General features: G+C 41.0%; 2 protein-coding genes and 1 long non-coding RNA gene across 14 annotated transcripts; 2 read left to right on the top strand and 1 right to left on the bottom strand.

Annotated features, from left to right (window-relative positions):
* Positions 1-6784: 6784 nt before the first annotated feature.
* On the bottom strand, positions 6785-27251 carry EXD2 (exonuclease 3'-5' domain containing 2). 7 transcript variants are annotated; one of them, XM_027641961.1, is made up of 9 exons: positions 27151-27251; positions 15712-16121; positions 14555-14811; positions 13406-13532; positions 12313-12638; positions 9909-10015; positions 9542-9677; positions 8443-8799; positions 6785-7700 (listed from the first exon to the last, which is right to left on the bottom strand). In XM_027641961.1, the coding sequence occupies exons 2-9, from the start codon at positions 16048-16050 to the stop codon at positions 7484-7486; spliced, it is 1866 nt and encodes a 621-aa protein (XP_027497762.1). In that variant the 5' UTR covers positions 16051-16121; positions 27151-27251; the 3' UTR covers positions 6785-7483. The 7 variants fall into 7 exon arrangements, with proteins under 7 accessions (XP_027497762.1, XP_027497760.1, XP_027497757.1 ...); XM_027641959.1 differs by lacking the exon at positions 27151-27251 and adding an exon at positions 17477-17583; XM_027641956.1 differs by lacking the exon at positions 27151-27251 and adding an exon at positions 17375-17479.
* Positions 17422-21289, top strand: LOC113946551. The gene is made up of 3 exons (XR_003527470.1): positions 17422-17772; positions 18751-19351; positions 20896-21289. It is a non-coding gene; the product is annotated as an uncharacterized LOC113946551 (long non-coding RNA).
* DCAF5 (DDB1 and CUL4 associated factor 5) lies at positions 27025-99422 on the top strand. Of its 6 annotated transcripts, none has more exons than XM_027641949.1 (9): positions 27025-27275; positions 36924-37067; positions 40342-40378; positions 42737-42876; positions 47214-47343; positions 66328-66541; positions 80818-80884; positions 90767-90894; positions 97374-99422. In XM_027641949.1, exons 1-9 carry the CDS (start codon positions 27062-27064, stop codon positions 99171-99173), a joined length of 2874 nt encoding a protein of 957 aa, XP_027497750.1. In that variant the 5' UTR covers positions 27025-27061; the 3' UTR covers positions 99174-99422. The 6 variants fall into 6 exon arrangements, with proteins under 6 accessions (XP_027497750.1, XP_027497756.1, XP_027497751.1 ...); XM_027641955.1 differs by lacking the exon at positions 27025-27275 and adding an exon at positions 27365-27456; XM_027641950.1 differs by lacking the exon at positions 27025-27275 and adding an exon at positions 27893-28132.
* The last annotated feature ends 19618 nt before the right edge of the window (positions 99423-119040 follow it).

Genomic DNA, 119040 nt, shown 5'->3' with positions numbered 1-119040 from the left:
ACAGCTACTTTTTAAAGAGCTATAAAAATCCAGAGCAGGCACACGTTAATTAAAGTGGTTCAGAGAGAAGCTCTGCATGTCTGTCTTGGCAGCAGGTGACTGAGGGCACATAGCACGGAGGGGAGCAGAATGTCCATGGACAGAGTTAGCTAAAATATTTTAGTTTTTACCACCTCCAGGTTTGTCAGTGGGCAGCACAGATGGTTTGCAGCTGGGTAGCCACTCAGTGTGCTTGTAAGAAAGCAATGTGACCTGTGTCATGCAACAATGCATACCCTAAGGAAGCTTTTCTTCATGACTAGCACGCCTCCTTCATTAACATTTAAGTCCATAGCCTCCTGTCCTAGCTAGACTAGAAAGCAGACCACAAAAATCTCCCTGCTCTTCACCACAATATGTATCTTATTTATCTTCTTGTCTCTCAGTTCTTTGTTGCCTCTAGACAAACTCAGTTGTTCTGGACCTTGCTCGTAAGCCACATTTCCACACTGATGTCCCCTGCAGAGCACAGGACTCTACTTCCAGAGTGGTAGGTCTTCAGCAAAAGAGATAGTGAAAAGGACAAGGATCCCATTCAGCCTTCCTTCAGCTCCTTTCCCTCCAAGGTTAGGGTGAGGCAGGCCAAGAGACAATTGAGGTTATGACCCAAGTGCAAACATGCTAGCTACAGCAACTTCTCTTCCTTGTCCCCTACTGCAGTCCATCATGAAAAATAAGCTTTTGCTATGAACCCATTCACTAGCTAGAGCTGGCAGCAAAACACATCCAACAGAAGGATGGTGGGTAGCAGGAAGTTTTTCTGGTTTAACTGGTGATTATTCCAATTGAGTGAAATACAGATAACCCACCTTTTTTAGCTCTTAGGTTTATCTACCTGTTAGACAAACCTGCTGCCTTCATTGTCCAAAACTGCAGGAGGACTTACGTGCTGCAATATTTCACTATACACTGGAAACCTTGAAAGCAGTGGAGCAGAACTGGGGGCATGGAGCTAATGGTGCCAGAGCCCAGCAGCACTAAGAGTCCCAATGCTCATTTGCAAGGCAGAGAAAAAAAACGGTATTTGGTATTCTTGAGGGTCTAACACTCAGTATGACCTATGGTGCACAGAACATAAACTTGAAGGCCGTTTTTTCCTCTGTACGCAATCTGTCAAGAGATGGGCAGTCTAATCTGATATTTCCCAGGGCTCTGTAAGGACTTATTAAGTTCCAATTTTACTGCTTGGATTGACTCTTCTTCTAGTGTGGGGAAAATATCTGTAAAATGGAGCTGGTCTTTAAAACACCAACACAGTGCTTTGAGGCATGCAGCTGAACAATATCTAGTATTGCTACTCCTATATCACAGGAGAACCAGAGGGGGACAGAAATAGTGTAATGCTTTTAGAACATATGGAAAACATTATCTGAATAGCAAAAATCTGACATAAATCTATGCACACATACTTATAGCTCAGATTTGAACTCTCCATAGCCCTTGCTAGACAAGTAGGGATAATGATTCTTTTATTCATAGTGCATTGAAAGAGAGTCTCGCTCATATTTTCACACGCCCCAGCAGTCAGTCTCTCTGCTTTTATTTACGGCTAAAAGTCCTGGACATAGTCATGGCAAAGAGGAAAAAGGAAAAGCAACTGGCAGGTCTCAGCTGATGCAAAGTACTGTCTGACATTTTTCAAAGGACAATCAATTGGAAAGGACTTGCTGCTAATCAATGTGAAACAGATACATGTCAAATTCCCACAGAGCATGCTGCAATGTGAAGTAGCTTCTTAGAGCAGTAGGTTTTTTGTGAAAGGAGATTGGATAGGCAGTTTTTCTCTTAGGCCTGCATTCCTGACAGCTGCCTAGTACCTTTTTCTCAGACTTGTTACATTCATGTCAAGATATATAAATGCCTTCTCTTTTTTTGCTCCTTAACTACTGCACAATCTTTCAATTTTTTAAGCAAAGAAAGATAGAAACCATATTTTCCATCATCTATAGCGGAAGCTGGAGTTTTTCCCATACAAGGAAATGGCTTCTTATTATCTGAAGATGACATCTCTATTTTACAGTAAAAGCCTCCATTCTCTTTTTTTTCTGTTATTTTTACTTCCCCCATCTCAAAGCTGAACTTATTGAATAGCTTGCAAAGAAAAGTAATAAAAGAAAGATGGTTTTGCTCTGTTTCCTGGCGACCAACACCACTGAGACCCCAGGTAGCATTATGCTGGCTAATTCAAGACAGAAACAATCTCCATTACAGTTAAGTGGCAAGAGAGGATGCAGCACTAACCTTGGCACAGAAAATCCTTGCCAGAGCTGCCTGCTCTTCACGGCAGAATTCACAGTGATAGAGGAATCTGTTTTGAATATGAGAAATTACATTCCATGCATGTTTATTTGGCTTTTGGGGGGGATTTCCTCTACTAAGCTTAACCATGTTGGCTCTTGCATTACCCTCTTTATCTGTAAAAGCATTTAACAAAACTCCCTTAATGCAGGTCTAATACAAGAGGACACACTGTGGCTCCTCTAACAACTCCCAGAGAAAGCTGGGTATGTTGTCTTCGCACTTACCTCAAACTGCCTCTGCCCTTCTCTGGAACAATGTACCCCTGAGGGTGGGGAAAAGTCCTTATACCAATAACATGATACTTGAAGAGAGAGAAAGGACTTTAAAGTGGCACGTACTCCCCTAGAATACCAAGCGGAATGCAGTTTATGTCAGCCTGTGGGAATGAAGAAGGTCATATAGGTCTGGGCTGCTTTGGAGGCCTGACAGGAGGAGATCAAGGAGCAGTGATGGGAATTGATTTCCTGGTTCAGACTAGAGGTGCCTCTAAGTCAGTATAGAACACTGCAGACTGGCAAGGGCTCCTGGTGGCTCCTCATTAGAGACTCCCTCCATACATGCAATAGACCCAGTTCCTCCAAGGCATTTAGGCACAAGGCCAAGGCAATGAGGTACTTCTCAAGGCTAACCACATTGCCTTCACTGAAAAACTCACACCAAAACCATGTTAGAAATAGTGCAGAGTTCAGATATTCCCTAAGGAGCCAGAGCAATAGAAATGCAACAGGAAGAGAGCTTCCTATCCTTGCCATTACTGAATACCAAACAGAGAAAAATGCGAGAAGCCCACAGGGATATGTTGTCTTCAGTCCTGTCAGTCACAAATGTGACAGCTGGGACCTTTAAAGACTGTCAAAGGAGGAAAACCAAGGCACTCCAAATGCCAAGTCTGTCAGCAGCATAATTAACATGTCATATATGATCTGCTCAAAAATGCAGCACTTACTGCATCTCCAACAGACAGGCTATTAAAAATGCTGCTCAGCTGGTAATTCCTGCACCTTGCAATAATGTCTAAGTTACTGAAAAATCAAGAAAAACACAAACTGTAGTGTTTGGGAAGACAGAAATCACTTTGTAGCCCATACGGGAAGGCAAGCTAATCTGCCACAGGGGCTGCTGCTACTCCCACTCCAGAAGACTGCCTCTGGAAATATGTACCCACTAACCTGAAAGAACCATTTTGAGGCAGGTGGCACAAAGCGCCAGGAAAAAGGGAAGATTCCTCTCCCCCATCTCTGGCAGCATATCTTGGACAAACTTACAAGTGTGAAGTGACGAGCAACAGAAAGAAAAATCCCATATTGTGAAACCCAGTCCATACAGAGAGGCATTGCAATTCTTTCCCTTCACAGACAAAATGGATGTGCATGGTTAAGTGAAGGAGGGTCCTAGTTAAGGTAAAATACTTGGAGCAACCTAGATGAAAGCTCAGGTTGAGAAAAAACTAGTTGGTGTTTTTTAAAAATGTAGATCTGTAGCCATCATGACTGATCAACATGACCAGGCCGAGGACAGCATCTGAACCCATTATTCAAACATACCTGAGCAAACTTGCTATCACATTGCTTACAAGTACAGTATTGCTGCTAGCATGGGCTCTTCCACAGCTGATCTCTGACACACAGATCAGGAAAAGCACTGGAAAGGAAAACTCAGAGGGTGAGGTCCAGTGTTACTGTAAAGAATGATGGACTCGTAAGGACTGGGTGAGACACAGGGAAAGAAATAAAAGGCAGGCATGCAAAAAAAGGAAAAAAGAGCTTCAAAAGTGGTAAGTGGTAAAACAGTAAATTTTTACAGAATGTAACAATTACCAATGAAGACATACAAAGAAGTTTTATCTATAGACTGATAGAAAATTTAAAATCATAATAATATAAAAAGAATATATTTATGCACAATAAATAGATAATTTCTTCTCCTCTTTCAGATTGACTTAAAATGATGCAAGTTAAGAGTATCTTACAAAGAGCAAAGAATCTTAGTTTATAAAATATTTGTGAAGTAAGTTTTCCTTGCCAGTTCCTATTTCTGAACAAGTGATTCGGAAAGAAACCTCTTCAATTATACCTCTGGCTTCTTAACAATAGAGAACCCATAGTCCAATTCTTGTCTCAACATTATTTTCTTGTCTCAACAAACAGAAAAGATCCTAACCCTGTGGTCAGCCAATCAGTTCCATTAAACAAACCAGTTTTATCAGCAGTTCCTACATCAGAACAAAGGGAGAAAAAACAAAGCAGAACAAAGATGTGAGATACACCTTATATTCCCGATGACTGAAAAGCAGCTTCTGAGCCATGCAGAGAGCTCTCAACACCCTGATCAGATGGAGACAGGATACAGCACTATCTGAACACATGCTTAAAATGCTTTGGAGAGAAATAGTTATATCCAAGCTGCTGCTGTAGGCAGGAGGTTCTTGCTGAGATTATAATCAGCTGTGTGAATGAGCACAGAGACAAACCACATTTGGCTAGATGAGTTTTTGTTAAGACCTGCCAGTGATACAGGAAAGAAATAAAATTGCCCTTATAATGAAAATGGTCTCATTTGCAGCTCTTTGATAAGTAGCATTTATCATGAATCTTTGATTCCTCATGCTGCTATTGCAGTTCCTCTGGGATGACATTAATGTACCATTTCTCCACGGCTACTACTTAACCAGTCTCTGCTACAAACAGGATTTTCACCCCTGGCCTGTGGAATTTCTTGAATTATCTGATAAGGGACAGTTTCAGCCATGATCACAGCAGGTCCAGGATTGTGCCCAAACATTATAATAAAATGTGGGTCAACTGCGCTATACGCAGTAGTGTGAAGTAAGATAAGGGTTTTACTGAAACTTCTTTACAGAGACATATAAAAGTTGATAAGAGCTTCATCATTCAGTAGAAGCACACTCATCTCATGCAATCAAAATCATCAGAAGTGATTTTACAGAAACGAGTATGCATTTTTAAAAAGTTATATTTAACTAAGGTCTAGCACCAGACAAAAAAAGAATATTTAAGAAAGTGAGACAGCAGCACATTTTAAAAACCAACAGTAATAATTAGCACACACTAGCTTATATTTTCAAAGCATTTTATAAACACGTGTATTAATTAAGCCTCACAACACCCTTGTGAGATAATTACGTACTATTAGTCCCATGTTAGAGGTAGGGAAACGAGAATGGAGCAAGTATGACCTGCTCACCACTACGCATGCCAAATCCAGGTACAGAACACCAGATTTTCCATTTTTTTGCCATATGTGGTCTGCTCTCTTAAAAGATGCTGTAATTTAAATTTGTTTCCTCTTATTCCTTTTAAGACACCTGTACTTATTTCAGTCTGATATGAAAAGGTACTCCCCAAGAGCTATTCATAGAGTCATAGAATGATTTGGGTTGGAAAGAATCTTAAAGATCATCCAGTTCCAACTCCCCTGCCATGGGCAGGGACACCTTTCACTAGACCAGGTTGCTCAGAGCTCCATCCAATCTGGCCGTGAGCACTTCCAGGGATGGGGCACCCATAGCTTCTCTCTGGGCAACCTGTGCCAGTGCTTCACCACCCTCACAATAAAGAATTTCTTCCTAATATCTAAGCGTAAACCTACCCTCTTTCAGTTTAAAGCCATTCCTCCCTGTTGTACTACTATGTGCTCTTGTAAAAAGTCCCTCTCCAGCTCTCCTGTAGCCCCTTCTAGGTACTGAAAGGCTGCAATAAGGTCTCTCCAGAGACTTCTCCAGGCTGAACAACTCTCTCAGTCTGTCTTTATAAGACAGATGTTCCAGCCCTCTGATCATCTTTGTAGCCCTTCTCTGGACTCACTCTATTATGTTGGGGGCCCCAGAGCTGGATGCAGCACTCCACATAGGTCTCACAAGAGCAGAATAGAGGGGAGAATCACCTCCCTTGACCTACTGGTCATGCCTCTTTTGATGCAGCCCAGGATGGGGTTGGCTTTCTGGAGAAGTTATCAACACATTCCAGGAACCTCCTGAATTGCTTATGCCCTGCTGTGTTGTCCCTCCAATAGATATGGAGATGGTTGAAGTCTCCCATGACTACCAAGGCTTGTGAACACAAGACTGCTTTTATCTGTCTATATACGGCTTCATCCACTCAGTCTTCCTGGTTGGGTGATCTGTAGCAGACCTACACCATAATGTCACCTGTCTCTGCCCTCCCTTAATCCTGATCCATAAACTCTTGGTTGACTCCTCATCCATCCCTAGGCTGAGCTCCATGAACTTCAGCCAGAGCTCCATGCGCTCCAGCCAGTCATTGACACAGAAGGTGAGACACCTCCATGCCTGTTCTTCTTAAACAGCCTGTATCCTTCCATTCCAACACTCCAGTCATAGGAGTCATCCCACCCTGTCTCTGTAATGCCAACAAGATCACAGCCCTGCAGGCATGTGCACACTATTCAAGACAGACAAGCAGAATTAGGAAAGAACATTTTTATAAACTGTGTGTTGCTGGAAGTTGTTTAACAAAAGACTTGGCATGGGTGCTTCCATACTGCCAGAGTCAGAGTGTTACTTCTCATCAGGCACCTGCCACCAGGAAACTTGCTCAGGCCTATCTGCAATGCTGGTACACCTCAGAATCTGCAAAAAAGTAAGCTTTCTTTGCCATTTCCAAACAAGAAATCTCTCTCTGGCAGGGAGTCTTCTCTAAGAAGAACTCATATGAGTACAACTGCACTGAAAACAAAGAAAGATTTTTATCAAGAGACTCTAAAGGTGAAGTCAAGGGCACAAATTTATGTCAGAAAGTGTGGAAAAGTTCATATATTGTGCTCTGTGTTGAGAGATGGTCTGCAGGCATCAAGTACCCTGGAGGCTTGAGCAAAATAATTCTCCATAGTCACTTTGAGAAGACAAGTTCCCTTAGTATATCACTCTTGCACTGAACTAGTGAGTGACAGACTAGGATTAAAAATTCCAAACCACCTGAAAGTTCAAGTCAATGGATCTAACTGTCAAATTTAACTCTATAAAAATGTCAAATCTGGCAGATCTACTGCTACCTGCTTGCAAACCCAGACCCAGGTGTTAGTGAAGGCATAGAGATAAAAATAGTCCTTTCATCTTCAGTTACATATGTTCATTAGACACTATCCGGAGTTCAGGGAGTTAGTTTCATGACAGCTCAATCTGAAGATCCTCCCCATACTTTCGGATCAGCTTCATGTGGTTATGATCCACTGACCATTGCTCTGGGAGGTGCTTGGGCTGCATACTGTCCAAAAAGTGCTGCCGCCAGCGTCTTTCCAACTGCATAAGGGAGCGCAGGCCTCCTTTAGCAAAACACTGCACCACCTTCAGTCCATGTGGCATGTAGCTCTCATTGCAGATCCTGCCAAGACATAAGCAGAGTTCAGTTTCACACAAGCCCGCTGTCAGACTCTAGATCTGTCTCCAGTGAACAGCAAGACACTGAAGATACTTTCAGCTGCAGAGTTTAATTACAGACACATGGTAAGCTAACCAAGAGGGAGAGTTTTAAGCTCTGCTTCAATGCCAGACTGCTTTCCAGAACACAGTTACACTGTGAAGCTGGTTTCTCTGAACTGAGAGTGTTCTTCTTTGACAGCAACACTAAACAAAGCTCTTTAGGTCCATTACATGCTCCTCAGGATACAGACTGCAAATTTCTCAAGGCAAGAACTGTATGACCCTCCAGATCCTGCCACTGAATTCTCTGTCTGGATAGATTCTGAGTTATAACATTGGCATATTACAAATAACAGTGAGCATAGAAAGGAGAAAATACTGATTTAATGCAGACAGAGACTAGATACTCTTTAAGAAAAGGTATTTGGGGAGGCTTTGAGAAAGTGAAGGAGAATTCTGATATAATTGTCCTTCAACCTCTCTTCCTGATCTGTCCTTCAAAAGAAGTATAACGTGTTGGAGGGGAAGATGGAGAGCAAGAACGAAGACTGCTGGAAGAGGAAGGGAAAGAGGGGAAGAAACAAGAGCTGCAGTTCACAGATCACTGCTGGGTTGTGGGGAGAAGTGTGTAAACAAAACCAAAACCAGTAAGAAATGCAATATAAATTACCAAAATCTGACACCTACTGATGGGCTTGTTATACCTGGTTTCCAGACCGGCTGCTTCCTGGAGCATTTCTGGTGTGACTGCCTCTGTGTTAAAGAAGTCCTTGATGCTTTGCAGAAGCTCTGCCCTTCGGGGGTCAGGCAGGCTGTCTGCATTCAGCAGGGCTCGTGCTCCCGAGCGCACTTGCCTGCGCAGAGGGTCCTCCAGCAGACGCACACCTTCCTCAGAGCCAATGGGAGCACCAAACTCCTCAGCCAGCTGCTGCTTGAGATGGTTGTCATAGTAATTAGAAATGGCATGGCAGGATGTGCAGAGTAGGAGCACATCATGGGAGTTGTGGTCCTTCATCTGGATGGGGAAGTGTCTTCGGTATTCGTGAGGAACAACATTCTTCCTAGAGAACACAAAACAGACAGTTCATTACATTTGTCTGGAGCTGCTACTCCTCAGTTACTCCTCTTCCTGGCCTAGAGAAGGTTACCTAAAACTTAAAGTCCAGGAAAACAAAGATTACCAGGATCAGGATCTGTAGTACAGCAAGACATTATTTTTATTCTTTTTATTTGTAGTTGTCTCTACAGGTTTTCTGCCTTTCTCTTTTTTCCCCTTCCAAAGATTCATCCCTTTCAATCAAAAAGAAAAAGATTCATACTGTAAAAAAAATAAAGTAATGCTCTATGAGAAGTATATTTCTCAACTAACCAGTAGCAGCTGCAAAGACAAAAATCTCGTTCCTTTTGACCTCATGAGCTTCAGGCTCACCTAAACCTTTCAAAAATATGAGGATTAATTACCAGGACTAGAACAACTATTTTCAGAAGAGGACACCACCTGAACAGTGTGTGTCAGCACACTGCTGCCCACCTCATTCAAACTGCAGCACACACACGTTCCATGAGAGCTTTGCTCTTCCTAGGATCGATATCCCCTTCCCCTCAGAGAAAAGACCGGTCTCTTCACTTTCAAACTTGCCCAGTCACATACAACTACAGAGTATTCAAACAGTGATAGCCCATCCAGGACATGAATAGGCATAATGTTTCAGGCCACTAACCAAGCTATGGATGCCAAACTAGATGCAGACCTCAGTTCTGTTTTAAAAGATGCAGTTTTCCCCTATCCACTAAACAACTCACCGGATATAGGATTCTCGCTTGCCACATACAACACACAGGTTTTCTTTGACTGTCAGATAATAATCAACTTGAGACTCAGGACGTCCTGAAGGCTCAAACCGCAGCTTCACAACAAACGGGTCTGTGCTAACTAGCTCTAAAAGGGTAAAGGCAAAGAGAGAATATTCAAAACAAATTTGTATTTGAAAGCTTAAGTAACAATGCTACAATGTAAGAGTCATCCTAGCAAATCCCAAACAGTATTTCCAATAAGAGAGGATACAAAACATTCATGCTCCATTATCTAAAAAACAAAGAAGAGAAGAGAGAAGAGAGGAGAGAAGAGAAGCTGTATTTCAAATACCACACGAAAATCTGGTATGCCTACCTCCAATCCCCTTGTCCAGATACCACTGAGCCTTCTTGCGATCACAAGTGCACAGGGGTTGTCCATCTGGTGCATGCAGGAAGCAGTTGTCATACAGTGGAGACTTTCTGTGAAACAAGGACAGCATTACAGCAACTATGATAGCATGCCAAAAAAACCCAGAGCTCTCTGTAGCCATTGGTGCCACATTCCAATTCACGCAGCCTCCTCCAAATCACAGGAGTGCCCCTAAACAGACACCTGAGGCTGCTGAGACTGCACAGGCTGCCGGTAATGGAAGCAGTACATCTAAAACTTACCTAGGATTTACTAACTCTAAGCTATCTTTGCTCTCCTGCTGCCAACAGAATTGTAACTCTGAACCCCAGTTTTCAAGAGATGCCAGCAATTATGACAGCCTTTAAAAAAAATTAAATTAGAAAACAAAAGAAAATTGAAGTCACAAAGGGTGATGAGTCAAGAGTAAGCTCAAAGAGAGTGTCAACTTTCTGGCGAGGCAGTTTCAAGGACTGGCTGCCTAAGGCTGTATTTAAAACCTTTATCAAGAAAAATTTTCTAAAACAGTGTGAATAGCAATTACTTCACTTACCTAAGAGAAATGATCCAAAAAGTCTCCAAAAGTTGAGGACTCAAACACATGAGTCCATGAGAACAACAAAGCTGAGCTGAGGCCCTCAAAAACAGGCCCCAACCTGTGGTAGGGACAAGAATTTCTGGTGGAGCAGTCTCTGGTGGTTTGCGGCAGTGTGTGGAAGGGCACTGTTTTGGAGAAAGTGTTTCCTTACTCTGCCAATCTCCTTCAAACAAAACTGAAGAGTGGACAGATCAGGCTTAAAGAGGACCTGGTTGGAACTGGCCAGACACATCACAATACACTGAGGAAAAGTTTTCTTTCTTCTCTCCAGCGAGATGGTACAAGCTGTAGTCAGCAGAGCTCTACCAGCTAAAAGGTTGATTCACAGGCTATATAATCTGACAGAAGGATTTCTTCTGAGGTCCACAAGGGAAAAAAACCCCAACAAAACAATGATACAGGAGGTCCCTTCCACTGAGCAGTTCAACAGTTCAACTTAGTCACCATGACAATTTCAGTACATGCTAACTTTAAATTAATAAACATTAAAACTAAACAGACTTAAACAGAAAGGAAGAGTGGAAAATGACTTTTGAAACTACATCCAGTGTTACTACAGACCAGAGCCACACTGCTGTAAATACTATAAAAAACATTGAGTCTACAGATCTCTCAAGAAGTCAAGTGCAGCTAAAACCAAAAAATAAATAAACAAATAAGGGGAGATTTCAATTTAACTCGGAAAGCAATTTTGTTTAAATTTTAATCCTCCCATGAGACGCAGTACTCCTGTTTTGCATGACACAGCCTTCCAATAAAAAATTAAAAAAAAAACCTGGAGGGACTTGCTACATAAAACACAACACTGTTAATGACTGCTAATGAAATCAATATTATTGACTACATTGTCTCCATTGCCAATCCAATAAACTTAAAAAGGAGAAAACAAATACTAAAATGTCACTGGATATGTGAACAATTTTAGTTCATAGATCCAGTGACAAATTTTATTAGATTGTATCCCAACAAAACCAAACATACTAGCTCCCCACATCTTCCACTGCACTGATCTTAAAGAGACTTCTCCAACTAGTTTTGAACTCTCATTAGCAAAAGGCCATAAGAATTTAGGATCCACTCCCAAAAATCACCTGCAAAGACAGTGATCCTGAATCCAGCAACATCTGCCTCTGCAAGTCCAAAGTAGTACCATTCCCTCCTCTCTCTCCCAGGCCAACACAGAGGGGCTACCACAGACTGTTCCTTCCTGTGCCCTCTGGCACCTCAGCTTTCATCTCTGCTCAGTACTCTGCCATCTCTGTGGCCATAGTGACATGGGACAGCAAAGTACAAACAGCAGTCCACAAGGCAGATCTTGATAAAAGGACAAGCTCTATGCAGTTGCCACCTTCTCCCTGGAGGAGAAAAGGCACAGCTGTTTAGGCAGCAGAATCATAGAATATGCTGACTTGGAAGGGACCCATCAGGATCATCAAGTCCAACTCCTGGCCCTGTGCAGGACACCCCAGGAATAACACCTCTTGCTGGGACTCTTCTCTCTGGTTAATGCTTCCACAAGAGAAGAAAAGGTAAAAGTAGAAGACAACACTTTAACTTGCTCATGACCTAGTACACATTCCAGTGCTGCCCCACTTCTAATACCTAGAGAAAAATGAGGAACACAGAAACAGGATCTGGCTCCCATGACTGTTAGGTCCTGCATGTCCTTTCTAGCTCATATTATCCACTTTGTTTAATGAATAGAGCAGGAGGCAACATGCAAAGTTTTCCATCTGCAGTGCAAAGAGTAAAGTGTGCTCATATACTTACCGGGCAGAATATCCCACACCCAGAGGCTTTCGCTTCTGCCTCCGTGGATCTCTCACTTGATGATTGCCAGAGGGCTGGCCATTCACCCAAGATTTCCGATTCTTTGTTTTCTGAGGGGAGTGTCCATCTCCACTCTTCTCCTCGCCTGTGCTGCCACTTTTTCTTCCCCTAAATGGGATATCCACCAAGCCCCGGCATTTACCCAACGCTTTTTCCCAAGCAGCGTCAGAGTTTTCACCTTCAGATGTAGCAGGGAGGCCAGCAAATCCCAGCAAATGGAGGAACAGAGCCACTGAGACCTGGGCATCCCTAGCAGCATAGAGAATCTGCAGAAAAGCACAGACATCTAGATATGGACAAACAGCAAATACTGCCAAACATTATTAGTCTTCAACACTTGGTACAGTAAAGCCAGAAGCTGCATTCATTTCCTTCTGAAGTTCAAAGTTTTGCCAGTTGAGTGGCACTCAACACACCCCACCCCATCACCCTCATAACATCACCACACCCCACTTTTTTAGGGTCAGTCAGACTTGAAGTACTCATGGGTGCCCCCAGGAACTGCAAGGGAGTGAAAAAATTCATATCAGCCAGGCCCTAAAACATCCTCCTACCCCACCAAGCCCTCCCCTGGCTACGAATATTCAGCGTGGTTCTTTGTCCTGTCACTCCCTCTACTGGTCACTGATATCGCAGACATCTGCAGCGTGACTAAAGAAACTGAGCGATCAGGGGAACTATAATGCTCTAAAGAAGGTTTCCAGTGTCTGCACTGACTGCTACAGAATGAAGAAAAGAAAGTAATAAAAAGGTGAGGTTTTGGAAACACTTCTTCAAGGGATCTTGCCTTATAGATCTTTCAGGACTAAAGGAAAACAACGGTCAAGTATCCAGGGAGAACAGTAGAAAATGATCTTCAAGGAAAAGAATGGAAATGCAGGTAGAGAGTCTGAAATTAACTTTAGACCACAGTCACACATAAGGTTTTGAGGCAGACCTTGAAGAGGTTCAGATCTCCCTGTGGTAAAGCCTCTTTTTCTACTAAGAAGGTTACTTTTCCTCCCAAAACACCAAGCTGAAGTGGAAGACAGACCTGATCTTGTGCCAGTTCTTCTGCCTCCCAGTTGCTGCAACGCACATGAGGAGATTTGTCAAGTGGGCAGTTCAGGACTTTTTCAGCTAAAGACTTAAGGCTAAGGCAGTTGTGAAGTAGATCCTTCCTTCGATTTAACAAAAAAAGTGAAACAAACATATTAAAAATTAAAGTATACACTCATGTAAATTCAGATGACCTCATAGACCCTGAACCTGCCAGAGCATAATGCACATGATGCATGACTCCCAAACAACAGAGAGCTTCCCGTCAGCTTTAAAGGCCCTCTCCCTCCCCTCTATTAAAATGTCCTTTCTAGATTTAGTAATTATCTTGTGTCTGCAATATGCAAAACAGTCAAGGCTGAAGTGTTTGCCTCTGAAATACTCACTTCTGAACTAAAGGGTTCCATCATAAAGTGATGGACTGCCTGCCCTAGGGATGCACGAGGAACCGAAGAGCCAGGAATGACTCAGAGGAATCCTGGCCACTAGAGACAAGAAATCCATCCTCAGTGATAAAAAGGCACCATCAGGTCAGCCAACCCATGGCCCAGATCACTAATACCACACCTAGACATCCATATAACTGTACATGAAGAATACAGGCAAGTAAAACATTTTGTTTTAGGAAGAATGAAGGATAAGAAAATGGTATCATAATTGTAACCTTTCCACAGAAGCATTTTTATTAAAAGAGAAAATTAGAACTGGTTTATTTAGTAATTTTTCAAGAAATCTTGAAATTCAGCAGTTCTACTTACATGCTCTGGGCACATGTAGCCCATACTTCTAAGCATTCAAACATCTGCTGACACAGTGATCACTTTCACTGCATTACATCACTGTCCTTGGACTTCTTAAAAGCTGAAGCATGATACTCAGAAAAGTGCATAAGGGTATTGCATGAGAAGACTAACAGATACAATTAGCAAATGAAATCCTCATGAAGATTTCATTTCCATTAAGACCACAGAATAGAAGCGTGACATCTTCTTGGGCTGCAGCTGTCAATGCCCATTCTCTAAAGTCACCCTGAGAACTCCAGACCTACCAGACTGATATCATTCAGCATATGCAAATTACTTTAAAAATATTTCCAACTCAAATGATGCCTCCAACAGAGCTGCCTCTGTCTTCAGGCACTTACCGCTGTCTCATGGCTAAATACCGCAGATCCACACTCCCTTTGACTGGAAGGCCATAATCATGAAGCAGCTTGCAAGCATCTTCCCAGCATCCAACCCCAACTTTCAACACAGTACTATCTGCCATGATGTCCAACAGGGTCTTTGGGAGAGTTTGTCCACTGGCAACAAGCCTGGGCAACCGAACAAGAATGCAGAGGCCACTGGAAGAAGCCATCTGTAGCAGGGATACAGGATTTGCTCTTCCTTCCACAGATACCTGTAATGAAATAAAAAATGAGGAGTCCAGGTTACAGTATTATTAGTAATACGGGACCTGGAGCAAATTGCAAAAGAGGCCACTGAAGACAGGAAATACTCATCAGTCAAGTGTTGTTACATCTCTAAAATTTCACTGCAAATTATGTGATCTGTTTCACAGTATCACTGTGGCAAGCTACTTCTTGCCACACTCCTACAAGAGAATCTTTCCCCTTTTCATCCTTCCCCCTCATAGGTGAGCTGGTGAAACAAATCAGACACATTTCTTAATCCACATCAGCACAAAGCCACCCACTGTATATATATAGATATATATATATATGTTTATGGCAAATTCATTGTTTAACTGTGGCTTATAGTAATGACTGTGGGGTGAATAAATTTCCAGCCCAAACAATGGCAAAGACAGGCTTTATAAATGGCTTAAAGCCTGTTTTGAGAGATCAGACATGCAAATGTACAAGGAAAAGAGGAACTTTACTTTCTGGTTGTCCCGGTGAGTTATCTACGTATCAGTATTATCCTTCTTTTTGGATTTATTATACTTAAGATATTGTTTCTTAAAAATGTGGCTGGATTTAAAATAGTGTAAACCCAAGCTACTTCTAGTAAATCACCTTCAAAGAGCTAGTACACAAAACACATAATGCTATATTTAGCCATACAATTATCACTATATTTAGTAAAGTCGATTTACCACAGGAGCTCAGTAAATAGTTAATTAAAAACATAGCATACTTAAAGGTAAGAGCAATCAAAATTAGCAGCTATTTCACTGCTGTCAGGATAGACAACCCCCCAGGCAGTTTTAACAGTCCTAGAAGATCCATTTAAAGAAAGGAATCACCCCACCGTCACTGTTAGCAATCTAAAGGAGAGGCGCTTCTTGATCACTCACCCACTCACAATCAATTCCAAGCACCGGCCACTTCTCCAGCTCCTTCTTCAGCAATGGTTCAACACCATTCCATTCCTCCTGCTCTGAAACTATCACTATGTCTGCACCAAGGGTCCTCTCTACCCAGGAAAAGGTGGGAGATCTGAAGAAGGAAAGCACCTCCTTATCCTCTGTCTTAATGAGTTTCTCATCTCCCGACTTTATAGCTGCTTCTTCTTGCTGACTACTATGGCATGCTTTTCCTTTCCGACGTTGGGTTGCTTTCCACAAAACCAGGCCTCCCACTGCAACACCCAGCAGGGTCGCCAAAGTTATTGTCACTGCTGTTTGCTTGGGCATTTTTTTTTAATTTCCTTTTCTACCCCTTCACTTCACCCACACAAAACGGCATTGTAGGATTTCATCATGGCCTGCAAAGAAAAATGAGAACTGGAAATTAAGGACAACTTAACGAAATACGTTTAGAGATATTAAATACATGCAGTGGTATACATAGCAAGGTCCTAGCCACAACTTGTGATCCTGACAGAAGAAGGACCCACTTAGACTGGGGGGACAGACCACTGCAGTTGCGGATTGAGCAGTAACAGGAGACTGAATGCTGCTGTTGACTACAGCACGGAACACCTTAAAGGGAATGCATTAATTTATACTGGTGGAACTGGATGCTCCAACGAACTCTGATATTCCAAAAATAAACTAGTCATGGTTATTACCAACATCTTTTAGTCCAGTTTGGAACTAGATCAACCTAAACAAGGGTAAAATGGAATTGCTGCAGAATAAGCATGTTGGTTCATGCATTAGTAAGCAATAGGCATTTGGCCATTACATTCACATCCATATTAGGGTCAAATGGTTCTTCAGGCATTGAAAAGCCCTTAAGAAGCAGCATCTATTCATAACACAGCTTTTCCTCTATCATACAAAAGCTTAGTACCCCTTCAGTAAACTGAAATCAATCCTGCCCCTGCATCCCCACCTTCCCAACCCACCGCGTAGTTTCTAAAGAGCTGCCCTGACACACTCTCCCGCAGGAGCAGAAGTTCTGGTGTCGGTGCTGCCACAGCCCTGCAGAACCGCTGTCAGAACCCCGATCACGGGCCGGGCACCTGCCTAAACGCCTGCGAGTGACAGTAATTCCCTCCCGCCTCTTAAACAGAGCGAGAAGGCTGAACACAAGCAGGGCCACGCGCACCTACAGCCCCTCTTGCCTGTGATCCCAGGCAGCCCCTCGTGCGGATCCCCCCATCCCGCCGGGGCAGGGAAGCCTCGATGAGACAACATGGACCCTGCCCAGCCCGGGGGCAGCGGTGCCAAGGTCGGGGGCCCGAGCCGAACGCTCCTACGGGCCGGCCCAGGGCTCCAGGGCGAAGGCGCTGCCCACCTTAGGCTCGCCCGGGGAAATCCCGGGAAGAGGCCCGGACGCCGCTCCGGCACGGAGGGAGCAGGCGGGAGGCCGCGGGCGCACCGGACCGCGTACCGAGGCGCCTGCGGGCGCGGCCGCCCCCGGGACGCGCGGAGCAGCCTCTCCCCCCGCGCCCGGCCCCGCCGCCCGCCCGCGGGCCTCGCTGGGCGCCCACCGACCCGCTCGCTGCCTGCGTCTCGTGGAACGGCTGCGTCCGGCGGCAGGAACCCCCCGCGGGGCAGTCGCCACACGCACCGGGAGGCTTAGAGCGGCGGACGCTTCCTCTGTGCCGGCGGGGCGGGCGGGCGGCGGGTGCCGCCATGTTGTACGGCAGCTGGTGTTGGGGCGGCTGTGTACCTGGACAGGCGTCAGCGTGCCTTCAGCCGGGGCAGCGAGCACTGGCAAAAATATTGCAAAGCGAGCTCTTTTCGGGAGAGTGGAAAGAGCGGCTTGTTGTCTGAGATTAGGAGGGCTCGAGGAGGGAGCCGCAGAGGGGCAGTGGAAGCCACCCGACCCGGAGGACCGGGGAGCCCCTCGGGCAGGAGGGACCAGAGAGAGTGGAAAGAACAAAGGCAGCCAGGAAAATAAATAGGAATGCGTAGCCACCTCGAAGTGGCAAACTGGAAGAAAACAAAGAGGGGGGAAATCGAGCGGTAAGTATCAAGAAGTTAACAGAGGAATAATCATGACAATTTTTCCTCCCTTGTGTGTGGAAAAATACGACCGTTAGAAGCGTGACACTGCAAAACAAGGACAATGAGTATTCAGGCTGCTGCTATGGTCAAGGTTATGATCATCAAGTTTTGAGGCCATCATTATCAAAAAGCAAACACGTTTCCAGACCAAATTCTGTTGCAAATTAAAGGATTTGAGCACCCAATTTCTTACAATTCCTTTACAATTCCAAATATTTCCCAATTTTTGTGCTGTTAGAATTCCAGCTAGCGGTGTCTGTTTGAAGCAGACACTAAACCCACAAGAAAGATTGCTTTAATAATTTGACAGCAACAAATGTTGCTTTAACTTTGCCACTTATCAGGGAAGGAGGATGTCCCTAGCAAAGACTTGGCATTGAGCAGACACATTATCCAAGGAGCGCAACAAAGCAGCTAATGGCTGACATCAGGGAAAATCTCTGTACAAGCAGTATTTTTTTCAGTCTGTAAGTGAATGTTCAATCTTTATTGTCACCCTTCTTATTTCTTAACTCAGGAATGCTGTATGGACCTATTGATAGCACAAAAGGAACACAAATGATTTCCAGAAGAGCCCTTTTCTGAGCAAATAAGGCCCTCCCCTTAATCAGAAAGAAGATGACAAGGTTATTAAAGGTTGAGCAGCTACTGTTCTAAGGACATGGTCTAAGCCAACATGGTGGGACCATGTCAGGTCTCACTGGTGGTGGGGTCACACCAGCGAAGTTTGTTTTCCATTGACTTATATCTGTATTTTGAGCACACAAATGCTTTATACTTCAGAGTTACAGCTTCTGTATAATAAGTGTTTCTGCAAAGCATCTCAGTCCTCCTCTACAGTGAAGAGATTTTTATCCATTTTTTAAAATAATCCACTAGGGGTTACAAAGCATTGCAATCTCGCACATCTTGTCCCTGATTCATTCTCCTCAACAGGGAAGGTCTGCATCTGCCCTACAGTCACAACCTGGACACAGCCTCTCCATCCATCCCCTATGCTCCAATGCACCAGACAGCTGACCAGCTGAAATGGAGGTCACCAAGCAGGAGCCAGCACTACTCTGAAGCTCCTCACGCAACTTGCGCTCAGAAGAAAAGTGCATCACATGCATGCTCAGGAGAGAAAACTAGAGGGGTCTGGCTGTAACTGAGTTTCTGTAGTTGGGTGGACATGTTCTGCCTCCTTCTTTCCCTCTCTCTTCCCTTCACACCTCCCACCCTCCAAGGTATAATGCTTTGTTCTATTTGTTCACTGTAGTCTAGCATAAACCTGGATGGCCACTTGGAAGGATAGTCCCAGATTTCCTGTTGTACCTGTGATTTGACTGCTCGCTCCCTGCTCCCTTGCTCCAGCACCTACATTTCTGTAATGATGGGTCAGAGAATCCGGAGACTAATCTGGCTGTAAAGGAGTTCAAGGGAAAAAGGTAACTACCTGGGGACACAACAGACTTGTCTAAGGCCCAGGTGAATTGAAGGAGACCTAAGAAGATGGTTTGTCTGGGCTCCAGGATGCAGGTCCCTCATTGTGGGGCAGGTAAGGCATTGTTAAGAGAACTATCTCAAAGCTCAAGATGAGCTCAGAATACCAAACAAATCTGCAAAGATTGTTTGTAGCCGGACCCATTTTTAATAAACTGGCATCCACACAAAATTTTGAAATAGGCCAGTTTTTCCTTTTACAAGTTTTTTACTTTAGTTTCTAAAGTAATAAAAGTTTAAGTGTACAGTTACAATAGAGAAAAAAGCAATAAAATACCGCAACATTTATTACATAATAAAAGTCTAAAAGATAAGATGCTAGCTTTTCTCCGAGTAACAGGACTGTATCCCTGGTTGCATTTAAAGCATTTATTTTTCATGTCATCACTGACATTAGAGAGTCCTGTAAACCATAAGTATCTTTAACAGCTTGTCTTGCTACCTACATAGCCATTTATTCAAGTATAAAGATTGAATTAAAAATAAATGAAAGCAACTGATGCATGAGTGTACTCTGGCAAAAACAAAACAAAACCAAAACAAGTTCCCAATACGTGATGGGGGCATTGCTGAGAGAAGGTAACCAAGTGAGTAAACACCAACTGCTGGCTTAGCCTTATGTATAAGAAATCTGTTACAGCAGGTAACTGGAAGCCTTTACATGGTAAATAGCAAGATTTACTTTTCTGTTTCTGTAGCATAATCTGAGATCTCTGCAGAGGTCTCTGTCAAAGGACTCAATTTTAGCCTGATTTCTTAAGGAAAGAAGGCTTATGCAATTACACTGTCAGTGTTTCTGTCTGTGGGTCCCATTATTTCCCACACTTTCCTTGCCAAGAAAGCATGTTTAAACCATAGCTCAATTCCATCTAAATTTGTACAAAAGTAACTTAAGTGAAATGAAAAGCCAAATCGATGGAACAGGTCCTAATAAAGCTGTCACTGATAAAATGGCAAGCATGTGCAGACACTGCATATACATATGAGAATCCACACAGCAGTGGCACATCAGGACAAGTCTGTAGGAAACCAGGCTTCACTTGTTCTGCTGATCACAGAAAAAGAATTATTTTTATAATTATATTAGCTTATCCTTTAGGAGGGAGAAGACCAGGGTAAATGACTCAGTGTTCAAAGGAAAATCAATGATTGTGGAATATCAAAGAAAGAGCCTCCAGTCAAGACTAAATTGCTGGTAGCAGACAATGAGCAGAGAGCTCATTGTCCCCAGTACCTACTGTCCCCCAGTAGCTCATTAATAACACTCTCTTTGGGGCCCCATCCCAAGCTACAAAAGAGAACTGAACTCGCATTTCAACTCCTTGTGTGATTTATCTTTCTCCTGTTGATGCTAGTAACCCCGTACCTACATGTGCAAACAAGCCATTTTGAGCAAGGTTTGTTTTAAGAGGGTTGATACTGGGGAGGCAGCAGGATTTCTTCTTTCCTCAAGAAGTCAGAATGAGATCAGTTTCAATCAACTGTGAAGCCACATCCTACAGGTGGAGTTTCACACTGCAACAAGGTGGATAGAAGGTTTAGCTTCTGTTGAAAAGGCAGTTCTGATTCCCTCTTCTATCTGTTGGCATTCTTCTACAGCCTCACTTCTGCAAACGCTGGTGGCCAGTTTGATTCAAGGAATTAAGCGAGTGGAAAGCTAGCACAGAAAAAAAAAATGGAGATTTCTCATGGTTTAACTCCTTGTAGTAACTCACCATACAGCCAGATCTCAGTGAAACTACATCCTAAGCCAAAAGATGAGTCAGTGGTTGCTCACTGCAGGAATCTGCCAAAGTTTGCAGGGTTTGCAAAGAATTTGAAAAAAACACTCTCAGAGGTATGTAAGCTGCCAGATCCCATGAGGATGAGCTGTATTAGCGTCGATCATCATCAATGTATTTCTTCCTTAATTGCCAACTCTTTTCACTATTTATGTAGAAGCTAAGAGGAATTTCACAGTTCCATTTCTTGAAGAGCACTTAACTTATCCCAGTGGTTCAGCCCAGAAGGCACATTCAGTCAGCCTCAGTGTTTATGGCTGCTAAGAGTATGATATCCCCCCACTCCCAAAACTCAGCTCTCATCTGGGCACTCCAGACTAGCCTGTGCTGATTTTGGCATTCATTGGGACACTTTCATGAGTCAAATATACATTTGAGAGAACAATCCTTGTTCTTCCTATCTTTCTGGTCCATGAAATTAGTAAGCAAAAGGAAAAAAGCCTAGAAGCCATCACATTTTCACTAGAAGGAATAACACAGGGACAATTATTTTAAAAAAATGATATGGCTAAAATATGATATAGTCTTCTTGGTTTACCCTCCATTTGTTTCTATTTCCCTTCAAAAAAAAAAAAAAGTATAAATAAATTAATAAAAGCCTTGACTCTGCTCCACTTTCCTAATTGTATGCTCATTCTCTCTGACTCAGTCCACAGACATCCAACTATCAGTGTCAAAACTTCTCAGTTTCCGTTCCAGATTAACCAAAGCCATTCAAAAGTTCAACAGAACTCAAAAAGGTGTATTTAAAGCTCATTCTCTCTAACCTGACACAATCGACCATGCTTCACCTACTTTTCTTTTTACCTATTTAAGCCTTCCAAGTGTTTGACAGCCTCTCAGAGAGCTGTATCCTTGGTCTTCTCCTTTTATGCTCTCGTATTATCTCTGAGTTATCTCACTGAAATACAAATAAATTAATATTTATCTGCAGATGATTTGTGGATCTGCTCCTTTCCCCAGAGCTATCTCTCTCTATCCAAGCTCAAATCATACTCTTTTTCTCTCTTCTGTGGATAACTAGCAGGAAGTTAGAGCTTATCAGAGCTAGAACTCTTCCCTGAAAGCCCTCTTATTATCTTCATTGTGTGTATGTGTGGATAGCATTTACCTGCCACTCAAGCTTGTTTGTCAACTGTCAGGTCTGACTGAAACCTCTTTGCAGATCCTAGCACCCAGGATACATATTTCTATATGGCAGCTCCAAGACAAAGCCCTTTGATCCATCCATGCAGCTAAGAGCCTTGTTTAGTTCTCTTGCTGACATACATAGAGTGCCCTGATATGTCTCCCTACAGCATTAACCAACACAGCTCATAACACAACAGCCATGGACTGCTCTAAATGTCATGATCTGACAATAGAGTAAAGCTGACTGTAGGCCTCCTATTAATAATCAGATATACCACAGACATCAAATGGAAATGACTACTGGAATTTAACTCATTCTGCCAATTCAAATTTGTTCAGAAAAAATGTTGAAGGGATAACTTTGTACCAGCAGATATTAAAGCCAGATCAGTTATTGTCAGTCCTTCCAGAGGCAGAACAAAAACTCTGTAGCATGGACAGAAGCTAATGTGAAAGCAATGTGACACCATGTCCATACCTGATCCAGATCAATTTAGTACTGCTAGGAGACTGGACTATGCACAGCCTTGGAATAAGCAAATCTGAAACTGCAACCCAAGATTGTTTAGGCAGATCATCTTCATCACTTCCCTATTTGAAGCATTTTCCTAGTTTCCTCTTTGGTATTGCATCAAACATTATTTACTTACCTTCATTTCCAAGGGCATCTACGAGTCTACAACCCTGTTAATTATCTCTCATTTCCTTTCCAGTTGACTTCTCTCCTCTACTGCCTATTTGTTGAAATTCCAAACAACACATTTTTGGGGGGCTTTATTTCATGCTGGTTTTGAGGTATGGAGGAGACTATAATCATCCTGCAGAACTAAGCTGCCCAAGCAGTGTGTACAAACAGACCCTGACTTCCTTTGCCCATTGAGTCTGTCCATGCTCAATCCAGTTTAGTCTGTACCATTCCATCTCAGTACAGCACCCTACATGCTAACCTGTCCCACAGAACAGCAATTTGATGAAGTTAGATCTCTTTGAGTAACTACTGTCAGTGCCTTGATTCCATTCCAAGCTGCAGAAGGTTCCTATTAAAGTAGACAAAGATGCTTCATTGGTGCTACTTCAGCATGACTCAGGACAACAGTGTGTTCTAGAGAGTAAGAGCCCTCTGGCATTTTCAAAGGAAGATGTTACCAGTATAGACTATGAAAATTTCCTTAGGTGTTGTATTCAAAATTAATTCAAACAAAGGAATCAGAGAATGAAAAAAATGCTTACCAATTTGGTTTTTAAACTGATATGGTCATGTGAGAGAATATTTCATTGAGCAGTACAGATTGGCAATCTGCTATTATTTTTCTTTCAAATTCTGACAACATATCTTCTTTCTATCTGCTTACAAATGTGATTAAAAAAACCCCAAACCAAAACCAAACAAAATTCAGTTAGATTTTTCCTAAAAATCCTGGCCCTGAGAGTTTAGGAAATAATTTTATTAATATGTAAGACAATGTAAGTACACAGCTTTCCTAGAGACTGGATCCAGAACGTGGAGAAAAAACAGTGGAGATTTTATTCTGTTATTTCAATACAGGAACCAAAGATATCCAAAGATATTCAACCTGAACAATACTTTAGGAAAGGGGAAAAAATGAAACATGTGTTGGGAATTCAGAAGTGAGCAACAGTTTCTGATATAATTGTAATGGCACAGAATTTCATGGCATGCAGACAGAAGAGCTATAAAAATGATTTTATAGCAGCGCAATTTACCTGTGTCTGAGGCTAAAGTAGTAAACACAAACCATGATGGACAAGGTCTTTGCCTCTCTATATTGAGCGTTGCTAGACATGATACATAGCAATAGTTGGCCATCAACAACTATAACTAGAAAAACCCTTTTGTATAGTTCAGATGTAGAAGAGATTGTCCTCTGTTTTCACTTCAATTATGAAACATTGTTAATGTTAGTAATTAGTTACATTCTCTCCCCTCCCCCCACAGTTAGAAGGAAAAGTTTGTTATTTACTTTTGTTATGTTAAAAGTAAGGCCCATGATTCAGATCCATATAAGAGAGTAGACAGCAGTATGGCTCTGGAAACACTGATCTTTGTACTTTTCTTCAAGTGTTTATTTCACCAAACTCTTATATGAAGCTTTCGGAAGGCACTATGTGTCTTTGCTAACCTGTTGTCTATCTCTCCATCAATCTTACCATCCGAGGAGATGAGGCTACCTAAGTAATTAAACTTCTGGACTGATTTGAGCACTGATTCACCAATGGTGATATGGGGATGATGTGGGACTTCCTGAGGTGCTGGTTGATGGAGAACTTCTGTCTTTTTTAAGCTGACTTCCAGCAAAAAGAGTTCAGCAGTGTCTGCAAAGCAGGATGTTAAATGCTGCAGAGCTGCTTCTGTGTGGGTGACAAGGGTGGCATCATCAGCATAGAGCAGTTCCTGGATCAGATGGTTTAAGGTCTTAGTATGGGCCTTCAGTTGCCTTAGGTTAAAAAGGCATGATATCAGTACGATATCGAATATAGATACCATCCTTATATGGATCTGAATCATGGGTCATCTACCGCCACCACCTGCATCTCCTAGAACGCTTCAATCAACGCTGTCTCTGCACAATCCTAAACATCCACTGGTCAGATTATGTGACCAATACATCTGTTCTAGAACAAGCAGCAGTCACAAGTATTGAGGCCATGTTACTGAGAACACAGCTGCGCTGGGCAGGGCACGTCTCAAGGATGAAGGACCACCGCCTCCCTAAGATCTTGCTTTATGGTGAACTTGCCACTGGCTGCCGCATGAGAGGAGCCCCGAAGAGAAGATACAAGGACTCCCTGAAACAACATCTCAGCCTTGGCCATATTGATCAACATAACTGGTCTACTCTGGCCTCCAATCGGGAGGCCTGGAGACACACCATCTGTAACACTGCGGATGCCTTTGAGAAAGCACACAGGATCACCCTTAAGGAGAAAAGACAACGCAGAAAGAATCGTGTCTTGCAGAATATACCACCTAAGGAGTCTTTCTGCTGTGCCTTTTGCAGCCGGATGTGCCTGTCTCATATTGACCTTTTTAGCCACCAGCGCACTTGTAACAAATGTGGGTAGAGCCCTTCCCAAATCTTCGTTTGCAAAGCCCAGCCATGATGATGAAAAGTAAGGTTATAGTGTTGTCAAGTAAAAGGCATGGTTTATAGGATTTCATGTTCTTTCTGTAATCTTAACCAGGAAGAAATCCAAAGCACTTAACTGACTTTCTATAATGAAATAATTTTAATTTCTACAGAAAAACTGTCACTGGAACATGGCAGAAGTCTAATAGTACTCAGTAATGTTGCCATATAACAGTTTATGTCAGGAAGGGTTTTTCTGTTTGCTTGTATTAAAGTTTAGAGATTCCTAATTCCCAGCTGGTGCAGTGGCACACAAAGATGGCTGGGACTGTCAAGCTAATTCCTCACCTTCCAAAATCTGTATCTCCCCTAGATACTGGTGCCAGTTCACCCATGCCTCATGCCTATGGGGAAATGCAGACCTGAAAGTTTCAAGCTGCTCACTTTGTGCACAGAGTGTTCAGTCAGACACTGCAAGGTGGGACTGGGAGCTCTGTGCAGCACCTCATGGACATCACTCTTTGAATGATACTCCTGTTGTCTGACATGGCATAAGATATTACGTGTGAAGTACAGGGTCCTGTGAAAGACAAAAGATATTTTTTTCCCCAAAAACATAAAGTTTGGGATGTTGTTTAACAGCGGACATCAGATCAGTTCCACCTATTTAGCTGGCTGCCTTTGAGTTTTAGTTGATACTGGAGGGTAAGAGAAAAAAATTCTTCTATATTTCCAACAGTCTTCTGGGACTGCAGGGGAGTCTACTCACTTGGGCTGCGCAACCCTCCTGTTTTCAGTGTTGCTCGGGAAGGAGCAGAAAGCAAGCAGTAAAACCTCTGACAGCCTCATAAAAACTATCATAGAGAAAACAACAACAAAAAAACCTAAACAAAATGAATCCTAAAGCCATAATGCTTTGGATTCCCGCAGAAATCATTCAGCATTTACAGAGGACAAGCCTCACTGCAAACCGCGCCCGCACTTGGGGTATTTTCCCCCTCATGTTCCCTCCGGTGCGTTGACCGCAGGACCCCACGGCGGGCGGGCCGGCCGGAGCTCCGGAGGGCTCCTTTCCCATTCACCGCGATCAGGGACGACGTCCGTTCGCGGGAGCACCTGCCCGCCCGCCGCCACCTCCCTGCCAGCCGTGGGGCCGCAGGCGGCAGCCAGAGCCCCGAGTGAGGGCTGCCGAGTGACGAGTGCGCCCGTCCCCCCGCAGGTCCTCCGAGTGACGAGTGTGCCCATGTCCCCTCAGATCCCCGGAGCGGCGAACGTTAACGTCCCTCCCGCAGGTCCTGGGAGTGGCGAACAAGTCCTTCCCTCCAAAGGTTCCCGGCGAGTGTGCCCGTCTCCCCGCAAGCCCCCGGAGTGGCGACCGTGTCCTACTCTCCGCAGGTCCTTGGAGTGGTGACCGTGCCCGTCCTCCACAAGCCCCCGGAGTGGCGAACGTTAACGTCCCCGCAGGTCCTCGGGGTGGCGAGTGCGCCCGTCCCGCCGCGCCGCTCCAGGAGCGAGTTAACCGGCGGCGGCGCCACGCTAGAGCCGGGCCGAGAGGCGCGGGCTGCAGCTGAGGATCAGCTGCTGAGGGGAGCGGGGAGGAGCCAGCGGGATCAGGAAGCGGCGGAGTGTCTAACACCTCTCTGCCATGGCTGGCTAAAGAAAAATCATCATAACCATAACAAGGGGGGAAGCGGGGGAGGGGAGGCGGCGGCGGGGGAAGGGGCGGCGGGGGAAGGAGCGGCGGGGAGCGGCGCAGGCGGCAGCATGAGGAGGAGAGGCAGCCGGGGGGGCAGCATGCGGTCGGTAGTGGGGTTCCTGTCCCAGCGGGGCTTGGAGGGGGACCCCCTGCTCACCCAAGACTTCCAGCGAAGACGCCTGCGGGGCTGCAGGAACCTCTACAAGAAGGACCTCCTGGGCCACTTCGGCTGTGTCAATGCCATTGAATTCTCCAACAATGGAGGCCAGTGGCTGGTCTCAGGTAAAGCGAACGCTCCCGTCCCTCGCCCCCTCCCGCCACCCCCTCCCCAGGAAGCATCTTCCTGCCCGGCCGCCTCCCCCGCGGCCCGGGGGGAGGGGAGCCGCGGCGTCGCTGCTCAGAGCCGTTTCCCAAATCCACCGGTGCCCGGGAATAATGTTTTCCCAAGTAGGGATCTAAAATGGTTGACAGGTTTTAAATTCTACTATTATCGGGGAGGGGGGAGCCCTGGACAAAGTTTTTACTAGAGTGTTTCCCGGGCGCTGGGGCTGGAAGCTGGGGGTGCCCTTTTATTTGATGGCTCGCTTGCCTTTCCCCATATAAGGGGATTTTCTTATTTTCGGGGGGACGACGACGGAGACGAAACCACCCCGTGGCGCGCATTGTGGGCGCCGGGTGACATTTGTCAGCGCCGTGCCCCGGGCCGGGGGTCAGCGATTGCTGCCGGGGGCGGGCGGCGGCCCCGAGTTTAGGCGGGGGGGCTGCAGTCCCGCTCAGCATCGGGCGGGCAACTGGATCTTTTTAATCGAGAGTCTGGTCACTTTGGGGCCACCCCACCACATCTTTTGGGGGAGGGGAGTCGGGTTTTGTTTTGTTTCTCCTCCCTCCCCTTGCAGGGCGCATTTGGGGAGGGGAAGAATTATATTTGTGGTGATGTTTTTTGACTTCGGGTACCCCCTGTTGCTTGCCCGGGGCTGAGGGACCCATGGTTGGGAGATGCTGTCAGTTAGGAGGGAGGCGAGGGCTTGCCATGAGCTGCGACACCGAGGACGGGGAAAGGCTCTGTACCCTCAGCCAGGGAGGGGCTGCGGGGCTCGCTGGCCGGCCGCCTCCCCCCACACCAGCAGCGCTTGGCGCAGGTGCCTCTTCCTTCTTCCCCGTCTCCGGGCTCGGAGGGGCGGCGGGAGAAGGAGGCAACTTGAGGCCGGGGCCTGGCCGGGCGCTGCAGGCCGCGCTCTCCTTGGGCGGCTCTTAGCGACAGGCCGGGGAATCGCGGGCCGATCCTGCCGGCGGCGCCCCGGGGCTCCGGCGCTGAGGGGCCGCGATGCCCTTCTCCCGCCGAACCCGAGGCCCCTGCGCCCCGCTGCGAGGGGGCAGAACCCTTCGGGTGGCGGGGAGAGAGCTGCCGGTCCGGGAGGGACCGCCCGTGCCGCGCCGCCCCGGGCAGGGCCAGGCCGCCCAGTGCGGTGTCCATCGCAGGCCGCGGTCGGGGGGCGTCTTGTCCCGGCCGCCCCTCACCCCCAGGGGGAGCGAGCTGGAAGGAGCGGTCTCCTTTCCCTCTCCTGCCGACTGGGGTTGGGGCTGCCGGCAGCTCCCTCCCCCGGGGCCGGGCAGCAGCGGGAAAGGCCCACTCCCGGTCGTATGGAGTGGCTGCCCTCGGGGGAATCGCAGAGCTCCTTGGCACAAGGCCGTGGCAGCTTTGTTGAGCGTGGTCTCTCCGCTTGCTGGAGGGTGATGGCCTGGTTACCAACCACGGGGTGGAGGAGGGGCGAGAGGGCCTCAGCTTTGCCTGGCCACCCTGTAAATAGCGACAGGGGCTACGAAGGAACGTGATGGGGGTATGGCTGAGCGGGCAGCTTACTGCCTTCTTGTGGTGTCTGGGCAGAGGTGGACTGTATCAGACAAAGGTATCAGTATTAACTGCAGAAATAACACGTGGATTCAATAAAAAGTTATGACTGATTACTTTTAAGCAAGGACAGAATAGAAACACTGCATAAACACAGAGTGGTCTAGAATGTGTGTCCATGAAGGGTCTTAGTGTTACTGTTGGGGATTCTTTTATCTTTATGCACGTGCAACTTACGAGATAGGCATCCATTTATCTTGTGAGTATACATGTGTATACATGCACACATATATATGTATATAAATGTGTATTGGAAGGGAATGCTGATTCACCTATTCTAAAGTTCCCATTTGTGCTAGAGTTGGCATGCCGGTTTGCACTGGTCCTTCTTCAGTAGAAAATAGAGCATTGTATTTCTGCTTATAAAGTGCTACAGAGAATTCAAGTGTAACTACTGTTTCTTTTTTATTTTCCATAATAAGTGATGGAAACAACATCAGTATTTTCTGTTCTTCTTGCTCTAGAAGGCTTTAGGAGATACTTCAGGTCTTGTCATATCATCAATGCACTTACCTATGTTGACATCCATTCTTTAGGTAGAAGCATAAAAAGTTGAGGACTAGAATGGACTTTTAAGAATTAGTTTTGACCAAACTGCCTGAGTCAAGGTAGGTGCAGTGAGAGAATGGAGGCAGATTTCCCAGCTATTGGGCATCTAAAGAAGCATACGTAAAAGGAAGGCTTTCAAACAATGTCCTGATTTCAATTTCCTAACTTCTCATAAAGCTTCAGAGTGTTCAAAGGGGGTAAGCTTTTCCTCGGTATGTAGATAAATGAATAGCAAGCAAGGAGATAAATGGTAGCAAGCAAGTGAAAAAAAAAAAAAAAAGGCTTAATTTACATGTATTAGCAGTGCACATATTTGGAGTAGTCAAGAACAGGCTACCTTAAGCATGACCTTGTGTCGATGCCCTGAGAAAATGAAGAACTCTAATTATGGTAACTTCTTTACAAATGTTCATGTTATCTGTGACCATAAGATTTAGAGTGTTTTATGTGCCATAGGAACAGCAAGCAGGTGCTCTGTGCTTCAGTCAAAACCAAGAAATTAAAAGTCAAAAGATTTATGAATAGTCTTAAATTTCATGTTATTATTAGACCAATCTTCATTAAAATTACACTCAAAAGACTCCTTTTTAAGGTTGTACTTGATCTTGAAGCTCTGAGAAATAGCAACAGCAGGAAAAAAGCAAAGATGAGAGCTCAGATGAAAGGTAAAGGAAGGGTATAAGCTACCTCTACTCTGAAGTTTTGTAGAAGAGTTGCTTTACAAGACTTCCAAATGCAGATAAAGCCTTAGAATAGATGTCATGTGGGTCTCTCTTCCCTCAAAATAGTCAGCTTGCTGAGGTAAGGATGAGATGTTAGATGCTTCCATCTGTGCTTATAGCAGCTAAGAGAGTTAACAGGGATATTGGAATGTGTGAAAAGGGAGAGTGCAAGCAGTCTTTTCAGTTGTTCAGTGTTGAGTAATATCTGTATTCTTAATCTAAAGAAGTCTGCTTTGGCTAATTGACTTGTTAACAACTTAGACCTTGTTAGAGATGGTTTAAGTGCAACTGGTACAGTGCATTGGTTATACTGATGCCATTGAAATGCTAGCCTGCATCCAGATTAGTGCTGTTCTCATCACTGTTGGCTGGAATGCTTTCCTTAGGTATGTGTCCCACCTTTTTTTTTTTTAAATCTATCTCCCAGAAGCAAATCTGTAAGGCTAACGATTACTGTTTCAGTAAACAATTTAAACTGTTTAAACAGAGTTTATGTTACAGTTCCAGATAATTTTCCTGCTAGGATTTTGGAGAGAACTTCAGCGTAGACAAGCCTTGGCAGGCCTTCTGAAAGCATGTTTGAAACTTTTAGGTATCTTCTTCAAATCTTATACTGGAAAGTGCACATTTAATAGTCATTAAATTTGTCCGTAACCATATTTTCAAGTAAAAAAGTTGAGGTCTACAAGTTGAGCTGGGGGCCAGTTTGTAGGCTTTTGCTGTGCCTGTGTGGAACTCAACAGTGTCACTTTATAGAGGGGGAGAAAGAGAGAGAGATTAATAGTTTGGGACATGAGTGCTAGAAGAGACTGACATAAGGACAAGAATTTAAAAAAAATTAAATAAATGGAATGAGGAGTTGGACACTCAGGAGAAGATGCAGTGTGACAAGTAGAAAAGGCCTATCTGTAGAATGGCACAAGGGAAGAGGAAAGCTTAACATATAAGAAATGTGTAAGTGGGTTGAAATTGGTTAAAACTTGTTGCTGGATAGAGTTGAAAGATTTTATTGGGCAAAATGTGTCTTTGCAATGCTTCATTTACTAGATGGTGTTTTTTTCTTTTAACAGTTTGAGAAACACATGACCGTCCATGCATGGAAATTAAAATCACCATGCAATGGTGTGCATCTGACTTCTTCCCTCACATTTGCCAGGCATCTCCTTCTGCAATTTAACTTCTTGAAAATCAACTTTACTTGGTCTGTGTAATAAACTGTCTGTCTCCCATTCTCAGGTTTGGTGGATATGTTTTCCTATTTGTTTATCTGTCATTTTTCATGCCTGCTATCTCTTACAAACATGAGTATCTTTATCAGAACCTCCCACTTTTTTTCCGACTTTAAACTGCACTTTCAAGATAACTTCTGGGAAGTACTGTAATCTGAGGCTTACTTAATCCATGCCAGCATTCCTTTTCTCTTGGCTTTTTTTCCCTCCTACCAGATAATGCAAAAATTAATAACTGTTCTATGATCATAAATTTGTGAGGGTGCAAGAAGGTATTGGAAATTGATCTGTCATTTAGTTGCTGTGTAAATCTGAAGGAGCATGGGCCTAAAAGAGGGGAACAAGGTGACTTTAGCAAAGGTAGTGGAATATTACTTCTGAATAAGGGGATTGTGTATCAAGTATGTTTTAAAGAGGAACACCTTTGATTTTAATCTCATTGTATCCAGCAGAATTCTGTGTAAGGAAGGATCTTACGTGAAGTTACTACATCATGTTTTAATTAATTTCTGAGAAATTATAAAATTTCTCGGGAAAGATATCAGGATAAGGCAGCAATGATTTCAGAGGATAGGAGTTGAATTTCAAGTTAATTAAGATACATTACATGGAAAAAATATCATGTGTTTTGATAGGGACAAGTGCAAACTACAGCATGTGAATAAAAATATTCAACTCTACACATACACTATGGCAACTAGACCATAGTCATAGAGAAGAGGATCCAAATGCAATAGATCACAACATAAATATTGTCAGACATGATAAAGCATGTGAAGTAAACCTGCTTTGTTTGGTGCTGTTGGGGCCTCAAATGGAGTGCTGTGCTCAATTTTGGGCACTGTGTTTTGAGAAAGATGTGCCGAAACTAGAGAAAATTCAGAAGAGGGTATGAAGAATGAAAGACTTAAAGGAAGGGGTCCATTTAGTTTACAGAGAGAACAGCTGAGTAGAGATGCAAGTCCTAAGCTGCATAAAGGTGTTCTTAATTATTCTTACATGAAGTTGTAAACTCTTCTTTGTCTACTGGGAATAGGACAAAGAAGTGGTCCAAAATAATAGGAAGAAAGATTTTAGGATGCTGTTTGATCTTGCACCTGCCGTTCATTCTGTAGTTCATTCACTTATTTCTCCTCTTCATTGCTTGTAATGTGGCACTTTTATAATTTAAAGTCAGAAACTGGTATGATGGAAGCATATGATCAGGGGGACGGAATAGGGAGGAAGAGATTTTTTGTCTGTCAGTTGATTTTCTGTCAGGTCAGCTTCTTTAATCTGCTCATCTCTGCCTGAATCGTCAGTGAATTCAATGAAAGGGAAAATAGCAGGAGCACATGGTAAGGGGGAGTGGGATTATATGTAAGGTCAAAATGCATCCTCAGGCTAGATATTAGGGCAATCTGCCTAATGACAAGGATAATGAGGAACTGAAATAGGCTGCCTAAGGAGGGTATGAAATCTACCTCAGCACTGATTTTTTAAGAGCAAACTAGAGATGTATCTAGGAATAATTCTGACAAAGTCTAGCCTTTTGCCTTTGTCCAGGGCCAAATAAGTGATCAACTTGAAATACCATCCAGTCCCACTTTCTGTGATTCATACAACCTCTGGAGTAGGTATGAGCAATAAGACTAATAGTTTTTGTTATGATTTAGAAGTGTTGTCCACTTGCCGTGTAGGTTCTTCAGTGACTGGAGCTGGTATATGGGAGACAAAGAGGAGTAGTGGTCTTGAGCTTTGTCTGCAATCAGCAAGGTTAATGCTCTTTAAAATTGCAGGTTTTAAGTCCTGACTGGTATGCTTTTGAAGTGCTTCTGTTAGTACTCAAGAACTCGTGTGTTTCATGAGTTATGCAGACACTGATTGGAATAGTTTTACTTTGGTGAGGGTATGTTCTGGCCCCCTTTGAACTATTTTAGGCCCAAAAAGAATAGACTTCTCTTCCTGTCTCTCTTCAGTTTTGAATGTAGAAACAGGGTTGACCCATAATGAGCACTGAGGTACTTGACTAATTAAATCTTTTAAATGTGGTTCCTTTCAGAAAAGTAACTGTAGAATGGTGTTGTATAATTCCTAGCTGGGTCACACAAACTTTTACTTTTCAAATTATCAGTCATACAGTCCTAAACAGAATCTGCAAAATAAGATAAAAGTGAAGCTATTTCCCCTTTGTAGTTGTCAGACTTACTGTTTCTGACACCACAGACTGAAAAATTACAAATTCAAGACTTTGCAGGTCTTCAATTTCTAGAAAATCCGCATGTGGAGCCTTGTTGACTAAGGTATTTTCTTATGAAGCCATGGACTTGGATTTCCCAGATATGTATTAAACCTGTTGCTGTTGGTATATGCCCTGTATCATGTTAAGAAGGTACTCTTCCCATAGACACTTATTTCATTATTCCTTTGGGGGAGTATTGTAGAGTTATCACAGGGTTGTTCAGTGGGTCCAGTGGTTTTTGAAAAGTGTTGAGTGGCTTCTGCTTCTGTTGTCATAGAATTGATGTATATGTACAATAAATTCACTGTAAATCGAGAACATTTTAGTTAATCAGCATTTGCTGTTCTGTTGTACAGAATGAATGCTATAGACCTGCTATAGTTTCCTATAATTCTCAGACTTGTAACTTATGTTGCATTATGTGCATGCACTTTGTGTGCAGTGAATCACGGTTCCTTTCTACAGAGCATAAAAGCTCTGCATGTTCACATTTTCTTTGCTGTCTCCCTTCATACCTGTCCATACATGTGAATTTCCCTCCTTTCTCCCTCTTATTGTAAGAGTCAGGTTTGGGTGGTGAAGATTGCATTTGTTGGTTTACACTTTTCCTGGTTTCAGTCACTTAAACCTTGCCTTTTCTTGGGTATAATTACCTGCGACTTAACACTTCTTATTCTCTTGTATGAGGATGTAGAGACTGTTGAAGTGCCTTTTTGCCATAAATCCTCTGTGGCCCAACACATTGGGTAACTTTTTCTTCCCAGTGGAACTGGTCGTAAGTCAGAAGTATTTCTAGAATAGCTGAGTTGGAGTTAGAAGGTAAGAGACTTACAACCCAATTAACATTATAATTTTATTAAACTTTTATGTCTCAGGGAGTATGAGAGGGTGAAACAGGTGTAGATGTCCTCAAAGACAAGTATGTGCAAGACAGTATGTAGATGGAGAAGGGACAGAATTGCATGAGTGTGGGGAATATTTAAAAGCTCCTAAACTGTGGACTGTGCCACCACAAAGGCAAACATAGTTCTTGGACCGCTGTAGTGTTGAGTACTCAATAGTGGGACCCCTTGTACTAAAGTCTCATGGAGATCTAGGTAACTGGGAAGAGAGAAACATTTTTATTCAATAGGAAGAGTCCTTTCCAAAATGGAGGCAGAAGAAACAGGCACTAAGGTATAGGAACTTCTGAAAGAGAAGGTAGTGGCAACTTTTCACACTGTCAAAGACTTTTCTGCACAGGTTACAATTTATCCTTCTCCTACCATACTGTATGTGTGCTGGAAACCACACTAATGTTTGTTTTCTGTGGATATCTTCATTATTTTTCTTGTATCTGGGCAGTGGTTGGTGAAAATGATTATGAGTTTGCTGTTAAAGTGGGACACCTAGCTGGCTGTGCTGTCAGGTAGGAGGATGTGTAAACTTATTGCAGTGGTTTTGCAGATTGGTTTCCTATGGGAACAATTAACAACAATATGTAATGTTTTGCCCTAAAATGTGTTTTACATAAGGCAATAAATAAAGTTTGATAGAAGCAATGTTGGTGTTCACCAGCTTTAAATGTTGCTTAAATTGTTTTCCAGGTAGTGATAACAATAGGATATGGCTTTTGGCAGCTTTGGGAAGTAGCCGCTTTTAAGTGTGACAGTTACTTCTTGATTTTAACTTGACTGATGTGGTCATGTATTTCTGTGTCTCCTTATTACTTGTTATGCCTGCAATCACTAGGATGCAAATACAACTGTCTCTCCTATTTCTAGACAGAAAGAAATATAAGCTTCCATTAGTGTAGTTGACCATAAATTACTGTGAGTTTCTGGATCCATCAAATTTGACTCACTCCCAGTAGTTATCAAATGCATCACAAATCTTTTTATCATGTACTCTTGTTTGCTCTGTGAAGTACAAAATCAGGAAGAGGAATACACAATTAATCTCAAGGAGCATGGGTAAGCATAACATGCAGCTGTACTGTCCATCAAAGTGTCATAAAATCTGTTAATAGACTCACAGGCTGAGAGACTGTTAACTTATAGGATGTTTGACATAACTCAGTTCCATGGGAAAAATGCTTAATAGCATCATCTGATGTGAAAAATTTAAAGAAATCTGATTATCAATAGTAGTAATTAATTCTGTTTATGCATTTATGTTTTCTGTAAGTAAACAGCAGGCCAATTGATTTTGTTTTCTTTTTGTCCCTATGTCCTGCCTTTTTCCCTCTGGATAGCAGCTCAGATGGCTCTGAGTTTATGCTTTTGATTGTGCAAAGAAGCAGTAAAATGTTTTAACTGAAATCAGAATGTTTCCAGTGGCATTTTTGACTTGCGATGACTTTAATTTGTTATTAAAGAGAGATACCAAAAAAATATTTTAAGTCTGACTTAAAGTAGCTTTATTCAGATTTTACAGGCATTCAAAATTGCTGTGGAGAATGCTGTCCAATACAATAGTACCTTGATTTTTTTTTCCTAATAAATAGTAGTTTAATGCAAGTGAAGCACAAACAGTCTAATACTCATTTTATATCTGACTGTTTATCAGACAGAGAAGGAGGCACTTCAATATATTTGTGTTTAGAGTTCTGAACTGAGAACTGCATCTAGGCAAGCAATTAGAAGTACATACAGCAAGTTGTAAAGCAAGAGAGAGTTGATCTTCTTTTCTCCAGGTACTCTCTTTGTCAGGAGTTCACCTCAGAAGTGTCTGTCTTAACCTTTAGAGATCTAGAAGCATGACATGACCGTGCATGCTGAAGACTTCTGAATGCCTCAGTAAAATCTTTTTATGGCCACATGTCAGTCCTGAGCCAACCTATGCTATGAAGGCTTTGGAAAGACTGCTAGAAGAGATATAGTTGTCACTGTAAGGGGGAAAAAGTTTCTGTTTTATGAATAGCGTAAGCAAGGCTGGCAACAAGGGGTTGGTATAGAAGCATTTTGCCAACATGCATATGTTATCTGGCATGTAATTCATCTATAGCTTGCCACAGAGTTTTATGTAGCAGTACGTTTTTGAGTTTCCAGGTTCCTATAGGTTGTCACTCTGTGTTGGCAGAATGGCAGCTGTTTAATTCAAAGTTTTCATGCTGATTACTATGTTTTCATTTATTTTAATGGAATACCTGACTGCATGACATCTTAATGTAAATGTGTTTCTATATATCCAAAAAGGTATACATTTTTTGTGCTAAATAGGGGGTTAGCAAAGCCTTTTATGAATAGCTGCACAGTTAAATAATGTCATCAGTTTACACATGGCTCAGACACTAATGCTCATTTCCTTTTTTAATTCTAGGAGGAGATGACCGCCGGGTCTTACTTTGGCATATGGAAGAAGCCATCCATTCAAGAGTCAAACCAGTTCAGCTGAAAGGGGAGCATCACTCTAATATCTTCTGCCTAGCTTTCAACAGCGGCAATACAAAAGTGTTCTCTGGAGGTAAGGAAGGAAGAGCACCCTGATTTCACAGGACTATGTGTTGTGAATGTTTTGCAGTAGAAGCCATGAGTGAGAACCTGCCCCAGGCGATATCTGGAAGGCGTTCTTAATCAGTAACCGAAGTTTCTTTGGAAACAGGGAATTCTTTAATTAGCACAACATTTTCAATTTTGTCATGCTTCTTTTCTCAAACCCTGGTGTTACTACATTGTTGTCTTGAACTATCATGAGAATCCTGGGTTCAGTTTGCCCCTATTTGTGCTACAGACTGTGGAATGTTGTCTTTGATATTCCCTCTTAGCTGTATTGAGAGCAGACCCTGCATTCCCTCTGGCACTCAAGCCTGATGCTTAAAAATCTTTGCTGCTACAATCTGATTTTAATGCACCCTTAGATAGCTCATGTAGGACTATTGCCATCTATTGGTGGATCACTTTTTTTCAGACCCCATTTCAGTCCTCACTAGGTAAGCACCTGCCTTTTAAAACTGTTGGCACACACTGATAGGCCTTGATATTTTTCGTCTCTTTTTAATATAAATCTGCTTTTTAACAGAAAGTTTAATTCAGTCTTAAAACTAACATAAGGGAAGTGGACATCAACTTGTTCTGGGTTAATAATCCCTATAATTCAGGTTCATTTCACCACATGATTTTTAAAGTGTTGAGGTAAGGAGGAAAATTTTAGTTGAGAAGAAAAAGACTGTCAATGCAGTCAAGTGTCATTTTTCTGCAGTACTTCGTTTCCTCTATCTGGCATGGTAACAGAAGGACAAGAATTTGTACAGAATGTCCTTTAACATACAGCTAGACTTTATTTAGGATATTATGAGACTATTTGGTCAAAGCCCTTTGTTACGTTTTTGAACCAAGATTTGTGAACTGTAAATCAAGGCTAGAAATTGAGTCTAAGTGCATGTGAACGATGGAACCTTCTCGTCCTTCAATGCTGTGTTAAAATGATAACATCCATTAGAAAAAAAGGCATGACAAAGCTTAAGATGGTGTCAAATTTGAAGGATGGAATGATTCAGATACACTTCTCAGGTGGAGTAAACCCCCAAAATGTCAAATAGTGATGCCTGTCTTCTAATTCTGGGGACTGCCGTTTGTTTTATGAGAAATACAGCACTCCATGCTGTCTTCAAATGAATGTGTCTGCATGAAATTTTGGGCAAAAGTCTGTTTTACTTTAGTTTGAACTCATACAAATGGAACCTTACATGAATATTCAAGGAGTGAACTGTGCCAAATCTTGCTGGACCAGCTGGAATGGTATTTTCTCATATCCAGCTCAGCCCTCTGTCCATTGGACCCTGCTGTCAGAGGCTGCTGTTTTCACAGGAAAAGCAAAAGAGTGGCTTAAATATACCTTGCCACTGAAGTTAACACCTGCAGTTAAAGATTTACATCATTAATTATGGTGGTTTTTGCTAAGATGCCAGGTTATATGAGCTGTGACAGCTGATGCACAGACAAACTGGCCATTCTCATCTCTTTTTCCTCCTCCAGTTTACATAAAACCACTGTGCCTCTGCCAGAAATTATTTCCATTGGAGGAGTCAGGAACTCTTTCAGCTGCTCCATCAAGATTCATTGATCTCATCTGCAAGGGCTGTGAGTCTGACTCTTGGATCCCTTATAAAGAGTCATTTTGCTGCATGGCCTAAATGTACCATCTGTTTTATCTCTGTCAGTAAAATGGGGCTAGCTATATTTATTCACTCAGTGATGTTCTGGAAGATTCTTAAAAGGTCTGAATGAATTGTTGGACTTAAGGTCTACTGGTTATCACATAGATACACAGACACTCACACCTGAATTTGGAGTTGTATTTAAATTATGGAAACTAATACTTATAAAACCCCCAGAACTAAGAATTAGAGTATGGAAACTAGCACAAGGCACACAGAACTCAGTTTATTCTGTAAATAAACAACTGCCAACGACTAATGACTTAGAATCTGATGACCTTTCCCTAAAGCAGCTCTTGATAACAGAGGAGAAGGGATTTTCCACTTCACTAGAAATTGGATTGTATCCAAGGAATTTCAGAGCTCTTTCCTTTGAAGGAGCAAGCACCACAAGTAGCCATTACAAAAATGGAAGGCAGGAACTGAGTGGACAGTGTTTTGCATGTAATCTCTGGAGAAAAACTGTCTCAAAGTACCAAAGAAGTTCCCATCCCTGAAGAATACTGTTGCCCTTCTCTGTCCACACACACTGAGAGTAGAGCAGCATTTGAAATGAAAGATCCCCTCCTAGTAAACTGCTTGGACCTTTTTTTATTTTGCACTTAATGTTAGGTATATGAAAAGATGAAATAAACTTACGGGGAACTGAATTTGTTTCCCTAAGGCCTGATGTGACAGATAGCTCTAGCTTTGTTGTGCATTAGGAAAGCTTCACAACTCTATATCACAACTAAAAAGACATACAGAGCATAAAAATATGACTTTGTGGGCTTTCTGGGTTCTTTTCTTCTGAATTAAATGTGAAAGTATGTGTGTCCTTAAATATTTCTAAAGAGGAGGTGCCAAATTTAGGTAAATTAATATTCAGCACAGAGACTAAAGAAAAATATTCTGCTGCTATAGGTTGAAAAACGCTGCATGAGCTATTGGAATTACTTTGTGGCTGTGACCTTCTTAGCCTGCACACATGTGGTTAGTTTCCATTGTATTCAGTGGATGTGATAAAAGAAAAATGACATGATTGTGTGGTTACTTGATTTGGTTTTTGTTAATATAGAAGAAATTGCATTGGCTGTCACATTCTTGCCTTCTCGATGGCTGCAAAACCCTGGATGCTGATAGTGTTAGCTGGCAGTATTTGATCTGGGAGCCCAGTGCCTTTCACTTCCATGATCTTTTTATGGAGTATCCTTTGAGTGGGAAGAAAGATGTATTTTCATGAGAGTTAAAAGTGTCCTGCCTGCTTCATGGAATATTCTTCTCTTTACTGCAGATGTCCCAAAACTCAAGCTCAAACTGAACAAAGAATGATTGGTAGCATAGTTAAATAGAATTATTTGTTGAGCAGTAGCAGATGGAACGTATTGGTACATTTGGTCATGACTGGAAATGTGACATGGAGCCTCTCACATAACTGAGCAGAGAGCTAACCACTTGGAAACTGAGTTCGTCTTCTCTCTGCTTCAGTTTTGTTTTTGAAATTGAAAATTTAAAAAAAAAAATTTGGTTTGGATTTATTTTCACTATAATGCTTTTTAATCACTGGAACGTGTTGTTAAGTGCTTATATTTCTCTTTTTAGGAAATGATGAGCAAGTTATACTCCACGATGTTGAAAGGTAAATACACAGTTTGTATTTCCACTGCTTTAAGAAGTCACTTAATGTCAGCTCACTGGAGGCACTTTTTGTTTTAATTAATGGTCTAGGATAAGAGCACAGTGTTTTAATCCTGAAACCTGCTTTTTATTTATCTAAATTCATTTCAGGAATGAAGTATTCCTCATAATTCCATTTTTTTCCAGCACTTGGGTTTTGTATCATTTTGACCACGGAGAAGAGAATGATTATTAAATATATATGCTCTCCTGCAAACGTACGTTCTGAGTAGATTTAGAGCCAGATTATTCTGGCACGTATACAAGTGTTGGCACATACAGATGTTTTGTTTTTCAACACACTCACCTGACTTGTATTTAAGATGGCTGGTGCTTGGCCTGCCTAATTAACTTTAAAACTTTGACTGCAGCTGCCGGATTCTCCACACTAATGTGAAGCAGATTTGGTTTGATGCTTAGTTTTTACCAAAATTGCAAACCAGTTGGGAATTAGGCTTTGTTGTGCTACATCAAGATTAGGCTGTTAGTCAAAATATAAATAATACAGTAGTGGTAATGTGTTGGACTGGAATTCTCTAGACATCATGTCTTTTGATCTTACTTCATTTGAGGTATAAAAAAACTATAAAATTTTGGTCTGTACTAATAACTTCTAAGCAATGACCATTTAATTAATGTGAACTCAAGAAAATCAAGTATAAATTAAAAGCAGGAAGAGATATATATAAGAACAGAGAAATACAAACCCTTACTTTTTTTGAGTTGCTTAAATAACATAATTTGGACATATTTCTTCCTATGTTTGTCCAAAGCCTTTTGCATTGAACTATTCAGTGTACATCTGCCTTCCATCATACCTCATGTCTGCTTCTTGCACAAGTCTTGTATGGTAGTTGGGCAAAAGTAACTTTTTCCTACTGTTCTGATGCTTTCTCAGGAATATTGTGTTGTTTGGTGTTTGGGGGTTGTTTTTTTTTTGGTTGTAAGGCTTTTGGGAGTGTGTGTTTTGTATGAGTTTTGGTTGGGAGAGGTGTTTGTTTGTTGGGAGATGTTTTTTGTTTGGCATTTTGTTTTTCTTGTTGTTTTAATTAAATGTGGAAATGTCAAAATTTCAGATGCTGGTGTTTATCACGTTCTGACTTTTTAAGCTTTTACAAGATCTTTGTCCTTGACACTTCTCTATATAACACATTTTTTCCTGCTCTGTCTTGCTCAGATGTTAGTCTTTCTGATATGTGTGTGATTTTAATGTGCTTTCGTTATCAGAGGGTTTTTTTAGGTATGCTAAGACCAGTTGTAACACATACATAATTCTTTCCTCTAAGGTTTTTAGTGAGATCTTCTGAAAGAAACCTTAGTGGACTGACACACTAAATTGTGATTGATTTCTATGGAAAGTTACTCTATCTTCTTGAATGATAACACTTGGTCTGTCAACTGTTTTTTCATCATTTTAAATGGCTTTTTCTGTTACTGCTTTTTTTTCCTTTTTATTAATGGTCCATGAGACAGAGTTAGTAGGTCTGTCACTAAGAACATCAATTGCCACGTGAGTAAAACACTGATTTTATGTGGATCTCTATGGTGGAGCTTCCATGAGGTATAGGGATAGCATACAAAGTGTATTCCCTAGTGAAATGAAGGGGCTTTTTCAAAGAAATAAAACAATCCCAGAATATTCTGACTCAGTATTTCAGCTTTTGGTCTCTCCATACCACTATTTTCTCCTTTTTAAATGATCTAAAAAGATGGGAAAGGAATGGAGAATGGGCTTTTTTTTTTTTTTTTTTAATAGCTGTGGAATGGCTGAAAAGTAGATACTTTGGGGGGAATAATTTTGTTCTTTTTTCTGGTTTTTCTACATGGAAAAATATAGGTCTGGTCTATGCAGAAAAACCAAGAAAACTTACTTAAGAAGCCATCTGGAAAGTTGGTCTTTTGTGAGCTTCAACTGAACTTCTAGACAGTACAGAAGCCTGTATTAAAGAGTGTACTTCTGTCTTGTTTTCCTTTTTACATTAAGTAGTAAAAATTTACTCCACAGATCCCAAGGCTTCTTTCTCTTTCCCATTGCCTCCTCCCAGACTTGATGTAACACAACAAGAGTTCCATAGCATCTTGCAGTATCTGAAGTTTTTACTGTTTGGGTTTTGGTCTGAGATATTTTTTTTCTCATAGCATGATGTCTTGGTCACTGAACACGGGCATTTTGTTTGGTTTTCACTTGAGTTATACACAAGGGTCTTCTTAGGAAGTTGCATTAACTTCATCACTAAGTGTTACTAGGTAGATAAAGCTGTAAATACTTTGCTTTTTAAAACAATAGCAAAAGAATGATAATACTGTATCTGTTTTCCAGCACTGAAACCTTGGATGTGTTTGCCCATGAAGATGCAGTGTACGGCCTTTCAGTAAGCCCAGTAAATGACAACATCTTTGCCAGTTCATCAGATGATGGCCGAGTTCTTATTTGGGACATCCGAGAGTCTTCCCATGGAGGTGAGATCTCTAGAAGGAAAAGATCGTTGATTGAGGAAGAGTTTGTGCAAGGCAGGGAAGAGAAAAAAATATGTTTATCAGGGACAGTCGAGACAGTGAGTGTTGGAAAAGGGTGAAAGTGAGGCATAGTTCTTTTGCCCAGTGATAGGCAAGTCTTTTCAGTTCAGTCTTACTGTCTTAAATGACTCCATAAAGTACCAGTACACAGTGCAGGCTAGCATAGAACTTGGTTTGAATAGGTTTTAACTTGAGTAAAGGGGGAGTGGAGGGAATGACAACATCTTTCAAAACTTGCAATCAGTTAGGAATATGAGGTTTGGGGTTTTTTTCCTGTAGTCTGGACTGAAAAGAAATTTTGGATGTTTAGAAAGCTGTCATTTTGATTTGAATAGTTTTCCAAAGCTAATTATATACTTCCCTGTGACCCTGAGACAGTTATGGGTAATGTTTTCTGGTTGTATGGAAACTTAGAGCCCTTATGTGATAACAGGGAAATTGAATTATTACTTCAGTCTTTGTTTTCCGAAACAGAACTGAATAATGTTGATTTATATAACAAACCTGCAGCTTCTCAAAACACGGTGACCTGTGTTTTTACAGCTGCAGTTTTGAGGTTGAAGAATCTCAGTTTAGAACTATAGTTACATAAATTTGAGAGAAATACCACAGTAATTGAATTTCAGTGTATGAATACTTAAGTAACACTTAAATAAATGAAGCTTCAAGTTTACCTCATCCTAAAGAACACAGAGCAATCTGCAGGAGTACAGAATATGGTTCCCTTCCTTCACAGCTGAAATAGAATTCCATTTTTTTTAGTAAGCTGATTAAATGCAATTGCCTCAACTTGTAATTTCTACTGGTCTTACAGGAAAATTGTTTATGGCTGTGAAATCCAGCTTAATGTATTTTGTGGCAATTTGTACACATTGTTGGGTCAAAGTTGCTGTTCGACTGAATTATCTCTTTTCACACTTAATGAGTTTGATAACTTTCCTAGACTGTCCCTTTTTGACTAGGAAATAAAAGTTGAAACAATACATACTTTATAGTCTCGTAGGAGTCTTTTAGAGACACTAGTATCCTGCAGGATTTATTGAACATGAGTAACCAGAGTTGGGTCTGTCTTGATAAGCCCCACCAGAATACTCATAGAGGACTGCTTATAGATACCCTCCCTACCCCAGGCATATTGTCTTTGTATAAGTATAAATATTGCCTTTGTATAAGTATAAATAAAAACTAAATATACTAGCACTGCATTCAGTTTTGTGCAGTTCTCTTGCACAGTTGTATTAACCCTTATCTCTTTTCCCGTGTAGTAATTTTATTAAACATTCTGAAAAAAATGTACACACTCCATATATATATATATTGCAGACTTTAATAAAAATATATATATTGTCTCTTCTGTCTTTGATGAACTCATTAATAACACCCCTCTTGCTCATAAGTCCCTTAGCAAAGTGAACTGTGCTATTTAACTTCCCTTTAGCCTGTTTCTTACCCCATGCATCTCCCTTTGCTAATGTCAACTGCCTGTAATTAAACTTGATACTATAACTTATGTGAATGTAGTCATCAATATATATACCACTTTTCCCCTGTATAAAAGGTCAGTTACTCTATCAAAACAAGAGATTAAACTAGTCTGATGTGACTATTTTACTTTTGATAAAGTAAAAAAAAATGCAAGTCACTTCATTCCTGCTTTTATGTCTTCATAATATCCAAATGATAAGACCAGACACTGAATATGGTTTCCAAATTGAAAATGGTGAAATGTTCCTTTATTGTCTTCTCCTAAACTCTGCACTATAAAGATCTGTTTGTGTTAGGACAACTACCTGTTGCTGACAGTGGATGTCAACGGTCAGGAGGACTGGATGCTTAAATGCATCTGTAGGAAGCTGCTCAGTCTCATAAGCTAATGTCCAATCTAATCAGAATTTCTGAGATTATACGAAATTAAATTTTTCTTTCTTTGTTGTAGTTAAACCTTGTTACTTCTTTTACTGTTGTTAAGACTTTGAAAAAGAAGGCTGTACCCGTGAATATGGTGTGAAGTGTTGATTATAGTAGTTTGAGGCTTTTTGGAGTTCTGTCTCAGGTTCTCTGAATTTTAAATAACAGGCTTTTGCATGCTTATATAGGAGTTCTGAGTCAGCATTTATATGTGAGCCCTGCCAATGTTTACTGCAGTATAATGCTTGTCACTGGGTAATCCCCTTGTCTGCATGGGTATTTTCGTGAGAATAGGCACTAAACCTGCTACTGTGAGTACAGTTAGTTACCCTGAGTGGCCAGTGTATTAAAATCTTGCAAATAACCTCCTAGTTTAAAGTAGTGCATTAAAAGAGGTTGGAAAAGGAGTTTTGTTCCCTTCTCTTTCTCCCTGTCTTTTTCTGCTGAGTGATTTTTGCAGAAGTTTTTATAAACCCAATTTAATTTTCATTAGAGATGGTGTTGAGCTGCTCTCTTGAGAAACATGTTCATACTCCAGTGTATAAAAGCTACAATTGTGAATGAGCATAAAGAACAATAAAAAAGTAATTCCCCTATTTTTCATTAAAATGACTTAGTACCTCATTAGTTTAGCTCCTGTAATCTTTCTTTGACAGGCTGAAACTTTTGATATCTTAGAAGGAAACTGTGGTGCCAGGCTCTTTATAATAAAAGTGTGAAGGAAAGCACCAGTAATTAGTGACAATAATTTGACTAAAAAAATGTACATAAGTTGAAAGTTTATTTTAAAAAGGGCAACTCCTTTATTTGGCAATCTGATGCTGTTTGTCTCTCCACTCAGTTAACGCAAGCCTTTGCCTCTCACTGGGGGCTGCCATTTTAATAAACAGCCTCTTATGTCCCAGCAGGATTCTGATTTGATGATGCAAATAAAAAAAAAAAAAAAAAAAAAAAAAAGTCAGTTTTGGTGTTAAACCTTATTTGGAATTGCCAGCAGACTGATGGCAATTTCTAAAGCCTTGGGGCAGGCTGGCAGAGCAGAAGTTGGCTTCTGTTCTGCTTTTTACCTCTGTCTCCTACGACAATTAATAGCAGCATGGAGCTTCAGCTGTTGTTAGAGACCTTTGTTTTCATCACTGTTAAATGAACCCTGAAGAGGAAAGTCCCTATAAGAAAAAGCTTGTAATAGAATATGAGGAAGAGGAGGATACAGGTAGGGCAAGACAAGTAAATGTTCATTGTGTCTCAGTTGCTTGATAGGCAATTGTTTCATAAGGTATTGGAAATTTGAGAGGATTGTCTGTTTAACCATGTTTTATATGCCATAATGAGTGATATGAGGAAAGAAAACTAAGTACCTTTGGAGGTGCTTGTAGGGCTAAGGGTGCCTGCATGTGGTGGCTCAGATAAGTGTCTCCCAAGCACGTGAGCAACACAGGAGTTACATCAAAGCAAAAAGTGAATGGGAAAGTCTGGCATAATCCCTGGCTCGAAATAGGCATTGATTCTGGCTCCGTAGTTGATTGAAAAAGTGGCAGCATGCCATGAAAGATACACACAGCAAAGAGAATTAGACTGTGTCTAAAGCTGTAAAAGCTAGCAGAAAGATAGAAGGATGACAGAGTCAAGGCTTTTCCCTACTCTTCATGGAGACAGCATTTTGACAGAATGAATAGGGTAGAGTAGCAGGACAAACATAATCTTGATGAGAGGGAGAGAGTCTGAATGAGCATGTTTTTTACTCTGTGTGAATAGTAAGAGCCAACTGTTAACATTTTTTTATGCAAAAGGAACATCCTTCTTGTCTGCTTATACAGCACTTAGGAGGTGGCAAGCCTATTTTCCCCAGGGTTGGTAGCTTGCTTTGAGCTGAGTTCCATACAAACTTATTTCACTTCTTGTAATATTATTCTCCCATATAATCAATTATTGCTACATTTCTGGTTTGGGCAGTCATCCATCAGTGTCTGTGGAAGCTTTCAGGCATATATTGCCAGAAATCTTTCAGAAGCTCCCCCCATGCTTACTCCCTATCAGATGACCATTTGGTCATGAACCTTAAGAAGATTCAAGTATTTGATCTTTGACTAGCTAGTTTTAAACTCTCATAACCTTCCGTAAGCAAAATGATGTCTTGAAATTCAGCATATATCCTTTCCCATATTTATACAGAGTTAAGATGTACATGGATGGATTTGAAAACTTCAGGTTTTATATTGCTTTGGATGTGCCAGGTTGAGAAATGGTTTGAACATGCCTCCATATCTTCAGATCTTGTTATGCTGTTTCCATATTAAGCTGCCAAAGTCATTGCGTCAAGCAGTTGTATACATTGTTTGTTCTTATATCTGAAATTTCAACTTTTTCAACAGAGCCCTTCTGCTTGGCACACTACCCATCAGCCTTTCACAGTGTAATGTTTAATCCAGTAGAACCCAGATTACTGGCTACCGCCAACTCTAAGGAAGGTGTGGGACTCTGGGATATTCGTAAACCTCAGAGGTATGATCTGGCTGTGCTTGTCTTGTGCTATTTCTTTCACTTGAGAGATGATGGCATGCTACTCTTTTTTTTTTTTTCAAATCAGAACATATGGTGATAAGAAAAGATTCAGAACAAAGTTAATAACAATGTTGGTTATTGAGTATTTTGCATAATTAACATTCTTCTTCTTATATGTGATTTAATTCAATCTGAAATGGGACTAGGTCTTCGTGTTAAGGTAAGTGATTTTTTTCAGAACTGCCTGGCCTCACTACTACAGATTAACTTGGATTGTTGTGTCAAGTTCTCATCATTATATTTAGCACTGGCTTGCTAATATTGGAAGAAGCTGCAGTGGGCATTGCCTGGTTTACAGTTTGTTTTTCCTACCTAGCTCAGTTTTCAGTGTCTGACTGATTGTGGTCAAGGCAGCTTTTTACTTGGTGCTTATGAGTTTTGTATGACTTCCTGAATAATACAGACACCTGGATAATCAGTTTAGCTGTATAATGTGCTTCCAGATTTGCATAGAATTATAAACAAATGAAGAGAATAAGGTTGCAGCATGAAATGTGATTAGACTGGGTTCTAAAGTGGATGTATGCAATGTCCGATATCAGAGTTTGGAATGTATGAGTATTTAAGCTTCTGTTGAAGTCTTTATCCGTCTTTCAGATTTAAAATTTTCATATTTTTTTTACCATAATAATCTGTGGTGGGTTAACCCTGGCTGGATGCCAGGTTCCCAGCAAGGCTGCTTTACTACCCCACTCCTCAACTGAACAGTGGAGAGAGAATATAGTGAAAGGCTCATGGATCGAGATCAGGACAGGAAGAGATCACTGACCAATTACTGTGATGGGCAACACAGACTTGACTTGGGGAAATTAATTGAATTTTTTACCAATTTAATCAGAAGAGGGTAATGAGAAACAAAAAAACCCCCTCAAAACCACCTTTCCCCCACCCTTCCCTGTTTCCCAAGGCTTAATTTTGCTCCTGAATTCTCTACCTCCTGCCCCCTCAAAGTCATACTGGTTTTGCAGGATTTTTTGGTTTTCAGCTTCTGCCTCATTTCTATGATTAAAGAACTTCCACAAGTTGGTCTCTTTTTCAAAAGGGAGTTGCACCAAAACATTTCTCTTTCCAGACATTTATTCTCAGAGTAGGAATATAAAAGGAATTATGTTGGTAAATCCTATATGAATGCAAAATTTAGATGAAGTCTTTCACTTGGGTAGCAAATTGAAATAGCATCGACCCATGTAGCTGGAAAGGTTATGTAAGGCTAATAGGAATAAAGAGTGGAAGTGCCCAGAGAAGGGCAGTGAAGCTGGTGAAGAGTCCAGAGCACGAATCCTGTGAGGAGCAGCTGAGGGAGCTGAGTTCATTTAGCCTGGAGAAAAGGAGGCTCAGGGGAGACCTGGTCACTCTCTACAACTACCTTAAAGGAGGCTGTAGTGAGGTGGGGGTCGGTCTCTTCTCCCAGGTAAAAAGAGATCCAACAAGAGAAAATGGCCTGAAGTTTGTACCGGGGAGCTTCAGATTGGATATCAGAGAAAATTCTTCACCAAAAGGGCTGTCAAGCACTGGAACAGGCTGCCCAGGAATATCTATCCCTGTAGATATTAATACATGTGTAGACATGGCACTTAGGGACACGTTTAAGTGGTGGACTTGGCAGTGTTGGGTTAATGTTTGGACTCACTTTTCACAGATGTCTTTTCCAACCTAAGTGATTCTATGATTCTATTCTAAATATCATTAACGATATAAACATTGACAGTGGTATATGCAGGAGCACATAACTTGAGTAAGGAATTCTTCTATTACAAATTCAAACAGCTGCTTTCTAATAGCAGAAATAGTACCTTTCTATAATATTTAGCTATTCTTACTAAGACACTGATCTCCAGAAGTTTCTCATCATTTATATAAAAGTGTTAATGAGCATTTGCTTGGAGTGTTAGCAGCTATCGGGTCATGGAAACTCAGATGATCTCCAATCTGGATGCTATCCTGCCTTCTTCCTTGATCTTAACCACAAGGTGAAAGGCTTACTGTGAGCTAGTTGGGGCTACTGTTGTATGGGACAATAGTCTGTACTCAAATTTAAGGACACACAATTTTTAGCTGTATTGTGGCATTGTTCTTTTAAATGCCAAATATAAAATAATTACAACAGAATTTAATTGCTTCTTGGCAAGTAAGTAGCACCAGTATAAAAGTCTTAATAGCATTTGACAAATCAGAAGATTTTTTTTTTTAATGATGAAAGAAGAAGGGAAAGGGTTTCTTATGTTTTAATGTGTAGGTTATCTTAAAGGCCTTGAATAAATTAAACTACTGAAAGCTTGTATATTTACATCTGATGGACAGGAACTACCCTTTTCTGGTCCTAATCTGTTTGAAGTAAACCTGTCCAATTAAAAAGTCTAATGTGGATGTGACTATAGAGCTGAAATTCTGAGGTGGATAGGTCACACCACTTTCCCCAAAGCAGGAAAATGTGTGCAACACTCTTATTGTACAGCTGGGCACACACCATGTGTACCAGGCAGCTGTTCCCTTAAACACTGAGTTTAAAGCTTTTGCACCTACTACATGTGGTACATTGTGTAAAATAGGCACATGCTTCCTGCCTGCAGCCTACCTTCAGAAAAGTGAATAGTAAGAGAAAGGCTGCTCCTCACGGAGTATATGCTGTTGTCTAATATTTAGAGTCTCAGACTTGAGCTGTAACATAAATGAATGCAGGTGATAAGTCTGCCCTCACCTACCATTTTGCGGTGACAGCCATTAGCTTTCCTCCTTTGCTTGATAGAAATGTGCCCAAAACATGGTGAGCAGGATATGCTTGGCTTATGAAAAGAAAATGGCCCTAAATTACTCTGCTGCCACTGCATTTTTTTTCACAGGAAACTCTCAGGAAAGAGGACAATTCAGAATAATCCGCGTCCTTCTAGTGGGCTGCCAAAACCAGAGTCACTCATATTTAAAGAAATTAGACTGGATTTTTAGTCTTTTTTAAAGTAACAAAGCATTTGCCAAAACTTCCACTGGTCTCTGTAGATCTAATTTGCTAATCTAGAAATATGGAATTTTTTTTTTAATGTATTTTGAGCCAATTCATTATGTCTTATGAGGAAAAAATTTTATTAATTTGTAGATCAGATAAGCTTCAACTGTTTTGTCACAATGTGTGGTAGTGGAGTTTTGATTAGAGGTTGAGTGGGTAAAAAGAAGGGGAAGAAGTATAGATAATTTTAGGTGTTTGCTGTGGATTGCCAAAGTCTTAATTTCCAGTGGGTTAAGCAGGGCTGCAGCCCTCCTCCAGTACAGGAAATATGGCTCTATGTAGTTAATAATTTGCTGCTAATATAACACTAAATGTAAAACTCATACCCCAACTACTGTCCTGTTCTCTGTCAGTTCTTGAATGGAGACAGAGTTAGACTGATGCAGGCACTACGTGGTGTGCTTCCTAACTGGAGGCTGTTCTGAGGAATCCTGCTGTTGCTCAGCTGCAAAACCCAGCAAATTAAAAGCTTGAAATTCCAAAGACTGACTTTCTGTGGCCAGTAGCACTACTGTAGCTAGCAATACCTTCACATAACATGTATTGCAGCCAACAGCTGCAGATGTAGGTGAGGTTTGATAAATCCACAGGATTTCACTCATTTGAAGGGAATCAGGCTCGATGATGAATTTCCAGTTTTAATTAGCAGGGGGTCCTCAGGTGAAGTAAAGTTTTTCTTTGACTCTGTTCAGCTTGATAATGCACTGTCAGAAAAGGGGAGATTTGCTGTTAACCTCTAAACTTGTATGGCAGTCAGTGGAATATGGTTAATTGTGCATTTTTAAACTAATAGCTCTAAATCTTCAAAATATTGAATAGAGTAGTGAAATCCTTGTAGGTTAGAGAATTCAAATATAGATTCCACTGCTTGTCAGAAACAAATGAGCTGCATCTACTTATTTAACCAGAAAATCTGAGGATTTTTACATCAGGGTACTTTGCTCTAAAATATGTGGCTCTTCTCCAATTGGGTTATTGGGAGAATTTGTCTTAGCTTGCTGTTACATACCTCCAGCCAGGAAAGTTGATTTTACCCACTTCTATAGTCAGGCAACACTAAACACCTCTACAAATTAAAATCGAAATACTTTTAGGGCTAGGAAAAAAGTCCTGATTATGAGCAGATTTTATTCATATGCTGTGGAATTGGTTAACTTTCTAATGGGAAGCTGAGAGTGCTTTATGCTTGGCTGCTACAGTGAAGGAAGTAATTGAAAAGCCAGCATTTCTTGGCATGCCTGGAGAAATTTAGAGACAGTTGCACAACTCTGAATTGTGGAAAGTTTAGCTCACTTCATATAGTCATAATTTGATTAGTCTTGCTGACTGAGTCAGGATACAGAGTCGGATTCATTTTGCATTTTCTCAAACTTCATTCACAGCTTGATATCTCTTTTGTCTCAGATTCAGTGCAGCAATTGAGATTCCCTGCTTCTACGCCAGTAACTAATAAGATTTGAATGTGGTGGGCTGGCTCCTCAAAAATAGCATATGAAGGGCTATTAATATAGTACTAATATAATTTCAGTGTGATTACAAGTTGACTAGTGATTCAGGAAATTTATTCTGCTATTTTTAGAACGTGTGAGTATTTCTAGCCTTTCAGGTGGACGTTAAACTGAAACCATGTGTATTGTTTCTTTTTCAAAAACAGCGCATTGAAAAGCCTTAAATATGGTTTCGGATGACGAGGCTGTTGTAAGGCGTTCGTGCCACTAGATGGGGTCTGGAAGCTGTGCCTTTTTTTTAGAAAATCTTTTTTTAAGAGAATCGAAAAAGGCGGGTCTGTGCTTCTTAAATTGTTTACAATAAAATATGTATTGCAAATGTGTATTGTTACAGGATTGCTGGGAACAACTCAGCAAGGCGGAGTACAAGCAAATATGTCAAGCAAAGACTATGTAACTTCACTTATTTTTAGGGACTCATGTTCTCCCTTCGCCTTTTCCATGGAGCCCCATGCTCATCTTCTTTTTACTGAAATCAGAAGACTGCTTTTTTTCCTCTAAGAAAATATGATAATTATGCCCTTAAAGCTTTCTTTTCCTATGTTCCCCAACTCACAGCAACTAATCTGGAAGTTTTTGAGATCAAAATTATATTGTCTTGTCCTATTAATGACCATCACATATTTTTAAACTGGTTTTCATGTTACAAAAAGGCTGTTCACAGAAGTGTGTTCTGCTTGTGATAGGAGTGTTGAGCGTGTACTTTATACACATTGGGATCCATCTGTGTGTCCAGTTTAAGGGTTAAAATGCTAAGTCTTGGGTCATAAATACATGTCTTGGGACATTTTATGTGAGCCTAGGATGGGTTTATCTAAAAACTAGATAGGCCCTCATTCCTGTGTTCATTGCGTAGTTCTGTGTTTGACCTGTTTTTTTGAGCCAACTCATTATGTTTAGAAGTTACAAAACGAAGCTGGAAAGGCTTTTTAGCTTTCTTATGCCTTAGTAAGTTGTACTTGCTTCGAGGAGGGCCCAGTAGATAGCATAAGTGATGGAGAAGAGAGTGTGAGGCCTGGAAGGCTGCAAACGGGACATGAGAAGGAAACAAAACCTTCCTCATTTGAGGAGCAGTGAAGTATTAGATATGTTCAGCTGTTTGTGGCATTCTGTTCATTCTGTTTACTTGCTTCAGTTTCTTTTGCTACACTAACCTTCCTCTTTTTTTGTCTTATCAACCTGTTCCTTATAATCTTTTTACAAAATAGAAGTGAAACATAACCAAAGTTGGGGGTGATTTACCTTTCAAGGCTGCATGTTTCATAAGAATAAACTATAAGCACAAAGTGTTTCTTTTTGTCACTTGACTTTTTGTGTTCCTGGAGTACGACATAGGGTTCCAGGACCCCAGACTTGAGTTTTGGGATCTGGGAATACATTTGTCCCCCCTAACTCGAGGGGAACTGAATTCAACTCTGAGGGAGGTAGAAATGCTTACATGCAATAGACCTTTCGAAGATTCTTCTGAAAGTTCAGGAGACTTGTGCTGTCTGCATAGTTACAAGTCAGTTCAAAAAGCCCAATGATGAGTTCAAAAAATCCTTGACAATCTGGGCACACCTGGTATTCCTTGGTGATTGTAAACCTTATGGCATATTTTAAAAGCTAATCGGACCATACAAATCACAATAAGCTCCAGTTAAAGGAGTGTCAATTTCAATGTTTTCCATCAAGGCTTTACACACAAAACTAAACAGGAGCATTAATTGAGCTTTAATTTCTTTCTTTGTCTTGGCTGAGACAAAGTACTTCTCTGAGTTACTGAGAAGTAACTGCAGTTCAGAGCCTATTTTAGCAAACTTTTTGAACTCACATTAAATGAATATTTGTGTCTCAAAAAACACCAATCAAGAAAGCTTTCTTAGTGGACTTCAACCAACAACAAATTTGCCTCCTGCACTGAGAATTTAGAGGAAGCAAATTCCCAAGTTCTGGATAAGGAATACTCTTCAGATATCAGTGAATCATCTAGTGATTAGCTCATTAAATAGTAAGCAAAATATAGACATGGAAATTTCTTCTCTGTAATAGACTAATTAGATTCAGGGGGATCTCCAGGGAGGACTCTTCTTAGCGTGTTTATAAATGTTGAGGTATGTTAATCTTGCCAGTGTGTGGAGGACTTTGAAGATGTGGGTGCACTGTGCTGCTGGTCTCCAAATGACTGTGTTCTCTAAAGTCTTTGTCTTGAACAGAGCTTTTTCTGCCAAGTGCTAATTACTAGGTGTTCAGCTTAGTCGCTGTGCTGCAAAAAACCACAATCCAACTCTTAAAGCTATTCATTGAATGCATAACTTCTCGTCCACATGTGTCGGAAATCACGGGTACTCAGTTCTTTTGAAAATCCTGATTGCTTTGACTTGTAGTTTCACTTATTTCATTTCATTCCCAGCCTTTCAAAGACCTAATGAGTATTACTTTTTTCTTTCTGAATCGGTGGTCTCTGATGGCAAGAGGAAAAACACTGTTGGATATGAAAGTCTTGCAGGTGGTGTATGTCAGATTGACACCCTGATATGTAGTTGGAAAAGCTAGGTTTCAGGTTCCTGAGGCCTTTGCAGTTTTGAAATAGAAGTAGTAGCTGCCAGAAGTACAGGCAGTTTAGGAACAGTTCTTTGGAGTTTAGTTAGATGCATGTCAGGTAGACCATCTTTGCAAAAGAGACCCAAGTACTACCTCTGAGTAGAGGCGTGGTTTATTTTGTTAGGGTTTTTTTGTTGATGAGTGGATGTGCAAAGAAAAAGGAGGAAAGGGAGGTGATGAGCGTTTGCATCTCTCTCTGTACCACAAGTGATATTTATAACCTGTTGCATAGAGAGGACTTTAGAAAACCTGTGTGGTGATGTGGAAGGTATTCTAAGGTCATAAAACTAGCACTGTTACTCAGTCCAAGTCAATAAATTGAGGTCTCCACTCATTACCAGTTTTAGTTATTAGAGTCATACCTTCAAGGTATTTGATTCTTAAAGATCATACCAGAAGAACAGAGACAGCAGTTACTTTCTGAGAAATGCTCATGCTGGGTTTTATTCTTTCGAGCTTACCTTTCTGAGCTCACTACACAAAGGAACTGTTGCCTAGTTTTACTGTGTGTTACCAAGATGTCTGGTATGCTGGATGAAATACTGAGCTTCTGGAAAGTGCGAGTGCGGGATCCAGTATTGTTGCTGATCGTGTTGCAGGGGATATTAATTCAGGGGCCAACCACAGAGTTTGCTTCTGACAGTGAGTTTCCTGAGGTTCAGTGTTCTTTCCTTAGAAGCTAGAACTAGTGGATTGGGAATTTTCTTAATGTAGAATCTGTAGATGTTACATGGTGGCTCAGGAGTGGGATGGCAAGAATAGTATGAGGACATTTAAGGTTTTACTTTTACTGTTTTGCATTTTGACTTTTCATGTAAAGGAAAGAAGCTTGTGATTCTCCTCATTTCCAATGTGAATGCTTTGGGATTCCCAAAGCCCCTGGAGGTGGAAGAGTTCTCTACATCATTGAATTGGCAACTACTTGTTTAAATTATTTCAGTACAGTAGAAGTGTGCTGAATATTTCTATTTGGAAACCTGTGTCAGTCCTGCTCTGAGCAGAGCACTGTATTAATGACTGCAGGAAAAATGTGTGTATCTTGGCAACCACTTTTTTATTGTCAGGCTTATCAGTTCATTTCTTTCCCTTCCCTGTTGAACCATTTGTTGTGAATTTTGACTCACCTGATCCTGCTCAAAGTAATCCATTTAGCTAGGTTATAGTATAACAAATTTGAAGTGCTATTTTGGCACTCACCAGTATGGGTCAACCACACTACCTCAAATAGTTCAAATAACTATTTGTCTTCTCACACTGGAAATAGAACTCATCCTACCCTTGTACCATTCTCATCTGTTATGCTTCTGTGGCTACTGAGGCAGCTCAACCAATTTGTTTCTCAGCCTAGAATTTGAAGCTCTCCTAACCAGGTCTAACAGAACCTAAACTTAGATACTTTTTCCCCTGTTTGTCTTCCATTATTTCTTAAAAGTTTCTTTTAATGTGATAGAAAGCGAACTGACTGTTGCTTAAATTTGGGGGGATTGAGTTCTTCTTCTCTGGGAATCTTCGAAATGTGTTGACAGAACATTTGAACCGTAATTGCATCTGGGAGAGTGGTTTTTTTGAGATGGCTTTTGGCTTTGATTTTCTTATTGTAACCATAAATAAATATCCAAACTGTTTGCTGCAGGTTTAGCCAAAATCAATTACTCCTTTAGGGCTAGAAATATCTAAGGTAGTCTCCTGCCTTTCTTTCTGTTTTCTCACTGAAGATAAACAGAGAGTACTTGCAAATGAGCCTTTCTGACTTTGGGCAAAGAGAGATAGTGACAGTCATTAAGTAAGACTTTAGTCATGCTGATGACTTTCCTGCATACTGAGTCCTTTTTTTTTGTAGTTGTCACTTTCAGTCAGTTGATGCTTTTTTCTTCTTTTTTTTTTTCTTTAAAGACAGAAGTGCAGCCTAAAGTTGCTAAGTAAGTAAATTAGTGAATTTATTGCTAAGTATTTTTACTCTGAAGCAAGAAATCTTTTCTCTTGCTGGTGTGAGCACCACCTAATAGATAGTCTGGAAATACTTAACTGCGCAAGTCTGCTAAATACTGCCTGGTATTTAAATGTGCAAAAACAGGTGATGGTCTCTTTTTCCCACCTTTGTGTCTTGTCCTTATTGTGGAATTTACGGGCCCTCTCACTTAGCTTCTGTTTTAGATGTATACACTTCATATATCATTTGCAGTCCCACTTTATGCGTGACCTCATCAGTCCTCTTGGGATAGAGGATTTATCTTAGCTTTCTCCACGTTTAGGCTGGTATCCTTCCCATAGTGGATGTGGTAGGGAAAAAAAGTGTTTTTCCCCCTGGAGTTAAAAAAATGGTAACCCTCGAGGGGATGGTGTCACTTGATGTTGACCCAATCAGCGCCCCTGCAAAATTTAAACATGTCACACCAGACCTGAAGAGAAGGATGATGAGGTAGTTGGAGTAGTAGTGGCCATGTTCTGAGACCACGAGGAGAGAGAGAGGGGCCAGGAGCCCCGTTGGGGGCCAAGGCCCGCTTCCCCCAGCCCTGGCTGGAGCTGCAGGAACTCGGAAACAGTGTTAAACTGGACCAAGTTCTGTGGCTAAAGAGCTGAGGGAGTCTTTCTCCACTGTGAGTGGGCAGCAGGAGCAGCAGCAGAGACAGCACTGAGCAGAGAACTGGGGCAGAAAGCCAAGAAGATAAGAAACAAGCAGCAAGGACGGCATGCAGCTAAGCATAGAGACACAGAGATGTCTAACGGAGAGAGGACTAAGCTCAACAAAGACAATTTTGGGGTAAGAACTGAATCAAATTCCTCCAAAACCCCTTTGAGACCCCTCCTAGAAGGAAGGGGTGGACTCCTACTTGATGGAAGTCCTAAAATGCAACAAGCACCGGAGAGAGGAGCTGAGAAGTTCAAGATGTCCTGGAAGCTAGACCGGGACGGCCGGACGGAATGCGGGGGAAGTGGCCTTGTCCCCCCCTGCTGCTGCTGCCACACTGGCAGTTTTGAGACAGAGCAGAGGAGCTCTGATAGAACACTTAGAGCAAGGACTGAACTGAAAGCTTCCCTAAACGTTCTGACTCAGGGTAAATCCCCTGAGGAAGGGACTGTCACGAAGACCCCTGCACTCCGTGATATGACGTGGTGAGGCGAGCCTTGTCTCTGCTTCACAGTCCACAGGAGAGAGACCTTCACTTGGAGTTGAAGGGCTGAGAGGGATGAGAGGAGACCCTTTTGTGTGTAATGGAGAGAGAGATCCAGCTACAACAACTCCAGCCACGATTGCTGCGTTGGAGAGGAGAGACACTGCTGCCCTGAAAGTGGAAAGGATCTTTTCTTCTTCCCTTCTGGACTTTTATTGGAGGGAAAAGAGATTTGATCCAATGTAAATACTGCTTTATCATAAGAGAGATAGTTAGGATTATGTATGTAATGTATTATAATATTTATTTGTGTAATAATTGTAATATAATTCCCTTCCCCCCATATTGAGTCTTGTGGTGTGTCTGAAAAACCCCTCTCACACTGGGGTGAGTTGTGGGAGGGGGGCTTGGACTCAGAAATTGGATTTTTGGGGGTCTCAAACCACGATAGTGGAGTATATTTAGAAAGATTTTTGGCTTTCCTCTAGCATCCCTGGATCTGTTGATCAGACACACAACCAAATTTGAGAGAAATGAGGTTCAAAATTTATAATAAAAGAGAGTGAGTGTTGTTAGTAGTTCAGCTTTTAATTCTTTATTGTTCTCAGATAGGGCTATGGTAACTCTTTGGTTCGGCTTTCCCTCTTGATTGATTAGTTTTCTCAAAGCTTCATCAGTTAAAATCACACTATCCATTGCTGATAGTTAGCCCTCCATAAGATGCACAGAGATTTTCTGATTTGAATATTAAACTTTTTCACACCTATCAGCATCCCCACATTAGGAATGTTTTGGTTCTGGTCAGGCACTTTAAGCTGGATACTGTCCCTTTGCTCTGTCGGATCCAGCTTGTTCCTAGAAGCAACAGTGGTATTCAGGTTTAAAATTTTCAACACTGTGTGTAACTTTATGCAGTAAACATGAAGTCAGGAAACCTGGTTTTGTTTCACAGCGCTGGGTAGGTCTGTTGGTTGACCTTTCTTGCCCTGGGTTTTTCCTGTACAGAGAAATGGGAATACTGCCTACTTCAAAAGCCTCATGATGCTTAATCTTTTTGTTAGCTTTGAAATACTTTCACACCCAGGTTTTTCTAAAGCATAAATTTAAAGTGCAAAGTATTGTCCTTCCAATGCAAATTAAAAAAGTGTAATCTGTTGATCAAAAGAAGCTCAGATTTAATGGGGTTTTGTAGCCTGCTTTCTTAAGGAAATAGGTTTGTAATCATCTAAGTCTTGCCATAATCGCCTCTACAGCTCATTTCGTGGAGGGAATGAAAAGAAAAACCTTTTTTTGCTAAAAAAAAAAAAAATCAAAAAAACCATTGGTGACTGAAATTGAGGGGGAAATCCACTTAGTGCATTAACTAGGGAAACATTTGAAATGTTTGTTCAACCCTATTGTAAGACAAGGGAATTAGTCTTTGAAACATCAGTCCGAGGGAAATTATGGTGGAACCGACTTGATATATCCAAAGTTATGTGAGCAGTTGCATTCAGTTAGCTTTACATGGCAATTTACATTCATCTTTTACCTACTAGAGACAAAAGCTTTACTAATTCAAGACTGGACTCTTCTACTGCAGGAACATTTTGGATCTTGCCACTTTTCCTGTCAAAAGAAAGCAACTTTCATGTTGCTGCTCTTATCTTTAATTTCGGCTTGTGTAGCTTTTAAGAATTAAAAATTCATGTAGCTTCACTACAGAAAAGAAGGGGAGTAAGTATATATAAATTATTGGATAAGAGAACAAGTCTATGGTTGATGTTTAGTCAGCTTTCCTAATGCAAGACAACAATTGCAGCTCATAAATGTGTAGGAAAAAATGCATTTTAGGACTGCAGTATTGACATGTGACTGCTTTTACATAGACAGTAAGGTGTGAAAATGGATTTCACTCTTCAGGAGTAATTGCCAGCTTTTACAATCGGATTATTTTTCTGAGGTTACATTCTCTGGTATCCGTGTTCTTTGTGTTATAATGACTTTTGGTGAATGCTTCCTTTTGGGAACAGTTCCTGTTCCTTTATTCGGCCTAAAAGTCATCTTCCCGTGCCATGTCTGGCTGTATTTGCATCTTCTCTATCTAGTTATCTGATGGAACCTACTCCTTTGTGTTTTGCTGAATTTAGCTGAGCAGTTTTCTCTGTCACAGTCTGTAGTCCATCCTTCAAGGTACTATTTTTGAACAGGCTGAATAATGGACTCTCACCATAGAATTTAGGGATGAGAAAAGGATGGAAATGATCAGGTGTTTTAACTAGCTTGCATGTGTCTGTTGGACAGTTGACTTTTAGATTGTATTCTCTACTTTCTTTTTTTGTCTGGCTAAATTTGTTTTGGTTTGGTTTTTTTTTTTTTTTTCCTGAAAAACTATTTTTGTGCCTACTACATGTCACTTATTACTTACATTACAGTAACACCTAGATGATTCAAGCAGAGAGTGAAAATAGGACACTGACTTGCAGATCTGTAGTGAGGACAAGCCTAGGACAGTGAGAGTGTTTGGGAACAGGTCTGTGATAAGATTAAAACAGGTGCTAGTTTTGGCTAGAGCTAGAGCTGCAGGAGGATGTGAAACATTCAGACAAACAGGGGTTTTTTGTTTGTTCATTTATTTATTGTAGTCATCATTTGCTACTGTTCAATCTCTGTGATGGCAGAAGTAAACCTTAAATCCTGAAAGGATAAAAGTAATAAAGATGAGAAGGACAGCTTTGTATACATTACACCTCTGCTCTTGCCATCTTCCTCAAAATACTGAAATTCTTGAATTATTTTCCTGTGTATAAAGGCAGAATAAAGGAAAACATAATGCTTCCTGGAGAACTGCCTAAGATCACTGGTGAAGCTACATTCAGTGATTCAATTAGGTCATAAGGGCCAAACCATGCAAGCCTTTGCTATTACATGTTCTGACTGCTCTGGGTACATAAATAGTGATGTCCGACATTTTTAAGGCTCCAGTTTCTGAAGACAGTTATCAGATAAGAACCTTACTTATTAAAAAAAATTAAAATATTGCCCTCCTGATTTGGAGGGAAAAGTGAAGCTTCTGCTCGGCTTAGAGCTTGCCATGCATGAAAGTTTATTAATGATGGGGAGATTCTTTTTTTGTATTAGTTTACATATTCCTGACGCTAACAGTAAACAGCAGAAGGAATGTCCCATTCTTGAAAAAGCAGAATCTTCACCTTGAATTCTGTACTTTTCCAATCTTGGTGGATGCAGTTTATTTTAGTTGCATTTTCTTTTTGAAAGAAAACAAAGGTGTTTAGTTTTGCTAGTAATACACAGCATTTATTTTGATTATTCTTTAATGTCCAAACAAATACCCCTTACTTCTTGTTAAGGATTCTGGGTGATACAGTTCTTGGAAACAGTTCTTGTAAAGGTAGTGAGATGATCAGAAGTAGTGATGACAGAATTTAGAAAAATGAGCTTGTTAGTGAAAAATGATAAAATCTTGAGTATCGCTTGTGTACCTTTTAACCTTAAGACACTGATGGACTTTCTTCAGATTCATAAGGTAACACTTATGAATACTTATAGAGAAACTCCATACACTTTGACACAGTTTATCTGCTTTTCAAATAAACTATCTTGAGATTATTGAGACTCATAAACTACTTTAAAAATGTCAGCATGATTATTGATATTGCGCTTACTTCTCTGTTATTGGTTAATTTGGCCCTTTGTAAGTGTTTGCTTCAGACTAAATATGAATTGTGTGTCTTTTTACACACACCGTAGCTTTCAAATAAAACCCCTAACTTTTTTGCAATTTTCCAAGCCAAAATTCTGTTTGTCAAGTTTCATTCCAGCTCTTTCTGCACAGTTAAAAGTTCCTCAATTTTATGGTTACAAAATTGCTGACAAACACAGTTGTATGCAGTGGTGTGTATCAGTTATGAGCATTCAGTTCATTTTTTCCTTTTAAGGTCATTCTTTCATTAAGTTAGTTTCACTCACTGCTGTTTATGATACCAACACTTTCTTCCTTATTTCCTTCCTTCCTTTTCCCTCTTAAATGGCATCCATTTCCCAAGGATGGTATCTGTACTGAAGTTCATTGTCAGATTTGTAGTTTATCAGTAGGAACTATTCAATTGTTTTATTTAATCCATCTATTTATTTTATTTCTACCAAGACACTGATCTTCTCTCAGTTTTAATGGGCACTGTCTTCTGCCAAACTCGCTTTTGAATAGCCTGGGTTAAGCTTATGTTCCCAATCAGGCAGTCGACTTTTCAAAAAGAGGATGTAACAGCTTCTTTGTCTGGAAGAGAGGAGAGAGGAAGAGAGACAAATTCTTGTTTCAGGTATAGACATTTCCTGCAAATTCTGAGTGCAGTTAGACTACTTATTCCCTTATCCCACTGGCTGCCAGTAGAAACTGATTTATTTACATTAGTGGTCTACTCTTGGATTGAAAGCCTTCCATTGTTTGGCTGAGCTGGTATTTAGTTAACACTTGTGTGCTGCCTGTGTGCAGCATAACCAGCTATGGAAATGACCATATTGCATATAACCGTCCATTGTCTCCCTCCTCGGTCTCACTCCAGCTCCAGCATGTGTGTTTGGATTGTAATGTTCCATCTGTGGACTAAATATTTCTCTTAATCATACAATATGACTTTTTTAAAAACTTAGATGTGCATGCGTCTCTGTATTGCTTCCAGAGTTGGCAGGCAACATCAGCATTCCATAGCTGTCTGAGTGAGCCAAATTTGGAAGCAGAGTAAATTCGAGTAGTCTGGCTCTGGATTCATAAAGATAATGCCTCTGGCAGAAAGGGCGTCCATCTTGTTCAGAGATGTCCCTTTAGGATTGCCTTCAGATTTCTCACTAGCTGTCATGGTCTGTGCCTTCAAGAGAAGAGGACTGAGTGTGATGCATCAGTAAACTTTTTAATTACTGCAAGAAGGTGTTGCCTCTGAAATTTCTTTGTTGGAGCATGCAATAAGGGGCAGACAGAAGTGGCAACTTTAACATGAGCAACATATCCAAACACCTCTACACTGCCCTATTATGTGAAAATATCCAAAAGCATCACTGCCTAAAGGTATAGAGCAGCACCACAGGGCAACTGGGAAAGTGGTAGTAGTCATTTGAGCATTGAACATGCTTAAGCACAGCGCTCCCCTTCCTTTTCCCTCCCCACACATAAAAAAAATAAAATGCAAAAGCTCTGATTCTGATTAGTTTGAGGATCTCTATGGCTTCTTGATTCAGACCTCCTCCTTAATACTAATAAATGTTAATAGTGGTTTAATATGGTAAAAAATAACTTCTGCCAGCTTCTTTCTTGGATATGTCTCACTGCCCTTTTCCTGCAATTTTGATGGAGGTGGAATACTCTAGAAGATGTCTCAGGCAATTAGTATTTTTTCCTAAAGCCAGCATGGTTGTTCTATAATCAACTAAATTTTGTGATGGACGCTACTGAAGTCTTGGGGTTCCTCAGTTCTCAATACTGAGAGGTTCCTCAGTTCTCAATACTACTACATGCACTGCCTGCAGTAGGAGGCGGAGCAAGAGAGATTTCTCAAATCCTTTGTATGTCCTCTATTTGAGAAGTAGGTGCGCAACTTTTCCACCAAGATGGAGCCATGAGCTGCACTCCCTCTGTACACATCCCACCTCATATTCCTGAACATATCTCTCAGATGTTCTGTCCTAGGAGGAGAGAGAGAGCAAATAGTTTTCCTCTGTTTGGATCAGGAAATGGATGTTTGGCAGGGACTGGTGTCCGTTTGTTCATCTCATCTCCACCTGACTACCTGCTACTTGTTAAAGGAAAACACTGTGCAGTTAATTTAACAAACCCTTTCAACGCAGCAGAGAGGAGGCAATCAAGACACAGCAGGGTGGGGAAAACAGAAAACCATTGTCTTGTGAATAGTACTGCAGAATACTGCACTTGGAGCTAAAGAGTCTGACTTTTGGAGACATGAGAATTGAGGCAAGTGGGGAAAGTCATCAGCATGTCACTCTTACATTGCAAATGTAAGACAAATGACTGTTATAGTGTTTCCTTCTGCATCAGCCAGACTAGCCCACTGCCTTTTGTATTAGTGTGGGGTTTGAAGTTTTTGTTTGTTTTTCTTTTTTTGTCTGAGCCAAATGTGCAAGGAACTACAGCAGGAGCTGTATTTCCATTGCATGTGTGGCTCAATCATGTGGAAGAGTAAGGGTGCGAGGTAGTCAAAGCTATGGATCTTTTGAGGAGCATTAACAGTGCAGCTCCTTAATTCTAGACTTTTTATTTGTGTATATGATCATTTTTTCTGAAGTTGTAGTCTCTCTTACTTCCTTTGCTTTCTGAAGTAAAATACTCTTTTAGAGTTTTGTTACACTAAAGTTACCGCAATACAAGGCAGAATTCAACTCCAAGAGGTGTTTGCTTTGATAACTTTGACTGCCACAGGAGCTTTGTGAAACATCAGTAAGCAGCATGGAAGCTAGTTTAATATTACACTACTGTTACTATAAAATATAATCTCAAATTATTTCAGGCAGAGCATAATAAGAGTAACTATGGAAACTTTGCCTGAAGACTTGAAAGTATAGGGCATCTGGTAGGCTCACTCATTTGTAGGCAGGAGAGAATTCTGGGTTATGGTTTGGATTAAGGAGGAAAACTGGTAATGAGTAGAGGAGCTTGGTGCAGCAGGGGCTGCACCTTAACATTACGTCTGAGTGGTGCATGTATGTTATGGCCTTCTTACCCATGTTGGAGAACTCACATATTTTTATAGAAAAATTGATTTTTCTCAACCAAGATAGTCTGGGGTTATTTCTTCTGCCTGGTTTTTTAGTTGAAGTTTTGGTTGGTTTGGGTTTTTTGAGGTGTTGTGTTGTTTTAGTTTATTTGTCAGAGTTTTTTAAGGAAGTGGAAACTTCCATAGGAAAAAAAAATGGCTTACTCAAACATATCAAGAGAGAGGGAGGCAAAACAGTCATGTGTGTTTTGGTTTTCTTGTTTTACTTTGCTTTTTAACATCTGACTGAGTATTTTGAGCTGGATTAATTATTGGTCTTGAAGAACAGAAGCTAGGGCTGATGAGGGCGATCCTACATCCTGGTCTCTAAGGTTACAGTTTTACTATCACATTATTTCATGTTTCTATTAAAAACCTTTAATGCTATTAAGAGAAGCTCAGCAACTTTGCCTGGGAGGAGGAGAACATGAGAGACCAGGACTGTTCATGTTGATACAGGTGTTCAGAAGTTTTGGTGCCCAGCTTGAAGGTCTTACTAGTCAGCTGACCTTGAAAATGTGACTTCTGGTGCCTTTTTGGCACTCTGGATTTGACTGTTCTGTTCACAGACTGCAGGTATGTGAGAGCAGTGTATTTCTAGTGCATTCATTATGTGGAGTCTTCTATTTTGTTTTGGTTTTGTTTAGCTCTGGCTTAGGAACAATGGTTTTTTAACTTTACAGTATCTCATGTAATAAAGCATGTTTCAACCTGCATGGAATGTGGCTTTCCATCAATGTGGAGTGACTCATTTTTCGTAGCGGTTTGGGCAGAGAGCTGCATCAGAAAGTATTAAGCATTAAAATCTATGAATAAACTTCCCTCTAGAATTTGCAAATTCTGTGCTGGCATGCTTTTTCTGGTCCAGAAGGTGCATAAAAGTCAAAAGATTTGATGGGTATTGCTCAAAACCTATTAACAAAATGTTGAGCTCTGGTACTTCTTAGGGAGGTTTCAGTGATCACTAAACAAAAAGGGACAAAATATCTTCCATCTCTGTCTTCCTTTCTATACACACAATCATTTCAAGTACAGGGATTGAACGAAGTCTTTGAAAAAAAACAGGAAGTCTGTACAATACAAGCTTCATTTCAGGTATGCTGTAATTATCTTTAGGTTCCTGGATGGAACAAATTTCATTTCTGTTACTTTTTAAAGAGAGAACCTGGAAACCTGTGGCCCTTTGTTTTTGTCTTCTGTATGTCAATAAGAACAGATACAAATACTCCAGCTCTGAATGTATAGCCTTACAGGGGACAAGGAAACTAGGTAATTCAGGCATGTGAGAGTTTTAGGTAACACTGTCAGCATAACTATCTTGCCTACTTGGCAGTATTTTTAGATGAGGCCACTTTGAGATTAGCTAAGTGACTTAATTTAGCATTTCTTGCAATAATTCCTTCGTAAGATGTCCTTATTTAAGACATCTGGAACTGATTGTAGAGTTCAAACATCCTCACATGCCCTGTAGAGATGTAAATAAAACCAGAAGTGAGATAATGGTCATACCATCTACAATGGAAGAAAATGCCATCTGGTGCCAGAGCAGAGTTAAAAAAAGTTTGGACTGTCTGGGTTCAAGCACCAGCTAACAAAGAGGGTTGGGTGCTGGTAGGGTCAGTTTCAAAGGCAGACATCCCAGTACAAGGACAGCCTTTTTAAGGCTAAGTGCTCTGTCAGACTTTGCTCCTATTCAGGAAATGTGTTTGTTATTAACAAAACTACTCATAGTCCTTAATTTTATTGTTCTGAAGACTCTAGAGTCATACATTTTGATAGTTTGTCCTTCAAGTTTTGGATTAAGTTTTTTCAGGAATTGATACTTTGAAACAGAAACTAAATAAGATTATAGTTTACTGGACTTGTGTGTTTGAAATGACTCAGAAGAAAGTTCTGTCTTTAAGCAGTTCAGTTTATATGCATGGCCCATCTCACTTATTTCATCTGTTTTTTCCCAGTTCACTTCTTCGCTATGGTGGAAACCTCTCCCTTCAGAGTGCCATGAGTGTCCGGTTCAACAGTAATGGGACCCAGCTGCTGGCACTGCGTCGGCGCCTTCCCCCAGTCCTTTACGACATCCACTGCCGGCTGCCTGTCTTCCAGTTTGACAACCAGGGGTACTTCAACTCATGTACTATGAAGAGCTGCTGTTTTGCAGGTGATCGTGATCAGGTAATAAGCAAGTGATGTTGTCCTGAGTCTCCAGAGTTCCCATGAGTATTTGAGAACACCTCTGTAAGGGTGGCTTTTTTCTGATTCATGAGATAAAACAAGAGACAAGACACATATAGGGTTCTTCAGAACTGTTTTGCCATGTGGGCTGTGAAAGAAGGAAAACAAATAACAAAGTACATAATAAATTTTACCTCTTGTTTGATGTAATCTAATACTTACTTGGAAGATAATATTCAGAAGGAAAATATTTGCAGAGGCTTTTTGGGTTCAATTAATATGATGTTGTCTACTCATCCACATATGATAAGGAAGCATTTACCTTGCATTTCAATATTGCTACTGAGTGCAGTAGAGGCAATGCCACAGAATATAAATATTGTGGATTTATAGAGTTACTGATTCTTATTTCAAATTACAGTGTTTCTCTTTTAATGCAGTACTACTGGATCAGGTAGGATAGGTGTTCGTAGCTCAGTGTTCTGTAAGTGATGATGACAGATGCTTAGGAAGGAATAGTCTGGTGCTTTACTGAAGCAGGACTTTGTCCCTACTACTAATCACAGAGAAATAGGTCACATATAAAGTGGCTAACAGCAATTCATGTGATTCTAGAGCCCAATATTGTCTTTGGACAGTTGTATATCTGATAACCACTAACACTGTGTAAGGACAAAAAATGTATTTTCAAGCCATGATAGTACAGAACTATGATCCAACAATTTCTTTGCTGTCATCAGCAAAATTCCTGCAGTCAGAATTTGATCATTAATTCTATTGCTGCTGCTGCAGGAGGCAGAGTTGAGCTTCTTTCAGATTGCAAGTAGGAAATACGTTTACATCTCTGAACTTGAGCAAATGTTTCTGAGTTTTGCATAGTTTTCGACAGAAGGAGCGTGAAAATGTGATAATGAAACCATCTTTAGAAAAAAATTAATGGTTTACTATAAAGAATGGGAAAACACTTGTATTGTTTAAGAAGGAAACCACTGACAATTTGTGGTTCATTATTCTTCTCCTCTGGAACTCAGTGTAGACCTGTGTACACTCCGATGTATAGTTTAACTTCTCATCTGCTACTGAAGATGTAGATAAAAGCCCTAGTATGTGTTACTCTGCTTTATGAGCCATTTTCTTATGGGTGTGGTATTATTTTAACAGGAAGAATATATCTGTTCTGCACCAGGTTGATGCAATACTTCAGGAGCCTGCATTTTTAAAAAACTGGGTATTCTGGTGGCTTGACTGACTTTCTGTTCAGACAAGTAGCAGCACATAATGCTGCTAATGAGTTGGAAATCAGAGCAAAAGACATTTATATTGTCTTATAAAGCTATGTGAAGCTAATAGGGAAGATGAAGTTTAATATGGAATGTTAGAGAGATGTGGAATTTGACATTTAGTCACAGGCTCACAGTCCTCTTCTAAGGAAGGAAAAAAGATAATGATGTCAGAAAATGCCACACATGCTTCAACTCTATATGTCTAGAACTGTCCGGTAATGTTCAAATTCAGTGACTAAGATTGTCAGCACTGTGGGTAGTCCTTAAGGACTGCCTTTTACAGAGAACCCAGTTCCAATTCCAGGTGTATCAAGAAAAGAAGATTAGAGTTGGAATTGACTATAAGATAGAGAAAATGAATAAAAAAATTGCAATATTTTTTGAGTTTTGCTCTTCTATACAACTAGTATGCTTTTGCACAATGTATGTGAGTCTTCACCCCTGCAAATCAGAATTCATCAAAAGAAGAAATAAATCTGTATCCAATTTAATCTGGTTCTAGTCTGCTCTCTCTTTTGCTCTTGATGTCCTATGCCTTAATAAAAAATGTCTTTTATTTGAGATACATGCAAAGTAAGCTTCATAGAATTCCTTGCTTGTATTTCCTTGTGGGATCAAAACTTTGTGTGGGCGAAGGCTTATTTTAAATGATCTAAGGATAAGAAGGTTGTTTTCAAATTGTGAGTGGCACTTGTGGTAGGAAGGCTTCTTCAGCAATATTTTCACATCGCACTTCTGATGTTCCCTGTCTTCGATTTTTCATCTTTATTAAACTGCTGAGTTAATTTTTTTTTCTCTTTTAAGTTGTCTTAACTAATTAGGTTTTAATCCTTTACACAGAACCTAGTAATTTAAAAATGTGACTCTCCTGTGTTCAAAATTATGTATTCACTGTTATGTGTTGTCTGCACAGGTAGTTCATCTCATAATTTTGCATTTCTGTTCTATACTTTAACTCTAATGAGGAAGGGATGTCCTTAACTCAGCAGTGCTTAGAATGCAGTTGCACTGCAAAAAAAAAAACAACTGCTCAGAGGGAGAGGCCTTTCATCCAGTAGAGGCCTTTCATGCAGACCTTTTACTGATACAACTTCCTAACTTTGCAGCAGCACTTACTTCTTTTTCTGGGTTAATGACTTGTATTGGCACTCAGAGGGCTCAGAGCATTTGAATGTGATGTAAGGAAGGGATCAGATGGTGGGTGAGACTCAATTCCTCATAGAACTACAACCTTTGCTAATATTTCTCTGAAGTTTGTGCATAGAAAATGGTTTACTCAAAGGAAGTTTTCTCATAAATCATGACCATCATGGTTTAAAAACCTATAACTCTTAGTTTTGGGTGAGCCTTTGTAAATAACACCATGTTGCACATGGAGCTGTTGGATTCTAGTATGGCAGAAATGAGCAGATTTTGAACTGCAAACTCACAACATAAGAGTTCTCTTGGAGATCACCCTTTTATCTTAAGAAATTGAATACTTAGGTTCTCATAATTATCAGATGTGTTACTCTTACTTTGAATTTAACACGCGTGTGTTAAATTAATACAATTTCTTTGCATAAATAAAGCACAGACTACTAGTTGAGGAACAGTTTGATTGTTTTGTCTGTTGATGGCAGTTAGACTCTATACTAATCTTTTCAGTATCATTTTTTTAGTGCTCGCAGATTGTGACAGGTGCTCAACAGGACTTGGATCCAGAACTCCCAACTTGTTACTCTAGAGGGAAGGTGTGCAGTAAGCTGTATACCATCTCCTTTTATTGGAGCATCTCTGATGCAAGTGGATTGAAATCTCTTAGCAAAAAATTGTATACCAGTAATGCTTTATGGTACAAAATGCAGAAAGATTCACTTGGTAATGCCAATGATCTTCTTGGTTTTTTAAGTTTAGAAGAACGCCTTCTGAAGTGCTTATATGGTTTTGAGGTATTTTGGGACACAAACTGAGTGACAGGGGTCTTAAAGAATGAACAGCTCTGTTTCTTTTTGTGGCCTTGCAAACTATCATTTTCCTCCAAAAGCATTATTGTCCTAGTCCTTGCGAACCTCATTTGAAAATCAATGAACAGTATATATGAGCACTTTTCCTAAGAATACCACAGCCATACTTTTCTTTTTTCTCGCAAAGAGAAACAAAGCCTGTGAGGCACTGTTTAACTGGTGTTTTATTTGCACCCACTTATAACTGCCTTCATTTGCTTCCCTCAAACTCTCTCTTTTGTCTGTGTCACTAGTGTAATGACCTCATTCACATGAAACTGATTTTTTTTATTCTTTGAAGGTGAGCTCTGATGGTGGTAGATAAACAGGTTCAAAATTGTATGGCATTTGCATTGTCCAGGAGCTCACTTGAGTCATACAGCTGTGGAAGGGAGGAAGGGTAATGTAGGCTAGATGGATCAAGCATGACTCTCAGCTTCCCATTGTCTTCGTTGGCTGCAGAGATTTGTGTGAGACTGTAATTTATCCATCCTTGTGGTATGAGCATCCAGGTCCAGAATTTTAAAAGCAGTTTATTTATGCATCTTAGTCCCCCTGTCTCAAGCCTAATGTGCATGACTTTACCCTAATGTGCACAAGGGTTTGATTAAATACAGATATTAAATATGTGAGAATCTCAAGTCATGCTAGGGTGCTGGGCGAGTTTCTGTTCTTGTCAGCATTAGAATTTGGGAAATGTTGATTAAATGCTAAGGATTTTTAGTTACTAGACTGGTATAGAAAATATCTTCTTGTATCTGAGGATACAGAAAGTATTGAAGGGCTTCAGGTACCCAAATGCATTTTTAAGTGGAGGAGGCTCAGAGGCCATAGTGATGGGCAGCAGCAAAAACAGGCCCAGAAAAAAAACCCACAAAACAGAATCACCCTCCAAACTAAAATAGACCAAAAGCTTTTCTTGCTCAAGAATTGTTACCTGTGTCACAATGATGAATGCTGTCTACTCATTCCTTTTTTTCCCCGTGTAGATAATATGAGGCTCTATAACACTTGTGGTTGTAAAATCAACTGCCTATTGCCTGCTTTAAAAAAGAGGGGGTGGGGAGAAATAACTTGTACCCTGTGAATCCAACAAAAAGTGGCTTGACTCTGGCATACCCTCAGACATTACATCACCACTCAGCCTTTTCTGTTGACATTACACTGGTATAGGAGAGTTTCAGGAATGCACTGCTCATGGTACTGCAAGACTCCTCCAACTCCCTATAAAGTTACAGCCTTCATTATGTTGAAATCTGTGTTCTAAATAGCCCTGGTTAGGGACAAGGCAGTTTTTCACAGGACAGAATTATTACATGAATGTAACTCTTCCAAGAACAAGGTTAGCTGTATAGGTGCCAGTGGTCTTGTATCATGGTATATTGCCTTTGTAAAGAAATAAAACTTTTCTTCAGTGGTGTACTTTGTGTCATCTAAATTAAAGGTCTTTTATCTCGGGAGGTAGTGCTTATCAATGTCTAGATTTAAGAACTAAAAAGAAGAAAGGGAATTATTCTTTTAGAGAATGTATTGTGGGCTTCCTGTGCACAGAAGACTTCTTAATGAATAGTAGCTTATTGCAGTCAGCATTTCTTAAAATATGAAAAGCGCTTGGTGTGCAAATATGTTGCTGTGCTTGGATAGAAAGAAAATCAGTGTCTTACTCTGTCTTAAATTTGGTTTCTTCCAAGAATTACTATTGAGATTGTATTTTGCTTTTTGCTTCATCTAAACAGCAGTTTAAATCTCAGCTATATACATAACGTTACATACATATACAATGCATACATGAGATTTATTTGGCTGTGAAATTATTTAGTAATTTCTTCCCCGTTATTTTTGGTAATCGACATGGGGTAGTCATACTGAAAATGTCTCTCCAGAATCAAGGTCTTGACAGAAGGTGCTATGAATTTTTTTTAACCCTTATTATTCTGATTGCCTCTTCTCCCATTCCTGGTGCATCCTGACAGCCCTATTTCCTGTCTCCATTCTCTTCTGCAGCCCTGTAGACCTTAACAGAGGCTTTTAGACATGTAGACAGTAATGCACGAGTCCAAAAGGACCCATACTGAAGCTAAATTCTGGTGGAATGGAACTCTGATTCAGGAGTCTTTGACTTTTGCAGGCTACATGTTTCTCCTAGTCACAGGAGATCTGCAGTTTAGTAGCACCTCTTACACAACTGGGGAGAGGGAGGGAAGGTGAGTGAGCAGGAATGCACACACAATGGGTGCTCTTCTTGTTGAGCTGTTAAAAGTAGACCTTTAGTAGACACTGAAAAAGCAACTATGAATTCTGGAGGATTTTGACTAATATTTGATTTAATGTATATTTGAAAAAGTAAAGTAGCAGATGTCTGCAGAAGACAGAAGAGAGCGATTGGGGTACATGCAGTTTCAGCCATATACAGAAGAGTCTCCTTCATATGCCCAGATAAACGGGTTCCTCTCTTTGGAATGTAATAGGAATATTTTCCCTGCCATAGGAATCCTCAGTAAGGATTTCTAGGTTGCTTTTTTTCATTAATAAAATTACCGTTATGGCCTTTCTGCATGGCAAAAAGGCAGCTGTAAAAATGTTGATGGATTGTTCCCAATGATGGTTCTGTAATCTTTTAAAACTGCCCCACACAGAGTTGGCTGCTTATAAGAATAGGGATTTAGGGAGTGGGAATACAAATTTTTGGCTTTGAATTTTATGTACTAGAAGCAATTTGTACTTCTCCAGTCTGCTGTGTCACAGCTTTTACAGGCATGCTTCTTACTGAGGAGCAAAACGTCTGTTGTAAAAAAGCCTTTGGATATACCTGTTTGATTTTCAGACTGAGAAGGAAAACTTTTAAGCTCTTTTTTGTGCCAGTTCCAACCTTCCTGAAAAACCATTTGAAACAGTAGAGGTTGCAAGCTGCTGTCCTGGATAGTATGAAAAAAGACATATGTTTTCAAAGCAAATATGTTTCTTAATATCACAATTTTGTGAGCCCTCTTTAAATTTATTAAATATTGAAAAAAAAGACATCATTTGCATCCCAGAAGTTATTATAAAGCAGAAGATAAAAGCTTGTGTAGATATCCTTTCTTGTTGGTGAATTATTTTCTTAACCATGAGTATTCCAAGACACATTTCAAAGAGACCTTTCTCAGTTATTTCTCGTCCTATTTTAGTTTTTTGATTTGAAAGATAGGAATTAGAGGTTAGTAGCCTGAACGGGTGACTGGTCTTTACTTTGTCCTCCTAGCCAAACACCCAGGTTAACTGTCTCGGAGAGAAGAACTTCTAAGTTGGTAATAGTGAGACCTGCTAAAAGAAGAAGAGGCAGCCACTCTGACTGCAGTTGCAGTCAGGGTACAAAGAAGGCAGTATACTATTGAGAGGAGAGGCCCTGTGCTTTCCTTGGTCTGTACTCGCACTCATCTGACCCCTATAGAATGTGGCTGAAATACATAGTGAGAATACTATATTGAATGACTCGTGGCAGTTTGTATGGGGTTTTACTGTTGCAGCTACTGAATCAGACCCCTGCTCTGTCAGGGACTCCTATGCTGGTGGTACAAGGCTTGTACGTGGGAACATACCTATGGAGGAGGTCAGCAGTGGTCGTTAGAGCAGATTTTCAAGCTATTCTCAGTGAGAACTCTATACTAAAAACATGAATTGATCAACATAAAGGTACCAGCCTGACAGAAAGATCAGGAATCGCAAAGAGATGGGAATACCTGACTAATTCTTGTTTATTTCTTAATTGTTTAAGAAAAGGAGTGCTTTGTTCTGTGGGAGATTCTGGTTTTTTCTTGAGTTCCTCTGATACTGCCCATCTCAAACAAGCTGTATGGTCTTGCTCTTTTCTTGCTTGTTTGTTTCTTGATGCTTTTTAAAGAGGAAATAGTCTTTCCCTCCTCCACAGTTATGTCCTTACCTTGTTTCCCCTCTGGTTAGTGGGTACTCTAGCAATAGAAAGATGAATTGAAAACAAATCTGTGCATTTTCTATCTGCAGACTTAACACTGAATTATGATCAAACAGTTAATTTATCAGCCATTTTTTAAAGTGGAAAAAATAGCAAGGGAAGTCTCATTTATAAGGAAGATGTGTAGAGCAGTCTTGGCACCACAAAAGGTCCAGAAGCAGCTATAAAAAAAAATTTGGTTGTGTTTTGTCAACCACTTTTCATGTAAAGTATGTATTGTATAGCAAGACCTGTGTTCATGGTTGTGATATATATATATATATACAAACACATGTAACTATACATGTATATGTAAGGAGACCTTTCTTGATTTTTGGTTTTTTTTTTTTATTTACAGCTTGCTTATCCCTTTTGGAATAGTTCCATGAGAAGCAGATTGTTGTGATATCACTGAGACTTTGCTGGGTTCAAAGATGAGTTCACATCTGGGTTTTCTGATGTTTAGTTAGTGGAGTGTAACTATGGTACTGCTTTTTTCTCAGTGGCTAATTACAGCGCGTCTCTCTCCCTTCTGTGTGATGGCTGCTCTTTTGCAAAAGAATATTTCTGAACAGTCCGTAATTCTGAAATCCTCAGGTCCTCTATCAAATTTGAAATTGGCCATTAGGCTTAAAAGTTCTTGGAGACGGAGAGTTGCCACAAAGAACAAAATACCATAAGCTCTGTTTACTTAGGAAACCTTTCCTCCTTGGAAAAATACACAGTTTTTATATTCTTCATGTAAATTGATTCCTTCTCCAAAGTGCTGGTTGCTATGAATTTCAATCTCTTTTGGACAAGCAATATTTTTCAGACTTCAGTGATGCTTCGTGTCAAACTGTGTTTTCCTCAATGAGTATCAGTGTATATCCCACCACAGAGGTGATGTGCAAGGCAGCTCATCTCATGTGATCTAGAGGAATTAATACCTGAGTTTAGCAGACTGCCACTAAAACAGATTCTTTATCTGTTGTCACAGGAAAAGAACCAAAAGCCTACACCCCACCTCTGAGCTATATTATGTTACAGGTAATATATAGAGGGCCTGTACATCCTGCCTCTTAAAGGATGCATGCATAGCAGCATAACCATTTCAAATTTGGATACTTCTGTGCTTCTTCCCCAGCATGTAGCTTTTTACTTGAAGAAGATGAGGGATGGCTCACTAAAAGCCTGAGAAAAAATTTGCCTGTTCTGATCTGTTCTGCCCCACGTTTCATTGGCCCCTCTGAGTAAAGGACAGACATGCTCAAGTGAGTGGGAATTGAGTCTCTTTCAAAGCTGTAAAAAGCAGCATGGGATTTGAGTCTCTCTAACAAGCATTTTACTGTTAGTAACTTAGCAACAACCACTTTTTAAATGGAGATAATTTCTGTGCCATTACCCATGGTCTTGTGCATCCATATGGTGATGGTGCTTTTTAGTTTGTGCATTTAAGACAAAGTCTCCTACATTCTTCTTATTCTCCCCTACATTAGTAGGGCCATTCAAGAGACTTGCTGATACTTTTGGAGAAATGATCCATATCTGTTAGTCCCTTATCTAGGGCCAAAAGCTCAAAAATCTCTCTGATATATGTCGTAAGTAATAGGACATTTTTTGGAAGCAGGGAACGTGGATGTTCCAAAGTAAAATAAGGTTTGATTTAGATACAATTTTATTGAAATAATCCATTCAGTAGCTCCTGAGGAAATGTAGCTTATGGGATGTTGAAAGCCTTCAAACTGGCAGTGCTGAGAACAAAAAGGAAATTCTCCAGAGTGGTAGTACTCTGCAAAATGCAATGCTAATGCTACTATTACAAGAATATAGCAGCAGATTAAATCTCCATTTATTTATATCAACTGCTGTAATTTCCTTGGGGAGAGAAAAAATGAGAAGAGTTACAGTGGAATGAGTGGGGAGCGCTAGTCCAATATAATTCTCCCAGATTCCTGATGGTAGTTCATTTTAAGCATTTCATGCGTACTTGAAACTCAGACTTAATTTGTGTTTTCTCCCAGCAGCAGATTCTAACCAGGCCTGAGAGTTTTCTTCCTTCTAAGGCAAACTTCTGAATCAGCAGCTCATAGTCATCTGGAAACCTTTCCTGTCATTGTTGCTAACAGCTAGACATAGAAGCTGATTCTGCCCTTCTAAAAAAACTCCAATATTAACAGCAAGTTTTTTTTCTGTCTAATCTCATGTACATATGAATATTGTAAATGTTGATTTCAAAAGTCCTGGTCAGATACAGCAGCAAAACTGCTGACATTGAAACATGTGGGTTTAATGTTGGTTCTGTCCCCTCCAGACATTTGAGCTCCTCGCACAGTGTCTGGTCTGATTCTTAATTCGGCACTGCAGTGGTTCTTGAGGTTATGTTCTGCTTGGAGTTTGTCTTTGGGAGGAAGGGTGGAAGGAGGAGAGTGCTTGCTGTCTCAGCCATTTAGGTGTATCTGTGAATGCACATGTTTTTGTCTCCCCCTGGCTTGCCTCTGTGATTTAATTATTTGGGCTTTTGTTCTGAAAGTGAGGGAATTGAAGGTACTCTGCTATGACTTATGTTTTCAACATCCCCTCAGGACCAAAAATCATTGTTCACAATTAAGGTGGAGTCTATGCAGTATGACATTCTTTCATCTATCCCACCCCAACCCTTTCTTTTTCTTTTCTTTCTTTTCCTTCCTTTAAAAATCCTTCCATTCTCTCAGGATTTCAGCCTTATTAACTATGGTTTGGTGCACTTCTTAGTAATTATTTCTTTTGACTTTTCTAGCACTAGGGACTGGCTTTTTCGTTTTCTTAATCCTTATTCTCCAACTTCGAAATAGTGAGGAGAACTGTTGGCTTATTGTTATATTAATAATAAATGCATCAAAGAAAAATTTTCACAAATGGTCATGTAAATGTCCTAGTAACATCAAGCCAGCTGTACTCTCCAGAGGCCTTGTGTTCCCATTGTCTTGTGCAGAGAGTACTAATTGGAATTGAGTTTCTTTTTCAAATGTCATGGAAGAGGCATGTTTTTGAATTTAGCAGCTTGGATGTCTGCTCTCAAAGCTTCTTGTGGCAAATTGTTCTTGCAGTAGCTGCAGTCATGAGATTGGTCTTCTGGCAGTCTCTTGGTCTTGGTCCGAAAAATCACTTTCTAGTTCTCAGACCTGCATCCCTTAGTCTTACAGAAGAGGACCACCAGAAAAGGAATGCATTTGGGGATTCAATTCTATATTGTGAGAATAGCAGGAAAACATGTACCCTAGAGGTATCCTAACAGGGAAAGAGAGCATGAAACAATGCTGGCTGCTACCGTGGTGGCAGTGGAATCACAGGGATACAAAATAGTTGAACATTTTGTGGAATATGATCAATTTCTGGTACTTATTGTCAGAGCTAACATCAAAATAAAATTTAAGTATATATAAAAAGTTTGCTACTTGCAGGCCATTGCTTACAACATCAAACTTGTGTAGATTACTTTATCAATTGATGCTTTTCACACAAACTGATTGGTGTCTCAGCGTCAAGATTAAAGGCATAAGTACTTTTCCAGAAGAGCTCAGGTCCCAAGCTGAGCTTGTTCTGGGACTGAATATAATTGCATTGCAGATGTTTTATTAATTCCTACTTATTTTTCTCTTAATTCGCTCCAGAATACTTTAGCCAAGTGTGTTTGATTGATGCAAATGTCATTAGGCTTGGAAATGATAATGAAGTGAAGGACTTTGTGGTCCTTTTAAGTAGGTATGAACTATCTCAATTTGAGATAGTTTGATTGAATATCTGTGCCATTGGAGATACTAGAGCCATCTGGACACGGTCCTGAGAAATCAGCTCTAGATGGGCCTGCTTGAGCAGGGAGATTGGACTAGATGACCTCCGAAGGTCCTTTCCAGCCTCAGCCGTTGTATGATTTTGTGAACTATTTTAGGCATTTTGTAAATTTCTTTCTTTAAATTCCCCCGATTGTGATCACTTTAATTTATGCAAGACTTTGTGCTGAACTGCAGTTTTTGCCTCTGTCTCTATGGCCTGAGTTTGTGTTCTCATTGGTATTTTTGTGAAGCTGTGATATCTGATGGAGTGTAAAGGTTTCAGGTAGGCATTTTCCTGTCACTGCCCACTTCTCCCCTCCTCTTTCCTCTCCCCCGTAACCCAAAACCCAACTTCAATCCACTAAGACAATTATTTCCCTTTTTACTCCAGCAATCTTTGAAAAAAATTAGTCAGAAGAGAGCTCTGGAGATCACCTGACTGCTGGAGAGCATCTTCAAAGTTAGGTCAGGTTGCTCAGGGTATTGTTCAGGTAAATTTTGGATTTGCATGAGTAAAGATTCCACCACCTTCCTAGGGCTAAGTTGCAGTGTTTGTTATACTCCTCCTGAACATGCTGTTCCTTTGTGCTTAGCTGGAATTTCTCTTGCTGTGGCTTGTGACTGTTTCTTCTTGAGTGTCCACTGCATGCCTCTAAGTAGGAGGCTGGCTGCTCAGTATTCCTTCTAAGAGAAAAACTGTTGAAGTCCACTCTGTCCTTTCCCTTTCTCTTCTTCTGGCTAAAAAAGACCGGTTCCCCTTAGGTTTTCCTTGCAGGTCACATGCCTTCAGCTGCAGCAGCCCTCTTGTCCACTCTGATTTGTTAGTGTCACTCTTGTATTAAGAGACCCAAGCCAGATACAATACCTCAGCTGTGGCTTCAAAAGTGCCAGGTGAGGGGAATAATCGCTTGTCTTGACCTCCTGTTTACATTCTTGATAGTGCATCAAATTGCTGTTAGTCCAGATCACTGCAAAAGCACTCTAAATTTTGCTATCTCTGAAGCAAGACAGAATATACTGGGATCAGTGGTCTTTGCAGCTAGTATATTCTTGTTCAGTGGCCAGTGATGCACCAGATTTCCTACACAACAGTGTGTTCCTCTGCAAATAATTTTGGAAGCAGATTTGAAGAAACCTCACAGATATTCCCTTCCCTGCATGTACGTGTGGTTTTTCTGTGTTGTGTGTCTGGTGCAGGATATCTGAAATCTGTCACTTTGGGGCCCTGTTATTGTTGGTTTGTTTGGTTTATGAAGTAAAGTGCTAAATGACTCTCATATTGAGGAGTTGTTTGAACTTGTTTGGTTTGGGGGAGGGGGAAAAAAAGATGCCATGGTCATAAATCCAAGATACTGAGCTTTCTAGGTGTTTTAGTTAGAAGTCTCTGTTTTTCATCATATGTCTTTGGCAAACTGGTTGCTGCTTCAACAACACAATTTGGTAATAAATAGTACCAATTGGCAACGTCTCTATATAAATGAGACTTTTTTTTTCCACGTAGCATTTCTTCTCTAACAAAACGTATTAGAGATATTTTCTGTCTCGTTGTTGGGAGCTTTCCTGTATGAGCCCTAATATGTGGAGTTTTGGCACAGTGACTCTGGCTGCTGTGGGCTAACATTTATGAGCAGTCAAATGAAAGGGGAAGCACAAATTCCTGGCACCGTCAGGTCAGTTTGGCAAGGTAAACTGCCTAAGTGCTTGAACTTGTAGAAATAACTTTCTGGCTTGGAAAGTATGGATTCATGAGTGATGCTGAACTAGTGTGCACAAGCTTTTAAAGGACCTTTTGTTTGATCAGTGCCTCTTACCTGTCAGCAAATGAGCAGAATTGCATTCATAAGAGCTTACTCACATCCTGCATCCTTAAAAATGAGAGGAAAAAGAATGGTTGGATTATGATAGTAGGAAACCAGAGAAGGGGTTTAGTCGTTGGTTACTGCATTTTTGTGACTGAAAACATCCAAACACTGCACTAATGTAATTAGTATTGCAAACAGAATATGGCAAATTTATAGCCATTTTCTCAGTGTTAGCATATATTTTTTGCTTCTCAGTCCTGTGCTATTCCAGGACTTGTCTTCTCACTTCTTGATGTTAGTTTGCCTGATGATTTTATGTATCCCTGGTGAATGAAAGGCAGAAATCAGTTATATTTTTGCCAAGCAAAACAGAACTTGTTTCATATCAAAGGTTAGAAAAGGGACAAATCTGCTCCATGTCTTTCTTTTTCACCCTTCCCTCTAACCTAATAGCAATAATAAAATGAAAAATCCAACTTCTTGACTGTATTGATTAGGCAGCAGCCTGAAGTCAGGTGAGAGCTAAAGATTTACACTGTCTACACCAGTATAACTGGAACTGGAATCTGCTTTAGGTCCTGCCATGTCATCTCATCTCTAATTTGGGAGAAAAATAAACTGTACTCCCTGTCATTTATTGGAGGGTTAGTATTTGTAGACAAGGCACAGTTTGTGGCCTCTCAGAACTGAGAGGCATAAGCTTTTTACCATGTCAAATGTCACCTGTCATTCCATTGCATGTTTGTAGTGTATTAAGCTACTTAAAATTGCATATTGCCTGAAGTTCTGCGCAATAAAGAGATTGCTTATCATTCACGCACTGTTAAAAAGGGCAGCCTTTCATCTCTTCAGAGTAACTATGACCAGGAAAAAAATTAATAGTGTGATAAATGTGAGAGGGGGGTTTAAATCACTTGAGGCTTGCTGACAGTGAATATTTAGCTTTGGTTTTGTTTGGTGTTTAAGATTATCTTCAGTGACTGACTTTTGGTGGTCTGGGTTGATGAGCCAGACATGTTGTGCTTGTGTGTAATGGACATGCTCTCTTCTTAGGTATATGTTTCATGACATTTTCCTTGGTAGTTCAGGAGATGAGAAAAAAGGATTAAATACTTCAACATTAAAAAAAGACCAGGGTTGCAGGCTGCAAGATAGCGTGATTTAGACATGCTTGTATTAAAGCCAACCAAAATTCATAACCTTATTTAGCAAAGCAAACATACACTTTGGGCCGTAGGCATTAGTGAAGTATGCTTTTAAATTTTGATCCATTTATATGCATACAACATTTTTGTGCTGGTACCTCACCACCATTTAAAGGTAAGTTGATCAGTGATGTGCAAAGAATGATGGAAATTATCCTTTTTTTCTCATTTTTGGTTTGGAGAAACTAGATCAATAGTAGAATAACATAATTCAGGTGATACTTCGTAGTAAGCTGCTTTTATTTTTATTCCTAACAGTACATCCTTTCGGGCTCTGATGACTTCAATTTGTATATGTGGAGGATTCCTCCAGATCCAGAAGCAGGTAAGTTCTGTTGGTTTAGAATTTGTGGGAGGAGTGGGGCAGAGGGGCAGGTGTCTGACAGATACTAGCTTGTTTTTTGGAAAAAATTGCTTTTCTCACTCACCCTGTGAATCTAGAGTAATTCTGTGGAAAGCTGGATAAGGGAGAGTTTACAAATGCCTAATCCAGTCTCTGAGTAACAGTGGCCAAAGTAATTTGAACATTTTATCGTAATGATTTTCTGTTTATTTTCCTTCTCATATGGTGATGATTCATTGCATAATGAAGCTTGCAGCATAAAATGTTGACAGGGTTCTCCTTATACTCCAGTGCATTGGCCTTCCTTCCCTCTCTTTCCTCTTACACCAAGATCCTCCCAGGATTTCCAATGCAAAGGAGTTACACTTTTTTACTTTCTGAGTGGAGGAGCACTCTCAGCTGTTGGAAATGGTCTCTTTTAACTCGCTTCTGACCTGTTCCCATGCTGGGGCAGACATTCTAAGCAAATAGCACTAAGACGGCCCTGTAAGAAATTATAGGAGAGAGGTGTTGGAGTAAAGAAAAGCAGCAATGTGTGGGGGATGTAACAGTAGCATTGTTGATGCCACAATGAGTCAATGCTTAATTTGATATGGTCTAGCAGAGTTTGGCAGTATGACACACTAAGCCATACAACGTCAGCATCTCTCTTCTGTTGAAACAAATCACTGCTCTTTTACAAGGGTGTTAAATCTTAATTGAAAGAGTCAAGACTTTCGGAAATGTACTAGTATTTCTATTTTTGATGGCTCTGGCAGTTTAAACTCTACATTTTAGTGGTATTAAGTACAACTGAGTGCCATCCTCTGATCTTGAGTGCTTTAGTGAGAGACAATTACAAGCTGGGTTAGAGGTAAAATGAAAATACTTTGTTTCATTTTCAAGGTTGTTAATCACAGCTGTATAATCCACAGCTGAGAGGATGACTGGCCTCTAAAAGATTTGGTTAATGGCAGAGTTTTGAGGATAGTGCCATTCTAATTTTGGGGGTTTTGTTTATTTAACCAACATTTCATATTGCAGTCCAGAAGTCCTGTTAAATATACCAGTAGCTTGGCCTTCACTGTTTTACTGTTACTTGAGGATTACTGTGTGGACTATAGAACTACATTTTATCCATGTCACTATACTTGTCTGGACTTCTTTTGTAAATTCTGGATTTGAGATTTTGTGTTTATATAGCTGTGATGCTCTTGAAAACTTTTTCCCAGACAGCTGCAAATTACAAACTTTTTATCTGGGACTTTGGCACAGAGTGGTATCTAGTTCTTGTTGCACCTGTATTTAAGCAAAATTATCTATTTCAGAGTTGTTATTAAGGATGCAGCTCTGTGAAAAAGATATATGCTTACAAAAAAAAGTTGCAATTTACAAATAGCTGATACATTTTAATCAAACCAATTTACAGTTTAATATGTGATTTACCACAAAACAATGTCATATGTGTTTTGTTCAACTTTTTTGTTTCCGATTCTTGTAACTTGAGGAAGGGTGTCAGTACATTTGCAACATTTCAGTTACAAAATGAATTACTAAATATCAGTTGCCCTCCATGGTTGCTTAATGGATAAGAAGATCCTGTTGTAGGAGGGTGTATGTCTTAGTGTCTTGTAACTCGAGCAGTTCTCTTTTTGAAACATTTTAGCAAAACTAATGAGCTTTGTTCTATTAGACCTAAAGATTCCGCTTCCGTGGCAAATAACTCATTGGCCATCCAAATCACCTGTGATAGGCTTATTGAAGCTATTATTTTCTTCATTCAGCTCTTCTTGAAGGGCTGTACCTGTTTTGAATGTGATGAAATACACTTTCTTAAATCTCCTCCTGCTGTTTAGAATAATTGTCAGACAGAGATGTCACTGTGCTTCCTTCTTAGATAAAGAATCTTGCTGTAGGGATATGAAGACTTTAGAAGGCTTTTGCTTCAATGGAAAACTCCTTGTTCCTATGTTGTAGCTAAAATAGGAGTGCCTTAGGGTCTGTGACCTGGGAGGGTGGAATGTGGTCTTTCACTTAAAATAGTGTACAGACTAGACAGGGTAATGTAATGTCCTGTACCATTTGTTGGTATTTTAAACAAAAATATCTCTCTGTCTGCTTTCTATCTTCCAGTTGAATTCAGACATTGTGTTGCTATAAGTATTTATGATACAACTCTTAAATTGTATCAGTTATTTGTAAATAGTGAGCTTTTCGCAAACATATTATCTTTTTAGAGAGTTGTATCTTTAACAATAACTCTGAAATAAATTATTTGGCTTAAGTACAGGTGCACCAAGTACTAGCTATCTAATGGTTAGCAGCATTAGTGCACAAAAGATGAAGAAAATTGTGAAGGATCACACCAGTCAGACAATTGCAAACACATTTCAAGTTGGAGGAACATGGTTACCTGTGTTGGTATTTTGCCAGTAGAATTTGGGCAGGAAGGTCTGTGAAAAAAGATATTTCCTAAATTGCTTAGAAGCTATTCTATTGAAGAGTTTTACTGACTGTCTCTCTCCGTAGTCTTAGATTATTCTAAATAGGCCGGGATTTTCTATGCCAGAAGGTTGGGTGGTTTTTTACCACCTTTTGTGGTTTCTTAAAGGTGGAATAGTTAGTTCATTTTTCCACTTTCTTCTCCATCCAAGTACTATCCATCTTTCCACTGTACTTCAGAAGTAATTGCCAAATGTTTGGTGAATTTTTTAGCCAGTTTCATCTTTAAAGTGTACCAGTTTTCTTCAGAGACAGCTCCTAGCAAAGTTAATACATTAGTCTGGCAGAAGAAAAGCAGTCCTGAGTTTCCACAGCTTTTACCTGACTCCAAGGCAGGTTGTAGGTGAGAAGAGACGTGACCTGCCCAGCAAGCCTGTTAACATATAAGCACTTCAGGCATTATTTAAATGTAACTCCTATAAACAAGGTAAAAAAAAACCAGTTAAAGGCAGAACCTGACATGTCTTGTGGGGTAATAGAGGGCTTAGTAGACCAAGTGTTTTGCAAAATGGAGTTTACATTCCTCACTCACTACTCTGAATCATCTCTGCAACTCAGAGCTTGTCTCTTGCTTTTGAAATATTGCTCCAAGATGCTCTGTGAGGGATACAATATTTATTTGTGATTGAGAAGACAACTAGGGATCCCTCAGTTTGTGTGAGCAGGCTGTCACTAAATCAGAACAGCAATCTGCATTTCAAAACCTCTTTTTAATTCTGTCCTTGACTGTAACTGCAAGCAAGAAAGGGCCTATCATTGTGGTCTGGTTACTAAACTAATTGCACGTATTTTCAGCAGAACTGACGCAATTTTATTTCCTTTTGTTTCCTCCCCCTTGGTCTTTGTAAATGCAGACATTTCTTTAGGCAATAGAATTCAGCAATAGATCTTTTCACAATATTTGAACAGGGTTATCTCATTGGAGACAGCTTGTAGTTTAAGTTCTCAAAGTCCCAGGTGGATAAGTGAAGGCAAATGATGAATAACAAATAATAGAATGTTTCTTAACATCTTCACCTATTTTTGAGATATTTTATATATGTGCACACATGCATATATGCATACTATGCATGTATGGGTTGGGATGCAGGGAAGCCATCTGACCCGATAGGGAGCATGCTCTACAAGGTTTGTATTTTTTAAAAAATATGATTTTTTTTGAGGTGTGGTCTTGGAATCTAAACTGGTTTACTTTCAGGATGGTATTTTGTCTCTTTTTTCAGGTCAGTCAGTTGACCATAGTGTGCTATGGAGCAGTTGTTAAATTAACACAGGAAGTAAGTGATGGGGCATTGTAGAAAAGGTTCTTGTGTTCAGTGAAATTGAGACTGGTTTTCATGTCATGTGGATTGTAATAATACCACAGACCTGTGGAATGTACTGGCTAGATGGCATCTATCAGAAAACAAGGCAGTGTTGGGTGCTTTGTAGTGCTGTGGACAAGTGGGAGAAGATTCAGCATCTTTGAATGATTCTCTCACCAGCCTTAGCATGCTTAATAATTTAGGAATAGAAAACTGAAGACAACATTGAGCACTGGGAGAGGCTAGAGAAGCTTTAGTCCCTAGCAACTAGCCATCTGATAGTACCAAAGATCCTTCCTCTTCATTGTATTGAACATGTTTGCAGCTACCATTACAAAAGAAATGCAAAGGCAAGCAGTTTTCACACCTCTGTTAAAAAAAACCCCAAAACCAACCACATAAAAACCAAACCAAAACAAAAAACCCAACCACACAAGAAACAAACAGCTATTGTTTGTATGATAATTTCAATTACTTTATTTCTGTTGTGTTCAGAAAGCATAATTGGTGGGGGTAATTTGCATCATTCCAATAACATTGTGAAAACCATTGCGACCTATGCAATTAAGCATACCAAAAAAGCAGTGTCTCTCAGACCAGGAAGGGGAACAGAGTGGAAAGGGTATGCCCAAGTTTATTTCTGTAGTAATTTTGTCTTAGCTTTCATATTGTTGTTCAGCTGTACTGGTGATCACAAAAGTGGGAGGATTGGTATAGATAAGGTGTAGATAGGTATGGCAGATATTTAGAAGCAACAAAAGAAGGAAGAAAGTATACATCCAAAAATAGCCTCTACCATACAGCTTTCTGCATTGTCTTTACATGTTTAAATATTACTTTTCTCTTTGGCTTTTGGAACCTCCACAGAGGTACAAGACCACTGTGGGGCTGGTTCTAGGCAAAGGCCAGGCAAAGCTGTTGATTGTTTAGAGGAGCATGTTGTCTGAGGCAGGTGCTGAAGTCAGCCGGTTGCTCCCTGCGCTTTCACTAAAGCTCTGCAAGGCTATGCGGATCCTTTCACCTGGCCTGGGAGGTGAAGAGGATATTCAAAGGTGACAAAAGAAGCAGTTGGAGCTCCAGGTCTAACAATGGACCTCCTTTCTTACAGAAAGTAGTGCTACTCCTGTCTCCTTTTACTATGCTGGGAGGAGAAGGGATCTTGGCCATCCCTTGCTGTTCTCACCCCATGTTTAATGTGACCAAAGTCAGTTTTGCCTGTGCTGCTGAGAAACTTTTGGTTCCTCTGACTGCTGCCAGAGCTGGAGTCAGATTCCTGATCCCAGTAGTAGGTATGCTGCAGCACCCTGTGCTCTCAGGGCAAAAGTAAGTGCATGTGTTTAAATCCAGCTTCTCTGCAGACAGGTTTCCAAGGAGCAAAGCCATCTGCTGGCATCCATTGTATGAAACAAACACAGGTGTGTGTGTGTGTGTGTGAGAGAGAAAGACTTTTAAGGAGTCTAATCATAATCTGCTGCACTGAAGGCAGAGGCCCCCATATGCTATGCATATTGGCTTGCATTGTGCTGTGCATTTACATTCCAAACTACAGTGTCTCTCTTTGTTAGCACATCGTGACCTCATAGGATTCAAATGCAAAGCAGTGGCCTATGGTCTAAATGTGTCCTGGATTATTACTAATGAAAACTAAATTAATTTTAAATGAGCTACTACTGTAGTGCCAAGTACTACAGTGGAATGGTATGCTATGGCATACTGGCAGCAGCTGCAAATATCTGGTTCTTCTCAGGAGTTTTCAGCACTTTGCGTAATTTAACAAGGCTTGTATGAAGTTATGCTTAAGTCTGTGGAACATCTCTCTACCATATATGAACAAACAGTGGAACTTCTTTTTCAGTGTCCTAGATAGAAAGGACTTCTTAATGTGGTCATTTAATTAATCTGTTACAGAGCCAGTGGATGATAGTTTCTTATCTCAACAAGTTCTCTGGCAATTTGACAGGTTTTTTTAATGTTTGGTACAATGCATCTTCCATTAGTTTAGAGACTGTTCTACATTCTTACAGGGTTTCTGCATTAGAGCACTTTCCTAAAAATTTATCACTTTCGCTTTTTCCATGTCCTTCAAATAATTCATTCTGGATTTTTCTAAACACTGCTTCATGCTGTACGATTCGTGTAGTGGAAGTCAGAATGATGTTCAAATAACTCTCCTTCATTACAATTTACTTGAGTTATTTAAAATATGTTGGGATGTACCATCCAGCATGTTCACAATATGTCATGTCAATTCATTCACACAAATATTTACAAATCCACATAATTAAGAAGTATATCATTAGCCTAACATTTAAAACACAAAATAGTAAAGCAAACAAGAAGTACTCGCTTTGGCTACTTAGTAGACATCAACTACTTCAAAGCATTGTATTATTCCTTCCTTCTGTCTGTATGATAGGCCTTGTGTTGCCATGGTATTCTTGTCAAACGCGTACGGGAAGTCTGTTTTAAAATATATACTTCAGATTTAGCCTTTTATAAGTTATTTCTTTCAGCTAGTCAGATATCATAATAGGATATTAGTTAAAGGATTTTTTGAGATTTTTGTTATTGCTTCTCTTTGGAACACTTATTTGCAGGGTATAGATGAAGAGGGACTTCCTTGACATTTCGCTTTGTGTATCAAATAAAAGCAGACCAAAAAACCCATTGATCAGCACAGCTAGAACACTAAACCACTTAGGACTGCCATTAAGCATAGCAATTTGGGGTAGTATTGCAAAAACAGCCAGTACATATTCATCCCTTCCATCCAGTAGTTAGAGGTTGTAAAGTTAGAAAGTTTCTAAAATTGGTATAATCAGCCTCTGAAGATTTTAAGGGGTTTTTTATATATATTATAAGTAACATATATGTAAACTAATGGCCTCTGTATAAACACTGCTTATACTTGTGGTAGCTAGCTAAGAATATAAAAGCTGCCATGCTAAGTGTTGCTGGACCTGTGCATGCCATTAAATTTAAAAGCAAAGAAATAACACCCTCTTCCCCTAAAAAAACCCCAGACCTCAAAAGGAAAATTTGAGTGCTGTTGGGATAGCAGAGGTCAATTCTGCTGAAACAATGCAAATGAAAATACTATTTCAAGTGAAGACAGTGAAGAGAAATAGAATTTATTGCATGCAAAAAAGGAAGATAGCCTCAGGAATTTGAACAGTTTCCACTTAATGTACAGATGCCCTTTTTTTTTGCCAGCAGACATGAGCAAACTTAACTCACACTGTGAGATGGCTAAAGCTGAATGGCTGCAGCTAAACCTCTGCTGAGAGACCAGGGGGATTCCAGACAAGTCTGGACACAGGCAGATATCTGCCATACATATACTAATGTAATATGATGCCAACTTTGCTGGGCTCCTATAAAATGAAGGAACTGCAGTCAGGATAAGGTTGTGGAAGGCTTTGCATTAAGAACTTAGAGATTACATAGGACTTGGTAGACTAAAATTGCATCAAGCAAGAAGTTGTCCAACAATGAGGTTCTAGGACAGTCTATTGTATTTGACACAAAGTATTGGTGGAATCAGTACTTTCTGGTTTAAATTATTAAAACCTCCCATACCACTGGTAAAAGCTGACTGCTAAGATTTGTACTTCTCCTGGGGCAATTTCATGTAATTGGGCAGTTAGTTCTTTTAAGGGGCTTTGTAGGGAATTTCACCTTCATTTTAAGAGGAGTGAGGTATTTTCTATTACTATGCTTCCTCTGAATTTACTGTTAGCTGCTTAAAAGGAACTTAGGCAACTTCAGTATTAAATCAGAAAGCTTTGCAGTTCCTTCACAGAGTCATAAAATCATAGAATCACAGAATGGTTTGGGTTGGAAGGGACCTTTAAATATCATCGAGTTACAATACCCCTGCCAAAGACAGGGACACCTTCCACGAGAGCAGCTTTCTGAAAGCCTCATCCAACCTGATCTTGAACACAATTTCTCTGAGCAACTTGTTCCAGTGTCTCACCACCCTCATTTAAAAAAAAATGCCTTCCTTATATCCAATATAAACCTACACTCTTTCGGCTTAAAACCGTTGCCCCTTCTCCTTTCACTATAGGCCTTGGTAAAAAAGTCTGTCTTTCTTGAGAAAGTCCCTTTTATTGAAAAACTGCCATGAGTTCTCTTTAGAGTCTTATTTTCTCCAGGCTGAACAACCCCAACTCTCTCAGCCTTTCTTGTAGGAGAGGTGTTCTTTCTCTCTGATCATTTTTGTTGCCCCGCTCTGGACCCACTTCAACACCTTCACATATTTTCTTGTGCGGGGGGGCTCGGAACTGGACACTGTGCTGCAGGTGGGGTCTCACAAGGGCAGAGGAGAATCACATCCCCCAACCTGCTAGTCACACTGCTTTTGATGCAGCCCAGGATACAGTTGGCTTTCTGGGTTTCAGACACTGGCTGAATTTGACTACAGCCTAGGGAGCCTGTGTTCTAGACATGGCATGCTGAGTGCTTTTCATCCAATTGCTCTTAGTGTATTGATAAACATTCAAGAAGTGTCTTCTGGCATTAAATAACTCTTTTCACTGTTCTGCTAGGAAAATAACCATGGATTAATTCACACTACTGACAGTACCATGGAAGGCCAATGAATGACTGAGAAATGCAGCCCAAGATACTGGTGCCTTAAATTTGTATTTCATCTCCATTATAATTCTTTCTTTGTCTTTCTAACTTCTGACTCTTTTGTAAGTGACTTGTAGGGCATATTTCTTGTTTTGTGCAGAATTCAGGCAGTCAGAGTCCATGGATAGTTAACACTTTTTTTAGGCATTACTTCCCAACTTGGAAACGTTTCCTAAACAAACTATCTCTTCATTCCCATGGTCTCTTTTCTGGAACATTTGTCACCTAGGTCAAGTTAAATGTTGAGAACTGGTCTTAATGTAACCATGTACTGTGGCTTGACAGATACAATTGGATTGACAACTGATCTGGCTGGAAGGAATGCTGTGGGAGTAGGGCAACTTGCCATCAGCCATAAGTATCTAGCAGGATGAGCAGGATGAAAGGACATGAAAAATCTCATAAAGGGGAAAAGAAAATCAAAAGAGCCCAGTTTGTCATTTAATAGACTTGCTCTCCACTCTGTTACTTCTCAGTCAAATTTACTTACACTGGTGAAATCTTGCTCCAGTGGCTGAAGGCAGAATGTACCTCTGAACCTTCACGGAAAAAAATGTACCCAAATAGGAGAACTGCTTAAGTTGTAAATGACAAGGTGGTTTTCCTCCGAAGTGGTTGTTGAAGTGTTCCTCCGAAGTGTTATTTCCCATCTTCTGAAAGTTTGGTTTTCTTTCACTGAAGATGTTAATCATAGCATGTTGATGGACACTTATTTATTCAGACACACAGGTGTACTTTCTAACAAATTGAAATTTTAATTATGTAAATCTATGAATATAAAAAAACTGCTGTGTGACAGTTTTCTTCTTTGGTGTATAGACCTAGCAGGAGTCAATGACCAAGCAAAAAAGTTAATTGCCTTCTGTTTTGAGTTTTACCGCTAGCACAAAAGCATTCCACTTCGGCTAATTCACTGCCTTGTGACAAAGCATTATATAACCCGCTGTTCAGATGTGTTATTTCAGGTCCCTCCTACCCATCAGACTAGAGTCAACTGTGACAATAATACATTGCTGATTTTAAAAATAAATTTGAAAAATAGTATAACTATTGAAAGTCAACCTCTTTATTTGTCTCTTCTTCAAATTTACAAACTGTGAGTAGTGCCATGCCTCTGGCACTACAGTTTCAGTGGTGAGTTCATTATGTATGTTGTTCTTATCCACGTAGTTTTCATATTAGGTCAAAAACCTTCATCGTTTGTTTAAATGAATCAAAGTGAGCCTCCAAGTCCTAATTTGCAGGAAGGATGCTTTTCAGCCAACTTGTAGCTTTTCATAGAGGCATTGCTCTTAAAATTGGAATTCTACACCCAACACAGGCCTTAAAATATAGAAAAATAAAGCTGAAGCGCATATAATATGACTTTACATGATTATGAATGAAAGTAATATGAAGATTTAATTATTCATGTCCATGTGTGCTTGTTTTCCCCTAGGTGGCATTGGCAGGGTCGTCAATGGTGCTTTTATGGTATTGAAAGGTCATCGGTCAATTGTAAACCAAGTGCGGTTTAATCCTCACACTTACATGATCTGTTCTTCTGGTGTTGAAAAGATTATAAAGGTAAGATTAGTTGTCAAAAAATGTGTTCTTTCAATGTTTCAGGAAGAAATGCTTTGGTTTTTTTCAGTGTCATTCTTTTCCACACTCATCCTGTCTTCTTATCTTATTCATTTGTAAAATGTCTCATTTGCTGGATAAACCAATGCAAATTTTTAATTGGGCATTTTACCTTTAAACTTCATTTCAATTTTAAAGGTTTCAGAGATAGGAGATAAGATCAGAATTTTCTGACCTTTTATCTTGAGAAAGGAGTTTTTCTCCAGTTTAATTCCATACCCGAAGTATCATGAAAAACAGTCCTTCTTGGGAGAGTCTGATCACAGGAGTAACGTGATCTCCTACAATTTCTGGTACTCTAGTCTAAAATTTTATAAAAATATCTCCAAAGACTAACGTTGAGCCTTAGCCTAGCCTGACCCAGTTGAATTTAGCCCAAATAATGCCTCAGGAGCCCTTCTATAATTGTTGTACATATTTGTTCAGTGAATCAGTTCAACATACCTTTTCTGTTCCTCTGCTTCCAGAGGAACAGAGACTCTTAACACCTTTCACAATATGTCTTTTCTGAATCCTTTACAATGTATAGCGTTTTTAGACAGTTTTTACCTTTTTCTGTGGAACTGAAAGAGATAAGAAACTTTGTTAGGTTTTGAAACTTCTTTCCTTAAAGAAAGAAAGTCAGTATTGTGTAAGCAAGGCAGAAATCTTTTTGTTATTTGAAGGTGGTGAGGCAGAGGATTATGCTGTACTAATGTGATTTGCATTCTGCTGCCATAGATGTTTTGCTATAATTTAGGTCTATCAACAGGATGAAAGAAACCATAACCATTTAATTTTGAAGTAGAATAATAAGAACTGCTGCTGCTTCTATTTGTTGAATAACTTCATAAAAATCTTACCTGCATGTGTCTCTAAATAAGGTTGTTAGATTATTAGTAAATGCTTTAGCCAGCTACAAGTTGACTGAGTGAACTTGTCCTGCAAAGGAATGTTTTAGTGATCTGCAACTTATGGAGCAGAACTGGCCCAAAATCCTGGGACCATGGCCCAGTGCCCAGCTGCATCACTTGCCATTACAGCTAGTATCAACATCTGGGTTCTGACTGTAGTTCAGCTTTCCTTCTCTTCTGTCTTCCACTGGAACTTTGGTTTGCTTTTCTACTTTGTTCTTCATCTGTGTCTGCCTGACAGGTTTGATCACAAATCTGTTAAATACAGACTTTGAACAAAAGTGCATTGAACAGTCTTAGCAGTTCACTGATTTTTCCATTTCCAAGCAGTCAAAGTGCCACTGTTTAACAACAGTTTTGCCAGAGGCATTTTTTTTTTTGTTTTGGGACCCTGATTCATGCAGCCTGAATTTTCTCTTTTGGATTTTAGATCTGCTGACCCTTCACCCTGTGAATCCTTCCTGCATGAGTGTGCTTAGACTGTTGGATTAGCATTGGTATAAACATCCCCTGTGTTCCTTTTGTGTACTTCTGCTAGGGTTTTGGCAGGGCATTTTTTTGCCTAGTGATTAAAAGGTTAGTTCGATTAAGGCCCCAGTCACAGGTTGTGTAACTCTTTCAAAGCACCTCTGCTTCAATGCTTCCTTAGAAGAGAATGCCTGTTGTGTCGCAGTATGTGCAATGGAACTCGTGTAGCTGCTTTGAAGGAACTGAATTCCCCAAACATTGCAAGCTAGAAACAAATTAAGGAAAAGGTGTTTAATGTATTAAGTTTATTAGCGAGCCAGAATGTCTTACCTTTTTGTTGAATGTGCTTTTGAATCAGCTTGCAATGTGCCTTGTTTGGGGATCAGGTTGTTTTAATGCTCATCTCTTGTCTGATCTGCATGACTTCAGTCTTTAAAGGTACTGGTTTAGTGAACAGCAGTTTGTGGGTGACCATACAATGGTGATTTCTTCTTTATTCCTGCTACTTCTATAGATAGGCTGAAGACTAGTAACTGCCACTAGCAGAAGGGTAAAACAGGGAAAACATAACCAGCAGTTTTGAGGGGCCATTTACTGCATTGAAAACAACTGGGAACACAAGTCCTTCTCTAGCATGGCTGTCTTTCTTTCCCCCATATAAATGCTTCATGTGCTTGCTTAGAGAAGTTGAGATGACAAGAGGAAGAGCCATAAATAAAAATAGTAGTTAGGTTTTTTATGTTTTCTTATTTCTTTCATTTTTGTTTGTTTGTTTTAATCAGTTTCTTAAGAAGTGTCCTTCTTTTTACTATCCTTTAAGTGTCTTCTAAAATTTCTGAAATTAAATCACAGAAGATAACTTCACTGTGATTGGTTGGTATTCTATTCCCTCAATTATAGAAACTTTGGGATTAATTAAAATGTGTATGCAAGTACTTGTGTGTCTGAACCCCTAATTTTTAGACTAGCTGGCCTAAATTTAGTACTTCAAGAAGGGAGAAACTAATAGCACCAGCATGAAGGCATAATACAGACAAGCCATTCAATAATTCCATGTACTTCTGCCAACACACTTGCTATTTTAATGCTGTTTGCAAATGAGATAGAAATTCATCTCAGGTCTAGCCCTGTAGAAAAGAGTAGTATTCACAAGAATGGTTTTGACTATTGTGGTTGTGCTTTTTTTGCTTTAGTTTTGTTTTGTTTTAAAGCACCCACAAGAATACAATTCAGTAACTCAGTGATTTTTGCTAGGACCAAAAATAAGACTCAACAAGCTCGTTAATAAAGAACACTAGAAGCCTCGATCCATATACTGTGTTCTGGGCATATCAACCCAGATGAATTGCTCATTGTCCTCTATTTCAGAAACTTGAACCTCAGTAAAATTGTACGAAAAAGCACAGCTGTGAACTCAAATTAACATTTGCAGCAAGCATTATCCACGATGGGCAAAAGCAATGTAAAATAGAAAAATACCACTTTCCCCTCAATTAATTGTGCAAGACATTGGGATGTGCTGGCAGGAAAACAGATTGAATTGCAGGAGAAATGAATGAGGCATTCGTTCTGATGTATGAGGCTTAGAGGAAGGACACAGAGAATTCTGCAGTTAGAAGACAGTTCCAAGAAAGATAAAATAGATGAAGTGCATAGCAATTTTAAAAAAGAAATTCTGTTTTGTATTGGAAATGTGATACTGAGCTCCGATTGGAAATGTGTAACTGAGCTCAGATGCTGTAGGTCCCATTTGTTTAAAAATCATCAGTATCTCAGATAACAAAGTCTATTTGAATATGTTGCTATGGTGACAGATTAATATCATTGTGACTAGCTGCCTCTGCCTAATCAGATAATCTAATATAGCTGGTTTTAATTATTCTGATGCTACAGGCATAACTACTTTTTTGTTTTAAAATTTGGGGGTTTGCCACCATGGAATACAAAAAATTTCAAAGATGCTGTCTGAAGTATCTCTACTGAAGTAGAGAACCAGTTTTGTATCCCCCTTTTCTGTTATTGTTCCTATTTTTATGTCTGTACTCAGGTCATCAGTTAATCAGTATTCAGCTCCTTAATCTTCTGTCAGAGAAAGAACTTCATGATAGATTGTTGCTTCAGTGGGATGATTTGCCAACTTACTTTCCCCAATTTGTTCACATTCTTCCTCAACATGGCTTCAGTCAGAGGATGAGGAAAAGACAAAAGCATTCCATTTACAATGAAGACCATTTCAGATGCACAAAGAGCACTGGACCAGTTGATGTTAGTTTAAAGACCTCCCAGTTCTGCCAAGGATAGATTCTTAGTCTAGTTTCTTTTTGGGACTCTGGCAGGCCTTTGCACTTCCTCATAGGAAAATATCTAAATTGTGGGGATTGTCTCTCCAGAGACAACTGATCCTCGAGACAACTGTCTGTCCAGAGACAAACAGGTATTCTCCTGAATTCTCTTGACTTCTCTTTATTATTTACTCCTTATTTACTCCTTCTCTGTGAACAAATCTAGCTTGGAAGGGAAAAGCCTCACTGTGAAGTTTTTGTAGCTATCTTCTCAATATTAACACTGCTCTGTTTTCTCTGATGCATGCAGAGTGAGCAGAAAGATGTGGTAGTGCTAACAAAGATGTAGAATACCTCTGTGCACACTTCATGTACCTTTTTAGATGAACTTAATTACAAAACAGACCTTTCCCAGAGGGACTTCAGAGCAGACTCCCACTCTTCATTTATATTGGTTCATAGAGAATCTAATTCTCTTGCTTAAAAAAAAAAAAAAGAGTTTTATAAAATTTAGTGATCAATCTAATGCTGCTATTTTAGGAAGGGGCATGCTGGCCTGTCTGTCCAAGCACACAGTATGAAGCATTGACAAGAAGGTATATGCTGTTAAACACAAAAAGATCTGATCTGCTTACTGATATGCTCAGTGGTGGGACAAAGGGGGAAAAGATCCGACAGGTTGTGAGAGAAGGTACTGAACATGTGCTAAATAAATCATCTGGAAGGCAGCAACTCAAGGATAGTCCTTTGAGCAGTAGAGTTCTGTTTTTCTATTCCAAATCTTGGTGTGTCCACAAATCAGCAATCTCTCTCTTGAATCCACTGAGAGAAGGCTCTTTCCTACATTGACTTTAGAAAGTGAAGCCTGGGAAACAGAGGATGAAAAGAGATTCTTTCTATACTCTTGAGTAGTTAAAAAAAACGGTTAAGTATGGTTTATGGAATTCTGTACATAGTAGACTTAGACTGGGTTTCGTTGTCTTCATCCAGGCCTGATGTTTGTCCCTTGAGCTATGTGTCTCATAAGTGCGGTGCTTAACCAAGCAACAGGAACTGTCTTCATTCAGGTTTCAAATGTCATATTAATGAACTGTACTGGAGGAGAATTTGCTTAAGTATTGCAAATAATAAAAATAGCAATTAAGTACCAATAGCAAATACACCTTGATATCGAGGCATGTTCCTAGGAACACACTAATGCAATGTAAAATTCCTTTACCTTTGCTGTGAAAGGCAGCTTGATGATTGTCTGCAGAAGAAGTTATATCTGCAGCCCACTTTAGTTTTTGCCTAGTATCTCTTTATCTATCTAACTAGATCATATGTGGAAGCTCTGTTAAACATAAATTACAAAGGATGCAAAGTAAAGGCTTTCAGGTTTGGGAGGATTCCAGAATGAAGTTTACTTGTACATCTTAAATTTGGCTGTGCTGGACAAGTAGTTGCAAGATAACTTATTTCATTTTGCTTCCATTATTAAAGGTGTAAGGTTTTACTGCACACTGTTGAAAATCTCAGTGAATACGTAATTACTTGTGGGCTCTTTTTATACTGCTTGTCATAGTAGTGTGAGATTATGTTGCATGTGTTAACTAGGCATCTGTAAGATAAGTGCTGATTATCCCATTTAGACATGCAAAACGCTCTTTTTATTAACAGCTTTGTCTACTTGGAACAAAACTTAATTAATTTCTGTTGGGAAAAGAGTTAGATGTTTTTGTCAAAGCTTATCCCAAAAGGCCAACCTGGTACAGACAACTGGCATAGAATTTTTTTTCTCTGAGCATGTTAGTATGGTAAAACTAAAGCATGACTGAAATCAGATGTTTTATAAGCAGAACATTAGGGCATTTTTGTGACTAAGCTACATAATGGCTCTGCTTATGGTAAGGAATTGTTCATCCAGTTAACCATTGATCCAGAGTGAAGAGACAGTGGGTTGTCTATGGATTGCCATAATCACCTTGCTCCCAAATCTGTGAGTAAAACTGAGAAAGATGAGGAGATCCAACTACTATTTTTGCTATGGATTACCATTTTCTTAGGGATATTGGTGGCTCTTCTTGTGCGCCTTTATTTTTTTCCTTCTCCACACCAGGATAACTGAGAGAAGGCTAGATGGACAGCACAGTCAAGACTGTTGTTATTGGTGAAATCATTACTCCTCAAAATTAGCTTTCAGGAAAACTCCTCTTCAGCTCTCCCCATTGAAACTGCTGCTGTGTCTTCAGAGGATGTTGGATGCTTTCTTTTCTTCATAACTGTTCCCTAAAGCTCTGATTTTCATCCCCATATATTCAGCTCCTTGCCTGCTGATCAGGTGCGACTGACTATGCAGCTGGATGAAATATTACTCTACACCACACAAGCAACTCTAGTTTCCTGGGAAACTAGTGCCTTCATTAGTGCTAAGATTGTATTGTAGGCAACAAACTATTCTTACTGTTGGTGAGTAAGCATGCCCCATTACATAAAAATACAGCCCTGCAATTTGGGAGAAATTATTACACAATGAATTACTGAAATGATGGATAATTTGCAGCCTGAGAGCTTTTAGGTTTCGGATAGGTGAAATAAATGCAGGAAAAACACATTTGTAAAGGAGAAGTAAAAATCCCGCATCTCTGCAATACTTGTTGTAAGTATGGGTCTGAGGGGTAAAAATTAGTAAAAACAATCTGCAACTTGCAGTTATTCTGGATATTTGAGCTACTGTTTCATTTAAAAAGCTTATTATAGTTTATGCATTCAAAGGTATATGTTTCATTTTTCATTACAGATCTGGAGTCCCTACAAGCAGCCTGACTGCACAGGGGACCTGGATGGTAGAATTGAGGATGATTCACGTTGCCTTTACACTCATGAAGAGTACATCAGTCTTGTGTTGAACAGTGGTAGTGGTTTGTCCCATGATTATGCCAACCAGTCAGTCCAAGAAGACCCACGGATGATGGCCTTCTTTGACTCTCTTGTACGCCGGGAAATCGAGGGCTGGAGTTCTGATTCAGACAGCGACCTCAGTGAGAGCACAATCCTGCAGCTCCATGCAGGAGTAAGTGAACGCTCCGCTTACAGCGAGTCAGAGTCCTCCACCTCTTTGCATCACTCCCCACCACATGTGGCTGAAGAGTCTGATGAAACTGCCTATAACTTAAGGGCCTTGAGATCGACTGCATCCCCCTCAGCCAGAGAAGACGTAGCTTCCCGTCAGCAGAGGCTATCTGCACTGAGAAAGTATCAGGATAAACGTCTTCTGGCCCTTTCCAACGAGTCTGACTCTGATGACAACACCTGTGAGGCAGAACCAGATACAGACCTTTTCCCACGGCCGCCGTCCCCGAGTCCTGAGAACGAATCCAGCAGTTCGAGCAGCAGCAGCAGTACAGAAGATGAAGAGGAACTGAATGAAAGACGCACATCTATGAGGCAACGCAATGCACTGAGGCGACGCCAGAAGGTGCAAAAGGAGGAAAGGACTAGCACTAACACAGAGAATGTAACCCCCTACATAGGTGAGGATATATATGATTACCCCCAGATCAAAGTAGATGATCTTTCTTCTTCTCCAGCTTCTTCACCAGAAAGGAGTTCAGCCAGCAAACAAGCTCTCAAAGAAAGGACGTCTCCTTGTTCAGACAGTGAATCAGTGGAGAGAAAGATTTACAAAGCTTACAAATGGCTTCATTATTCTTACATATCATATTCAGCTAGTAAAGATGGTGAATCCTCCAGAGGAGATGGAGAGAATGATGAAGGGAAACCGGGAACCAGTGGAAGGCACAGTGCATCACGCTCACTAACTAAGGAAGATTCTAGGAACTTAAGTTCAGTAATTCCTCAAGATTCCTCAGCTCTTTCTGCTGAAAGCAGAGAAAATTCAAAAGAATGTGGCATGATAGAAAATTCTAGCAATGGTCAAGCTCATGAATGTGACAATCAGCGACGGATGGAGAGTCAAGATAACACATCTGAAGACACTAGCAGTGGAGGTACAGAGCATTCTTTTGAGACTAAAAAGCTCAATGGAAAAGCTAACTGCAAAGGGCTAAATAGTTGTACCGAAGAACCTTGCATTCAGACTGCAGGACTTATGGAACAGAAAAATAGTCAGAACTGTCAACCAGCATCAAGCCATCACTCACTGGTCCCTCCATTCTCCACTGTCACGATCTGTAGCATGTCAGGTCACTGCTCCAGAAACCAGACTGATGACAGTGAGGAGAGGAGCCTTGACCCCTCCTGTGTTAACTACAATAATGGCCACTTGCATCTTCACCCTTCGTGTTTCAACAACGGACAGAGTTTTGGAGAGCAGGAGACTGTGACGCAAGGATTACAGGTGCACTCAAATGCTGATAATGGCAACCTTGTACAGGTGGGTGTGACCTTGCACAAAGACTGCTGCCTGTCTGAAATGGACTCCAACAGCTACAATGTGAGCACAAGAGAGGATACTGCTGACTTGCATCCTGCGGGCAGTGAGAGCACTCAATCTCTTGGAGGACTGAAAAGACACAGAGTGGAGTTGGAAGACGCAGATTCAGAGAGTTCTTCCTTAGAAAAGAAGTTAAAAACATGATAAATGCAAATGTCTGTCGTAGTGTGCACTCTCTCAAAAAGAAAAGGAAAATGCAAGTATTAAAGGCACATAGAGCTTGGGTCTGAAACATTGTGTTTGATTCTCCATTCCATTCTTCAAGTGGGTCTGTTTTAGATTGCCAGTGGTTCATGCTGTGTAAAAATCCAACTTGCTCCTTAATGAGACTGAGTCTAGTGTACCATACAAGGTTCTGTTTAAAGTAAATCCTTATTAAGATGGTTGACTGAATTATTCTTGTGTGAACATGTGTCATTTGTTCAGCCAGCCAACCAGGATGACTGCTCTAAGGTTTAAGCTAAGGAGGAAGTTTTCCGTATTGACACTTACTACACATGGCAGGCTGAAGAATGGTGGAATTAGATCACACTGGTGGTAGCTTGGGAGTGTGTTTCTTTTTGAGGAAAACAGGGAAGAAGCCTTTCTGGGCCCTTTATTCTGCTTCAGAAACTAAAGAAATGCAACCATTAGGAAGGATATTTTCAGAACTGGCTGGTATCTCTAAAGATGATACCTCATAAAGCACTTGCTTCTGATACAGGTCAGTGACATTATTTTTATGCCAACAGAAAAGCTATAGGAAACAGGCCTCTTTCCAAAATAAACTTTAGACTGTTCCCATGGTGACATTCAATTTTGCGGGTTTTTTTAAAGAAAAGAACTGAATAACACAGTGTCATCACTATATTGATATGTGATTGTTTGGCAAGAGACAGGTATTATGCTGTAGGCCTCATTCTAACCAAGGGCTATTAAAAATCAGACATGTCTTTCTGTGATCTTGACATATAGAAATTTATGATTATTATTACTATTATTATTAAAATATGGCTCTGAGTGTTGGGCTGTATCTTTACTGTGCCCTCCCCTTCCTCTGTGTTCTTACTTCTGAGAAGCAGTAGGCCAAACAGAAAATAGCAGAACTATGAATAACATAACAGATTCATGTTAACAGCAACACTCAGTAAGGTCCAGTTTTCTTAGCCCAAAACTTAAAACAGGTTGAGATTGGAGATCAGGGTTGTTTTTTCACCACTCTGCTGTTAGTATTTAAAATTGAGTAGATGTATTCAACAGAGTTGTGTGTGTAACAGAGAGCTTCAGAGAACTGGGTCTCCAAGCCTGGCAATCAGAACGTGGGCAAGAGCGTAGCTCTGGCTGCCATGAACTGGGGTGCTGTTCAGGTGGACAGAGTCCTTTCTTGCCTGGGTGCTGTTTTCAATGGAGTATCTAGTGAGTCATCTCAGTTCTGGCATGTTGGAATTGGTGGAATTGTATTTGCTTCCCTAGCAACAAGGTGAGAGGAGTCAGTGTGTGAAGGGAAAACAAACCACCTATAAAGGACGTAAAAACTTTGTGCATGTGCTTTGCAGTGCTGACAACAGAAAGAGACGCTTCTTTTAACCCCAGTAATTCTTAAAGGTTTTCAAGCCCAGTACTGAGGAAGAGTTAGTTTATTTTAAGGAATAGGATATTTTTGCTTTCAGTACAACTCTGGCAGTACTCTGCTGTAGAGCACTGGCCTCAGAATAAATATTTCATATGCGCAGCTCCCTGGTGGCTGGGGAAAGTAGGAAGATGCCCACTTAAAACATGATGACAGTAGAGGAGCACTTGAAAAGGGATGCTGAGAGGGAAGGGTATGGGAGGGAGAGTGAAGAACATGACCTGAAACATTCTTTTACCACTACTGTGTTCCATAGGCTGTCTGCCCACTCTGGGTCTACTTTGCCAAGTGAGAACTTGGAATAAGCATATGATGGTGTTTAAGAAGCATGTAAGATGGCTGAAAGGCAAAGGGGTGTTCGCAAATGCAAGCAGAAGTGGCAATAAGAGCAAGCTCTGATACATCGTTACCTTATTTAAAAAATAATTCTGTACTGATTATACTTTACACCACTGCAATCAAGATCATTATGGGAGTGTTCTCCTTGGTTGTATAAACATCTTATTGTAAATGCTGTTTAGCCAAAATCTTGGGGTTACTGAGTCAAAACTTTTTTATTTTGTTTTTTAAAAGTTCTTTATATTGGAAAATTTTCTCATCTATCACTTCTGGTGAATGAGCATCTCTACTGTCCTTTGACATTGTCATCACTTCCCAGTGTTTTCTCAAATGTCTTGTGTTTCACTTTCTGTTCTTTGGTTTGTTTTCAGAAGCAGAATAAAAGCTCCCAGATTTGGTGATACAGAATCACAGGATGGTAAGGTTGGAAGAGGCCACTGGAGGTCATCTAATCCAACCTCACTGCATTCTCCTGTACAGGCTCTGGGCTTAAAGAATTGCTGTGGTTTTCCCAAAGACAGCCTCCCAAGCTGTCTGTATGCTTGTTATTTCTAGTTTCTCTCAAGCAGGAGGGGGAAGGCAGGCTTTTGTTCATAGGAAATTTCAGTGCACACAAGAACTGCAGCACCTGAACCAGTGCATTCACCTTCTCACATGAACAAGTGCTATCAGCAGTAGGCAGCTCCATTGTCTGGTAAAGACCAAAGAAAAGCAAGCAAGCAGCAGCATGTCTCCTGCGGGCAGCCAACAGTGAGAAGAGCTGTTCTGTGCAGGTTGCTTTGCTTTGTTGTTGATTCCATGCATTCCTCTCTCCCACCTACACTGGGTTGCTCGCTGTGCTGTGTGCGGGCAATTTCCTTAAGAGTGTTGGTGTATTCTTCTGATTGTCACTCCCTGTTTCTAGGAAAGGAGTAAGCTGTTCAGTGGAAAATGTTACAAGTTTATATGAAGAGATTTCACCCTTCCTAATAATCTGCCATTTACTTAGAAACGAAAAGGTTGTGTAAATATTGAACTACCCTGTTAGTCACTATTTACTTACCATGCAGCTTTTTATGGTAGGAAATTTGCTAGGCCGCCTTGTACAGTTCATTTCCAGAAAATCTTAGTGGGAAAGAAAAACCCTCCCAGATCCTTAAAGAAATTCTTGATCTTTAAAGAAATTCTTTCTTGTATTTCTACAGTCTCACAGACTGTATTTGCTTATTTCAGCTTTTTCTGTTTAAAGCCTTAATGTCAAGCCAACCTGTTTGTGAGAGAGTCAAAACTGACTCTTCCTCTGAAACAGCAAGCCCAAGGCTTATCTGGGCTGCTTTCAGAGAAGAATATGAGATCTATCAACCAAAGTTTATCTGAGATTTTTCCCGCTCTCAAGTGATCATCTTACCAAAGCTGGTGAGTCTTCTCCAAGGTGAGTGGCTCAGTGGAGATCACACTAAGCTGTTTAGAAGCAGCTTGCAGACAAAGCGTGTCCAGAAAGATACAGCTGCCTTGAGAATGGAAGAGCACAGGTTTTGACCATGGACATATCAGTTGTTTGCAGTATGTTTTGAAATTTAGCCTGTCTCAGTTGGAATAATAATTGAGAAAGATGATTTATTTCTGAAACCTTTTCTTTTCCAATCCATTTGCAGTGGATTTTTTCACCCTAAGTTTCATAATAGAATAAGCGATGGAAACTTTGGTCCTAATCTCTGTTTATAACCCATGTCACTTGGTAGCTGGAATATCACTATTCCTCCAATATTTAAAGAAGATAAATGCAGTTAGGTCCACTTCTGAAATTCTGTACTTTCCTGCATTGTTACATCCTAGTAAACATATCTCTTGCTTCCTATGGCCATCAGAAGTTGATGTGGCCTGATATTACTAAAGTCTTGGGCTGCTTTCATTTGCAGTTAATTTATTGCAGACAAGAACAAGACAGGATTGTTGTTATTATGGTATTGAGTTAAAATGCTTCATGTTAGTAAGCTTTCATCTCCTTTTTACAGACACTACTATTGACAGAGGTGCCCTTTACACCTGATGCTTTCTCTCATTTTCACCCACTCAGATTCTCTGAATGTCTTTGTTAGACCTGGGAAGCTCAGTGCTGTGCTGCAGGGTCGGCAGAGTACCAGAGTAATGCAATTAGCTGCAACAGCTGAATTACTGTGCACATGCATAGAGTTCTTGAGGAATTCTTTAATAAGCTAATTCTAGCGCATACATGATTTATAAAACACATCAGTGAACTCCTGCAGCTGTGTTGGGCTCCACTAATTAGCCCAGCTAATGCTATACTGTTATGAACAAGAACTCTGTTTCAAGCATCTGAGAAAATGGCAATTCTTTAGGGGAAAAAAAAACCAAAACCAACAAACAAACAAAAAAACCAAACCAAAACTAGCACCTCACCCAGTGCATACATACAAAAATACCCCACAGTGCTTATGAAGGCTCTAAATTTGCTCAAGTTTACTTCAGTGGTTGTGCAGGTCAAAAGCAGAAAGGTCCCAGATGCAGTGTGTTCTGTGGTCACAGGAAATGAGCGATCTGAATTTGATGTTTGTACTTTGCCTGATTCAAGTCAAGGACTTGAACTTGGGCCTCCTGCTGTTCACTTGAGCATCCTAAGCATCAGCATATTGCATTATTCAGGAGTGGGGTTCGTTCTTTTGTCTGAAATGCAAAGGGAATGGAAATAGTTCCACAAATACCTGGAGCAGAGCCTTGAGCCCAGCTCTGTTGGTTTATGGTTTCCTAAGAAAATGCTAGAGGATTCTTTTTCCCATCTCCACCTTTGTGTGATCTCTATTTCAAAGAGCAGGAATGAGATATTGAGCCAGTCTTGTATGCATGCCATTTGTCTTAAATGTGATAGAATGGTCCTTTCCAAATTGGGTAGAGTGGATATGATTTTTATTTATTATTTTCCCATAGAGACATAATACCTACCTCCTGAGTGAGTGTCCGAGCCAGTGAACTGTTCATTTTGGGGTATGGCTGGCAGGCCATCTCTTTAATATCTTCCTGTTCAATTCTAGCCTGATGTGTCTGTCAGCAGCTCTGGAGCTGTGCAGGTGTAGGTTGGCATTGTTGCTGCTTCCAGAGCCAATCGGAGTTGTGCCCTTGCTGAAGAGGCCGTTTGCACAGTGGCTGTTAAGAAGTATGTGGTGCAAATGAGTAAAAAAATTTTGTATGTTCCTATAAACAGGCAGAAAAATGCCTGAATTTGAACTTTTGAAGGGGGACCAGGTCCCTCACAGCCAGACAATGCCTCTGGCTATATGTCTAACACTTTCACAATCATATGCTATGGGAATTGTTGGTTTCTATGTCTAAATATGGTCCTGGGACAACATTACTATGAGCCAGTGGTCTGCAGCATTTTGCTTCACAAATGATGGCTTCTTATTAGCAGCATTAACAGCTGAAAGCACGAGCTCTTACATACTTACAGGGTTTGCATTTTGGTTTCAAAATGATCAAAAAATATGATCTTTGGGAAAAGTCCTGTGTGTCAGTGACCTGCTTCCAGAACAAAGACTGAAATAAAACTTGCTTCGAGGAAAGCCTAATGCATATTTTCAAAGAGCTTTGGCTTTAGCTCAGCATTTAATGTTAAAATACTCATGAGATACATTTTGAACTCTTTAAAATATGGATGTATGGCAGAAAAGGAAACAGCATGAGCTTCAGAACTGAATTCTGTCAGGGAAAGGGAAAGGAGTTGAAATACATTTAAAAACAAACAAACAAACACTTCGTACACTAAATACCAATTGACTTCTGAATAAAAGTTCATCATGCTTCAAAGTCTGGTTCCTAAAAGCCTCAGCAATATGTTAACAGAATTGACTTATCACACTTGAGCTTGTACAGCTGAAAATTACTGATCTGAAGAAGTGAGAAGCCACAGCCAGGCCTCACATCACTCTTTGAACAGGCTGGCCACAGGTGTGTTACCCAGTTGGGATCACTACTTCCATCTGCAGCCAGCATGGTTGCCGGTAGCAAGGCTGTCCCTGGTTCTGACCAGCTGATTCTGCCTCTTTTTTTCTACAGCTGTCTGTCTGTTTTAGCTTCATGTTGCCTCAGACATGCTGAAGAAAGATCTCTAGAGGAAAGGAAAGCACCTTGGGTTAAGTTCATGTCTGCCTTTGGATCTTGGAGGGAAGTTCTGGGACTATATTTCAGGGTGATCTTTATGCAGCCTATTAAAATGAGGGAAAAAATACATCCTTGCAGAAGAAACAGAGCCTTGTGTGACTTCCCCTTCCCCTTCCTAAGGTTTCTATGTCTCCTCAAGAAATCGTGTACATTTTTCTTCTCTCTAGGACCTAGAGAGACTTCCAGTGTCAGGTAGCTAGAAAGCAAAAATGAAACTTCTTATCTCAGAAAGTCACATTGCTCTGCTTCAGTGACCTTTCCAGTATATTATGGCCAGATCTGGCATTTCCTGGCTTGGAATTATATCCTTGAATACATTTTTTTCCAAAGCATGAGCAAAGTCTGCTTCCCACCTATCTAAGCTTTGGAGGGAGAGAAAGGAAAGATGATCTAGGCTTCGACAATCTTGGAATGAGAGATGTACGTGCTTTGAGCTGGTTATAAGCCCTCTATTCCCAAAGTTTCACATACGCTGACTTTGCCCCGCAATGCACTTATGTGCATGCAGGGATGACAACGGCAGTCCTGCATTTCCTCTAATTCAGGGACTGAGAGTGATTCAGCATGGCCAATGGGGCAGATCTCCAGACTTTCCATAAAAGAAGCTTTTTTAACTTGTGCATGTTTCTGATGATGTGGAAGATCTATTTTTAATCTGGGAAAGTCTGTAGCAATGTTTTGAATTCCTAAAGGGCTGACTGACTGATAATCTATCTGAAGAAAACTAGAAGCAATTTACAGCCTTAGGTGGAGATTTTTATTTACTTACACATACTTCTAAAGTCAGAATTTTACAGTTTGTCACCCAAAGGGCATGAGGGCTATTCACCTTTCATCTCCCCTGTATTTGGCCAGGAAGGGTGAATTTTCTCCTTCCCTTCACTAATGATAGAGACGCAAAAGGTGCAGATCTTTTGTGGCCCATCTTCACAGCAGTTAATGAACATGCACAGACAGTAGATTGTCTTGCTAGAGACACACAAATTACAGCAGACAGCAGGAGAAATGGCTTGTTAATCACTTTGCTATGCTCTTAAGTTGAAAATCTGCACAAACATTGGAAGGCTTCAGTCTGAGTGACACATCTTGAGGTCTCCTACTGCTGGGCCTGAAATACCTTTGATGTTTCTCCGGTTTAATGCTGTAGTCTCCAAAGCCAGTGTTTGTTTCCAGCCCAAGGGCAAGCCTGCTTTAGTCTTATTCTTGCCATATGAAAATTACTACAGAACTTAGAGTCAGTGTAATGCTTAACTGATTACATTTCTGAAGTTTAAACCAAATGAAATAGTCAGCTGATCATACTATGCAGTTATACTGCCTAAAGGGAAGGATTTAATCTGTCTGCAGCTGGAGAAGAAAAAAAAAAACAACCAACCTACCAAAAAAAACCAAACCCCAAAACAGAAAACAAATGAACAAACAAACAAAACACAGCACCCCCTCAAAAAAAAAACCCAAAAAAACCCACACAACAAAAAAAGAAAACCACCCCAAAACATTTTAAACTACAAACTCTGAGCAAAAAGGAGACTGATAGTTGCATGAACAGCTGAGAATTGCTACTGTGAAACTGCTGCAGAGGAGAAACCTATTCTCCAGAACAGAGGAAGCCAGACCTGTGCTGCTGGGCTTCCTATGGGAACCAGTTCAACTTCCAAAGCCGGTGGAAAACTGATGGGTTTCTCCTGGGTTAGTGTGTTTGTTGACTCACAAGAAAAACCCCAGAAGGACCAGCAGAAGTGTTTGGTGGGAGCCAGGCTTGAAGAGAGGTGCTCTGATCCCTGTCATCAGTGGTGAAAGAGGAAGCTCTCAGAATCACAAAACGGTTTGGGTTGGAAGGGACCTTAGAGATTAAGTTCAACCCCACTCCATAGGCAGGGACGCTTTCCTCCAGAACTGGGCTTTTCAAAGCCCCATCCAACCTGGCCTTGAACATTTCCAGGGATGGGGCATCTACAGCTTCTCTGGGCAATCTGTTCCAGTGCCTCATCACCCTTATAGTAAAAAATTTTGTTCTAATATCTAATCTAAACCTGCTCTCTTTCAGTTTGAAGCAAATGCCCCTTATGCTATCACTACATGCCTTTGTAGAAAGTCCCTCTCCAGATTTCCTGTAGCCCCTTTTAGATACTGGAAAGCTTCAATAACGTCTCCCCAGGCTGAACAACCCCAGCTCCAAGAGTTTCAGCTTTTCCTCACAGGAGACATTCTCCATCTCTCTGACTCCAGCAAGTCCACATCCTTCCTATGTTGGGGGCCCCAGAGCTGGACACTGTAATTCAGGTGGGGTTTCACCAGAGCAGCATAGAGGGGGAGAATCACCTCCCTCGACCTCCCGGTAACACTATCCGGTTACTCTTCCACAAAAGCATTGCCTTATGGAGGAGTGATTCACTGGGGAAGGAGGGAAAGGGGGGCCAATAGGACTCCAGTTCTTTCCCTTGCCAATACCACTTGTTATGACACCCTTGCTTTTGGTTTCAGGATATGAAGACCCCATTTCACTGTTGCTGGTAGCAGCGTATAATGGAGCTGCCAGAGTACCTGTGGCTTCGTTCCCTCCAGCCCTGACTTAAAATGGTTTTAGGATGTTTCCCTAGAAAGTCCCAATGCCAAACCAAGAGAGCTGGGTACTGGTGGTTTGCAAATGAGATTGCGTTAAGGGACAGTAAATGCAGTAATAAAATACATATTTATAATTAGCAAACAGTGAAAAGGGGAAGTTCACAGCAATAAATATGAATTAGAAATGAGGAAACATGGACAAACAATGAGGGAAACAAAGGTCATAAAGGAAAAAAATGGAACACAGGGCAAATAGGAGTGTTCAGTTAAATCCAGATCAGAGTGGAAGGAACCTGTTGTTTTCCCAGGATGAGCTGAAAGTGCAGCTTACCTGCAGTAGCACAGGGAGGGCAGCAATGCAGCAGAACCTCAAGGTGTCCTGCCCCCGCTTCAGGAAAGCCAGTGAGAAAAGCTGCAACTCTTGCTGGGTGTCTTCAAACCACTAGGAGTGGATAATTCACACTCGGAAATTTTCAGCTAACCGCACAGAGAGATCTATGAACTGCTAATATAGTGTGTGGGGGTAGTAATAAGCCTTGATGCTCAGGAAAGCACTGAGGGACTGGGAAGCAGCCATGGAAACAGGATGACCTAATTCCAGTTCCATTGGCTTGCTTTCAGTGCCAACAGAATGGCAGAAGACTTGATATGATATGAGACCTAAAAAAGAAACAAGAAAATATCATCATGGCTAATTAAATAGAGCAAACTGATAGGGAATGGCATAGAAAATGGATTGTGTTGAACTAAGCTTATTTTCAAGCCCAGCTGACAAATGTGGAAGTTGCAATAATGCTTGGGCTACTGTAGAGGTATTTTCAATGTCCAAAGGTCCATGCATTTTCTATTACACTAGAGCAATACACATTCAGTGCATTCAGCATTAACCAACATTAACCTCAAGCAGTAAATCATTAGAGACACTTCTGGTGCACAGCATGGCCTGAAATGAGTACTGATACATGTATTATCTTTATCAATAGTTGGGCAATACGCACAAGGGTAACTATGTCCTTCACAGCCTTGTAGTATGAGCAGGAAGGGTAGACATTGAGAATGACATGGCTGTGCAGCCTGTTGTGCCAAGAAGCCCACCCAAATCAGACCCTGATAAACCTGCGGCACTTGTGTATGGGAAGAAAACAGCCAGAGAGGCAGGAGTTTGTATGGTTGACGGGTATAAAACAGACAAGTCAATGTTACTTTTTCCTAAAATCTTTTAGGATAATTAAATGAAACCAGACTCCAAGCAGTTCCAACCCTTCATGTGTTTGATTGCCATGCTATTGGTCACCTTGTCTTGTGCAGCACAAGTCAAACCTGGGGATTTCACACAAAGAGAGATGTTTGCTTGCAGCGCTGTGCCTGGGTGGCTGCATGTTGTCGACTGTTCTGTAGGTGTACTACGGAGATGTGAGCAGTCCCTGTAAATCTTGTACTGGACAGCCCCATTTCCTGTTGGAACCTAATGATGCTATGCATAATGCTCTGGAGAGCCCTATGCTCTGCACCTGCCTGATGTACTGGAGAGGCAAGATGAGAGAGGAACTCCTGGAAAAGCATTTCAAATGTCATTTCAGATGACTAGGCTGCATGTATCCATCAGAAGCTACATTAAGCCCACATATGCCATTCCTAAAGTACTTCAGCTGGCTGGTCCAGTTGCCTGGACCCTGGCAGACAGCAGCAGGAGTATCCCCTGTGCTGAATGATGATCAGAGAAGGAGGTGGGAAACAAGTGCAAATGTGATTGTAACATCATTGCATCCTGTCTCCAAGGGGCCACTTGGGGCAATGTGCTGAGACCACGGCATTTCACAGAATCACAGAATATGAGTTGGAAGGGACCCACAGGGATCATCAAGGCCAACACCTGGCTCTGCACAGGACCATCCTCAAGAGTCATACCATGTGCCTGAGAGTATTGTCCAAATGCTTCTTGAACTCTGTCAGGCTTCCTTCCCCACTTCCCTGGGGAGCCTGTTCCAGTGCCCAACCACCCTCTGGGTGAAGAACCTTTGTATAATATTGAACCTAAACTTCCCCTGACACAACTTCAGGCCATTCCCTTGGGTCCTGTCACTGGTCACCCAGAGAAGAGATCCCTGCCTGCCCCTCCTCTTCCCCTCACAAGGAAGTTGTAACTGCAATGAGGTCTCCCCTCAGTCTCCTCTTCTCCAGGCTGAACAGACCAAGTAACCTCAGCCGCTCCTCATATGGCTTCCCCTCAAGGCCCTTCACCATCTTTGTTGCCCTCATTTGGACACTCTCTAACAGCTAAATATCTTTCTTATATTGTGGTGCCCAAAACTGCACACAATATTCAAGCTGAGGCCGCCCCAGCGCAGAGCAGAGTGGGACAATCCCGTCCCTCGACTGGCTGGTGATGCTTTGCCTGATGCCCCCCAGGACACGGTTGACCCTCCTGGCTACCAGGGCACTGCTGACTCATTTTCAACTTGCCATTGACCAGGACCCCCAGGTCCCTTTCTGTGGCACTGCTTTCCAGCATCTTATTCTTGTTAGTCCAATCTTTAACTGATGTTTTCAAGTCTATGAATGCAGACAGCTCTCTGGAAAATAATCATGTCCTCCATTTCTGTATGGAAAGAGAGGGAGGAAGGATGGGATATACAGATATTTTTATTTCAGAGTGTTTTCTGTGTTATACTTCTGTGGTAGCATTCAAACTCTTTGAGAAATAGTAAACTAATTCACTAAACAGTCATGCTCTTGTTCACTAAGTTTGTTATCAGCTCATCTATGAAAAGTAGCAGCTTGAGGATTTTTCTCCAAAAACTTGGATTTTGCCTAAGGTAGTACTTGATTACCTTCAACAAATGGAACTGATTTAAGTTCTCTTCTTATGAAAAGTATGATGGGGGAGCTGATTTATTCAGTCAGAGAATTCATCATAGCATAAACAGAGGAAGAGGCTGAATTAGTGTTAGTGAGAGATCTATGAGTGTTCCTGGACAAATTTTATTACTTTAACTCAAAGAGTCGACTCTGGCGCTTGGCTTTTTTTCCTTTCTCTGTAACACTTTCTGGTGGACTGCTCTGTGATGAATAATACCTTAGTTGTTCTTCTTTTCTTAAATAAATCTAATTATGTTTTTTCCATGCAGGAAATGGAATCAAATTATAGGTATCGCTCATTCATCCTTTTATAACTCATGTAATATTAGCAAGGCAATGTCCTGCTGGTGAAGAAAGCAAATGTGCTTGCCCTGGGCAGTTGGTAGAGGGTGGAATTATCTGATCAAATTACTCAGCTTCTCAAAGAAACAATTTTTAGATGATTTTGATGATTATCCATTCATTATCTTGTTCTGATCAGGTTGTTCTTAGCCAGGGAAAATCACAGTGGTGGAGGAGCGATGCTGGACGGGGGATATGGATAGTGCTGAGCATGAGGATGCCACCAAGGCAGTGGGTTGGGATAATCCATCAAAATAAGCACTTGGTAATCTCATACGTATCTTGGATTCTTCTATAGGACTTAAAGTATGTCATCACATACATCTTGAATTATATATGAATAGCTGATTGGATGTAGCATATCTGTGTAACCACAGTGTTATCCACCCGCCTAAGAGCTGTCAGCTCCACCAGATGGGAAACGTCTGCTCCCGCACAGCCCATCTGCAGTCTGTGTCTTCGTCCTGTGTCAGAGACCCCAGTTGCTGCCAAACTAGGGTGGCCTCCACCCCAGCAAAGGATCTGGCCCTGCTGTAGAAGGAGGAAAACCTCATGTATGAGCATCCCACAGGGGAGAAAGTGTTTCTGTCCCTCCATGCTGGCCTGGCCAGCCTTCCCCAGTGTTTAGTAACACTCTGGCCCTGAGGGGCAGGCAGCACACCCAGAGCACCAAGGAGCTGCAGTAGGATGGGTCTTGGACTACTGTGGTCACGGGCAGCTGGCAAGGATGGTTTCTGAATCTCCCACTGCGGGGGCCTGCATGAGGCCTGCTGAGAAGTTGCTGCTTGTGCATTTATACAACTGTGGTAATAGAAGGGAGGAGATGTGTGGACCTCCAGCATGGTAAATCAGTAACAGGATGGGTGCAACAGCACTGTCCTGTGTGCACTGCTGGATGAGCAATGATAGTCCTCTCCATCCCTTGAGCAGTCAGGATCAGGGCCTCCTGTCCCCAACACCTGTATTGGTATTTGGGCAGGTGCTGACCATTTCACCCCAGGCACTTTGCAGCCTGTCTGCCATGGTGCCATCTGACACAGCCAGCAGGGAGGTGGTGGGCTCTATGCTCAGGCTGGAGCACACACAGGCTCTCAGGAAATAAATCATCGCTTGCCAAGGGTTGAGCCTGGTGTCTTTAAAAGTGGGTTTGCAGTGAAGCAAGGCAGGGGTGGCCCTCTTCTCATGGAGATGGACTCTGGACAACAAATGTGGGCACAGTCCAAGCCCCTCTCCTCACCTGTCTGCAGTGGACACAGTCAAAAAATACCAAATAGAGATCTCCTCTACCTTTATTCTTTGGGAATAGCTGCTAGAAAATATGTCAAGTGTAAGTGCAGGACTAGGTCTGCCCAACCTACCTGCAGGGCTGGTGCCCTCAGCCATGCAAACTGACCCAAGCTCTCCATACGTGCTCAGGCAGAACATGTTGCCAGCAGATGGGCTCAGCACCTCCTTCCTGAGAAGGGGGCTCTTCCTTAGTCATCCCCAGCCTGGGGAACTGACCTAGTCTGACCCCAGTTCTCTGTTTATTTCAAGTTTTATAGCTTTAGAAAAATTCCTGTCTGATGATCTAGATCTACTTACACCCCACTACTGTGTAGTAACATTCCACCAGTGCTAAGCAATATTTCATTCAGGGAATAAATTTGCTGTCTGAGTTTAGAAGCTCTTCACCATTGTGGGAGCAGATCTCTCAAAATGTCTCTCAAATATTTATCTATTGCATCATGTCCAGAAAATGACAATCTGGACCTTTTTTTTTGGACTTGAGAACTGTGAAAATCACTGCCTATTTCTCTGGGCCTCTTCTCCACATTGGACTAAACTCTCTATCCATGTGCCTGGGAGCTCTGGAAAGTCTGGATGATGGTGATGAAGGCAAAGAGTTAAGGCTTTGTGAGGAAGGACAAGCAGGCTAACCAGCTGAAAGTAGTTCTGTAGATTTGCTAAGAAAAGGGAGGTACTGGGGCCCTGGGGCATTCCAGAGAAAGCCAATGTGGTTGTTCCCAACTCCAGCTGGTTATGCAGATACTTTGGTGTCTCACCTCAGCCTCTGCTGGACAAATGTCTACAGTGCTGGGTTAAGAAAGACCTTGCCTTTAATAGAAGGAGAAAAAAATGAAAAGTTTGGGACTGGTAACCTTGGCAAGAAGACTGAACATAAAGTAGGTCATGGTAGCTTGAGCTTCAGAATTTATGAGAGTCAGGAAACCTCACAAAAGGCCAAGAATGACTTATGGCAGATGACAGTCTCATATCTGCCTGACTACATGATTCTCCACTTCCCTCTGAACTGCCTTACTTGGGCTGCTGCCAGACAAGGTAGACCTCAGGCTTCAGTCAACACAGCAATTCCCTTGTCCCTTCTGCTAATTTTTTCCCACAAACCTCCTACCTCTCTGGCTTTCAGCCTTGTCAAGGAGAACAGGCTGTAAAGTCTGCAAGGGCAAAGCACCTATTCCCTGGCTGCTGGTCCTCCCCCTCTGCCATCATGGCTCCTCAGTGAGCTGGTATGAATGAAGTCTGAATTTGGGCAGCTTCCTGCATAAAGGGAAAAAATCTTTCTTCACAACTAGCTCTGAAACTTTTGTCAGCAGCAATTTCAAGTTCACCAAGTAACACCAATAAAAAGCCCCACAACTGAACTGTTTCATATGGTCTAGTCAGGGACAAAGCCCTGGGAATGGGCCTGCAGCTGGAGGAGGGCATCATGTGCCCCTGTGGAGTCGGTGCGTGGATGCTGCTCCCACAGCCTCCCTGCAGGAAGGCAGGCAGCCACATACCCCTCCTGTGCTGCATGAGCTCTGGCCACAGGTGAGCTGCCAGCTGGTTCCTCAGTCTCTCACAGCTGAAAGGGCATGAGGAAATGACAGAGGGTCTCTGTGACCTGTACCTGAAAACTTTTTCCCTGTCTGACATTGCCTCCTAATAGAATTTGACTGGTCAATACTGGCTAGTGTGCATAGGGTGAGAGCATTTTAAAATGGGTGTTGAAAACTCTTTTGTGGAGAATTTCCAGCCTGCTTATTGCTCCAGGTGGGAGAAGCCTGGAGGAAAGCCACATGCATGCAAGAGTCTAGACATGTTTGATTTCTTTTTGGAATTAAAGAACAGAAGTCCCATAATACCCTTTTTTTTTAGCATTTGTACAAGTAGCCAATATAAACAATTCTCTCACTGCCCTGAAATTTGGAGTTGCTCACAGGATGAAGCAGTGACCTACTGAACCTTTGGGAAGAGTAATATTAGCCTTCGTCTGGTCTGCTGCCTTCTTGGCTTGGTCTGCAGCCCAGCTGCCCTGAGGACCAGCGCAGGCACTCTGGTGTGATGTGTCTCCAAGGTGCTTGTGGGGCTGCTGCTCCCATAAAAGGAGAGGAGACATGCAATGCTGAACTCAAGGACCCCCCCATACTTAAGCACCAAACAAACCAGCTGCTTCTCAGATGCAGCAGGTTTCCCAACTTCACTTCAATCCACCTGGAGGGCTAAGCTACCGAGGACTTATCCTGGGATCTGTGACTGGCATTAGATCCCATGCGTTGAACACCAAGAATATTTTTACCATCACACCTGAGAGCTGTTGCTCAAGATGGGTTTTGAAGTGGTTACAGACATGAGTATATGACAGCAAGCCCAGGCTGACTCGCTGACAGATGACTACTTAAACTGAGGTGACTTCTGAGGTCTCCAGCACCCTCGCTGCAGACTGGCTTTCATGCACAAGTGATGGAGTTTGTTGTCACAATATGAAACATTAGGATAGGTGTCAAGAAGGCCAGATAATTATTGCACTTGCAATCAAATAAGGATGAGGCTGCTGATTCTTCTCTCACTGGTGGTGGTGCTGCTCCTTTGGGTTTTCCTAAGCCTTCTGGCTGCAATAATGTTGTCTGGAGTTCTGCTGCTGTATCTTCTCCAGCTTGTTTTATACAAATGAATTTTTCTTTCCTGGGTTTTATGTGCCTGTAAGTTTGGTTCTACCTGCACACTCATGGCTGGAATTGCATTGAAGAGACACAATAAAGAACAACACAGAGCAGCGGCCCATATATCCTGCTTGACTTCAAGTGCAGTGGAGTAGACGACAGCTTCCCAGGTTGGACTCCTGAGCATGGAAATAGTTCAAAAAGGGCCAAAATCATACTGAGTGAAAAGATCTACTCAGGAGTGAACCTCCCTGACAACACAGCCAAGAATGGGGGGTTCCCTTTAGCGGTAGGATGAGAGTGGGTAACATAAGAAATTCTTAAATGTGATGAAGGGATTGTTGCCTTTCAGCCAAGCCCTTGTCCTTGCCTTTTAGGACTTCAAGATAAAGAACTGGCATGTGAATCTAATCAGGACTTAGAGAAGCAGCCAGGCTGATAACATGTTTCAAGGCTTCAAGCCCTCTGGATTCATTTTGGTTTACTCACTGCATAGTTAATTTTACTTCCCAAAGCTGTTTTGCAGGCTCTTGTTGCAGGCTTAGTTCTTCTTCACATCCCACCTCAGGCATACATGGCGCTGGTGGGTAGCCTTGCAGAGGTGCTACATCCCACAGGCTTCTAGGTTGGTTGACTCCCTGTACTCCATGAGCTTGGAAAGGCCACTTGGGGTCCCCTGGCCCAAAGGTGCAACCCCAAAGTGATCAGTTGCTGCAGTTATGGCTGAAAATTCCTCCGGTATCTCTCTCTGCACTTCATTTCCTGCCTTGCTCTGGCAAAGCTCCCCGTTTCCATGGTGATGATTTATTCCTCTAAATAGTTCCCATTCAAGAACAATATCATGAGTCCTTCTCTGTTGTTGGTTTAAGTAAAAATAACCTACTCTTCTCCTGGCATCAGTCTTGGCTGAAGCAATTGGAATTGGACACCAACCTCCACCTCTCTGATCCAGCCATTCTCCTACCCAGAGATGACCCTTCTGCCTCTCTGCCATTCAGTGTAACCCTTGAGGACTGTCCTACTGTTCCTGACCTGTCTTACTAGGAACCTCACACAAGTGGAGCTAGAAGGAAAATTCAGAGAGGAGGAAAGGAGAGACCAGCTGAGCTCTTGCAGGACAGCACTGCACTGCCCGACATCTGTCCAGCAGTGGAAGAAAAGCCTGACACCTTCTGCAGCCCTGCTCTTAAGCTTTCCTTGCTATGAACAAGGAGGCTCATGACAAATAGGAAGCCTCGTGAGAACAGCATGGCCCGTGATGAAACTGTCTGTAGTGCTGTAGTGCTTCCTTCATGTCACAGCCCGGATGTTCAAAAGAGCTGCCAGAGAGGGAGCCTTTCCCCTCCTCCCCAGTCTTTGGCTTCTAAAACAGGTTTGGTTTTTTCCTATGAGTGGAGCAAGGACTTGTAACCTGAAAACTGGAAACAAAAAAGAAAGAAAATTAAAAGGCTAAACTGCATATTTGGTAAATTTTAAGGTGTCCATTTTATTGCATAAAAGTCTGAACAGGCAGCCTGGTCTCCATACAACAGGGGCCATTCAGTGTTTCTTGGGACACTTCGTTCTTGCTTTGCATAAAGCAGGAGACAGAGCATCTGGTTTCTCTGCTTCACTTTAACTGCCAATGCACCAGTAGCAGACGTACTCAAGAACCTGGAGTTCAATCATCAGCAAGGAGAGTGGACTTTGGGGAAGTGAATTCCCATCCATGAAAGCAGTTCCTGAATCACTGCAGAAATATTCTAACTTGCTCCATTAACTGCAGCCAGCACTGGCTTATGCTGAGAGAGGGACAAAAATCTGATCACAAAAAATAAAAGTCTATAACATAACCTTCCAAATGTGTTTTGCTCTGGCACGCAAAACAGCATCCTAGGAATGCCAGGTTGCTGACTAATCCAGAACGGCAAGTACCAGGTAAGTTTCTTTCTGCAATACCCAGGCTGCAAAATCTTTTAAAGCAGTTGCAGCAGCTTTCAAAGAAGCAGTGGAACTCATCCTTATAAGGTGGGAAAGCTTCATGCTCTGGTGTTATAAGATAGGAATGTGAGCTCAGCAAGGATTGCTTCACATGAGCCCTTTATCTGAGAGATTGTCGATAAAACTCAAGAAGTTCACGTGACATAAGGAGAATTTCTCCCTTATCTAGAGGAAGCCAGAGATTGCAAGTCAGAGGTATAACACACAGGATGAGTTATGAGAAGGAAATGATGTAAAGGAGCCAAGAGTTTGAAAATCTGCCTGCTTGCTTCTGTCCTATTGTGTGCTTTGGAGCCTCTATGCCTCTTAAAATACAGTGGGGGAAGATGCTGTGTTATCAAACAGTTCATTTGCCTCTTAGCAGACACCCACAAAGTTTGCCTGGAAGATATTTTTCAACAATTTAAACCTTTGTTTTAAAATGGCTTATTTCCTTTACAGGCAAAGAGGAAAACACTACTTCTTGGTATACAATATAGGCATGCCAAGTGTTAAATTTCAGGTATTTCTTCCACAGTCTTTTCAAAGTCTGGCTAGATACATCTTGCAGAGTTGCAAGAAGCTTGTGTGGTCCTCAGCTTCTCTTGACATGTCACTTTAGACAGTGTCTCTCTGCATGCTCCCTGGTTAACTTTGCCACCAAAACCCTCTTGCTTTCATCCCTCATGTCACTGCTTCTGCATATTTAATATTTAACCTCTTTACAGCCTCTCCTCCACATGAGTCCTTTTAGCTGGTCTCAGTGCTTGGCCAAAATGCTACTTATCCCTCCCAGCACTGTGTGATAGAAAGCCAGACATCACATCGTCCCTTCCCTGGTCCATGGATTCCAGTAAGGCACAGGACTCCTAGCAAAACCAGAGGGCTGTGAGTGAAGGGCGGCATGCTCACCTAGTTCTCAGGAAGTATCCAACGCACTCTGTTTGGCCAGGAATTCTCCAAAGTAAAACCCAGGTACCACAAGAAGAGGTCCCCAGCAGTATTGGAGTTGTGATGCTGTGAGGCTATGCTATGGCATATACTGTTTTTCAGGCATTTTTTTTTATCATAAGAGTTTGTCCTTCGTGAGGAGCTCAGAGCATGTTTATTAAAGAATAACCCTGAGTTATTTTCATCAAAGACAATATGGGCACTAGAAGTAGCATAATGGGGCTCATTGTGACTTGCAATTTTTCCAGAACAATGGCCATTGTTCTGGTGGAGCTGAGGACAGTTTGGGCTCTTACCAATTGCCATTTTCCTATAAACCAGGGTAAAAAGCAAAACAAAACCTGGCTTTTTAAATGGGCAGAGCTGCAGTGGTTTTTGCATTGCTAGTGTGACTAAAATGTGGTAAAAACACACTCCAGTCTCTCCAGCCAGCAGATAGGATGAAAAAGAGAGTGTTAGTGGAAGCCAGCTTTTTTTGGCCTGAGTAGCCTGAACAAAAATGGCCCTGCTCTGAGTCCATGGTTAGACCAGCTGTCTTCTCGGGTTCCCTTCAACCTGAATTTCCTGATGGTACTCAAGAATGATAGACTTCTGCTGGTTTGCAAAAAAATTTGTCCTGAACTTTCACAGGCAGTAAACCAGAATGAGATTCAAGATCCTAATGCTATTTGGAATTATAAGCTCAGGACCTGATGTGGTCTTCTGGTTTTGGTTTTAAACAGAGCCAGGGTATCCCCCGGTATGGAGCTTCACACCAGCCAACCCGCCGGCCTAGCGGTTCAGCCAGTGCCTCCCACCTGACAGTTCATGCATGTGCATGTCCTCCCTGAGGGCAACACCCTACAGTGGTAACTCTTTCCAAGACTCCCTGCTGGAGCTGGAAGGAGTGAGAGACATGTCTGTAGCTGTACATCAAAATGCAAGACCTGAATTTTTCTTCATGGGACTAAGTGTAGAGTGACTTCTGCTTCTGCTCTGCCAGGGAAGGTGGAAGGCAGATATTGGCCCTCTTCCTTCTTCAGAGCATCCATCACGGGCTTATTTGAAAATAGAGATGTACACTGGGACCAGGCTGGTCTGAAGGTCATCTTGTGCCTAATGAAAGTGGACAGTGCTAATGTGAGAGGGTGCCACATGCAGCACAGGGCTGTGCCCAGGGGACACCACAGCCCCTTCTCTGAAACATCCACATCAACAGTGGCCCATGGAGATCTAAGGGTCTCTGGGATGCCTGTGCAGGCAGAGATGGGGGGAAACAGACCTGCTGACAGGAGGGACAAGTTTGCTCCAAGGAGATTGGTACTTC

This window comes from Corapipo altera, unplaced genomic scaffold (assembly GCF_003945725.1).
Source record: "Corapipo altera isolate COAL_440 unplaced genomic scaffold, ASM394572v1 23b, whole genome shotgun sequence".
Classification (NCBI taxonomy): Eukaryota; Metazoa; Chordata; class Aves; order Passeriformes; family Pipridae; genus Corapipo; species Corapipo altera.
This window is presented reverse-complemented; position numbering and strand designations above follow the sequence as displayed.

Bases quoted from the DNA above. Each gene is read 5' to 3' on its own strand.
- EXD2 (XM_027641961.1), bottom strand. From the start codon at position 16,050: ATGCCCAAGCAAACAGCAGTGACAATAACTTTGGCGACCCTGCTGGGT. The intron at 10,016-12,312 runs GTAAGTATATGA...CTTGTTTCACAG, and splicing joins GGTGTGGGATATTCTGCCCG to AAAGTCTCCACTGTATGACA. The intron at 9,678-9,908 runs GTAGGCATACCA...TTACCCTTTTAG, and splicing joins TCTGGACAAGGGGATTGGAG to AGCTAGTTAGCACAGACCCG.
- DCAF5 (XM_027641949.1), top strand. From the start codon at position 27,062: ATGAGGAGGAGAGGCAGCCGGGGGGGCAGCATGCGGTCGGTAGTGGGG. The intron at 27,276-36,923 runs GTAAAGCGAACG...TTTTAATTCTAG, and splicing joins AGGCCAGTGGCTGGTCTCAG to GAGGAGATGACCGCCGGGTC. The intron at 90,895-97,373 runs GTAAGATTAGTT...TTTTCATTACAG, and splicing joins GTGTTGAAAAGATTATAAAG to ATCTGGAGTCCCTACAAGCA.